Source organism: Phyllopteryx taeniolatus, chromosome 17 (genome assembly GCF_024500385.1).
Source record: "Phyllopteryx taeniolatus isolate TA_2022b chromosome 17, UOR_Ptae_1.2, whole genome shotgun sequence".
NCBI lineage: Eukaryota > Metazoa > Chordata > Actinopteri > Syngnathiformes > Syngnathidae > Phyllopteryx > Phyllopteryx taeniolatus.
This window is the reverse complement of record NC_084518.1, coordinates 10,293,773-10,437,951: the sequence shown is the minus strand read 5'-3', so window position 1 is coordinate 10,437,951 and position 144,179 is coordinate 10,293,773. Positions and strand designations below refer to the sequence as shown.

Genomic DNA, 144,179 nt, shown 5'->3' with positions numbered 1-144,179 from the left:
TCTTACGGGCCTCACAAACAATGACCTCAATATTTGGACTTCAAAAGACACAACTATTTCTTCATTGTATTATATAAATATATTGTCAAACCAAGTAAATACTGTAAAAAATTCCTGCATTCTTCAACAATTGCTCTATTAGAAGCTGAGTGACATGCTGAATGATAATTCGGCAACAGGATCACATGCTTAATGATAAGGATAAATGTTTGTCAGCCTGAATGACTACCGATGTAAAAGGTTTACCGTTACATACAGTACCACACATGCTTAATTACCATGCCGAATGACTATGTAGAAATCAGTTGTCATGCTAAATGACTATGTTGAATGACCATGGATGTAACAGTTCAATATATTGATTGACCATTGAGGTAACTGGTTAACATGCTGAAGGGCAAAAAAAAAAAAAGGAAAAAGGGTGACATGCTGAATGAGCATTGATACAACTCAATGACGGCGGCACGGTGACCGACTGGTTAGAGCGTCTGCCTCACAGTTCTGAGAACAGGGGTTCAATCCCCGGCCCCACCTGTGTGGAGTTTGCATGTTCTCCCTGTGCCTGCGTGGGTTTTCTCCGGGCTCTCCGGTTTTCCCACATCCCAAAAACATGCATGGTAGGTTAATTGACAACTCTAAATTGCCCGTAGGTGTGAATGTGAGTGCGGATGGTTGTTTGTTTGCATGTGCCCTACGATTGGCTGGCAACCAGTTCAGGGTGTATCCCGCCTCCTGCCTAATGATAGCTGGGATAGGCTCCAGCATGCCCAAGACCCTAGTGAGGAGAAGCGGCTCAGAAAATGGATGGATGGATGGACAACTCAATGACATTCTGGATGACTACATAGGTAAAAGGTCACCATGATGACTTACAATTGAGGTGACAGGTTTCCATGCTTAATGACAATGATCGTCATGCTGGATGACCATTAATGTAACTTGCTGACATGCTTAATGAACACAGCGGTATTTGGTTGACATGCTACACTTGCACAGTAAAAGCTCCCTCTCAAAAAACACAGGTGCTCTATAATGGAGGATATTGCATGGTGCTATTGGAACAAATCCAAAGCACCATATAGCACTGTATTTCTATCTGTTGTTAATCTGTTAATCTGTTACTAATTGTAAAAAGTCCCCAATCTGAGATTTGCATGTTTTTTTGTTGAGCGTACAAGACTAAAGGATGTCCTTAATATGCTTACAAATGTTTTTAATCTATTTGGTGCCATTTTCTCTGGCCCTATGTTTATTTGTGGGACCAAATACAAGAAAGACAAATTAAAAGTGCCCGCTCCTATTTTTGTTTTTAAATAGTGGAAGCCAGGTTAGCTATTTATATCAGTCGAAGTTACAAATTGCACTCTGTCCCTAACTTGAACACTGTGGCCTTGTGGAAGTATAATGTGAAGGCAAGGGTGGCACTGGAATTTTGCTTGTACAAGGCAACAGGGAACTTGAATAATTTTTGGGATATGTGAGTTATGAAGGGATTTTTTGCAGCATGTTCAACCAAAATGAGCTGAATACTCTTTTGTGGCTGACTTTGCCTGTCTTGGTAATTTTATAGCATGTGAATGTCTTTTTGTTGATTTTCTTTTGTTTAAAAAAGTGTTTTTCTAAAAATCTATAACCAATGAGGTAACTGGTCTACATGTCGAATGAACTACAAAGGTAATTAGCTGACATGCAGAATGACCAGAGAAATAATTTCCCCAAGATGAATGGTCATAGAGGTAACTAGATAACATGCTAAATGGCCTGTAAAATGTTCTCCTATTTATCCTGCTGAGCACACAATTGCCCTTTAAAAAAGCGAGAAAATTACTGACATGACTTAAGACCTATTTTTAGCTGCTTTCCATTATTTCAAACACACTCAAAGACCAAATTCATTCAGTGTGGGCACAGGGAGGAACAATGACATGTGTTTATTAGAAACTAAATAAATAATACTTGATTTCTGTACCTTATGCTGTATGAAAGATGGGCAGCTTGTCCTTGAGTACAGGAGGGACCTTTTTCAAACTAAAACGAAGCAATTCCAGGCAACTAGTGCATTGTACGTTTCTTTTTCTCACAACAAGCTGTTCAATTCATCCATCCATCCATCCATCCATCCATTTTCTGAGCCACTTATCCACACTAGGGTCGCGAGCGTGCTGGAGCCTATCCCGGGCAGGAGGCGGGGTACACCAAAAACTGGTTGCCAGCCAATGACAGGGCACATACAAACAAACAACCATTCGCACTCACATTCACACCTACGGGCAATTTAGAGTTGTCAATTAACCTACCATGCATGTTTTTGGGATGTGGGAGGAAACAGAAGTGCCCGGAGAAAACCCACGCAGGCACAGGGAGAACATGCAAACTCCACACAGGCGGGGCTGGGGATTGAACCCTGGTCCTCAGAACTGTGAGGCAGACGCTCTAACCAGTCGTGCAATGTGCCGCCTGTTCAATTCAATGTTTGCAATTTGATATTCTTAATAAAATGAATGATTTCTTAGCTCAACAGGCCCTCCCTCCCTCAAAGGAAAAAAAGGGCCCCACTGTGAGGAAAGCCACATCCTGTTTGGAATAATATGTTACATACTGCATAAAACTCTATCTATTCATCCAATTTTCTATACCGCTTATCTTCATTAGGGTTACTAGTGAGCTGGAGCTTATCCCAGGTAACTTTGGATGCCAGCCAATCGCAGCATACTTTATTACTGTACATGGATCGATTAAGCCCCAAAGTAATATGCGTTTCCATGGTTTTATTGTATGTATTTATTTTAAGCTAAAAAAAAAAAAAATGCCAACAACAGCCTCATATAAACCCAAACTAAGTATTATGTCTAATGGATGTACTCTCTGATCCTTGTATAATGGCCTCTAGAGACAACTGTCCATACAGGTCACACCCAAAATGCGGAGTTGAATATTTTCATATGGCAGCAATACAGCCTGCAGTTACTTCATACTGGCATGAGTATGTTCCACAGGTTTAACAAGTCAAATGTAACGTTTGTTTTGCACTCTTCTTTCAGTTCCACTGGATTTAAATTAGTTTTAACAGAAACTGGGACAACCCGGGCAAAGAAGTGTTGCTTTAATAAGCACAATCAACATGACAGACCATGAAATGAACATATTGTTCAATCTCCAACACCAAATAATACACAGGCCCATGCACAGAATTTATGAATGTACTGAACTCATTGACCCAAAGTAACAGAAACAACTGTAGGACAAGCCTTCACCGGGAGGTGGCGTTCAACACCGTGTCATATCCCATAACGCCCCAAAACAACGGAGTCAGATTTCATTTCTATGGCGCTCATAAAAAAAGGACAATTGTTCACCAGGAGAAGGCGATCAACTCCATGTAATTGTCCCATAACGTCAACCACGGCTCAGTCAAATTTCATTTTAATGGCGCTTCTTAAAAGTGATAAATATATAACATTAAACACATAAAAGGGAATGCATGACAATTGAATACATCATAATCCACAATTTTATAGATAGATAGATAGATAGATAGATAGATAGATAGATAGATAGATAAATAGATAGATAGATAGATAGATAGATAGATAGATAGAGAGAGAGAGAGAGAGAGAGAGAGAGAGAGACGTCTGTTGGTCTGTGGTAATAGTAAATATAGTATAATATTGGCATGGCCGACTGGTTAGCACATCTGCCTCACAGTTCTGAGGACTGGGGTTCTGTGTGGAGTTTGGATATTCACCCCGTGCCTGGGTGGGTTTTCTCCGGGCATTCTGGTTTCCCACATCCCAAAAACATGCATTAATTGAAGACTCTAAATTGCCCGTAAGTGCGAATGTGAGTGCGAATGGTTGTTTGTTTCCATGTGCCCTGCGATTGGCAGGCGACCAATTCAGGGTGTACCCCGCCTTTATAGCTGGGATAGGCTGCAGCACGCCCGCGGCCCTAGTGAGGATAAGCAGAATGGATGATTGAATAATATTGGCAGTGATATCCAATGACATATTGATAAATTATGATATGGGCGGCTGTGGCTGAGTAGAGCAGGTCGTCCAGTGACCGAAGGGTAGCTTGTTCGAATCCCGGCTCCGACTGTCCGAAGTGTCCTTGGGCAAGACACTGAACCTTAATTTGCTCCCAGTGGGCCTGGCAGCGCCTTGCAAGGCAGCAGTTACCCATTGGTGTGAAAATGTGTGGGTGAATGTTAGGCTTCAGGCATTGTGACGGTGTAGATAAAGTGCTATATAAGTGCAGTCCATTTACCATACACCCAGTATGTAGATTGTATGAAAAACCTGTTGATGCATAGTATATAATAATGATTTTACACATTGAAATCATATTTGAAGAATCAGTACAGATTAAGAGGCATGTTTAGAGATAATTTGTATAAACTGTGTGTTAATATGCACAATAGTGAATGTACAAATGTAATACATATAAACATTATTGCACAATGTCTGGGAGTATTTTTCTTACACCCAGTGTGGACTTATTATATAATGGTACAGTATGGAAGATGATCTTAACTGTTGTTTCCAAAAAATCTGTCGGCAAAAGCATTCCTCTGCTGCTTTAGTGTGTCATGGAAAGGATATGAGTTGTCCATGATTGTCCTTCTGAATTAGTTTGATTGTTTTTGCGAGCCGGCACGGTGCGCGACTGATTAGCACATCTGCCTCCTAGTTCTGAGGACTAGGGCTCAAATCCCGGTCCCGCCTGTGTGGAGTTTTCGTGTGCTCCAGCAGCCCGCGGCCCTAGTGAGGATAAGCGGTAAAGAAGATGGATGGATTGTTTTTGCATCCTTGGCACTGATTCTGCTCCCCCAGCAGACAACAGCAAAGGAGATGGCACTAGCACAGAGTGGTAGAAGATCTCCAACATCTTGCTGCACATATTAAAGGATCTGAGTTTCCTCAGAAAAAACAATTCACTCTTTTGCACATAATTTAGTTGGTATTCAATTCCAATCCATTATTCAAGTGTACTCCTAAGTACTTGTACTGCTGCACCATCTCAATGCCCTCCCCCATGCTAATGGCTGAGTGGTGGTCCTGGTCCTCCGGTCCACAAACAGCTCCTTAGTTTTGTTGGTGTTAAGGACCAGATGATTCCTGCTGCACCAGTCCACAAAGTTGTACACCAGCTCTCTGTACTCCATCAGACTCAGGTTAAAAATCCGAAGCATGATCCTAGACATCTGGTACGTAGGCACAAGCCTTCAGGACCCTGGCACTGATGCGATCAAGTCCTGCAGCCTTTTGATGTATCTTCTCCAGCTGGCTTCTCTTCTGGTCAGTTGTCACTGTCATGTTACTTGTTACTCCAGAGCAGGTGGAGGGAGTTGGACATCATCTGTGTCACTCTGGGGTGGTGTTAAGTGTGGTGGTTGCTATGGAAAATGAAGAGGTTGGGGGGTATTATGTATGTCCAATGTATTATGTTCTCTTGTTGTGCAGTGTAGACCTATTGGTGCAATCCCACCTCCCTCCTTCCTACTGCTAAGAGTCAAATCTCTGTCTGCACGCATTGTCCTGAAGCCAGGCAACGCACTGATGCCAGTTAAGTCCGTGTGGAGCCACATCTCAGTCGGGCAAAATTCGCTGCACTCACTTTACTCCCACTGAATTCTCAGCAGTGCACCGATTTTCAGTACATACTTATCTACCATAGTATTTATATGTCACGCACATCTCACCTGCAGGGGTTTAAATAGATTACCCCAACTTTCCACACAAACCTAAACAAATGTTTTCCAAGTGAAGAAAATTGCTATGTACAACTGTGCTGTAATTCTTCGACTTAACATAAAAAGCAAACATTGAAGGTTTTGGAAGTGACCTTAAGTTTTTCTATATGTTATTTAGGATACCATGGGAGGAGGTGGGTAGAAACATTGTCTTAGTGGATTACGTGCATCACTGAAGACTCTAAATTGTCAATAAGTGTTAATGGAAATATGCATTGTGAGTTTGTACAACATAAACCCCGTGATTGACAAGCACTACAGAAAATGGATGAATGGATGGCCAGATGCTTGTGTGTGCTAGAAATAATCAGGTGGTCGACTGGTTAGAGCGTCAGCCTCACAGTTCTGAGGACGCGGGTTCAATCCCCGGCCCCGCCTGTGTGGAGTTTGCATGTTCTCCCCGTGCCTGCGTGGGTTTTCTCCGGGCACTCCGGTTTCCTCCCACATCCCAAAAACATGCATTAATTGGAGACTCTAAATTGCCCGTAGGCATGACTGTGAGTGCGAATGGTTGTTTGTTTCGATGTGCCCTGCGATTGGCTGGCAACCAGTTCAGGGTGTACCCCGCCTCCTGCCCGATGACAGCTGGGATAGGCTCCAGCACGCCCGCGACCCTAGTGAGGAGAAGCGGATCAGAAAATGGATGGATGGATATACTTCACAGTATATATAACTGTTACTATATACTATCACTGTAGTATATATAAGAGATCCTTCAAAAAAAAATAAGGAGTTCAGCTACCTATTTCAAGCTGAAAAAAGCTTCTACTGGGAAGACTTTTTCCAAAATGTTGAATGATTGTGCCTGTGTGAATTTGTGTCCATTTATGGAGAATATTTTTGGAGAGGTCACTGATGTTGGACCTGATAGACAACACAATCTCTGTTCTAGTTCATCCCAAAGGTGTTTGACAGGGCTGACGTCAGGAAAACTGTTCTTTCATTTCAAACTCCTCCAACCATGTCAGATAAACTGTACAATGTATACAGTACGTCATAAGCAAATTGAGAAAAGTGGAGGCTGCCCTCTAGTGGTCACATAGCAGCAATCGTTTTACTAGTTTTTTTTGTGGCTCAAAATCAGGTACTTTATGTAAGATACGTTTTTATTATTTTGATTACATTATTTAGTTACACATCAGTGTGATCTAGTGCACTTCTACACCACAGCAAATTACACCCATAACAATATCAATATTGCTAAATTAATAGTTATTTATTATTTATTTATTTAAACAATACAATTACATCAAAACCTTAAAATAACTGTAAACATGGGAAAAGATTGTTCAAGTGAGATCTGAAATCCTAGTGGTGTTTGTAAAAACACACTTCTTAATGCATTTGCGGATTCATACAAATATATTCATATAAATATATTGATACCTCACAGTGTCAGATCAGAGCCTTATCATTGTTGTATTGGATAGAATTACATTACTCAATAGCACCAAATGTTGGAAAACATTTTTATCTGATGAAATCAAAAGCCTGTTTCCATGCACATTAAGACCATGAACAAACAGTCAGGTAACATTCTGTATTCTAAATATCGCTCCGAAAAAAAGAAACACTGCATCAGCCGAATACGGAACGTCTCTTCTGAGACACATTTAAAGACGAGAAGCCAGCCTGAGGCCATTTTCTACAGGAAGTCACACATGGTGCACGCAGTACATCCCAACACCTGCATGCACTACTTCTGGGGAAGTGTTCGTGACATCCATCCATCCATCCATTTTCTGAGCCGCTTCTCCTCACTAGGGTCACGGGCGTGCTGGAGACCATCCCAGCCGTCATCGGGAAGGCGGGGTACACCCTGAACTGGTTGCCAGCCAATCGCATGGCACATACAAACAAACAACCATTTGCACTCACAGTCACACATACGGGCAATTTAGAGTCTCCAATCAATGCATGTTTTTGGGATGTGGGAGGAAACTGGAGTGCCCTGAGAAAACCCACGCAGGCACGGGGAGAACATGCAAACTCCACACAGGCGGGGCCTGGGATTGAACCCGGGTCCTCAGAACTGTGAGGCTGACGCTCTAACCAGTCGTCCACCATGCCGCCTGTTCGTGACATACAGGCAGCAAATCTGCAGGCGAATTCAAACCTGCTCCTCAAATAGAGGCCCCAAACAAAACCAAAAAAGTCCCACTCTGTCATGCAGTGTGTAAAAACCTGTGGGTGTCTCTCGTCCTTGATGACTCACAATAACTTCTTGCTTTAAATATGTCACTGAAAAGGGGATTTTTGCACACTGGAAAACGAAAAGACTCCAAGGCAAAACAATTAGTTGTTAAGAACAAAGCCACAAAAAGAGCATGGTCAGGAATTCAGACTCGAAATATTTTTATGACAGAGCGTCACAAAAAATTATTATATCTGAAGTTGAACAACTGTCATCCATTTAAGTCATAACGTCACTCGCAGGCGCACTCATCGCCGGCACACCCCCACGGCCTCGGAAAAAATAAAACTTTGAACCAATAACATCTAGTGTTACAATAACACTCCATTACAAATGAGGTGTTTTTCTGGGGTAACAAGATAATAGGTCATCATGAGGCCGCGGTAGTGTCCCTCTTCTGAATGTGCCCGTGAATGCATGAGAAATAATTGACACCTTGTCAGTCACGCCTTTTGTCTCTGATTGGTTGTTTTTCCTTGAGCGTGGTGGTTCCTTGTGAATCAACACGCATAAGATGGTGCCAGAGAGGTCTTTTTCCCCCTTCCATTTAATTCATGCACTACTTTCAAGTCATAAGGACTGTTTTAACAAATTGACCAAAAGGTTTTTTTTTTTTTATTATTGCAAATGCTCCCTTTAAAGTTTGACTAGAGTGTTTTATTGTTTTTACACCTTAGTATTAACTGTGGTTAACACAGTTTTTACACTTAAGGATGTTAAAATATGAGGCTATATTTAAAAATTACCCGTACCTTTAAAGGTTTTATGATGGTAACAGTTTGACCCTGGAAAAGGATTATTTCTATTTCTATTAATTCCCATGGGAAAAAGTGTTTCCAAATCTGAACAAATCAGAGGTTGACCAGAATGGAGGGTATTCGACCGTTAAGGTCCCACTGTAGTTTAAAAGCTCCATTGTCCCAACCTAAATATAAAACCTGGCCAACTTTCAGTCAGTGGCCCCATGGTGTGAATGTCCTGCTCAGGTTTAGTCTGTTTAGTTGACCAGCTTCTGTCCTTGGCCCACTTTTGGGTGAGAAACACTCCACGGAGCCAAACGACTATCATCATTAAGCACAGCAGTACTGGAAGATGGAGACCATGTATTTGTGGGTGAGTCCCTTTTTAGTCTCAGAAAAGATTGTAGAGAATCAGTTCTGATCATTTCTGTGTGCAAACTGGTTATTCTCTTGTTTTAGCAACATGTAGTATAGTGTGTGTATGTGTGGGTGTTGTTATTGGGAATATGCATGCACTTATTCGTCATGCCATTTATCATCGTACTTCATTGTCTTTTAACTTATGCTTACATGGATATGCAAAGATACCTATTTTACTACAGTCTCATAAATAACCTCCATACTAACTCACATTATACATGCATACACACATAAATTACTGATGCATCTGATCGGCTTCCGCAATAAAACATTTACACACATTTAAATGCTCCTGAATCTATTCAGAAAACACACACCTATTTTCACTTTCAACTATGGCAGCTGGTTTATATTTAGCTTCATTTGTGTGTAAGTGAGATACATTTCATGAGGAAGTATTAAAGAGAGTCAAAAAATGAACGGTGTAACAGAGGAACAAACAAATGAAACTTCACATACTTATCTTATGCAATGATTGAATGACAGTCAATTACTACTTTATGTTAATATTATAATCCAGGCATTATCATGTATCCATGAGAAATGACAAACTGCGCTCTTGCTCAAATTTCAGCTTCTCTTGTGGGAACTTAACCATAACCCAAACCATTCATCCATCCATTTTCTACAGCGCTTGTCCTCATTAGGGCCACGGGCAAGCAAGTTAATCAGGGCATACAGACAAACACTGTCACACTCCCATTCACACGTATGGACAATTTAGAGCACAGGTGTCTAACTCATTTTTATTACAGGCCACATCGTAGTTATGGTTTCCCTTATAGGGCTGTAAATATTCAAGTTTTCAACTATTGTTCAATTTATGTTAAGAAGGGATTTGGTGAAGAAAATTCTTGTAATATCTGTTAAAGGTGAAGAAAAATGGCATCCATCCATCCATCCATTTTCAGCACTGCTTAGCCTCACTAGGGTCGCGGGCATGTTAGAGCCTATCCCAGCTGACTCTGGGCGAGAGGCGAGGTACACCCTGAACTAGTCCGCCAGTCTTTTCAATTTAGCAGAAAATCTGTATCAAAAGTGCAATAGTTCTTCATTTCAACCAGTTTTACTATACATTTATTTTCACCAAATTCCTTCCTAAAATATAGCGGACAATAGTTGCTTACAATTTTTTCATTTTGTTCTTAAACAAGTGCACAATAACAGTCAAATGCAGGGACAATTGTATATATATTATAAAATGATGAGGTGATTATCCATTCATTATTCAGAGTAGAGTATTCAGAGTCATAATGGCCCTCTGAGGGAAAGCATAACTAGGAGGGAAACCATAATTACAATGTAGCCTGCAATGAAAATGAGTGTGACATCCCTGATTTGGAGTATTCAATTAAATTAACATGCATGTTTTGCACCCATATTTTCCCAAATAGTTTTGCCAGATACATTAGAGCTGCAATAAAAAGATATTTGATCCAAATGGTCAAATCATTAGCCTGCAGTTGAGCGTCAAATATTTCACTTCCATTGCAATTTTAATGAGGTGATGCATTGAACACATTGAACAAATAAATAATGAACTGACTAATTAAATAAGAATTACAGGTTTAGTTGCCTATTGTTGGAAAGCACATAATTTACACATTATTAGATTATGGCCCATTTAAAGCCAGCTTTCACTTGTTTATTTATAATTGAGAAGAAGCTCAATGTTTTCAGAAAAAAAGAGTAAATGAATAAACCCTGGATTGCATATTCTATGAACAATAAATTGGATTGTCGGACGGCATTAAAGGTTGGAGAGACTTATTAAATGCTATGTAGCTGTAAAATATCACTGTAATGACCGAGGTGAGAATCGTTCATGCCACTTCAATCGCATTAAGCTGCTACACATTCACTTTGTTTTAATCAGTTGAGTCAAAAAGGTGATCCCGACGTGTTACACAAGGTATGAACTTTAATGGGGTGATGTTAGATGTCTTAATGTGCTTGGCATTCCTGGAGGCTCCATGTTTCTTGATGCGTGAGAGTATTTATAACACTGGCCATCTGTAGAATGTGGCCATCTCTAGATGGAGGAGTCCTTCATTGTTGGGTTGTACATTTCAATCCAATGGCCCTGTGATGCTTCACAGGTGTAAATATTGTGTTCAACATCCAGAACTGCTTGATTGCTTCTCCACTGCCCCAGCATTGTGGTGAGTGTGTGGAGGGGGCATGTGGTGTGGGCTGGATTTGTACTTAATTATAGAACTGATGATGCAAAGACAGTGAAGCAAACATTCCCCTTTTACACGGCCACGAGTGGTACAGTCCAACAACTTAAAGGCAGAGCGCATGTACAGCTTGAGCAGTCCGTATGATTATATATTTAAATCTACTTGTTCAGACATGAGTCTCTTACAGTATTTCCCATGCAGTGCAAAATGCACACGCACACACTCTAAGACAGGTTGCACAGGTGTGTAAATATACCTGCATATGCAGGCTTCCTCACGCAAGACAAAAATGTAGCACATACTATATATGACAACACCAAGCCTTCCTATTACCATGGCAACAATTGCACTATCGCTAAGGGAACAACTGCTGAGTGTTCTAACATGCAGAAGAAAAAAGCCTTTAAGAAGCCCAGTCAGTCTCATTATGTTGTCCATTTTTACCCTCTTCTCTCGTCATTTTGGGTGTCTTTTTTAATCTAGTTCTGTAGGTCGCCCTGCTTCATGTTTCCTTTTTTTTCTCTCTGATGCATATGTAATTCACACTCTCCTCCTCAACACATTTTCTCGCGGTCTAATTCCTTCTGTCTTCAAACACACACACACACACACACACACACACACACACATATATATATGACACATATATATATATATATATATATATATATATATATATATATATATATATATGACATGCGCACACACACACCCACTCGCCAGCTCTCTCTCCGTAGCTGTCCCCTCCCTCGGTTCTTCCTCTTCTATTCTGCTCTGCTGTCTTATTCTGTTTCTTTTCCCCCCTTCCTTTCCACAGTGTGACTCCCCCTCTCATTTCTTTAATCCCCACCATCTCCATCATCACTCCATTTCTTTCCATATTCACACTGTCCCCCCTCCCCCTTTTCTCTAAGAAGAGCGGATGTGCTCTCACCTTGCCGCCTCGCCTCCACTTTCTCTCTCATACAAAATTCTGAGACCACCCTCTCTCCTCCGTCTTTTTCGGCTCACTCTCTCCATTTCCCTGTGGCCCTCCCCCTCCCTTTTCATGTTTCCCCCTCCCTCCATCCTCCCTTTCCCTCGCTGGTTCGCTTAGTCAAAGAAGAGACCCACAGAAGGAGAGAAAAGGGGGGGGGGAAAGGCAGGACGAGAGCGAGAGTGCAGGAGTGGGGCAGGCTGGGGAGCGGGGTGTGGGGGTCTCAGCCCTCTGTCGTGGGGGGTTGGGGGGGTTGAAACACACCCCGATATTTTGTACTAAATACCATGGACTGCCTCTGCATTGTGACAACAAAGGTAAGCTTCTTCATGGTACTCTGGCCCGGTGTGTGTATGCATGTGTGTGTAGGGCACAGCTGTATTTGTATTGTACACACAAGAGAGGGAAGTGCTCATTTTTCCACAATCCCTCAATTATACAACACACTCCCTTTTGTCTTTTTTTTTAATATAACGGGAGCGGGGTTTCGCACATTTCTCTCACTCTGGATTACCCTCACTCACATCTCCCTCGCTCTGTGTCATGCTTTGTGAGCTGCCAACCTGCGTGGATATAGTAAAAGTGTTGGGTATGGGGGGGGGGGGGGGGGTGCTTTGTGTCACACTGGAAATGCAGCAAGTCAGCGAGAGTCCACATCGGAGGCTACTCTGCTCTGCATGCTAATCTGCTAATATCAAGCTTCCAGCTGCTTCATCTCTTACCTTCATGAGCAGGTTAGCTGCCCACCACACATCTTCTCTTATGTCACACACACACGTGCTTGCTGTCTTGTCATTGCGAGAGGCACACCTGAAAATATCCTGAAATGAAAAAAAAAAAAAGGATGCAGGTGTCTGTCAGTGTGAGTTGGCTCAGAGTGAGAGGTGGACATATACTGTACAGGGGCAACTGAATGCACTTCCCAACAGGAAGTGACGACACACACACACAGCAGCTGGTTTGGGAATGCATACAGTATAGCAACAGAACCTTTAGGATTACATAAATTTGCACTTAAATTCATTTGCCTCGCAGTTTCCTTGGCAACAGAGATTGTTGGTCACCTAAACATTGATATGTAGGTGCAGTCACGCAGCAAGGTTGTATTTGACAAAGTGGAACTCTTATGTAAAAGGATATTATCCACATTTTTGTCTAATTGTATAGTCAGTAACAATGGAAACTATCAAGCTAATGTAACAACAGATAACACAAGAATGTGACTTTATCTCTGCAAGTCTTAACTTGGTTTGTGAGTGACTCACTGTAAAACAAAACACCTTATTAAGCGAAAGACAACAGTTGGTAAGTGAAGCTATTTCTCCAGACTTGCGATCAAAGTGAGAAAATACTTAGTATAAAGCTGGCAAGAGAAGCCTCACACTTTTCAAGGGATTGTGAGACAGATGGTCACTTTAGAAAAGGGGAAAGTTTGCAAATGAAAAGCTCTGTTTATAACAAGCAGTACAGGTCGGTTCACATTAATATAACGGCTACTTTTTTATTTTTGGATTGTAAAAAGGTTACATAATATCCAAACCCTACAATCATTTTTCAACACTCGTTTGTTGGGGTACCGCTCACGTCACTTGTGTATATATACTCAAGGGGAACAAAACAGAAAACGGCACCTCCAGTTTCCTTTTATGATACACCGCATGTATATGGACCATAAACGTTAAATCGGGTTCCAATAACCAGGTCAACCCAGATCAAAACTGTTAGTGCCTCTGTAAGGGAACTGAATCTATGAGAAATGTCATAAAAAATGTGTTAAATAAATATGCTATTTGTTCTCTGTATATGACAATATCTACAGAGGTGGATGGAAAACTTTGAATCTAATTGATTTGTGCCATCTGAGTGGTTTGCCAGTGGAATAAAAATACTGGGGGTCCTCGATTTATGACTTAGTTCCATTCCTTTGACTGCAAAGTGACCCGAATTTGTACGTAAGTCGGAGCATAGTTGTACAGTAGTCTATTACTAACTTACACTAACAAAGCAGTTAAGTCATAATTACAGTTTCAGGCCACCGGGGCCAAAACGGGATGGTCATGAGACAAAATGGGCTAACAGGCTGTGATTGACGTGGGTGCCCGGCGAGATTTTTAAATTGTCAAAAAAATTGCCACGGCAGTCACAGTGCGGATGAGAAACCTAGTCGGCTTTAGTAAAACTGGGTGCACGCAACTAAACTTGACAGTATGTAATAGGGCGTAACAACTTGGAAGAGGTGCGCAGTGTGATGGGAATTATTGCATTGCGGGTCATCTCACACTCACCGTCGAGAACTCTTTTAAAGCTAAGCCATATGTTTAATTTAGCCGGCATACCTGTTTATAATGCTAATGTTGAATGTGTGTTTAAGAGGAGTGAGAGTGTGCAATGTGTATAATGGGTTCATTTGCATTTTTTTGGTACAAGAGATGGATTAGAGAATTATTTGTTGACAGAAAACTAACATCAGCAATCATTTATTGAGCAGCAGCATAGCCAACATGTGTCCCCCAAGACTGTCGCCGACTCTGGATAAAGGCCCGGCAGCAGAACTTTTGACTCTTCCGGGACCAAAAATATACTCCAAAACTTCCCGGTGTCCAGGTTTCATCTGAAGGAAGCCTTGTCAGAACTTGACAAATGTGAGTGACCCCATCAGGGCCAGGAGGGAACGTACTGGCATCCATGGTAAACCGTAGGCCGAAACGTAGTACTCCTTCGATCCTCTGGGATTCCGGGACGGCCCGTCACGGTCACCTTGATAGACCAAAGATGGCCAAAATTCCATGGCACACTACGTACGATTTGGTCAAACAGGGCTGCCGTGGCCGGTAAATGTAGCCCACGCGTTTATCAATCCGAACCGTACTGTGGGAAGCCAAAGTGAACTGTACCATTGGTGGAAACGTGATTAACAGGATCAGCCAATGAAGTGTTCGATTACATGGGCGCAGCTACTCAATCGGGGATACCTCGTGACAGATATCTGCCAGGAAAAGCAGAAGATCCCTTAAAATGTGAGTTTATTAAACTTTAATGGCAGCTGGCTGCATTGCAGGTGATCCGCGTCATCATGAACCAGACGACAGGTGAGCTGTTTCACGACACCCACATGCTCTCGACCACATAATGAGCACAAGGTCTGCATGCAAGGTTTTTGCCGTGCGGGGGCGACACGACAGCCACTAGAGGAGTGACATCAGAAAATGGCGGCCTCTTAAAACACTTCTCGCTGCTGCTTTTAGTTGGAAGAATGGTGGCATGGGGAGTATGACGTGATGTCAGTGAAACTCATCTCAGCTGCTGTCGTGAGTGTTTCGATGAAATGTTTCCAGCGTGAAACTTCAGTGAAATTTGTGAGCGTGTAAAAGCATAAAAGCAACTGAGGGCAGGAAACAGTAAGCGTGATTTTACAGAGAGGTAAAATATGAAGAGCACTCGGTGCTGCTGTGCCACTCAGCAGAGAGAAAGCCAGTATTATTACTACATGATTTTGAGTAGTTGTTTTCTAACACTGCTTTTATCAGGGATCAATCAATTATCTGCCTACCATAAAAAAGATATGCTCGATGACAATGAATAAAAAGAACTTGTTTTTATGGTTCATGTGGATGCTGATGCTACCTTTGAATCCTGTTTTAGTTGGGAGTTCTGACCAATGACGCTCACTTGCATTTCTAACCAATGGATCATTTTCTTCTTTTTCACTCCGGAGTGCTGCATTTGACTTTCAAAGAGCTTATGTAATTTTCTGCCGCTTCCTACACAAGAATCTTAAAAGAAAATAAATAATGAATTGGAAATCAATACATCACACAGCCGCGTCATTACGTAACACTTCCAACTGGAATATTACAGCGTATCAGCAGCGTGAGGAGACGTCACAGGATTTATATTTGGTTTGCGAGCCTGACATCCCTCCCTCATTGCATATAGCACAGAGTCAGAGAACAGTCTGAAGGATATCAGAGAAAAGATGGCATGACAGTGTTCCAGAGAAAGCAGAAAACAATCAAGTTCTCCGTGTGGAGAAGAAAGAGCATCAGCGTCTATTTCCTCGAGCCTTCACCACATTTCCTCTGCTTTACTCATTGCACTTTGATTAGAATCGCTGTCACCCTCTGCTTACACATCGCCAGTTCACTGTCCTGACTATCCTTGCCTCTTTTACCTCTCATCCACCTCCCCATGTGCGCGCCATACTCTGGACTCCCCTCTGGCCTACTTTAGAGCACTTTTGAGCCCTCTCTCGTTAGTGCTTCTTCATATCAATTATACATTTGATAGGATGTAGTCGATGTCAGCAGCTACATGTGCACAGGGTTCGGTTCAACCTCGCTTAGGGATGCTGCATCCTGCTGTACATGTGCCAGTGGAGTTAATAAAACAGCCCTTATGACGGCGTGTGACAAGCGCGTCAGGATTAGTGACCGTGGAGAAAGCTCATGTGATCTCTGCTCAAGGGCACAAGCAACCTTGCATCCACGATGCCAACCACCGAGACACTGATCCCACCAAGTTGCTCCCAGGGCGCAGGGAGAAGATAGCAAGCTGGGCCCAGTGCCCATCTGATGCCATGACAGCATGGCTCAGAGGTCTTCTTTTGTCTTCAGTACATACTCCACCCACACACTTGAGCAAGCCACGCATGCACTCAGGCACACACAACAGTCTTGTCTGGACTGGGACTGGAGTTCACATCTTGGAAAAGTTCCATCCATCCATCCATTTTCTGAGCCGCTTCTCCTCACTAGGGTCGCGGGCGTGCTGGAGCCTATCCCAGCTGTCATCTGGCAGGAGGCGGGGTACACCCTGAACTGGTTGCCAGCCAATCGCAGGGCACATAGGAACAAACAACCATTCGCACTCACAATCATGCCTACGGGCAATTTAGAGTCTCCAATTCATGCATGTTTTGGGGATGTGGGAGGAAACCGGAGTGCCCGGAGAAAACCCACGCAGGCACGGGGAGAACATGCAAACTCCACACAGGCGGGGCCGGGGATTGAACCCGGGTCCTCAGAACTGTGAGGCTGACGCTCTAACCAGTCGTCCACCGTGCCGCCTCTTGGAAAAGTTGTCAGCTTTAATTAAAAAAAAAAAAAAAAAACAAAAGAAGAAGGCACACCGTTTCTAAATACCGCTATTCTCAACTGAAAGTAATCAGTGTTCCTACAGGAAATCAGTACAGGGGAACCTCTCAAATCGAACATAGTTATTTTTGTTTGGATTTGGAAACTTTTTTGCCACATGAAAATAACTAATAAAAATAATCCCTGGGATTGACTATCAACTAGTACACAGGCTCCAAGCAAAATGGACAGATAGACAAATGTAGTGTGTACGAAAAGTATTCAGACCCCCTTAAATTTTTCACTCTTTGTTATATTGCAGGTGGCATGGTAGCCGACTGGTTAGCACATCTGCCTCACAGTTCTGTAAACCGGGTGTTTGTTCATATGTGCCCTGCGATTGGCTGGTGACCTGTTCTGGGTGTACCCCGCCTCTCGCCCGAAGATAGCTGGGATAGGCTCCAGCAAGCCCGCAAACCTAGTGAGGAGAAGCGGTACGGAAAATGGATGGATGGAAGTTATATTGCAGCCATTTGCTAAAATCATTTAAGTTCTGCTCCCCCTCATTAATGTACACACAGCACCCCATATTGACAGAAAAAAAACTGAATAGTTGAAATTTTTGCAGATTTATTAAAAAATAAAAACTGAAATATCACACAGCCATAAGTATTCAGACCCTTTGCTGTGACACTCATATATTTAACTCGGGTGCTGTCCATTTCTTCTGATCATCCTTGAGATGGTTCTTCACATTCATTGGAGTCCTCCTGTATTTGATTATACTGATTGGACTTGATTAGGAAAGCCATACACCTGTCTATATAAGACCTTACAGCTCACAGTGCATGTCAGAGCAAATGAGAATCATGAGGTGAAACGAACTGCCTGAAGAGCTCAGAGACAGAATTGTGGCAAGGCACAGATCTGGCCAAGGTTATAAAAAATGTTCTGCTGCGCTTAAGGTTCATAATAGCACAGTGCCCTCCATAATCCTTAAATGGAAGACGTTTGGGACAACCAGAACTCTTCCTAGAGCTGGCCGTTCGGCCAAACTGAGCATTCGGGGGGGGGAGAGATAAAGCAGAACCCAAAGATCACTGTGGCTGAGCTCCAGAGCTGCAGTCGGAAGATGGTTGAAAGTTCTAGAAAGTCAACCATCACTGCAGCCCTCGACCAGTTGGGGCTTTATGGCAGAGAGGCCCGACGGAAGCCTCTCCTCAGTGCAAGACACATGAAAGCACCCATGGAGTTTGCGAACAAGACGGTGAGAAATAAGATTCTCTGGTCTGAGGAGACCAAGATAGAACTTTTTGGCCTCAATTCCAAGCTGTATGTGCGGAGAAAACAGGCACTGCTCATCACCTGTCCAATACAGTCCCAACAGTGAAGCATGGTGGTGGCAGCATCATGCTGTGGGGGTGTTTTTCAGCTGCAGGGACAGGATGACTGGTTGCAATCGAAGGAAAGATGAATGCGGCCAAGTACAGGGATATCCTGGACGAAAACCTTCTCCAGAGTGCCCAGGATCTCAGACTGGGCCGAAGGGTCACCTTCCAACAAGACAATGACCCTAAGCACACAGCTAAAATAACGAAATGAGTGGCTTCAATTCTTGACTGTTCTTGAATGGCCCAGCCAGAGCCCTGACTTAAACCCAACTGAGCATTTCTGGAGAGACCTGAAATTGGCTGTCCACCAACGTTCACCATCCAACCTGACAGAACTGGACAGGATCTGCAAGGAGGAATAGCGGAGGATCCCCAAACCCAGTTGTGAAAAACCTGTTGCATCAATCCCTAAAAGACTCATGGCTGTATTAGCTCAAAAGGTCTACTGAATACTGAGCAAAGGGTCTGAATACTTATGGCTGTGTGATATTTCAGTTTTCCTTTTTCAACAATTCAATTTTTTTTCTGTCAATATGGGGTGCTGTGTGTATATTAAAGAGGAAAAAAATGAACTGAAATGACTTTAGAAAATGTCTGCAATATAACAAAGAATGAAAAATTTAAGGGATCTGAATACTTTCCGTGCACACTTGAATTAATTCCAGAATTGAACTGTTGCAATCAGAAAGCCTTCATCAACTGTATAGTACAGTAAGTAACCATTAGAAACTGTCATACGAGCGTAAAAATAAGTTCTCGCACTCACCACCTACAACTCTTTAAAGCTAAGCCATGTGTTTCAATTACCTACAATTCCTGCTGTGGCAAACCTGTTTATAACGCTTAATGTTGAATGTGTGCAACTGAGAAAGAGTGAGAGAGAGTAACTTCATATAACTTAAGGTGTACTGTATATTCTTCTCTTCTCACAGTCTTCTTCTCCTAACACCCCCTGTTGAGGCTGCTCCTTGTTTTGGAAAAAGTGTTGCAAAATAGCCTTCGAAAAATCTAAACTAATCTTTTGATGTTGAACTCAGCACGCTTGAGGTATGCTGAAGTTTTACATGACGTTATTCATGATGGAAGTTGTGGAACTTTAGACATCCCCCCCGACATCCATCGATTCCATCCATTTTCGGAACTGCTTATCCTCAGTAGGTTTGTGGGCATGCTGGAGCATATCCCAGCTGACTCTAGGTGAGATGGGGGGTACGCCCTTAACTGGTAGCCAGCCAATCGCAGGGCACATATAGACAGACAACCATTAATACTCACATTCACAACTATGGGCAATTTAGATTTTTCAATTAACCTACAGTGCATCATTTTGGGATGCGGGAGGAAACCGGAGTACCCGGGGAAAACCCACGCAGGCACATGGAGAACATGCAAACTCCACTCAGGCAAGGCCGGATTGGAACCCGGGTCTTCAGAACTGTGAGGCAGACTTGCTAACCAGTCGTCCACTCTTCCACCTTCGCGCCTACATTTTGGCCCAATTGCAGATCATACAATCTCGGTTCCACTGTTTTCAGTTCTAAGGCTCGGTTCCATAATCCTGACATACGTCAATCTTTTTGTTTCATCTGTTTGAAGGTCCACCTCATGTTAGAGCTCGTCTGTCATTATTTATTACTGCATGTTGCTGACGAGCCCCTCGTCTAATTTAATGACCCGCACCGCCATCAGAAGGCCCACTTCGCATGGAGGCTGTTAACAGTCTGTCCAATGTGCACGTCAGAAAGTGTGTTCGGCTTCACAGTCTGATGAAGAAGGAGTCTTCTTCTCTTTCCATATTTTACGATCAAAATAAAGACTTGGGAGTTCCTCCGATATGTACTGTACAGTGGATTTGTGATTATTTGGTGTCATCTTGAAGGTGATATGTTTCGTCCATCATCAGCTTGGAGAATGATGTGTGTGAAGGGAATGTGATAAGGTGAATAGTACACCAAGAATGGGCAAACTGGAGACTTGAAACAAACCAGCTGTGATTCAAATAGTAAAGGGGGCTGAGGTCAGTCAGGGTTGACCTCAGATTAGGGCCTTTTGAAGTATTATTTTGGTATTAGACATGATCGAAAGTAATGCTTTTAAGTCTGTGTATGTGAGGGGGTGTATAAAAACACAAGCTGTAAAGGTTTTATTACTAACAGGAATTTTCGAAATGGTGCACAACGCCACCCAGTGGCTACTTTGTAAATTACATGAGTCAATGACTGTGGATCAGGATAAGTGACGAATTTAAGCCGCCTGTGTCATTCGTTTGCACAGTACTTTATTACAGTACATCAATTGAATGAGAAATTACCATCTGAACTGTGTCCTGTGTATTCAGGACAGAAATGCAGAATGTTCTCATCTCATTTCAAGCCATAGATACCAACTGCAAACAAGACTTCCTGAATAGCCACACGTATATTATATGAAAATAACATTGAAATTAAAAACAGAATAATTCAATTATATGCTCAGAGCCAGCCGACACGGTGCACGACTGGTTAGCACATCTGCCTCACAGTTCTGAGGACCGGGGTTCAAATCCCGGCCCCGCCTGTGAGGAGTTTGCACGTTATCCCCGTGCCTGGGTGGGTTTTCTCCAGACACTCCGGTTACCTCGCACATCCCAAAAACATGCGTGGTAGGTTGATTGGAGAGTCTAAATTGCCCGTAGGTGTGAATGTGTGTGTGAATGGTTGTTTGTTTCTATGTGCCCTGCGATTTCCTGGCGACCGGTTCAGGGTGTACCCCGCCTCCCGCCCGAAGATAGCTGGGATAGGCTCCAGCAGCCCACGACCCAAGTGAGGATAAGCGGTAAAAGAAAATGGATGGATGGATGGATGCTTAGAGCCTTAAAATACGTGAACACAAAAACAATTTACAAGTGCACATATTTGTGTTTTGTTTGTCTCTGGCTTTGTATCTCCATGTTCCTCTTGTAGGTGATGTCAGTTGCCAAGCAACCATGCAATCAGGCCCCGATTGTTGCCATGACAACATGGCGAGGTATCATCATGGACAGAATAGAGATGAAAGAAGGAAGGGAGGGGGAGGAGAGGGAGCGATAGAGGTAGAGAGAGCGAGGCCTGCCATTGAAGGGTGTTGATAATATAAAGCCCACAGTGCGCAGGTAGGAGTCTGACCTCTGTGTAGGCGGCAGCCTAGAACGCTCATGAATGCAGAGAAGAGAAAATTCATATTTGGAGTGAGGAAGCTACATCCGCAGGTTGCGCATGAGTTAGATTCTCCTCTAAGAAGAGCAAAGGCTTCCTTCCAGATGGAAATGTCACGATGTGCTCCACTTGTCTTTAGCCACAGACACAAAAGCAGAACTCGTTGTGTCACTGAGGGCTCTGGGCCTAACCTCTGTAGGTGTCATAACCCATCCATCAGCCATAATTGGTGCGATATAAAGCAGTCCAATAGGTCATGGTGCATTTTTTTCTGTTTATTCACCCCCTCAACTGTTTAATGCATTCATGACGCACAAAGTGATAGTGTCTGAGAGGGGAACTAAACTGCCTTAAACAAAATAGGCCAAGGCACTTCATTGTAGTTTCTGTTGTCTCTTTACAACAGGATGACACTCATGAAGGGCTTATAAATTGGTTATTAATGACATTTTCAACTTTGTAAGTCAAGCTCAAGCTATAATGAGCTATCATAATACCTGATCCTGCGATGAACTATCATTTATAAATAGTAAACATTTACGTTAAAAGTATAAGAATAAAATAAATAAAATAAAGGGGAAACGACATCACTGCTGGTGTATTGCTTTACTCGTATGATTTTTGTTTTGACTTAAGTTGCTGCTCAGTGACAATGTGACTGTAAGCATGAATGGTTGTCTGTCTCTTTATGTGCCCTGTGATTAATTGGCAACCAGTCCATAGTGTTGGGTCCGTCTTTGGCCCGATGCCAGCTGGGATAGACTCACACTCCCTGTGATTCTGAACTGGACAAGCAGTACAGAAAATGGATGGATGCATAAATAGGAACAGCAAAGGGGAAAAAGTGTACAGCCAAACGTGCCCATTATTTGGCAAGCCATAATTGACTCTGTTACACTTTATATCAATATTTGTACCTCAATAAGGCTTAGTGCTAAGTGTTATTTTTTTTTTTAAACCAGTGTATAAGCAATGTACAAACTGTTAATAAGGGTATGGTTAGTGTAAAATGGTAAGTCTAATTTTAAAATCAATTATCAGGATCATTGTCCTGTCCGGGGAACAACGGCTTGTCAGTGCGGTGGTACAGGGTCCTATAATTAGCCCTATGGGACACACCTTTTTTTTTTTTTTACCAAGCAATATAGCTTGATTCTGTTCCGTATACACTAGCAGGCCTACATTATGGTTGCATTTTTATTGCGTTTTATAGGCCACTTTACGCCATAATTAAACAACTCATGTGCACTCACACCTCTTGGCACCTGTCAATATTGCGGTGGAGCAGTACCTAAAGGGTGGAGCTACACACACTGCAGTCCATTGATTGGTTGACAGAGACATGTCACTTTCACGCAACAACAGTAATTGATCCATTGATGTGATTAAATGTCCAATGGCACCACTGAACACAAAAATTCAGTAAAACATTCTTGCCAGCAAGCTTATTGGACACAAAATGGAAAGGAAATGATAAACAATTTTTTTGAAAAATCATCCATCCATTTTATATACTGCTTATCCTGTTTAGCTTCACGTGGGGCTGGAGTCTATCCCAGTGAACTTCAGGTGAAAGGCAGACGTCACCCTGCTCTGGTCGCCAGTCAATAACAGGGCACATACAGTACAGAGACAGACAACCATCCATACTCACACTCATACTGTTGTGTGGGAACTGAAATTGAACTGCTGAAAAACTTCTCCATACCATTTGTTGTAAAAGGAATGAGCACAAGACATTTAACAAGATAAAGTAATTTTACTATAAAACAATTTCTACGTTATTCAGAGATCAAACAGGTTTGTTCTGATAACAGCGTATTAAGGAACATTTCGAATAGGCAAAGGCATTGTATTACGAAAGCATCTGTTAAAAAGTGTTTGATGAGCAGCAAGCAGGTATTTGAAGCTGCTGGGGTCCCTGGAGTCCCAAGAACATCTCGATGCAGCATCCTCTAAAGACTTGCAGTTATGCAAGTTGTTTTTGGCCACCCCAAACCAATCTCAAATGTGTGAAACGATTGCAGTGGGTTTACCGTTTCCAAAACGTTTTACTCACTGTAAATGCTATGCTAATTTGTATGGTAGGGATACTTGGATGATTGGTGGATGGCCACCATGTCCCCAAAAGTCTGTGACATCACCAAGAATGTGGCAGAGTGGCATTTTGGGCAGGAAACATGGGGACTGAGATAGTAGGCCTCTTCAGGGTGCCTGAAGGTTTCAAAATGGCCTCTGCTTAATAGGTGGAGTTTCGAACTGGCCATTTTCTGTCATGGTAGAAAACGAAGAACCGTACCTTCCACAGTGTAATAATTCTCATGTGAGGCAAAACACCAGCCCAGGCTGCAAAATATACCATTGAAGCTTTAGCTATAATGGGTATGGGAGAAAAACTCATGGTGTGGTCTCTACCATCCCCTGACCTCAACTCTATTGAGAGCCTGTGGGTATGAGGGTGGGTGGCAGCATACTGTACCTCCAAACTGCAATTTACATCCTCAAATGAGATACAGACAGAAACTATTAATGGAATTTGTTAAAAAAAAAAATTCAACAAAAGACCGCTATATTTTTTATATTTTTCTTGCTTTTACTAACATGAATAAATAAATAAATAAATAAATCTGTAATCATGATGAGTTTTGTTCAATAAAATTCCAAATATGGGAACTACTCTGGCCAGAAATATAAACGCAACACTTGTTTTTGCTCACATTTTTCATGAGCTGAACTCAAAGACTTTTTCTACGTCCACAAAAGGCCTTTTTCTCTCTCAAATATTGTTCACAAATCTGTATAAATTTGTATTAATGAATAATTCTCTCGTGTTGAAAAAAATCCACCTACTTCACAGGTGTTGCATATCAAGATACTGATTAGACAACATGATTGTTGCACAGGTGTGCCTTCGGTTGTCCACAATAAAAAGCCCCCCGCTGCATTATAGTAAAACAGGACATTTTCAAGTGGCCTTTTATTGTGAGCAGCCTAAGGCACACCTGTGTAATAAAGATGTTGCACTGCATGAGGAAAATGGTTGTCATGCCAGATACTGACTGGTTTTCAGATTTTTTAGTTCAGCTCATGAAAAATGGGAGCAAAAACAAAAATGTTGTGTCTATATTTTTCTTCTGTATAACATATAATTGTTGATAATCAAATGTTTTGTTCTGTACAAATTGTACTGACTATGTAGGAAAATGAAAAAAAATCAACATGCTTAATTAGTTGGAAGATAGTGTACAGTATGGGAGATTGCGTGGAGAAAGTTATTCCATGGACGCATGCACACAGAGAAGATAAAATGAAATAATAGGTGGGCTTTAGTGTGTGTCTCCATGTCTGATTGGTTCCCCTCCCTCACTGTAAGGCAGTGACAAACATTATATTATGAGTCACAGCTGGAGCGGGCTGCCAATGCACTATATTCACACCGATATGTCCAACATAAACAACTCGCGCTTCCAGGAAAACTCTCTTTTCTCGTCCATCCCCCCATGCCCCTTCCCTCTCCCTCTCTCCCTCTTCTTGTAGTCTCCCCCTCCTTACCCTTACCCAGTCTCTCTAGCTGTCTCCCCATCCCTCTCCTCCTCCTCCTCCTGCTCCTCCGCTGCGGGTGTCTGGGAGGCTGTTTTTCCTCTGTCTCTCGCTCATGAAGGGCCGCACTAAGCTGCCTTCTCTCTGCCCATGTGTGGTAGGTAAATTCACCTCTGTGTTCGTGTCGTCCTCTGCCTCCATCTCTCCGCTGACGTCTTCTTCTTCTTCTGTTTTGCATGTTAGCTCAATGCCAGCTAGTCGTTCTGGCAGGCTTACATTGGGGGAGGTATGGGGGGCGGTGGGGGTCTTTGTTTGTGCACATTGCATCGAATTCCAGAGTCAGATGAATCAGAGGAGTACGTATGAGAGATGAGCCATCTACGTGTGTGCTGGCTATGTTTATTCATGCGCTGGGTATGTTCGGTATGAGCGTGGCCTAACACATGTGGGTATGCATGAGCCAGTGAGCACGTGAAGACATGCAGAGGAAGTACAACTCAAACAGACTTGTTGATTAAACCATTAGAGAATTCATAAATGCAAATACTTTATTGTGTGTTTCCAATATAGCACAATATATGCAAATATAATCCAGATTGGCGTTCATGTACCTTTATGAGGACATAATCATGCATGCATGATTGGATTGAGACTATGACTAGACAACATTGAACAAAAAATAGTCCTAATTTTACATGGTGTTATGTTTTCAGGTACATAATAGTTTTATGGTTAGGCATGTAAAAGAGAGGTATGTACTGTCTATAATTAATAGTATAAAACATTTTGTTTTTCCACATCATTTTAAATACTGCAATTTGTTCATGTTCTTGTTTTACATGATTTTATTTTGTTCGTTAACCACATTTTAAAAATTTATTTTAACAATAATTTCATCCATCCATACATCCATTTTCTGAGCCGCTTCTCCTCACTAGGGTCGCGGGCGTGCTGGAGCCTATTCCAGCTAAAATCGGGCAGGAGGCGGGGTACACCCTGAACCGGTTGTCAGCCAATCGCAGGGCAGATACAAACAAACAACCATTCACACTCACATTCACAACTACGGGCAATTTAGAGTCGTCAATTAACCTAGCATTCATGTTTTTGGAATGTGGGAAGAAACCGGAGTGCCCGGAGAAAACCCACGCAGGCTCGGGGAGAACATGCAAACTCCACACAGGCGGGGCCGGGGATTGAACCCCAGTCCTCAGAACTGTAAAGCAGACGCTCTAACCAGTCGGCGACCGTGCCGCCCAATAATTTCATGTAATCATATTTTGTTTTTCCAAAGAATTTTATTTTTCTGAAATTATTAATAATTTATTTTTATTTTCCTGCATGGTAAACAGAATTGTATTTATGTCAATCCAAAATACAAATTTCATGTTAGAGCATTGTAATGTTTTTGTGTTTAACAAACAGATCACAATACCTGACACAGAAAATCACAACTTATTTTGTATGTACTTACCACAGTATATGTCCATAATGAGTACCTTGTATATGTGTATACGTATGTTTCCAATGTGTGGCTCATATTGGGTTGTCTTTGCTTATGTTTCTTTTTTTTTTTTTTTTTTTTACCCCACACTGACTTAATTATAGTGCTACAGTCAGAGCTGATTACACACACATGTGCAAGTCACAAGTGTAAGGACCATAGTACATCAATAAATCCTCAATGGACTCACCACAAGATGACATACTCTCAGAGGTTAGATTACAGGACGCCACAAGGGGGTAAAGAAGGTCTGCGGGAGGAACAAAGAAAGAGTGACAGAGAAAATGGCTTTTGGAGAGTAATTTGATTAGTGACCACAGCAGTAGATTGAATATGGAAGTACTGTATATTTTGACCACAGAGATCCAAATTTGTGCATCACAATAAATGGACAAAACAATTACACTCCCCTCCAAAAGAACTGGATGTGAGGCCGCTTCCTATGTTTGCCTTAGATTGAAATGTTTGGATTTTATTTCATTTCAGTATATCAGCTTTTATTGCTTATTTATGTATTTGAAAACTTACTGTAGAACATAAAACCTTTTCTTTAACTCCTCATATTTTTCATTTGAGCAAAAGTATTGGACCATGTGACTGACAGGTGTTTTTTGTTGCCCACATTTTCCCTGTGAACACTACATTCATATTAGTTAGGGTTATAACCAACATGAAAACCAAAGCGTTGTCTAGGGATGAAAAACAAGCAATTCTGAAGCTGAAAATAAAAGGAAAACACAGCACAACTGATGGCAATGTCCTGAAAAAGTAAAGAAACCACTAGTTTACTTCAGATAATGGAACAGGTAGATGAAGGAAAACAACAACAGTTAAAGACAGAAACTTTGTGACCTACCAGAAATAACCTATAACAAAAAAGATGCAAAACACTCACCAGGCTGAATCTTCCACCCCAAAAAAGTACAGATATGAGCCTCGAAAAAATTGGCGGACAAAATTTTAAGGACTCATGAGATTAACCTTAGGCAAAGTGATAGCGGGTAAAGATAGGAGAAATAAAAGATCTGCTCATGATCACAAACATCCCAAACCCACAATCTATGAAACTCAAGTTATGTCACTGTTTTGGCTTGCATGACTTCTTCTGGGACAGACTCATAAATCTTTACTGACTTTATTGTAAGAAATGATGGGAACAGCATAATGAACTCTATGTCGACAGAAACATTTTGTCTGCCAATCTAAAGAAAAATGCGGCCAAATTGATTGCGGGATCCTTCATCATGCATCAAGATAATCACCCAAAACACACTACCAAAACATCAAAAAAGTTCATCTCTAGATGTAAAACCTTTCGAGCATGTATTTTAGCTGCCAAAGAAGAGACTGAAAGGAAAAACACCCACAAAACAAGCAGCACAAATTGGCTGTGGTGAAAGCCTGGAAAAACATACCAAATTACTGTTACAAATAATGCGATCTTGTCTCCAAGTTGTGTATCATATGCAGATGGAAATAAATGCTGAAATGTTGATCTCTTATGTGCTCTCTCATATCAAAACCCAAATCTTTTCAGTCTACAGCAAAAAAGTAAAGGAATTGGATTTACTGTTCCAATACTTTTGGAGGGTAGCATATGCTGTTGGCACTGTTGCTGAGGCCAGCAAATTATGTCTTTGATTCAGTCCTACACTGTTTATCTCTTTGCCTGATAGTTGTGAATCAACCTAACAGTCATTTTAAATCCACTTTTCTGGAATATTCTGAGCCAATCTCCATCATAACCACCCTTGTCTTCTTCTTCTTCTTTTCCTTTCGGCTTGTCCCGTTAGGGGTCGCCACAGCGCGTCATCCTTTTCCATGAGAGCCTATCTCCTGCATCCTCCTCTCGAACACCAACTGCCATCATGTCTTCCCTCACGACATCCATCAACCTTCTCTTTGGTCTTCCTCTAGCTCTCTTGCCTGGCAGCTCCATCGTCATCATCCTTCTACCAATATACTCACTCTCTCTCCTCTGGACGTGTCCAAACCATTGAAGTCTGCTCTCTCTAACTTTGTCTCCAAAACATCGAACCTTGGCTGTCCCTCTGATGAGCTCATTTCTAATTTTATCCAACCTGGTCACTCCGAGAGCGAACCTCAACATCTTCATTTCCGCCACCTCCAGCTCTGCTTCCTGTTTTCTCTTCAGTGCCACTGTCTCTAATCCATACATCATGGCTGGCCTCACCACTGTTTTATAAACTTTGCCCTTCATCCTAGCAGAGACTCTTCTGTCACATAACACACCTGACACCTTCCTCCACCCGTTCCAACCTGCTTGGACCCGTTTCTTCACTTCCTGACCACACTCACCATTGCTCTGGACGGTTGACCCCAAGTATTTAAAGTCCTCTACCCTTGCCATCTCTTCTCCCTGTAGCCTCATTCTTCCCCCACCACCCCTCTCATTCATGCACATATATTCTGTTTTACTTCGGCTAATCTTCATTCCTCTTCTTTCCAGTGCATGCCTCCATCTTTCTAACTGTTCCTCCAGCTGCTCCCTGCTTTCACTGCAGATCACAATGTCATCTGCAAACATCATGGTCCACGGGGATTCCAGTCTAACCTCATCTGTCAGCCTATCCATCACCACTGCAAAAAGGAAGGGGCTCAGGGCTGATCCCTGATGCAGTCCCACGTCCACCTTAAATTCTTCTGTCACACCGACAGCACACCTCACCGCTGTTCTGCTGCCCTCGTACATGTCCTGTATTATTCTAACATACTTCTCTGCCACTCCAGACTTCCGCATGCAGTACCACAGTTCCTCTCTGGGTACTCTGTCATAGGCTTTCTCTAGATCTACAAAGACACAATGTAGCTCCTTCTGACCTTCTCTGTACTTTTCCATCAACATCCTCAAGGCAAATAATGCATCTGTGGTACTCTTTCTAGGCATGAAACCATACTGTTGCTCGCAAATACTCACTTCTGTCCTGAGTCTAGCCTCCACTACTCTTTCCCATAACTTCATTGTGTGGCTCATCAACTTTATTCCTCTATAGTTGCCACAGCTCTGCACATCACCTTTGTTCTTAAAAATGGGCACCAGTACACTTTTCCTCCATTCCTCAGGCATCTTCTCACGCACTAGAATTCTATTGAACAAGCTGGTCAAAAACTCCACAGCCACCTCTCCTAGATGCTTCCATACCTCCACAGGAATGTCATCAGGACCAACTGCCTTTCCATTTTTCATTCTCTTTAATGCCTTTCTAACTTCCCCCTTACTAATCATTGCCACTTCCTGGTCCACCACACTTGCCTCTTCTACTCTCCCTTCTCTATCATTTTCCTCATTCATCAACTCCTCGAAGTATTCTTTCCATCTACCTAGCACACTGCTGGCACCAGTCAACACATTTCCATCTCTATCCTTAATCACCCTAACCTGCTGCACATCCTTCCCATCTCTATCCCTCTGTATGGCCAGCCTGTATAGATCCTTTTCTCCTTCTTTAGTGTCCAACCTGCCATACATGTCATCATATGCCTCTTGTTTTGCCTTTGCCACCTCTACCTTTGCCCTGTGTCGCATCTCAATGTATTCCTTTCGCCTCTCCTCGGCTAACCGTTTTCCTTGTATGATTTCCTGTACTGTGAGGTTCCACCACCAAGTCTCCTTCTCTCCTTTCCTGCCAGAAGATACACCAAGTACTCTCCTGCCTGCTTCTCTGATCACCTTGGCTGCAGTGGTCCAGTCTTCTGGAAGCTCTTCCCGTCCACCGAGAGCCTGTATCACCTCTTCCCGAAAAGCTGCACAACACTTGCAGTCTCAGCTTCCACCACATGGTTCTCTTCTCTGCCTTTGTCTTCCTAATTTTCCTCCCCACCACCAGAGTCATCTTACACACCACCATCCTATGCTGTCTAGCCACACTCTCCCCTACCACTACCTTACAGTTGGTAACCTCCTTCAGATTACATCGTCTGCACAAGATGTAATCCACCTGTGTGCTTCTACCTCCGCTCTTGTAGGTCACCCTATGTTCGTGCCTCTTCTGAAAAAAAGTGTTCACTACAGCCATTTGCATCCTTGTTGCAAAGTCTACCACCATCTGTCCCTCCAAGTTCCTTTCCTGGATACCGTACTTACCCATCACTTCTTCGTCACCCTTATTACCTTCACCAACATGTCCATTACAATCTGCACCAATTACGACTCTCTCTCTGTCTGGGATGCTCAGAACTACATCATCTAGCTCCTTCCAGAATTTCTCTTTCACCTCTAGGTCACATCCTACCTGTGGGGCATAGCCACTAATCACATTACACATAACACCCTCAATTTCAAATTTCAGCCTCATCACTCGATCTGATACTCTTTTCACCTCCAAGACATTCTTAGCCAACTCTTCTTTTAAAATAACCCCGACTCCATTTCTCTTCCCATCTACACCATGGTAAAATAATTTAAACCCTGCCCCTAAACTTCTAGCCTTACTGCCTTTCCACCTGGTCTCCTGGACACACAATATATCAACCTTTCTCCTAATCATCATGTCAACCAACTCCCAAGATTTTCCTGTCATAGTCCCAACATTCAAAGTTCCCACATTCAGTTCTAGGCTCTGTGTTTTCCTCTTCTCTTTCTGCCGAAGAACCCGCTTTCCACCTCTTCTTCTTCTTCTTCTTTGACTTCGACTTCGACCCACAGTAGCTGAATTTCCAACAGCGCCCTGCAGGTTGACGGCGCCGGTGGCGGACGTTGTTAACCCGGGCCACGACCGATCCGGTATGGAATTCTTTGGATGAACGCTCATATTTGTTTGGCAAGGTTTTAAGCCGGATGCCCTTCCTGACGCAACCCTCTGCATTTATCCGGGCTTGGGACCGGCCTACAGTTTGCACTGACTTGTGCCCCCCATAGGGCTGCATTCATCATAACCATCCTTGTACTGCCTCTAAAAAAATTATATACATATATGATATAAGATATTTTTTAACTAAACAAGAAAACACAGGGGCGGCATGGTGGGCGACTGGTTAGCACAGCAGTTCTGAAGACTGGGGTTATAATCCAGGCCCCGCCTGTGTGGAGTTTGCATGTCCTCCCCGTGCCTGAGTGGGTTTCCTCCGGGTTTCCTCCCACATCCGAAAAACATGGGTGGTAGGTTGATTGAAGACTCTAAATTGCCCGTGGGTGTGAATGGTTGTTTGTCTATATGTGCCATGCGATTGGCTGGCGACCAGTTCAGGGTGTACACTGCCTCTCGCCCGAAGATAGCTGGGATAGGTTCCAGCACGCCTGCGACCCTAGTGAGGATAAGCGGTGCGGAAAATGGATGGATGGATGAAAACACAGGATGGTTTAGAACTAGCCACTTTCTCACTGGTTTTAAATTTTGAAGACTTTTGGCTGCAGTAATCTATATTTTGAAATTTGGATAAAGGAGAATTTAAATCACCTCGATTTAAATAAAGTTATGATGAACTTGGTCTATTCAACACAAAACAAAAACATTTACAAAATAAAGCAAGTGCCGAGGGGAAAAAGAACAAATAATTTGAAAAATTGCAATTCATATATCGTGCAGGTGAAAAACAACTGTTATTTATGAATATAACTGCTGAAATTACCCATAGTCCGCCAAAGTTAAAATTCACTGGGTTCCCTTTTCAGCCCAGGAGGACCCATCCACTTATTTCTTTCAATCTTAACAGACGCCGGCATGATTATGGGCAACGTGTTCTCATGAGAATTAAAACAGAACTCGTTAAGCACTGGACTGGTTAGAGCATGCGTCACCGGGTCTGTGTGTGGGCGCAAACTCTCAAGGTAACAAAGAAAGCTGCTGCAAAATGATAAACGATCACACACTCCACAAATTTTCCCAAACATGGCAAATTGTCCATTTATGTGTTGAAAATGTCTATACATCGCCATTAATTTGTTGAAAGATAATGCATGTTCCATCTATCCATACACTTTTTAAACCATTTACCCTCATTAGGGTGGTGGGCGAGCTGGAGCCTAGCCCAGATGACATTCGGCAAAAGGCGAGGCACACATAAACAATTCACGCTCACATTCACACCTACGGACCATTTAGTCTTTTATTAACTTCATGTATATCATGTGGGAGGAAGCCAGAATACACATAGAAAACCCACGCAAGCACAGCGAGAACATGCAAACTCCACACAAACCGTAACCCTAATGCCAGCGTTCCGATTAGAACCCTAACCTCAGAGCTATGAGGCATACGTGCTAACCACTCGTCCGTCCACTGTTTCATTTAAAACAAATATGTACAATAGCAGGCACAGCTAAATTAGCGTTTAGATTCGTGGTTATAATAAATTCATGTCTATTGTGTTGAGTATGAGGAGTTAACAAACTAAAAAAGCCTGTACTAGATGGATCATAATTACAAGAAGAAATGGCTTCCTATTATGTGCAGGTCACATTACCACAATGAAACGCTAATTATTAGTTTTTGTCAAGCACAGTGTCACAACACTGCGCTGTCATTTAACAATGTCGTGGTTGCGTGTTATTCGTACACCATGCCTTTCTGCCTCTCTTTTCTCTCATAAAAAAAACGAATTGGACGTGATATTTGAGCATCTCGAGTTTGTATTGTTAGATTCCCATGAAGTTCTTTGTCTTGAATTTCTGATGGGACATGTGATTCACTCACTATATCGAGAGAGCAGGACTTGTTTCCATGCGAACATATGAACATCATATGTCCTCAAATAGTGGTTTTTGCATAGCCTTGGTTAAAGCTGTTTTTGTGCCTGTGAAAAAAAAAATAACAGCATGTGGCTCCGCAAGGGGGTTGCAATTACCAGACATGGTATCTGTAAAGCTGACATTTATGCTGGAGTTTAAAGAGAAGCATTGAGGAGAATGCAGGAAAATGTTTACTAGAACATAACATACATATGTATATTTTACCAAATGTTTCATTTCATTAAGAGTTATGTTATATTCCATTATTACTTTAATTAACTTTAATTATTTGTGAAAAAAATTACTTTCAAAAAATATAATTAAATATTTAGCATTTTTTTACATTATAAATAGTTGCATGGTAGTCTCTTCAGTTGCATAATTAAATTCCCCAACCCATTAATTGAGAAAATACAATGCTTGTTTTTCAGTTGTCAGTTTCGTGTCAGCTGGAGCATACAGTAAAATTCAACTTGTAGACACCTGGCAGCTCTGTTTTTATCTTCTTGGCCAGAAAATCATGGCTATGGCTGACCAGTCTGGTAACACGCTGGTCTCACTCTGTGCCAAGCTAAAGCTATCAGCGGTGGCCTGGCCCTCTTTGTTGCATTTCATCAGCGGTGACTTCCCAAAAAAACAACAACAGAAACAGTGTGTGCAAGTGTTTAACTATGTGGCAAGTTTTTAAGACCATGTACTGGTGCTTTAGGCCACCTGGTTGATAATTTCTGTCCTTGTGGAAAAAAAAAGTTAAAACCAGAGGAAGTAGGTGGGTGTGGGGTATTATGTAATGATTAGCAATGTGGTGCCCACTAAGGGAAAGGAGCAGTCATGGTCATGCTAGAAAACACAATCCCACAATGAAAACCTCCTATCTGAATGCATACAGTATACTGAGCAGTAAAGACACCCCCGGGCAAATATACTGCCTCGCTTTAACTACCGTCTATTGTAATCAGCGCATCTCATTATGCAATGAATGAAGGTAATGCAGTGCCACAGTCGTTACACAAAATGTAGTAACGTTATGTTACGCATCAACAGTGAAACTTCCAAAGTCAAACACAATCCATTCCATGATGCTAGTTAACTTAACTTAACTTAAAGTTCATCTAATTAAAAATCATTTTTACCAAAGTAAATTAACTAACGTGAATTCATCCCTTCCAGGCTTAAAACTATTGCTGTTATTAAAACCTTTAATAACTTTACAGGCAATTTTTTATTTAAGATTTTATTTTCTTGCTATGCTATCCGCTGTGTAATAATGAAGAAGCCTGAAACAACAGGCAAGTGTTGTGTCGTGTATAATATATGTATTTAGGTCTGCATCTGTTTGCTATAAATAAATGCGTCTATGTAGTTGATATATGATTAACTACATTGCTCATAGACCTGTGATTGATTGGTGACCAAGTTCTGTTTCTAGTGCTTTGGTGATCATCATCATCATCATCATCATACAAAAAACCAAAACAGTTAATTTTGTAGATGCAATTTTTTGTCATGAGATTTGTTCATGTCTTGCTTAAAATTAATGCATTGGAAAATGAACTCATTATCTTTGTAAAGGCAGATACAGTAACACCCCTCACACTATTGACAGGGGTCAGAAACAAAGCCCTCCCGCAAATAACGTAAAAAGAGTAATTGACAAGCCCCGAAAATGTTAAAATTTCAACAGTAAATATGAGACCTAAACATTGTAATATTTCAAACTCATCTTACATTATCCTTAGAAATAATGATCAAATGATTTGATTTAGAAAAAAAATGCACCATAACTGAACATGTACATACACATGCAGGAAATATTCTCTGTATTGCCACTAACAACCCAGACTAAAGGTAACTTCTCCCCTGACATACAAAGATGTTAGTCTCTTTGTAGAGATGATCACTTCAACATACGAGGTGTGTCAGAAAAGTTCCAGGACTACAAGCTATGAGATTTCCCTTTCAATTTAGGTCCGACAATCAATCCGCACGTCTACGAAAAGATCCTGCAGGGTTCGCTTCACTCACTGCACGAGAAGCTGGAGGAGTTTTGGCAATTCATAGCTGCTTGACCATGACAACGCGCCTGCTCACAATGCCCTAAGCATCCGACAGTTCCTGGCTGAGAAGAATACTGCCATGCTGGGGCACTTCACCTGACCTGGCTTCGTGAGATGTTTTCCTTTTTTTCCATTCTCAAGAGGGTCATCAAGGGGACCAATTCTGAAGACATGGACGACATCAAGTTTGCCATAATGACTGAGCTGCGGAAGATCCCGGTATAATCTTTCAGGAATATCTGAAGGCTCGGTAGAGAATGCTGGGAAAGTGTGTTAGACTCCTGGGGGATTACTTCCGATGGGAAAACATGTAGTTGGAATTTGAAAAAGCTTACACTTTTGTGAAACCAGTCATGAACATTTCTAACGCACTTTGTACTTCCTTGACACCAATTACTACTTTCCTATTCACCAGGGCTTTGACGCCAGCAAGTAGCCGAAGAAATATGTGAATACGTTAATTCATGAATAGATCAACATTGGAAATGAGAAACCGTCCTTAATGTTCTATCTGGCTCAATAAAGGTTACTAAATAAAATAAAATAAAATACAATAAAATCAAATAAAACGAACCGCAAATAGGCTGGAGTTAATTGTACTTATTTTAAATCTCATTAGTTGGGCAAGTGTACCTAATGGACCCGAGAATGTCCAGTATATCTTGTGGGGACATTTAACACATCGACACAAGTCAGAATCAAGACTGCATTACAGCGTAGAGAGACTGACAGGAAGCTTGTCAGCTGATGGTTGTTCAATAACAGACAACGTTGGAAACAGGATGAAGCATGAGCTGACAGTCAGCATTGATCTTTCATCCATATTTTTTTCTAAACCCTCAAGACAAGAGACAGCTGCCACAGGATGTCCACATATTTTGGACAGCGCACGGCTGTCTACTTTAGCTGAGGAAGAGGGGCCACAGATGCTGACACGGTGACGTTGAAAGTGAGGTGGTGGCTTTTTAAAATTAGAATGGCAATTCTGCATCACGTTCTTTGCTTGTCACAGAAAGATCATGCATTAGCCCTTCATAATTATAGTCTTGGTGTTATTTAAGGTTGATGCGCAGATTTAACCATTTCACCCCTTAATACGTTATCTATTTTAAAACCCTGCAGCTGCTAAAAGGAGAAGTTAAGTAAATGAGTCCAGCAAATGTGTTTGGGGGGCTTTTAAAAATATTTTTTGAGTTATAACATGCACACCATAACTCATGCATAATGCAGTTCTTCGGGTCATCATTATTGGTGATGATTCCATTCTGGCATGTTAAATTTAGACAGCTGGGTGGTTCAGCAAGACACACAGGAATATGATGTGGAGTAGTATGCTTTGTGTGTAAGTGCAGCAGAGTGAGGTTTTAGTGCTGCTGCTTTTTACGTAAAGGCTGAGCTAAAGCTTCTCATGAAACTGCAACATTTGTGAAGCAATTTTTGAAATATTGAAGCATCATTGCCTCTCAGTATGATGCAATGCAGTTCTATGTGACTGAAAAATACAATCACAATAATAAATATATTGTTAAATTAACACTTGTCTGACAATCCACGCTATGCATTATTGTCTTCGTAAAGGCAGAATTTCTGACACATCCTTTGTATTTGATCTCATTGGGCTGTGCTCGGGCCTCTAATGAAATGTACAATGCACACACAAAGGTCAAAATTGAAGACTGAAACATGTATGTAATATAATAAAACAAAATTAGTCTGTGAAAATAATGTTGTATTATGTGGACTTGATACTAGAATGTCATATGTAGGATGTAAACCAAGGAATGGGCAACTGAAATAATGGCGGGGTCCACAATTTGTCATCAGTGCTACCAGGGGGCCACATGGGAGCGCATACTTCCTAACCAAAAGTATGACAAAAATGTTTTTAAATATGAACATGTGCATGTTTTTTTTTTTTTTTTTTTTTTTTTAAATTGAAACAAGGCGGCACGGTGCACGACTGGTTAGAGCATCTGCCTCACAATTCTGAGGAGTGGGGTTCAATCCCCGGCCCCGCCTGTGTGGAGTTTGCATGTTCTCCCTGTTCCTGCGTGGGTTTTCTCCGGGCACTCCGGTTTTCTCCCACATCCCAAAAACATGCATGGTACGTTAATTGACAACTCTAAATTGCCCGTAAGTGTGAATGTGAGTGCGAATGTTTGTTTGTTTGTATGTGTCCTGCGATTGGCTGGCAACCAGTTCAGGGTGTACCCCGCCTCCTGCCTGATGATAGCTGGGATAGGCACCAGCACGCCCGTGACCCTTGTGAGGAGAAGCGGCTCAGAAAATGGATGGATGGATGGATTGAAACAATGTTCATCACAGTATCTTAATATATTTTATGCTCAAATGCATCCAGGAAAGATCTGCTTTTCAACAACAAAGGGTTTAAGCTAGTAATCAAAAAATAAACATATACTGTGATGCTTAAAAAAAAAAATCAGTGCAAAGGAGTCTTACATAAAAATTACCATTCAAAGATGATACAAAACTACTTAACAGCAAACCAACATTACATGCAAAAACTGATCTTGTGCATTTTTTCTACAAAAATCAACTCACTTAAAATTTTAATATTATACTATGTTCAGTGATGAGAATGTTGGTTTTCTACACAGACTAGTTCAAAGTTCAATTCACCATTCCAAAATTGAACTAGTTCAGGTCATAGTGTATTAATCAAAATTCTGAACTTAATTCACTGTTCCAAAAATGATCTAGTTCATAGTTGTTTTTTTGGTTCTTATTTTCTTAATATGTTGCTGACGGGCTATTACCCTAAAAATACTGGCATTTCATTTTCCCATTGTTGCCACCCATTCATTCGACACTAGTAGAATCAGCTGCAGCTTTATTTCTACAATCTTAAAAACATGAGGAAAATTTTGTTTCTTGAATGGACTTTTTTTAAATGAGGAATTAAAACAAAAAAACAGGACGTTTCTCCTTAATGTGCAAACAAAAACATGCAACATAGTAATGACAGGAACGATGGTGAAAGGACACTGCTAACTTTGCATTCCAGCAGCTCTGACTGACTCCATTAACACAATATTTTATCTTATCTATTCTTATATTACAAAACTAAATAAATTTTATATTATGACAGTGTGATGGTACAGTATTTTAACTAAAGCATTCTGATACAAATAATAATTTTCCAAAAAAAGAACACATTCACTCCCATTTACAGAGTGGCCTTGGACGCACCTATTGCATGTAAACTTGAATGGCGGCACACTGAACCGGTTGCCAAATATGGCATTTAGTCCCCGACGTAGGAAGGCTCATACAGTATATAGTGTGTTTAGATGGGTTTGGTACTGGAAGTCCCTATAGCAAAACCTGGCACTCTTGAATGAAAATTAACTTTCGTTGGAAAACCTTTAACAGACGCCAGAATGAGCACATTCTCAATAACGTTCATCAGGCAGAAATGAACTAAGTTCAGTTTACATTCCCAAAATATGAACTAGTTTATGAACTTTCGTTTGTTTAACTTATTCAGGTATAACACTATGTTAGTCGTGAATGTCATTCAAAACCCCCAAATTATTAGCCCTACTCATGTTGCAGTATAGGTCAGTTGACTCTGCTTTGTTAAAGGAGGACTGGTGGGTCTTCCCTGTCCAAATCACCATACACGTTTGCAACACTGTTAACAGCATTAAATAGTCATCCGCGGCACGGCGGCCGACTAGTTAGAGCGTCTGCCTCACAGTTCTGAGGACCGGGGTTCAATCCCCGGCCCCGCCTGTGTGGAGTTTCATGTTCTCCCCGTGCCTGCGTGGGTTTTCTCCGGGCACTCCGGCTTCCCCACATCCCCAAAACATGCATGGTAGGTTAATTGAAAACTCTAAATTGTCCGTAGGTGTGAATGTGAGTGGTTGTTTGTTTATATGTGCCCTGCGATTGGCTGGCAACCAGTTCAGAGTGTACCCCGCCTCCTGCCCGATGATAGCTGGGATAGGCTCCAGCACGCCCGCGACCCTAGTGGGGAGAAGCGGCTCAGAAAATGGATGGATGGCACGGTGGACGACTGGTTAGCACATCTGCCTCACAGTTCTGAGGACCGGGGTTCAATCCCCGGCCCCGCCTGTGTGGAGTTTCATGTTCTCCCCGTGCCTGCGTGGGTTTTCTCCGGGCACAAAACCATGCATGCTAGGTTAATTCATGCCATCCATTTTCTAAGCCGCTTCTCCTCACTAGGGTCGCGGGCGTGCTGGAGCCTATCCCAGCTGTCATCGGGCAGGAGGCGGGGTACACTCTGAACTGGTTGCGAGCCAATCGGAGGGCACATACAAACAAACAACCATTCGCACTCACAGTCACACCTATGGCCAATTTTAGAGTCTCCAATTAATGCATGTTTTTGGGATGTGGGAGGAAACCGGAGTGCCCGGAGAAAACCCACGCAGGCACGGGGAGAACATGCAAACTCCACACAGGCGGGGCCGGGGATTGAACCCGGGTCCTCAGAACTGTGAGGCTAACGCTCTAACCAGTCGGCCACCGTGCCGCCTGCTTAATTGACAACTCTAAATTACCCATAGGTGTGAATGTGAGTGCGACTGGTTTGTTTCTATGTGCCCTGCGATTGGCTGGCAACCAGTTCAGGGTGTACCCCGCCTCCTGCCCAATGATAGCTGGGATAGGCTCCAGCACGCCCGCGACCCTAGTGATTAGAAGCGGCTCAGAAAATGGATGGATGGATGGATCCTACTTCTATTCTTGGTAATACTCCTGATGGAGAAGACCCAGTGAAAGTTCTACTAAGCAATGTCTGCTATCTAGTGGTGAATGGTGCTATTACAACGTAAAAATGATCTGGTATAGTAGAAGAAACGTTTATAATTCCCCTGAAAAAAAAAAAAATAGATTATTAATCGAGGGGCCGTCAAAGTGTGGGCGTCGGCAACATGCGGCTCGCGGCCGCCAGTTGCTCATCCTTGATGCAAATCAAACGCAAGTCAAGTACATTACACCCACGACAATAAAATAACCTCACAGCATGATTGAGTTGATTTCACGGTGAATCCCGTCGGCCAAACAGCTTGCAACATATCCCGAGGAAAATTCCGGTGTGTCTCATTGGTGTCACACAAAGCACCTGTTTTTATTTTTATTTTTTTTTATTGTGCAACCAGTTTTGACGGAAGCAGTCACTCCATAAATATGATGATCTGAACACTGTTGGCAAGTGGACTGTTTGTTAGACGTCTGCCACCCCCTTGCACATGTTGTCATGGAAACACTCCAGCTCTTTTGGGGTTCTCTCTCACTCACTTTCACACAATGCAGTATTACGTTGTTAAAACCTACACAGTGGAATACCACAGCTCAACTGTCACTATCATGCCTTACATAACGCTGAGGTAGAACAGGTAAACTTCAGTTAACAGAGCACAGTATACAGACTCATATATATACAACTATTCCTATGTCCAAGTCTGACGGAAATACGCCTTCATGGAAATAAAAACAAAAAGGATACTTAAATTAAAGCGACATGGACATTTTTTTAATGAAATATCCACACCACGTCAACCATATGACTGATGTGTTTTGGTCTATAGTTCAAATTCAAACTACATTCTAGGGCAACACAAATTTTGACTTTTTGGAAAACCCAAAGCAGGTGAATATTTCCTCAAATTCAGTTCAATTGAATTCTATGTGTGTTTTTATTTTTAATTGTTATATTGATTGTGCCTTTTGTATCATGTGGAGAATTACTGTATACTTTGTGTTGCTATTATGCCTTTTCTGGAAATGACTTCCTTTACTGCCTGATCATGTAAATGGCCTTGAGGTTGGGGTCAGTAGTGCCACCTGCGGCTCTGGCATACAGTGATCTGCAAATGCATTTTCACATGGACAGATTTCTTTTGAATTGATGGATGGATGGATGGATCAATGGATGGATGTTTAGCTTTGTGGCTCCCTTAGACAGTCCAGGCTCAAACAGCTACCATCATAAAACCTTTATCAACTATACAGGTGATTTTTATCGACAATGAATTCTAAAAAGAAGTCAAAAACTGCATATTTAAACTAAAAAAAAAAAAAAAAAAAAAGTTTTTTTTTTTTTTTTTTTTTTCCAAGTTTTTAGTTTTACTCCCCTTTTGAAAATTCCTGTATGGAGATATGGGGCCAAAAAGGTTTTAATGTCAAAGGTGCAAAGTGCAAAGTGATGATGTCACCTAGTTGTGTTATATAGGTATTGATTGATTTAATGAATAATTTGTGTGCACTACTGATAACTAATGAATTGTTTTGCTCGTTTTGTGCTGAAAAGTTGGACACTTAGCTATTTCGCAGTAAGCTCCATATCCATATCCTGTACCATGGTTATTGCCAATTACTGGGGCCCTTCTGTGGTGGCATCCACCCACACCTCCCCCTTACAGTCACACACACAAAAAAAGTATTTCTATCTCACAAGATTTAGGAACCTTTCTCACGATGATGGCTAGTTTGACTTGAGGCATAGTGTTTTTCCAGACATTTTTGGTTGAACTCCAAACTGCAACTTTTGGGGCATTTCCACTTATAGGTGTGAGGGGGTGCAGTTATGGAAATAATTTACAAAGAAGCTGTTGGCAGTAAGAAAGTCAGATAAGAATGATGAGAAAGTCTTCCTCTACTTTTTGGAAATATGCAGTCTTTCTTATGTCTCTGCAGTTATGTTAACTCAATGATTATCCAGTGGTTTTAATGTTTACACTACACTGTATCTCCTTAGGAACTTGTTAATAACAGGAGTTTGATGTGACGGATGTGTAAATAGTATAGATCTCATATAAGGAGAACCTGCGGGAAATAAGGGGAACCACCACTGTGTGATTTAGAAGAAAGGATCTATTGCAGGCCTATTACTCATCATGGCAAGCTCACAGTGAACACTTATGGCCAGAGCATTAGAATGCATTAACTGCTGCAATCAAGGACGTCTGTGTCTTGTCTTGAACAAAGCAATATCCATGGAAACCTTAATGTGGGTTTAAAAAGTCATCTTGGACTTCTTCCATCTGAGAAAAGCACAGAATAACAATAAGGAAATACGTCATTTAACTTTGGAGGCACAAAACACACACACACATTCATCTTCACTTATATGAATTATAATTGTTGGTCGTACGAGCTACAGTATATATGCTCAAATAGACGGACTGTTGGTCGAGAGATTTAACAGTAAAGCACATTTTCTAATAACTCCTTTGGGCCTTGACCTACTAGATCTGTGAGAAACTTAATGCTTTTTTCAGTGCATGCTTCCCGGGATATCCCTCTTAGAGAGCGATGTAGTCGATGTATTTATTTATTTATTTATTTTTTACCGCTGACGTCACCTGGGAGCATGGAGCCCAGCGCCGCAGTCGGTCCTGAGATGAATGCACAATATTTAAATATAACCTAGCCGGTTCTCTCACTCCACCCTGTGGGGCCTTCATGTCAGCACAGTCCTGCAAAGGAGACACACTGTATTGTAACTCAAAATTACTTTGCGTAATATAGATTAAAAAAAAAAAAATCTAATATCATTTGTCATTGTCCAGTAAAAAGCATGGATCTTTTTTAAAAACTATCAGAAACAACAAAAATTATATAATGATGTCAAACCATTTGAAATGAACGGCTCCCATGATTCGCTATGCAACTGTTTTCTGAACCGCTTGTCCTCATGTGTGAGCTGGAGCCCACTCATGCTGGCATTGGGTGAGAGACGGCGTACACAGATCATTCGCGATCACATTCACAACAACATGCATGTTTTGGGGATTTGAGAGGAAGCCTGAGTACCACGAGAAAATCACTGCGAACACAAACGAGAACAATAACAATAACATTGCAGCGTTTCATTTTAACTGAGATGTCACGGCAGTGCGGGCTAACATGAAGAGAGCTTAATGCATCACCTTTCTAGTTGGTGTGTGTGTTTGTGTGTACGTGAGTGCATATGTGTTACTGACACTTTTGGACTCATTTAATAAAGGCTAGGTGGAAACCACCTTGAGCGAGCACGCCAATGAATGGCAGCGGGGTTCACCTCAATCACTAAAGTAGACACACCACACGAAGGCACTTTGCCTTTCAGCACCACGGACAGCTCCACGACAGGGGGCGCAGTCGTCCCATTCCACACGGCTACCGCAACATGCCGATAAAACGAACAGCGGTGTGATTAATAATTATAGTTACTGTAATATCAGCTTGATGTGCGTGCTGTTCGTAAAATAAAATAGCTTCCTCGTTTGATTCGAATTGAACGAAAACTTTCTGTCAATTATTAGAACGAGCGAGCGAGGGGAAGAGCGAGGAGAGAAATGGGGTGGGGTAAACTGTACACTAAAGAACCTAAAGAAAAAAAAAAGCGGTTAATTATAGCCGAAATTGCTCCCATTTCCGTCGGTTGTTACCCAGCAGGGACCACCCCCCAACACACACACACACACACATCAACACACACACACACACACACACTTCCGCGGCTCTCCGGCGACCGTGTCGCGGCGGCGGTGGCGGTGGACAGAGCAGCGGTGTGGATGTGAGGCTTTGGACTGATGTCTCTGCCTAATATCAGGAATCTAAAGTGTCTCTCGCCGGTCATGTGCCAGTGTAAAGTCATCTGCAGCAACCGGACCCTTTCGCTCATGTTCGGGTGTAAGGTAAGGTGAGCCCCCGGGGGTGCATGCGGTGCTGGACGCTGGCTGCACCGACGTCCGCCGTCAGGTCGTTTTACGAGGGAAGATTCCGTACAATGTGGCCGATTTGTCAACGTGTTTGCCATCTACCATGGTGGATAGCTTGCGAGTGAATGCTCACGGCTGACTAGGATTTATTCCTGCTGCAAGTAGCAGTTGCAGCCTCACTAGTTTCCTGCAATGAATGAAATCACTATCTCCACAGTAGGCCAGGTCCTTCAGGGCTAAGCGGGGCTATTCATGCTGACTGGTCCACATTTAGGTTTGCATCATAGCAGAGGGGAACTGCACTACATGATTTTTGACCTTGGGAAATGCACTTTGTCTTGCCGAGAGCCACTTCAATATCCTCTATCACTAGGGAGAGCATATGAGAGGCATTATCCGTCCTTGGAATCAGATAACCGGAACACTGCTCCTCTTTTCTCATATGGCCCAAGGAGGAATCTGAAGCAGGCAGCTGCTTTATATCTGCAACAATGAATAACAGTCTATTATGTTTAGCTGTGCATTTCTAGTTTGAACTTTGACTTAGGTGGCAAACAGGAGATGATGTTTGTTGGGCTTTGTGAATGCAATTCTGAAACACTGAATTGTGTTGAATTGGTATATGCTTACAACGCTTGCAAGATGTGTGTTGATTGTGAGTTTTTTTTTCTTTTTTTCTGTTACAATGTATTTTCACACACAAAAATGTAGGTATTCATTCAAAAAAGTTAAGTCGTATGACACTTAAACTATCCATCCATCCATCCATTTTCTGAGCCGCTTCTCCTCACTAGGGTCGCGGGCGCGCTGGAGCCTATCCCAGCTGTCATCGGGCAGGAGGCGGGGTACACCCTGAACTGGTTGCCAGCCAATCACAGGGCACATCGAAACAAACAACCATTCGCACTCACAGTCATCCCTACGGGCAATTTAGAGTCTCCAATTAATGCATGTTTTTGGGATGTGGGAGGAAACCGGAGTGCCCAGAGAAAACCCACGCAGGCACGGGGAGAACATGCAAACTCCACACAGGCGGGGACGGGGATTGAACCCCGCACCTCAGAACTGTGAGGCTGACGCTCTAACCAGTCGGCCAGACTCCACAAATAGCTGACATCCATCCATCCATCCATTTTCTGAGCCGCTTCTCCTCACTAGGGTCGCGGGCGTGCTGGAGCCTATCCCAGCTATCATCGGGCAGGAGGCGGGGTACACCCTGAACTGGTTGCCAGCCAATCGCAGGGCACATACAAACAAACAACCATTCGCACTCACAGTCACACCTACGGGCAATTAATGCATGTTTTTGGGATGTGGGAGGAAACCGGAGTGCCCGGAGAAAACCCACGCAGGCACAGGGAGAACATGCAAACTCCACACAGGCGGGACCGGGGATTGAACCCCGGTCCTCAGAACTGTGAGGCTGACGCTCTAACCAATCATCCACCGTGCCCCCCAAATAGCTGACATGCTGCGAATAAAATGCGCTGGCCGCTGTATTTTCTATTTATTTATTTCGTTGTAATCAGGTTGGCATTTATTCGTGTATTATTTTATTTGTCTACGTTTTAAATGTAATTGATGTGAGAACCAGTTTTTAGCTAATTCATTGCAAAGGCACTGCATGATTATTTTTAAATCCATCCATCCATTTTCTCCTCACTAGGGTCGCGGGCGTGCTGGAGCCTATCCCAGCTGTCATTGGGCAGGAGGCGGGGTACACCCTGAACTGGTTGCCAGCCAATCGGAGGGCACATAGAAACAAACAACCCTTCGCACTCACAGTCATGCCGACGGGCAATTTAGAGTCTCCAATTAATGTATGTTTTTGGGATGTGGGAGGAAACCGGAGTGCCCGGAGAAAACCCACGCAGGCACGGGGAGAACATGCAAACTCCACACAGGCGGGGCCGGGGATTGAACCCGGGTCCTCAGAACTGTGAGGCTGACGCTCTAACCAGTCGACCACCGTGCCGTCATTATTATTATTAAAAACTAGTAATCTAGTAATTGTTATTTAAATAAATCACATGCATTCTAATAATATTGTCACCATCTTGAAATAGAATAATGGCCTCTGAAAATGTGTGTATTAGTGTTATGGAGAATATACTGTATAGAATTGCTGTTAAGGATAGAGTGACAGGCTACTTTGTATTATGAAAGGCAAACTAAAGCCACTTAAGTACGCCTCTGTAACCACTGGATGGAAAAAAAAAAAAAATTGGCATCCCGTGGAAACACTAAACACATTAATTAATGCAAGGTGTTTAAGCTAAAAGACGGCACCATCTACCAGCACCTAATACAGTGACCATTGCGTGTTCCTGCTGACAACCAAACACAGAGTTGCTGTAGCAAAACTATATGACTTAGTGCCTCACTCCCGCCACCACAAGTTCTCGGTTACCTCCTTGTGAGATGCCACGCCTCTCTTCTGGAAAAGATTAACCTCCCGCAGATTGAAGTTGCCACGACAGCCTCATTACCAACAAGTGACATGAAAATCTCAGAACAAATATGTGCTTTGTTGTGTGAGCAGAATGGTAACAAACACGTAAACTTCAATTAAATTGTGGTTGCCTTGAACAGTAGCTTGCAGTGCTGCTTAGAGTTATTTTTTAGTATACAGTGGATATAAAAAGTCTACATAACCCTGTTTGGATGCCAGGTTATTGTGTTATAAAAAAAGAGACCCAGTTAAGTCATTTGAAAAAAAAAATGTGTCTTACTGTATTACCTGTACAACACAACTGAATTGAACAACTGAAATAATATGGTTGCACAAGTCTGCACACCCTCTTTTAACAGAAGTGTCTATGTTCAGAATTAACCAATCACATTCAAACATGTTAAATGGGAGCCAGCACACATCTGCCACAATTAAAAGTGCTTGTGATGAACCCCATATAAATTTCAGGGGACCATAACCATTTCCCACACGTGTTTGAGAGATTCTGTTACAGTCCAATAAAAACAAGGTTGAACTTTTATCCCCTATTTGTGTGGGGTATGTAGACTTTTTATATCCACTGGAGTGTCAATAAACAAATTAGACAAGATCAGAAACATGTATTGTGAATTTTCCATCTATCCATCCATTGTCTTCCGCTAATCCGAGGTCGGGTCGCGGGGGCAGCAGCCTCAGCAGGGAAGCCCAGACTTCCCTCTCCCCAGCCACTTCCTCTAGCTCTTCCGAGGGGATCCCGAGGCGTTCCCAGGTAAGCCGAGAGACGTAGTCTCTCCAGCGTATCCTGGGTCGTCCACCTCACGTCCAGGAGGAATCCTAAACAGAAGCCCGAGCCACCTCATCTGGCTCCTCTCAATGCGGAGGAGCAGCGGCTCTACTCTGAGCCCCTCCCGGATGACCGAGCTTCTCACCTTATCTCTAAGGGAGACCCCAGACACCCTGCGGAGGAAACTAAGTTCGGCCGCTTGTATCCAGGATCTTGTTCTTTTGGTCACGACCCACAGCTCGTGACCATAGGTGAGGGTAGGAACGTAGATCGACCGGTAAATCGAGAGCTTCACTTTTCGCCTTAGCTCCTTCTTCACCACAACAGACCGATACAAAGTCCGCATCACTGCAGACGCTGCACCGATCCGCCTGTCGATCTCCCGTTCCATTCTTCCCTCACTCGTGAACAAGACCCCAAGATAATTTGAACTCCTCCACTTGGGGAAGGATCTCATCCCCGACCTGGAGAGGGAAGTCCACCCTTTTCCGACTAAGGACCATGGTCTCAGATTTAGAGGTGCTGATTCTCATCCCAGCCGCTTCACACTCGGCTGCGAACCGCTCCAGTAAGAGTTGGAGATCACGGCCTGATGAAGCCGACAGAACCACATCATTTGCAAAAAGCAGAGATGCAATACTGAGGCCACCAAACTGGACCCCCTCTATGCCTCGGCTGCGCCTAGAAATTCTGTCCATAAAAGTTATGAACAGAATCGGTGACAAAGGGCAGCCTTGGCGGATTTTCCTCACTGGAAACGAGTCCGACTGACTGCCGGCAATGCGTACCAAAAATCTGACACTAGTCGTACAGGGACCGAACAGGCCATATCAGGTGGACCGGTACCCCATACTCCCGAAGCACCCCCCACAGGACTCCATGAGGGACACGGTCGAACGCCTTCTCCAAGTCCACAAAACACATGTAGACTGGTTGGGCGAACTCCCATGCACCCTTGGGGACCCTGCCGAGGGTGAAGAGCCAGGATGAAAACCACACTGCTCCTCCTGAATCTGAGATTCGACTTCCCGACGGACCCTCCTCTCGAGCTCCCCTGAATAGACCTTAGCAGGGAGGCTGAGGAGTGTGATTCCCCCTGTCGTTGGAACACACCCTTCGGTCCCCCTTCTTAAAAAGGGGGGCCACCACCCCAGTCTGCCAATTCAGAGGCACTGTCCCCGATGTCCATCCGATGGTGCAGAGGCGTGTCAACCAGGACAGCCCCACAACAACCAGAGCCTTGAGGCACTCCGGGCGAATCTCAGCCACCCCTGGAGCCTTGCCATCGAGGAGCTTTTTAACCACCTCGGTGACCTCAACCCCAGAGATAGGAGAGCCCGCCCCAGTTACCCCAGACTTCCTCATGGGAAGGCGTGTCGGTGGAATTGAGGAGGTCTTCGAAGTATTCTCCCCACCGATTCAGAACGTCCCGAGTCAAGGTCAGCAGCGCCCCATCCCCACTATACACAGTGTTGATGGTGCACTGCTTCCCCCTCCTGAGACGCCGGATAGTGGACCAGAATTTCCTCAAAGCCGTCTGGAAGTCGTTCTCCATGGCCTCACCGAACTCCTCCCACGCTCGGGTTTTTGCGTCAGCAACCACCAAAGCCGCATTCCGCATGGCCAGTCGGTACCCATCAGCTGCCTCAGGAGTCCCACAGTCCAAAAAGGCCTGATAGGAATCCTTCTTCAGCTTGACGGCATCCCTCACCGCTGGTGTCCACCAACGGGTTCGAGGATTGGCGCCACGACAGGCACCGACTACCTTACGGCCACAGCTTTGGTCGGCCGCCTCGGTAATAGAGGCGTGGAACATGGTCCACTCGGACTCAATATACACCGCCTCCCCCAGGACGTGGGTGAAGTTCTGCCGGAGGTGGGAGTTGAAACTCCATCTGACAGGGGATTCTGCCAGACGTTCCCAGCAGACCCTCACAATACGTTTGGGCTGCCTCGTCGGATCGGCATCTTACCCCACCATCGGAGCCAACTCACCACCAGGTGGTGATTAGTTGACAGCTCCGCCCCTCTCTTCACCCGAGTGTCCAAGACATGCGGCCGCAAGTTCGATGACACGACCACAAAGTCGATCATCGAACTGCGACCTAGGGTGTCCTGGTGCCAAGTGCACGTGTGGACACCCTTATGCTTGAACATTATGTTTGTTATGGACAAACCGTGGTGAGCATAGAAGTCCAACAACAGAACACCACTCGGGTTCTGATCGGGGGGGCCGTTCCTCCCAATCACGCCCTTCCAGGTCTCACTGTCATTGACCACGTGAGCATTGAAGTCCCCCAGCAGAACGATGGAATCCCCAGCGGGAGCGCTTCATTGTGAATTTTATTCTTTACTAATGTGACGCTATTTTTTATATTCAAATTTAAACATTCCAATACAGTACAGTACAGTACGATACAGTATGTGGTGGGAAATCTTCTCTGAAGACTGGTCAAATTTATCATGAAGGAAATAAAATAAATAACATAAATAATACGTTCCAGGGTCAAACTGTTGGCAACATAAAAACGTATTAATATTATGACTTTATTGCCACACAAGTGTAAAAGAAAACAATTAACTGCGTATGACGCGTTACTGCTTTGAGTATATATCTGCCTGTTTCATGTAATGATAAAACCATCTTTTTCTTGTACCCACAGTGGTCCGGCTTTTGGAATGAGTGTTACAAAAATCAAAACATGTCAACTTAATCCTGAATTGACATTGTGTGTGACGTCAAGCTTGACGGCAGTTCAGACTCCTAAGTACTTTTCACAGAACACGTTAGTGGAATTCTTAATTGTCCGAAGTCAGGGGCTTTTGTTTTTAGCGGTTCCACTGTACTCATTATGTTTCCCACAGCCTCAGTAGCCGTTAATATATTGTGTTCGGTCTGTTGTGGTCCCGTGGTGGGTTGTTATTGGTGCTACCCTATTTGACTAGGTATTTTGGGACATTATATATCAACAATATTGCAGGGTTACCGTTTTACTGTTTACAGCTTTCTTCCATTTCTTATGTTTTGTGAAGATCTGCACAATAACCCTGAAAAGGATAATCTTTCTCAAGGTGATCTAAGGTTACTTACTTCACAATTGTTGTTGAACGGAGCCGCTCGCTTATCCTTAATTCAGGATCTTAATTAAATAGGGTCTTCCATATGTCTGGAAGCATTCATGAGTGCTTTAATGGCCTCTCTTATGCTTAATGCTCATTGATGGCTGCACAAGATTTAATGAAGATGGACTGTCTCGCTGAAGTGCGTCTTTAAAGATACAAAACTGTGCAGTTCTTGGTCTCGCAGAATGCAAAAGATCAAGATTAAACAGGGTACTAATGCATTTAACGATTTAAGATTCAGATCACTGCACTGTCATCTCTAGATCCAGATCAATGATCACCTCACTCTCAGCAATCGATTTTGGTATAGCTTTACTGGAAAATGGGCGAGGGAGTGACCTGATGTCAGAAAAACAACGAGAAGAAAAGTGTCACGGTTATTAAAACATCACAAGCTGGATATAATGTACATACATATGAATCACTGCAAACACATCATTACTTTACAGCTTCACATAGACCGGACCTATTTCAGCCTTGCTCCTCATATAGAGGAGTATTGTATACTTCAACTGTGACAGCTTGAGATGCAGCAAGAAGAATGAGTGGCAGCACATATTTACTAATGCAGTTCATGTCTAAGTCGGAACCATGCAGGGTCACCTCTACATCTTTAACTTGTTCTTTCCACTACATCTGCTATCAAACGCTACAGCTGTTCCTTCTGTACTCGTAGGAGCAAGTAACATTTACGTTGTAAGAGCTCTGGAAACAAATGCTGCATTATTTATTATTATTATTAGATAGATAGAATAGAAACCAGGCGGCACGGTGGAAGACTGGTTAGCACATCTGCCTCACAGTTCTGAGGACCGGGGTTCAAATCCCGGCCCTGCCTGTGTGGAGTTTGCATGTTCTCCCTGTGCCTGCCTGGGTTTTCTCCGGGCACTCCGGTTTCCTCCCACATCCCCAAAACATGCATGGTAGGTTGATTGAAGACTCTAAATTACCCTTGGGTGTGAATGTGTGCGCGAATGGTTGTTTTTTCTATGTGCCCTGCAATTGGCTGCCGACCAATTCAGGGGTGTACCCCGCCTCTTGCCCGAAGATAGCTGGGATGGGCTCCAGCACGCCCGTGACCCTTGTGAGGATAAAGCGGTATAGAAAATGGATGGATGGATAGAAACCCTGCAAAACAGTAACCTGCAACAAAGTGCTGCTGTTTTGATAAAGGTAAACAATGTTCCATGTTGCAGTACAGGATTTTAAAGGCTTGTTCACTAGAGCTAAAATGCTTTCATTTGAAAACACATGCCTTTGCAAAGGTCTTAGGAACGGACATATGCATAATATTTCAGAAAAATAAATTCTGAAGTTAATATTCACAAGTGGACGGCGTTCGTTAATTGCAGTAGAAGTGTTGTGGTGTTATTCAACTATTCCATTATTTTTTACCTTTACTCAAACACAAATTTTTATTATTGTAGTTATAGAAATGAAGAAACGAGCAACATTAGCTTCATTAAATGAGTGCAATGCAATTTACAATACATATTTTATATAGTACTCTATGTTTTAAATTGTGGGCGGGTGGAGATCTGTGTGTGTATGTGTGTGTGTGTGGGGGGGGGGTGGGGGGGTGGGGGTGGTCACAAATGATTGTGGTCTATGAGGTGTGTCAGAAACCTTCCAGGACTCGAGTCACAAAAGATGTATTTCAAATCCAAACTACAAGTTTTCCCCTTCAAGGTAATCCCACAGGAGTTTAACACACTTTCGCAGCCTTCTCTGCCACGCCTTTGTGTAGTCCTAAAAGGATTCTTCCGGGATCCTCCGCATCCCTCTTGATGTTGTCCCCATCTTCAAAATGAGTCCCCTTGATGACCCTCTTGAGCTTATGAGAGAGGAAAAAAAACCACACTGAATGTGGTCGGGTGAGTAAGGAGGTTGCTCCAGCACGGTGATATTCTTCTTGACCAGGAACTGTCAGATACTCAGGGACTTGTGAGCAGGTGCCATGGTGAAGCAGCCATGACTTGGCCTGCTTCAACTCTCACTTATTTGTATAAACTGTGTATAGCAACAAATGGCTGTAAGCAAGAAAATAAACCCTGAAGAATCTGCATCTGGTATCTAATTCAATATGTCTAACCTTTGTAAAGTTTATATTGGGAATTACTCACACCAATGTTGTTTAGTTCAATGGAAGACAAACTGGTGAGACAGAGTACAGTATTTGTAGCCTACCTTATTTGGTGCCCCACCAGAATTGTTATAATGTAAAAACTTATAGTCCATTATCTAACTCGGGGGGGGGGACTATTGACTTCACAGAAACCCCAATGCATTACTAAAACCAATTATGCATCAGTTTCCTCGTTCACTGTATGCTGCGTACATCCATGTGTGCTCACTTTGCATTTTAATGTGCAAAGTGATGATCTATTAAACTGCATTCTCACTGATGCTTGAAGTGAACTTGTGACTTCCTCGTGTTTGTGCATAGGCAGCCAATAAGAGACGTGCATCCTATTAAAGCGCAGTGTACTGACAGGGAATAATCAGATGGCTGCATCAAAGGGCATCATTCTCATCATGTGACCAAAGATTACTGGACTTGCATGGAAGTGCATTTTTGTTTCCAGTGAAACCATTAAGCAGTGCACTGTTAAAATAAATAAATAAATAAAAAATCCACATCTTGCATGTTTGAGATTGTGGAAAAGGTTAATGCTCCAACAACGATTTTGTTTTGGAAAACAAATAGTCTATTCAGCATAACAGCATTGAGAGCACAGAGCACTGAGCTCTGTAGGGATAGGCGCCAAAAGTAATTAAATACATTTGTTTTCATACATATATTTAACCTTTAATGACTATTGGATGATACTGACGTGTTGTACCTCTCATACATGTAACTAAATAATTAAAATAAGGTAACCAAATTATAGTATTAGAACCATCTTTTCGCAAACAAAAGCGTGCTCCAACCACGATAATAATCATTATCCATCAACAAAATTGTTACATTTGTAAAGGCAGATTTCTTGATACATATCTTGTACTGGATCACATTCAAGCCTTTTGTTGTTGATTTTTTGACAATACAATTATATTCTGTTCTATTTATTAGATAGATACAGTAGGTGTACCATCTGAGAAATTTAACTTCATCTTTGTCTGTCTTTGCTACTTCCTCCATTCCTTCATTTCCTGTTTTTGAGATAAGGATGCGAGGATGCCAACATACGTAAATGTCAGATCAGATTTTAAATGTGATTCCATCAATGTTGCAGATGAATCATCTTGCAAAAATAAGATGCTAAGTCTCATTAATGCAAGAAAACAAATTAAGTGGAAATTTATCAGGGCGAGAACACGAGCAGGGGAAATGCCAAATTGAAAGGGACGAGAAGAAAAGTTGTTTTCTTTATGTATTTTTTATGATTCCCTCTCCGTCTCACTGTTGTAATGCAAACCCTCCGCATCCAAGTATTCTGCATTGGGAATTCATATTTTTAGAGTCTTGGGTTGTATAGCTGAGAGTATATTTTACAGGTCATAGAAAAGTTTTAGTTGGATAATCCAAATACAGTACTTCTCCTTGGCACAGTGAAAAATATTCAACACAGTATTTTGCAGTATCTGCATTATTTTGATAGAGAGATTGTATTATAATAATGAATACATTCTAAACTGTTTCATCCTGATACAATTTGGCACTTAACTCTTAAAAATAGTTTATCTGGAATTGGTTAAATGGTATGCAATTTTGTTGTTGGTTTCAACATCCACCATGCAGTAGACCTAAATGAAGGCGAGAATGCCGCAACCTGCTTTAATTTTAAGCAGAATAGATTGGTACAATGTCCTGCCTGGCAGAGCTTTAAGTATTTCGGCCCATGGTGAAAACAAAGTGTGTTGTTGTAGCACACATAGCTAGGGGAGGACTAACACCTGTCAGAGTGTTGTGCTGAAACACCTTGGAGAATAGTCTTAAGGTAGCGCTAGCAGAGGATGAGTGGATCCTCTGTCCTAGTGAGGCGCACGTCTATAGAAAAAAAAAAAAGTGTACTGCTGCCTGACAAGTTGTCGGCTGGCAACTGAAATCGCGATCATGCCGGAGAAGACACTGAAAATTAACTGTGAACGCAGGCAATATTTTTGGTATCAAGATTAACTAAAGTGAAAATGACAATGAAGGAAAGAAGAGGAAAGTATCATTGCATAGTTCCCTATATGAACATAAGGTACAAACCTTTTTTTTAAACCAAATTTATTTTTTATTTTTTTAACCTGCAATTGGCTGGCAACCAGTCCAGGGTGTACCCCGCCTCACGGCCAAAGTCAGATGGGATAGACTACAGCTCACCCTTGACCCTGGTGAAATTAAGCTGTATAGAATACAATAAAGTACTGTATAGTTCCATGAAACTTGTGGATGGGTGTGACATGGTCTTAGCATTTATGAACCCACTACATTAAGGTGCCAATACAGCTAAAAATGCACACTGCTTTTACACCTCCCCACAATGCAAATGGTATCCCATCCCTCCATCCATTTTCTGAGCCGCTTATCCTCACAAGGGTCGCGGAGTGCTGGAGGCTATCCCAGCTATCATTGGGCAGGAGGCGGGCTACACCCTGAACTGGTTGCCAGCCAATCGCAGGGCACATACAAATAAACAACCATTCGCACTCACATTCACACCTATGGGGAATTTAAAGTAATCAATTAACCTACCATACATGTTTTTGGGATGTGGGAGGAAACCGGAGTGCCCGGAGAAAACCCACGCAGGTACGGGGAGAACATGCAAACTCCACACAGGCGGGGCCAGGGATTGAACCCCGGATCTCAGAACTGTGAGGCAGACGCTCTAACCAGTCGGTCACCGTGCCGCCGTATCCCATCCATCTAACTTTTAATGGTGGCAGGTGTGTGCAGACTCCCATCTAGAATGAGTTTGAATGTCAAGAATTAATTCTGAACACAACCACATCGCCATTTATAAGAGGGTGTACACACTTGTGCAGCCACGTTATCTCAGTTGTTTATTTCTATTTAAAAACCTGGTATTTTAACAGGGGTGTGTACTAAATGTTAGGATTTCTTATTGAATTTGTCATGTTGCTTAAGGGAACATATGCAGGTTGTGTGTAACCTATCCCTCTTTTGTGTTTGTGGGTGAGTAAACGAAACAGGTCATTCATTACCATCTGGCTGCTTACTTGTGAGAGTGTGTGATGCTAATTGCACAAATTACTCCTCACAGTGTTGAAAAACCTGCAAATACAGCGCTCTATATTTTTTCTGTATCACTTTTGTTAACAATTCAACATAGTGGAGTTTCATTGACATATAGCTGTCAACCTCTATTATATCAATGTACATAAATGTACATGTCACATAAATATAGGTGTCTCAGCATAAAAATTGAGCACACATAATATACTCAAAGCAGGGGGCTGTAAATTAATAATAGTTATTTTGTGAAGTATCAATGTGGATTTTTTTTCCTCAAAGTAATACATAAATGAGGAGCTTCTCACAGCTCTTTTAACATTTGCAGTCAGAAGGTTCTTTGACAAATTACTTGCCTGAGAGGGCAAGGTTGAATTTCCTTCCTTCACCTAATGTGCGTCATCTAAAAGCTCAAGCTTGCTCCTTGAATTACAAACTGAGATGATGGAAGATAGCATTTGACATTTGCTCTACATTATGTTAACTCATCGAACCATTAAGGGAACGACTTATTCAGCCACTCAGTGTTGGATTATTATCACAGTACATTCAAATGCAGGCTGTGTAGACTCCTTACATTGACCTTTACAACTGAGTATTTCCTTTAAGAAGCACAGGTTTCCCACTCTGATCCAATTAAGCTCATCAGACCAGGTCCAGGTCTGATGAGCTTAATAATAATAATAATATATTTTATTGCTGCGGTAACTTAAGGGTCTGGTAGTGATATTCTAATTGTTGCAAAACTGTAATTAACACACTGCTTGCATGAACAGAAACTGAGGGAAAGCATTTCTGCATATGAGGTCCAATTATAGTAATTAAATCTGATTGAACTTTTTTCTTCGATGCTCGTTTTATGTGAGTCAGTGTACAGTACATCACAAATGAAAGCTGTTTAAAGAGATGTTCCATTCACCATTCAGTTTACTATCAAGAGAGATTGTGTGCATAATTTGCCTATTGAAGGAGAATTTACTGTGATATATATTTGAAATTACTCCCTCCATTTCTCATTGTGGTAAAAATGTAGCTTGCTAAATCTAAATATATAAATAGGCATAATATAAATAGTAAATGGCCATTTTAGATTTTATGTGTTTCCCAATGGTGCACAAAGTCTAGAATTTAGTGGTCACACTAAATGTACCTCAAGCTCCCACCCAAGGTACATTGTACAGAGTACCTAAGCATCAACTGCCACATCCCCCACTAGTGGGACAGAAGGCAACATGGCAGCGTGATGGTTGGTCATGCAGGAAAAGAGCAGGCACCAAAGTGCTTCAGGCCATTTTGTGTTGTGTCTTGTGTAATTGAATTGCTTTGTTTATGTTTTTATCCGATATTGTCAATTTACTGCTACAAGGGAGGCTTGTTTTCAATCAAGGGATGCTGGTAAAAAAAATAATTAAAAATTCTCAAGGATATACTAAAAATCAATATGTGTAGTTAATGAAAAATCTGCCTTAAATTATTTCACAACCGACAAATAGTTTTCTCTTTAACCTTCTTTGCTGCTCCCTCCATCTCGATTTCCCTTCTTTTCTTGCTGTCTCAGTGAAATGTGATCCAGGACCAATGCTGGCACCCCCCAACTGTGGCACTGTAATCTCTGTTCTGCTCCGGTTGCTAGGCAGCCTGTCTGAGATGGGCCTTGGTCGTGTAGCTCGCTCCCTCTCCGTCCCAAAAAAAGAGGAGACTGATTAGGCTAGCCATCAGACAATATTCTGATGATGCCTTCCAGTTTTTTGTAATGGGCGACGTCACTCATTTGAAGTGGAAATTGTGTCCAGAAGGCGAGGTTCATTTGTGTGTATCCAAATACCAATGCCAACCTATAGGACAACTGTGGCGACTCGCCACAGTGACACTGCTCATCTTTTGACGCGCATGTGATGGAAAATGCTGCGTGCAGATTTTCTGTCATCACACCTCCAACAAAACCTACCGTGTGTGGGGAACACGGTGGGCTGCTGGCCAGCTGCCCATGTGTGGGCTACCAGCAAGGTATGGTGGGGGTAAGGTTACGGGGAAGAACACGCATGATCTCGACTGAAGTGCTGTATGACTCATGGCGCTGCATGCTCCATAAGATTGTGGAGGATGACCGCCTTACCAGATGTAATGACTTCACTTCGTGCTTGGAGACATCACATTGTGTTAAAGTCACCAATAGATTAGTTGTTTTAACAATGCTACAGTATATTGACCAAATATCATGAGTGTTACTGCTCACAGGAAGTCCGAAACTAGGCTTCTAACCCCTGAACCACACAAAATATTCAGAACATTTTGTTTTGTAGCTATCCGTCTTCCTATAGTTACTGATTTACTGTGAAAAAGGTAAGTAAAACAAGTAAATGTTGGACTTTTTTGCACAGCACTAGATATAGTGAAACATCAAGTTTAATGCCTTTCAGGTTGTACAGTTCAGAATTTAAGTATCCTCAGCAGTTATCAAGGTTTTATGATGTGACTGCTTGACCCAGGAAAGGTACCTAATATCTATATCCTTAGAATTCAGGAGTGTGTAGCGGACATGCCACGCAAAAGATGCCACCCGGCACCCCAGCCTCGCACTACCGCCACTCCCTGCCGAGGTAGACGTTAACTCCAGAGTCACACTTGGATTAACACGTTAACGGATTAACACAATAAACTATCTTCAACAAGACACAGATATTTGCTTTGCCATGCCGACACTAAGTGGATCACGTCTGCCTGGTACGTCAAAGCGGAGACCCAAGGATGATGAGTTCGCCCCCGGAGGCTAAGTTAATTAACTCCCCGCCAGTCGAAGGATTGCACCCACAAAGACGCCTCCACCCTGCTGAGTGCTGCTACTTGGGAGTTGGAACAGGCAACAGTGAAACCCACGGGGAACGGAACGACACTACAGACATGGGTTCATAAGACAGTCTGTGACTCGACTAGGAGTCAATATTTTAAGAACTTTACATGAACAACACTAGTGACTGTATTGCTGCAAACTTGAATGTCTAACGTCAAATCTGTTTTCGAAACTGAACCAGATGAAATGTCTCACCCCACGGCACAAATGTCACATGAAAATAGTAATGTTCTCCACACCACATAAATTTGAAACATTCATTACAGGTATGAAAGAGGATGAGCGTAGAACAATGCAGGGTGGGAAAATGGTCTCGTTATCTTAAACCCAATAATTAATATTTTATTCCACTAGTTTTAAACCACAAAATAATCCTAGAATGGAAAAATAACGCCAAAAGGCAGTCCAGCCCCTCGGTGTTCGCGAAGGTGGTAGAAAAGGAAGGGGGGTAAACCCCCCCTTTTTGACCCGCTCTGGCCATAAAAGAGGCCGGAGCTGGGAGAAGTTGAGAAGTTTTTGGAGTCTTGGTGGAGAAGCCTTCCTTTGGTCACCCCGACCAACTCGCTGACGACCACACCAGCCAGGATGCCCACCTCACCCGAGTTGGCAAGGACACATCGTCCGATCCCCGGCTGGAGCGCTTCCTGCAAGCGCTCCACGCCACCCTGCTTGGCGGCCCGAAGTCAGTCCGAGGGAACGGAGGTGGACGCAATGCGCCCGCTCCGAAAGTCACCCGAGAGACGTCCTGCCTGAGAACTCGGTGGCCTCCTGCTTTCCTCCCTTTTTCCTCCCTCCCTTCCGTCAAATCCACCTGCTCCCGGTGCGGACCAGGCCGGCCGACCACTCGGGAGCCTGACTCGCCTGCCTCAAACGCGTTCCAGACACGTAAGTCCAACATTGCGGTCTACTAAAAGTACGGATTAGTACATATTTGGGTTTATATTAACGAGACCAGGAGTCCTCAGCTATATGCATTCTCTACACGTCCATTCTGCTCATCTCACGTCACAAATCCCTTCCTTCGCCAATGTTCGTAGATATCTTGTTTGTTTTGTGTTTGTCTGTGTTTTATCCTGTAAAAACCCCTTTTGATTATTAAATTTTCTATAAAATTCACCACTTGCATTGATTATGTGTGTGTTTGGGCTCGGAACAAAACCTCTAGAAAGTCTAGAACTCAAAGTTCCTAAAATGTAGCCACCATAAGAGACTGATTATAAAGGTTTGTCGTCATTTCGCCTCAAGTTAAACTTGTAAAAATATGACATGGTGCCCCTCATATCTATCAAATATCTTGATTTAGAACACTGTAATTTAAAATTACGATAACCCGGAAGTGACGCAGGCGCCGCTTCCAACTCATCGTTTTCTTCTAAATTACGCACAATTTTTACAAATCTAATAAACGCTACAAGTGTGAAGCTCATTGTTGTCACAGGCCACATTTTAATTATGGCTTCCCTCAGAGGGTTGTTATGACTGTATCCTTGTAAATTAATTATCGCCTCATATACATACAGTGTATACACAACAAACTGATGGATAACTAATTTTGAAATCAGAAACCAATAAAAAAAATGTTTGTCAACTACAGTATTATTTCTTTTAAAAGGGGGATTGGTACGCAAAAATGCTTGCAATAGCTCAACCTTATTAAGTGAAGATCATTTGCAATTTTGTTAATTTAGCAAGAAACATGAGGTCAACAAACTGATTTTCTTATGTGGGCCACAAATAGATGTGGCAGGCCAAGAGTTTGACACCCATGCCTTAGATCAATCTTAAATGTTCCACTGCATCAGAGTAGGGACAGTAACCCCTTTTTGAAACTGAGAGCTACTTCTTGGTTACTGATTAATGTGAATACCAGTTCGATGCAAAATTAGCTTAAAATTGTTGTTATTATTTAATAATTAATTAGATTTATCTATGTGAAGATACACATCATGTTAACGAGTTATCACAATAATTATCAACAATGATTTAACAATGTCGGAAACAGATACATATCAAATTGAAACACTTTATTTCTATAAACCTCTACAAGTGTTTACATCTTCAAATGATCACTTCTACAACATTCCCAACAATGTCCCATCACTGGTAAGCTATTTTTAGAAAAACCCACAGACTGTGGTTCTTGGGTGCGACTTTGTGCCCACGAGCACCATGTTGGTGACCCCTGCACTGCATAATGTGATATCCCACATACTGTATGTACTGGACATAATGTTCAAGAAAATACAGCCATCCATCCATCCATTTTCTACACTGCTTAACCTATTTAGGGTCGTGGGGCGCTATCCCAGCTTACTTCAGGCGAAAGGCAGACTGCACCCTGAACTGGTCGCCAGTCAGTTGCAGGGCACATACAGAGACAGACAATCATTCAGACTCACATTCACACCATCAGTGAGCAGGAACTGAACCCACACTGCCTGCCCCGAAGTCAGGCGACTGTACCACTACACCACCAGGTGTACACTACACTTCAAGAAAATACAGCATTCTTCAAATTCCATCCCAATAGCTGCCTCTCTTAATTTGGGGACACTTTTATGCTTGTTTCTGCAGAAGTACAGGTACCAGGATGAGGAGACGCCCCCCTTGGAGCACAGTCCAGCACATCTGGCTCCAGGGAAAAGTGCCGAAATGCTGCACATGAGCGACAAGAACCTTGCCGCCATGGAGGCCATACATGGCTACACGCCACACACACATATATCCCCTGTCAAGGTGAGGACAACACACACCAGCTTATGGTTTTTGTGGATCAATATTTAACACTATTACAACAGCTCATTGCAATCAACTATCAGCACTTGTGGACCGTGTATTGTGCAGCATAGCCATAACTACTTCTTGACATGAGCATGAACATTTTGAAGCATACCTCAGTCATTCTCATTATTATTCTCATTCTCATCAATCTTAATATTTTAGACAAGCCACATGATGTTTGCTACAGCAGCTCTGAGCTGTTATTCAACTGGTAATTGAGAGCCCTTCAGCTTATTTAAATGAACTATGGGGTATACTGTAAATGGGCCAAGTTGTTTTCATGTATTTTTTGCTCAAGAAAAAAGTATTTTCCATTTATATCAATCCATTTTGGAGAAATTGGTAAATAACTGATTTGCTTGGAAAACCCCTTTTTCATCACAAAATCGACACCCCCACCCCATGTCTCGGTGAGTCATAAATGGCAGAAGTGGACACCAACTTAACTGTGTAGCCGGAGTGGAAAAATTAATGTGCTGTACAATAAAGTGGCAGTATTTAGTCATAATTTATATATTGTTGCTGTCCGGTGGAATCACCCTCCACACCTCCAAAATGACAATCCATCCATTTTCCATAGCACTTATCCTCACTAGGGTCGCCGGTGTGCTGGAGCCTCAAAAAAAGAAAAAAAAAACGACTGCTTGCTTGAGTTTCCAAACACCGCTTTGTTCAAGTTGATAAAGTACCGTATATTGCTTTATTATACCATTGCACTCTAACATGAACACAACAGCTAGCACCCCGAAGTTATGTTAAATCGCTAATTTAATATGCTGAAAAATCGCGAATGCATTAGGGTGTCATTGATTAAAAGGGGACGAACACAGCACCAGTCAACCATGGAAATCAAAGTCACATCACAGCAACGCATGTGTCAGGGCATCCATCGGAACACCTTTCAGACATCTTAGATTCATTATTGATGCAATCAGGTCATCTGCAAATACTATACCTTGTGGGATGATGTGGCTCTCTTCTTTCTTCAAAGGGGCATTTCAATAATCAATTTAAAAAAAAACAAGCTTACTAAAATGTTCTTCTCTCTTTTCATTCATTGTCGAAAAAAAAACATTCAGACTTTCAATATAGGTGAGAATTATATTGAAGAATAGTTAGTAGCTCAATGAGGAAATGTCCTCGCCTGCTGCACCTGATGTTTCAGGGCTTGACAGGCTGACATGACCAAAATGTGGACGGGCCAAAATGACTCTAACACATAATATAGTACATAGTTACAAAAACACTTACAATTTAAACTATGTAGTTTAAATGAATAAATTCCTTTTAATGTACAGTATTATAATCACATAAAAGTCCAACCGACTGTAGATTTACACTTTCCACCAGGAGAAAAAGGGTATGGCGCTATTTGATATGGCAGCCAAACAACATTATAGTTGAAGTGCAAGCCAACATGAGATGCAGTCAGTAAATATGAATCAAAGATTCATTTATCCTAATAGGTTGCAAGGTGGAAATCTGTAAAGTCTGTAACAACAAATGCTTTATAGCTGCTCGTTTTGTGCATGTGAAAATGCTAATAAAATCATTATGTAATGTAAGTGACCACTATAATTTTCTAGGTATTAATCAATTACTAATACTGTACAACTTTTTCAAAACTGAAAATAAAGGACTGTGCAAAAGTAACTAATTAAAATTCACAACGCATCTCGATAAAGGTTTTGGCCTTGGTGGAGGGCCACCCGATACTGTGAGTAACAATCTTTTTTTTATCTGTGATCGTTAGAGCATTACTAAAACAACCAATTCAATGCTGCCTATGACCTTTGAACAGTACTGTGCTGTACGACAATTACAATATTCCCAAATTTTTTATATCCTCCTAAATAATTGTGAGCCCAATCTTTTCCTCTGGAATTCGGAATTGCATAGAAGACAGCACAATTGGCCTTTCGGTTCGCTCTACAGATACTGAACTGCTGTGTGATATTAATTTCAAACTCTTTGAAATGTAAACACAACTACACACCAAAGCTAACTGGCATCAATAAAAACATGATCACGGTTACTTTTACAGCTTTGTTATATACTGTACAAAAAGCACTTGCAAATGGAAGTGTAACCTATAATGCTCACTTAATAATGATCCGTTTCACGTACCCACTCGTGTTGTTGAACAGCTTTTAAGAGTTCCTCTGTCTGCAGGTAGTGTTTATCTATGTGTCACATGGGACTGCAATGTCACGGAGAGCAAATATGTCCATTATTCTCTCTTTTTAATGAGCGGAGAGAAGAGACTGAGAGACAGAGCTCTGCCCCTGCTTTTTAAATCAGGTCCTGGTCAGTTTGAGTTGCGGTGGTCATGGAGTTTGTCCTACGGGGTGCTGTGAGGTATTTGGGGAAGGCTGTCAAACTGGCAGCCATATGCATAAACGAGGATTGGGAAGTGAGGTAGCTACCACAGCCGCATGGAGCAGCTCATTAGTGGACACAGTGCATCAGACCACACTCTCTTTTTAATGTTGTTTTAATGAGCATCACATCTGCATGCAAGCACATATTAGGAGTGGACAGCAAAATTCCCATAGTACAATTGTTTAAATAATGTACAAATACAGTGAAACCTCTAAATTTGAATGTCCCTGAAATCATGCAGTTAGGGATTCTCCCCCAAAATTTAGGAAATTTTGAGACTCGCACTAAATTTCCCAGATTCTTTATGAGACCTCAGTCGGACTAGCATTAAAGAGCAACCTTTATGCATACATTTTGTTTGTTTGTTTGCTTGTTTGTTTTTTTGCTTGTTGGGGCATTTTTCTTACAACTAAAAGAAGGAGAAGACTTAACCAGGGGAGTTTCAAGAAGAAATTGAGAGGAATAGACACCGGAATTTACATGAAGAGGACAGCAGTAAGAATCCCGTTTTCTGACACATCTTAACTTTGTGTTTTTTTTTCCTTTACAGTTCTTAAATTATTTTTACACAAATGTCAAAATATGATATACACGAGGTTCATTTGTGACATGACTTAGCCTTCCCTTTACGCCTGTTTTCAAAGTTGAAGTATAGTTAACTAATATTTACTCACTGATGGTTAAGAGTGTTAAAATATTACTTAAAAATGTCTGTAAAGGCAATGAAGGTTTTATGATGTGGCGCTTTGACTGTGAAACAGATTATTCTATTTCCACTACTTCCTTTGGGAAAACGAAACCCAAAAATCTGAACCAATCAGAGGTCAACGAGTATCCAGAAACGGATTGTGGTCAACCTTGGCCTGGACTGCATGGTCGCCCACCAATCGTAGAGTCAAAGCTTTAATTAAATGCAAATTTTACTTTGTTACATTAAACTAAATTCAACTCGCTACAAAGGTTACTCACCAGTTAGTACTTGAGTAGTTTTTTTTTCACTGAATACTTATTTTACAGAAGTAATTATTTGGAGGACTACATTTTACTTTTGCTTGAGTCATACTCTAAAGTTAGAATAGTCGTATACGTGAGTACAATTTTTGACTACTCTACCCACTTCTGCCTAAAACTACCATGAGCGTTAAATGCTATTAAAAGCCATGCACAATCTTAAATGCTGTGGCAAATCTATGAGAGGAAAGAAATTAAATGTGTACAAAAAGATCTGCATGCCTGATTTAACTCATTTCAAATGCTAGAAAACACTGTCCTTTACCAGTGTTTCTTGGCGACTTCATTAGTTCCCTTACTCTTAGGGGAAGTTGTCATTCAGCACCGTGCTGTGGAATTGATAATTATTCAGAGATGAGAAATACACCATTTATAATAGGGACTTGGGGGGAAGACGTGCTTCTTTCCCTAAAATTTACCATTAGCAGATAATCAAAGTCTATTTACTTTTTTTTTTTTTTTTTACTCTGCGGTGTGTGCCACATAGTATTTCTGATCCATTACATAAGTCATTCATTCCTCCCAGGGGCGAAAAGTAGCACAAACGTATTTCTTCTCTCTGCATGTGTAAGTCCATTTGGGAAATCCAATGTTTTTGGCTAGAGGTGAGTGAAAGCAACTTTGTGCCATTCCTTTCGAGCAGTGTTTCCCAACCTTTATTGCAAAGCCCCCATTTTCCATCAGAAAAAGCTCACGGCACAGCACCAAACAAATAATGACAAAAAAAGTAGACAGTTTCGAGTGAAATAATTCTGACCTTGCCACAGTTTACTCACCAATGTACGGGCTCAGTATGAAATGTGGGTCTTTTTAATTGAACACAATGTTTTGTTGTAACACTTTGGCGATATCTGCCCCACTCCTGCTTCATCTACACTGGTTTTATAATCTAATAAACACATGGATTTATCTATGTTCACCACAGTTTATTATAAGACCTTCTTATACAACCCCAATTCCAATGAAGTTGGGACGTTTTGTTAAACATAAGTAAAAACAGAATACAATCATTTGCAAATCGTGTTCAACCTATATTTAATTGAATACACTATAAAGACAAGATATTTAATGTTCAAACTGATAAACTTTATTGTTTTTAGCAAATAATCATTAATTTAGAATTTTATGGCTCCAACATGTTCCAAAAAAGCTGGGACAAGGTCATGTTTACCACTGTGTTACATCACCTTTTCTTTTAACAACATTCAATACACGTTTGGAAACTAAGGACACTAATTGTTGAAGCCTTGCCGGTGGAATTCTTTCCCATTCTTGCTTGATGTACAGCTTCAGCTGTTCAACAGTCCGGGGTCTCCGTTGTCGTATTTTACGCTTCATAATGCACCACACATATTCAATGGGAGACAGGTCTGGATTACAGGCAGGCCAGTAGAGTACCCAAACTCTTTTACTACGAAGCCTCGCTGTTGTAACACGTGCAGAATGTAGTTTGGCATTGTCTTGCTGAAATAAGCAGGGGCATCCATGAAAAAGACATTGCCTGGATGGCAGCATATGTTTCTCCAAAACATGTATGTACCTTTCAGCATTAATGGTGCCTTCACAGATGTGTAAGTTACCATGCCATTGGCACTAACACAGCCCCATACCATCACAGATGGTGGCTTTTGAACTTTGCGTCCATAACAGTCCGGATGGTTCTTTTCCTCTTTGGCCCGGAGGGCACGACGTCCACAATTTCCCAAAACAATTTGAACTGTGGACTTGTCGGACCACAGAACACAGAGAAGCCGGCGGCGTTTCTAGGTGTTGTTGATAAATGGCTTTTGATTTGCATAGTAGAGTTTCAAGTTGCACTTACGGATGTAGCGCTGAACTGTATTTACTGACATTGGTTTTCTGAAGTGTTCCTGAGCCCATGTGGTGATATCCTTTACACATTGATGTTGGTTTTTGATGCAGTGCCGCCTGAGGCATCGAAGGTCACGGGCATTCAATGTTGGTTTTCAGCCTTGCCGCTTACATGCAGTGATTTCTCCAGATTCTCTGAACCTTTTGATGATATTATGGACAGTAGATGATGAAATCCATAACTTCCTTTCAATTTTACGTTGTGGAACATTGTCCTTAAACTGTTTGACTATTTTCTCATGCACTTGTTCACAAAGAGGTGAACCTCGCCCCATCTTTGCTTGTGAATGCCTGAGCAATTCAGGGAAGCTCCTTTTATATCCAATCATGGCACCCACCTGTTCCCAATTAGCCTGTTCACCTGTGGGATGTTCCAAACAGGTGTTTGATGAGCATTCCTCAACTTTCTCAGTCTTTTTTGCCACCTGTCCCAGCTTGTTTGGAACGTGTTGCAGCCATAAAATTCTAAGTTAATGATTATTTGCTAAAAAAAATCAAGTTGATCAAGTTTGAACATTAAATATCTTGTCTTTGTAGTGTATTCAATTAAATATAGGTTGAACATGTTTTGCAAATCATTGTATTCTGTTTTTATTTATGTTTAACACAACGTCCCAACTTCATTGGAATTGGGGTTGTAGATTATTTTTTTCCATAGCTTTTTTTTCCATTAAAAAAAAATGTTGACAGAAATTAATGCATCTTAAAAACAAGAGTGCTCATAAAAAACCTATATTGGAAAAGTACCTGACAGTACAATCATATGAAATATCATACTACAAAAGTACTGCTTTACTGTATCTACTCTTCTCAGGCTCTATATGATGAAGAAACTGGTTGATGATGATAAATTTGATGATGAGATGACTTTGGTGTTTTCTTTTGGTATAGATTTTTGTGTGTGTTGTGTGTGTATTACTGTGTGCTACAGTGAGTTTGTTTGTGCAATACTGATTTCCCTCTCCTGCATGCGTCCTATTTCCGATCCTATAGTTTCACACAACCTATTGATTTGTAAGCTTCTCCTCCCCCTTCGCACTGCACCAATATCTCCTTAAACCTGTTCTCACAACAATTTAGTAGGATTTCATATGAAAAGTAATGCATAGTAATTATGGGAAAATGTGCATATTTTTATGTTACGTATGAGTTCCCATTAAATTCTTGTGAGATCATACTGCCTTGATCCCTCTCTCTGCTTGTTGGCAATAAAGTTAAAAAAAAAAAAAGCAGATTTACAATCCACGTTTTAACGCTAAAAATTAAAGACAATGTTCATATTGTATGTGTAATGAAACATCTTAAACGCCAGTCAGTAAATCAGCTTCATGGAGCCTATCAAGACTATTAGGCTTTAATGTTGAACTGGGGAGTGTAGTTTAATTAGGTATTGATGACAGCTTGGAAAAAGTAAGGGCAAAGCAAGTCCCATGGAAAAATGGTGTCCTCACATTTGACAGAAAAGGAGAGGTCAAAAAGTTAACATGTTAATATTAACCCGTGAAAACAATAAAAATACTCAAGTCTTAACTTTATGGGAAAGGCATCATGCAAATATTATTAGCGTCACAGATGCCCCTCAGGTATGTTGCGGTCTCTACGACCTATTGCGCTATAGTAGCTGTCCAGTTTATGGATTGTTGTGGCGAAAAGGTCAAACAAAAAAAGCAAAACATATACGCATAGTTAATCATTTAATACTAGCCAAATTGAGGTCTCATGAGGTATGCTGTAGTCCTGTGCGAACTGTTGACGTCTTATTGACGTCTTCCTTGATGGTATAGAGTTTTGTATGACTTCAGAGCCATATTTTACTGAAATTGAAGGTTGAATTCTGACTTGTACAAACTTGGGGCGCCAACTTTAAAGTCCCTGAAAAGTGAGACTGCACACCTCTTCTGAATTTGACACACTACAGAGAAGCATGTTGTTACCGACCTTGCATAGTATATAAAATGAGGCTACAAAATCATGAAAAATAAAGCTGTTGTCTCTGCTTTCAAATGCTGTGGGAGTGTCCGCTGAATATGTGAAATCACATCCTGCTAAAAAAGGGATGCTCTTTCATCTAGCATCTTTCTTATGGGTATACATCCATACATGTTTGAGTCGCGGAAATATATCCACTTAAAACCTCCGGTGGCTGGAGTATATCCCAACAGATCGTTGCGGAGCTTTTCATGCTGCGACAAGAGGCGCGACCCACCAGCTTGTGAGCAAGCTAACAGGCTTCCGGGGATTCTCGCTGTCATTGGATGGGCGGCGGGCTCGTCCGCAGCGTTACCTCCTCGCTTGGGAATTTAAATAATGACACAGAGTTGTTCTGTAAATTGTGACATCCAGGGAAAATGCATTTTCTGGCTTTAGGCATCGCTAGCTAAGTAACTGCATGCTGTAGTGGTAGAAATGCAGCAATTACTTCTCACTACATAACTCGAAATTGCGCCGGATAACCACTGATACGAACAAAGGCGCTCAAGTTCTTATAATGTGGGGGAGCGGATAGTCATGCCTGATGGCCAAATGCGTCACTGCATGGGCACGGCTTTAGACGCCCAAAGAAAAAGAAAATTAAAATGGTGAAAAACTGTTTCACGGTATTGTCTCTACTTCTCAGTCTTTGCATGTTTTCAGCAATTATCTTCGAACAGGTATCATTTATTTAGAAACAAATTTCTAAATTCGCTTTACGGGGTCTTTAAAAGTTCCAATGTAAGGTATTTTCAGGCCACTAATTACCTCATACGTTTGGCGTTATAGGGTTAATGACAATAACTACAAGAGCTTTAATGAACTACAGTGTGTTATAAAAATTAATGTACACATACAGTAGAGAATACTTTAAGACTGAAATGGGCGTGGTCCAAGCTAGGAACAAGGGAGCAATATAATATTTCATAGATTTTAATTATTGCCTTCATCAATATTTATAGTATTCTTGTATCAGCTCTGGTGACCTGCTTTCCAACATTTTCTGCTGAGAGCTCACTGTGACATGAAGCTGTCAGCATCCGCCCTGATAAATTAAAACATAAAATAAGCCTTTGTTCTCCCCCTGAGCCCACCTGCACGTCTTGCACAATTACCCTCTCCCTTTTGTTGTTTTGCAGCCAGTGTTGATGTCTACAGGACACACTCCAATGTACACCTCTGCTGTTTCCACACTGGTAAGAGCACTACCCCGCCGTGCCTGTGCCGAAAGCCTGAAAGTTGTCATCAACAGCCGTCATCGTCCAGACTCGCTTGTATGCTCATTTCCTGTCGTTTTCCTTGGTCTGGTCTTGGCCTGTTCGCTCACAGATTAAAATTAGATAATCATCTCTTATTCCAAGCCATTTATCTGTAGCAAAGATGAGGTCATCTTTTTGGTGGTTGTGTCACAGTTCATTTAAAAAACATATCTATCATTGTATGTGAATATCCTTCACTAAAACCCCAAACCTATTCAGTTCTGTGCTTCCGTCAATCTATGACAGACATTACATGTTTATTCTGTTGTTTTCTGCACTTAAAGTGTAACTACAGTGGGCGTGTGTTTAATACAATGTGAATTACAAAACATTTTACCATAATGTCTTACTACATACTATTTAGTCTTCAAAGGTTTTCTCAGGGTAAGTTAGTCCAGACAAATATATCCTAAAACATGTTGATAAGCATGAAATTACTCAGAGCAACGATGGAACAAATCCCCCAGGGGTCACTTTTTAACTGTCCCTAGCCTGTGATTTAGAGAGAAATATCACCTTCTTTATTGCAGATAACACATTAATTTATAGGTGTCAGTGTTTGACCATAAAAAGTGGTATTCATGACCTTGAGCACATCATTATTATTATCTCTTAATAAACTTTTGTCAAAATCAGACAGGTGGTGTTAATCTCATGCTTTATGAATTGCTCACATCACTTTTAGTAAACCAAAAAATCAAACACTACGAGCCTGCAAGTAACAACACCAAGCATGACAACAAATGTATTTTATGTATTTTACACATGCTTACTTCTATTTTTTTCACAATGGTTAGGCAAAGGAGACACTGCCTCAGTGATGCATTGCAGTACGTGCGTGGGCATCATTGCAGCTGGTGTAGTACTCGTGTGGTCGTGTTGACGTGTAGGTGGTGTCGTCAGTCTGTCGCTTTATGGCATTAATGGCGCGGGGCTCGCCAACACTCCAGGCCTCATTGATTTACAGGTAGGAGGCTCTTAGCGAGCACTGCAATACTTCGCAAAGCCAGTAAGAGGAGATTCTCTGGGTGATGTGCAGGATCCAGCACACATCTGGTTTCGCATCAAAAAGCTGGTTTAGTTGCAGTCATAACAGTCGGTACTCACTATGGGATTACATTTCATCATAATTTGTTTAGATGAAAAGTTATTACATTGCTATAAATAGGTGAAAATGTCAAGCTCTAAATCTAAGCTTCAAATGGGTAAATGTGATATTGATGATGCACTTTATTGATAAATGAAGAACTGTATAGTGAGAAGATTTATTAGTCCCAGACTTGCAGAGCTGGTAGAGAGAACCAGGGAGCTTTTCTTATCTTTGTCTTTTCTAATGAAAAAGGATGCAAATCACTTTAGCTCGAATTTAAAGAAGAAAAAAAAACACACACACACAAATCATCCTCAAAGACTGTCAACCGCTCACAGATGTGTTTGACATACATCTTTAATTCCTGGCTTCTATAGCGTTTCCCCAAGAGATCTCGATTATACCATCTCCTCTCTGCTCTGCACTTTTGTCAGGCCTGTATCTGCTGTCTATCTTCATTTTCTTCGTCCGCCTTACTTTTCTTTAATAAATGTTTAAAGATGTCCCTGCAGCTTCAGTGTAATTACTGTGCGGCAGCAGTCCAGGTCCGTTGGGAAAGGAAGGGCATAACTATGCATGCAAAAGGAGGGGGTGAGAGCTGCTCACGCTGTATGAATGACAGAAGACAGATAGAGAGGGCCCCCCCACTTAGAAAGGAGACATAATTGGAAAGGTAAGATGGAGGAGTTTTCTCAAACAAAATGAGAACGTCAGCTGACAGCTTGTCCTTCTGCATGTCCATACATAAGTATGATCAATGAATATGTCCACTGTATGTGTGTGTACTGTATACTGTATACTGTATTTCATGTCAACCAATTTGTCTTTCTGCAAGGGAGCTAATTTGATTTAGTTTGATCTACTGCAGTGCCTCTCAAACCTTTTACACCAAGTACCACCTAAAAAATACTTGGCTCTGCAAGTACCACCATCATGACCAACATTAAAATACAGCAGTGTAGTCAGTTTAAGTGTTCATAAAAAAAACATGAGACAGATATTTTATTCCCAAAAAGTATTTTCCATTATTATTCTATATCATTAAATATCCACCCATCCATATATCTATTTTCTGTACTTGCTTATCCTCAATATTTCAGGATCAGATTGAATTTTTTTTTTTTGTCATAGATGGAAATTTGCTTTGAATGGTACAACATTGGCGGCATGGTGGGCGACTGGTTAGAGCGTCTGCCTCAGAGTTCTGAGGAGCGGGGTTCAATCCCCGGCCCCGCCTGTGTGGAGTTTGCATGTTCTCCCCGTGCCTGGGTGGGTTTTCTCCAGTTTCCTCCCACATCCCAAAAACATGCATTAATTGGAGACTCTAAATTGCCCGTAGGTGTGACTGTGAGAGCGAATGGTTGTTTGTTTGTATGTGCCCTGCGATTGGCTGGCAACCAGTTCAGGGTGTACCCCGCCTCCTGCCCGATGACTGCTGGGATAGGCTCCAGCACGCCTGCGACCAGAGTGAGGAGAGAATGGATGGATAGGTACAACATTGCGCCGGCACGTTGGACGACTGGTTAGCACATCTGCCTCACAGTTCTAGGGACCGGGGTTCAAATCCTGGCCCCGCCTGTGTGGTGTTTGCATGTTCTCTCCATGCCTGGGTGGGTTTTCTCCGGCTTCGGAGAAACTATGGTTTCCTCCCACATCCCAAAAACATGCGTGGTAGGACGACTCTAAATTGCCCGTAGGTGTGAATGTGAGTGCTAATGGTTGTTTGTTTCTATGTCCCCTGCGATTGGCTGGCGAACGGCCCGCCCGAAGATAGTTGGGATAGCTGGGATAGGCTCCAGCACGCGCGCAATCCGCGTGAGGATAAGCGGTAAAAAAAAAATAATTATGGAACAATTGTATGCATTCTACGGAGCCCCCCTGGTGCCAAGGTATGAGAAAAATAAAATTCATTGATAATCTGTTCCCTCAGTTTAGTAAACTGTACCCTCAGTTTAGTAATCCGTACCCTCAATTTAGTACTGTGTTTAGGAAACACGCAGGCTAATTGTAGCCAGTCCTGCTAGTACTGCTATATAATGATCAACCCCCTCGAACTACAGCAATATTGCCTTTCAGTTGAAAAAATGGGATGTAGGATATATCACGACATGACAATTTATACACAGAATTCACACGAGTAAGAATATAACATACAAATAGAATTTACTTCACTTGACAGATATACGTGGGTATACGGAGCCCCAGACATTTGCTAAACTGAGGGAACGGATTACTAAACTGAGGGTACAGTTTACTAAACTGAGGGTACAGATTACTAAACTGAGGGTACAGTTTACTAAATTGAGGGTACAGTTTACTAAACTGAGGGAACGGATTACTAAACTGAGGGAACAGATTATCAATGAATTTTATTTTTCTCATACCTTGGCACCAGGGGGGCTCCCTAGCATTCTGCCATATAGGAGATGACTACAATCATTAAAACACTTCAGACAACCGATAACGAAAACCGTAGGTGCTGCAAGCAGACATAATAGAAGCCACTGAATAATGTAGTCGTTGGAGTCTTATCCAGTAAAATAAAATTAAAAAAACTTATATAATGATTTAATTAAAATGGATTGCACACAAATGTTAAATTTAAAAAGTTACCTGAATATTTGTTTTTTAAAAAACAAACAGATCTTTAAGATTAAATGCAAATGTTTTTAACTTTATATTTCAACACAACTGAATGTGTACAAATAGAGAGAGTCGGCGTACAACTAGCGGCACTCGTACCGCGCTGTGAAAATCTTTGGTCTACTACATGAATGCAACATATTTGTTCACACCTCACTGTGAGGCAGTAATACAGTACCGTGTTATTTATCAAAGCCAATGAGTAAGGAAAAAATACATGTTGGTCTCCATTCTAGGTAATGCAATTGACTCCAAATTATTTGAAGTATTAAAAGAAAATAACTGCATTTTTCACTGAACAAAGACCGGCAGCATCGCAGCGCGCTGATATGGATGATGGAGGACATCAGGGAGTAGTTCCTCTTTTTTTTTTCTTATATTACGGATGGGTAACTTCTTAAGACAGGACACCTAGGACTCGGACAATAACGTGCCATGAGGGACAGGGAATTTGTAAAGCTCAAGCTGTTGTTTTGAGGGATGGAAATTAGATTTATACAGTTATGAGACAGCAGGAAAGAAGAAGACACTAATTGAGCCATGCTCATTATTGAGTTGCATGTTCTGTCCAAGCTCTGTACAATCAACTGCAGTGGTTCATCGATGTTGTAAAGTAGGTGTTAAGTGGAAATACTGTACATGGACTTTGATTCAATGTTATGGAATTGCATTAACCCTTACCCAGTGTTTTTTAAAACAGGCACCTCAAGCGGGCATTAGAATGCTTCTCAACGCACACTATTCAGTGGGTGCGTAATTTTTTAGATGTGGGCATTTTTCAAGTGTTTTTTCATAGTAATAGTGTATATTTTCTTTATTTATTTTCTACAAATAAATAATGCCTAATTCAAATAATATACTACAACATAGAATCCACTCAAAAAAATATGATATAACAGATTCTGTTGCTTTCTTTTTTCATTGGTTGTGCTAAACCCCTGGAACAAATCTATTCACTCTAAAACTTGTTTTTGTTTTTTTGTTTTCCCAAGCCCAAATTATTTTCGGATCAGTGTTAAAAGGCTGGGTATTATTTGCATACAACTGCACTTTGTCTTTAAACTCCAATGTAAACTTCAGCTTTACAGATGCCGCGGCATCTCTGCAGGTGCTGTGCGTTGTGGTAATGTCTTCTGCAACACATGGTGGTATCGGTTACAGTAAAGGTAATAATTACAGAAACCTAGTGGCTATTTGGGGTGCTGGTTTTATTTGGTCAAGTGGACGATGCAGCCGGTGATTAATTGGGGCACGGCGTCTATTAAAGTGGGGGTCATCATTTGAGGAAATTTTATCATCGTGGCCATGAGCAATCTACATAGATATACTTATTAAATCATATTCACTGTGTATTTGTGAGTCAGACCTCTATTTATGTAAAAGTTGCACTTCTGTGTTTGTCATATTCCAGCAAACACGGATGTGGTGGCCATCTGCGTACACATTAATGCCTTTTATAGCACTCCACACACAGGATTTAATAGGGAACCGATAAGTGGGCAATCTGCTTAATTTGACATGCAAATTAACTTCTGTCCTGCCATGCATTCGGCCCGCACTAAAATCAGCAAACATAGCTTTATCAAATTGTCTCAAAAACATAACCCAACTGACCTGGCACAACTAGTACACAATAAAACGCCTCACGCATTAATAACACACACACACATACACACACACACGCACACATGAACAGTGCTTCTCATTATACAGTCTTAATGCAAGACTCACTCTGCGGTGCTATTATCTAACTCGTTCTGGCTCAAGTACTAGGAAAAACATCTGTTCTTACTGTACTACGTAGAAACATTTTGTGTTTCCCACGATGCTTGTATGCTTATTTGATGCAGTAATTTATTGGGTATTTGAAAGGAAAACATTAAACTTGTTGACTGTTTAATGGGCCTTCCAACTGTGAGGTGCACAGTTACTGTATGTATTAACTCACCTCTCTGAAGCCGCATTTGAGTTTTACAAATTGAGGTGGAGGTTTAATTCCCATTAGGTGAAAGATTGATTGACGTTGATTGTTATTTTTGAGGTGGCACAGTGGTTAGTGGCTAACACTGGTTAGCACATCTGCCTCACAGTTCTGAGGACCGGGGTTCGGATCCCGGCCCGCCTGTGTGGAGTTTGCATGTTCTCTCCGTGCCTGCGTGGGTTTTCTCCCACATTCCACAAACATGCATGGTAGGTTGATTGAAGACTCTAAATTGCCCTTAGGTGTGAATGTGTGCGCGAATGGTTTTTTGTTTTTCTCTGTGCCCTGCGATTGGCTGGCGACCAGTACAGGGTGTACCCCGCCTCTCGCCCGAAGACGGCTGGGATAGGTTCCAGCACGCCCGTGACCCTTGTGAGGATAACGCGGTATGGACAATGGATGGATGTTATTTTTTAATGTGACTCATTTTTTAAGAAAAATTATTTGTCACATACATATTTTTAAAACTAAAAATGCCTACTAATGCGATTTAAATATTCCAGCAGTCTGATGAGGATGTTGAGACGAAGTATTGAAACACAAACAAATATTAAAATTCCATGCGTCTTGTGCTGTTAAAATCCCTCCAGGAAAACTGCCTACACATTGGGTTAGATTTCTGATGGCTATATTTATAATTTCTGTCTGGAGAATAGATAAGGATGAATTTGACGTAATGTTCAACAGCACGGCCCGCTGGACACAGCTACACATTGATGCTATGCACAGGTGCTGTTTTAATGGTAGAATGCGCATTATGTGGAGGCGGCAGGAGACTTGTATTTATCATTTGTGTAGGGCTACAGTATTTCAAGCTCCAAGATTAGGACTGTTATCATCAATTTGAGGATAACAGCAATCCTCAAGGTAATGAATTTAGATTGTGTTTCATTGGCTTTTTACAGTTTCTGTCTGACATGTAAATGCTGCAAATACATACTGTAGCTGTGAAAAATAACCCTAATTAGAACTTGCACTTGGCCAGGGTGCTCATTCTTCAAATAGTTAAGCACTCTAACTTTAATATTTTCTAGCATCATGATCATCAATCAATGGTGCAGGGAACAAGCAAAGCATTCACAAAATCAAACTGAATGTCTGTGAGGACAGGCTGAAAGGGCCTGCTTAGAAACTAAAATGCATTTTGATGTGTTTGTAAGGACAGTTCAACCAGAATTCACTGTATGTACAGTATTTTAATAAACACAGCACCATGCAGTTTTTTTTCCAAAAGAAAAAAAATGTCATGCCTCAAAATGCAGTACTTACTTACTTAATTACTGTAGTGCAGTCCTTTCTGTGCAGAGCTGTGTTAGATCAATACATTGATACTGTAAATCTCTTGTCAGTACATCTCAGAGGTATTATACAGTAATCCCTCATTTATCACGGGGGTTACATTCCAGACCACCTCCGCAATATACCAAATCTGTGAAGTAGCAACTAATTATTTATGGTATTATTTATATATTTTAATATAATTTTATTTTAAGTTTCATGCATACGCTTCATCACCAATAAACAATACAGTATATGCATGTGAGGTGCCAGTATTATATTTGTCTTGGGGTCACTCCACATTCTTCACCATAGTACTGTCGACTGTAAATGTGTGTAAATATTTTCCTTTTAAGCCTTTAAAAGGCTGGTTAACTCAGTTGAGTGACGTGGAAGTGGATGTATAAGAACGGATTGTTGGCCACTATTTCCTGGCTATAGCATTAGCCAATGTGGTGTTCAATGACAGTGTCAACTAACAATACGGGCAAGTGTGCTGAGAATGTGCTTGTGTTCACTGTATTTTGTTACCATTTGTTTGATAAAGTGATTGAAAGAGCACCAGTGGCTGTTTTGATCCTAAATTAATTTATAACACCAGTTATGGATTACAGTTTATTCTAATTAGCAGTGGTTGGCTATATTCAGTTAGCTAAAGATGTTAATTTACCTGAGAAATGCAGTTGTGTAGCTGCACTTTAGTGTACTGTACTGTACAATAAAAAAGAAATCTGCGATACACTGAGCCCGCAATAAGTGAACTGCGATATAGCAAGGAACGACTGTACAATAATAATGGATAATTGGGCCCAACACTAACTAAATGCATTGACTTATTAAGTGCATGTCCTCACTGTGGGATCAATAGTCTCCTTCTTAATGTATGCTAAACAGCAAGTGTTTTCTTTTTTAAGTAGTCCACGGTAATTCAATTCTATGGGACAGGAGGAAATAAATACATTGTTATACAGAGAAACAGAGGAATTTAATGTTCAGGGACTGCTTATCTTGTGACCTGCAGCTATGTTTTCTGTGGTTAATGTTTTAAGTTTGTATTAATTACTGTAGTATGTCTAAGAGGGCGGCACGGTGGACGACTGGTTAGAGCGTCAGCCTCACAGTTCTGAGGAGCGGGGTTCAATCCCCGGCCCCGCCTGTGTGGAGTTTGCATGTTCTCTCCGTGCCTGCGTGGGTTTTCTCCGGGAACTGCGCTTTCCTCCCACATCCCAAAAACACGCATGAATTGGAGACTCTAAATTGCCCGTAGGTGTGAATGTGAGTGCGAATGGTTGTTTGTTTGTATGTGCCCTGCGATTGGCTGGCAACCAGTTCAGGTTGTACCCCGCCTCCTGCCCGATGATAGCTGGGATAGGCTCCAGCACGCCCGCGACCCTAGTGAGGAGAAGCGGCTCAGAAAATGGATGGATGGATGGATGGATCTCTAAGAGCTGTCAGGTCAGTGAAGGTCAGAAAGCAGAGTCGATGCCACTGCTCTCTAATTACTTTAAATGCATGGCATCTTTCACATACTAATCAGTCTGCTAAATGACAACAGAATGCAGTTTGTACATACATGGCAGGATGTAGTGTTCATAATAGCAGGTTTACAGTATATCCTCAACATATCACACCTCGAGCAGGGGTGTGTATCCTGGGAAAAGGTGTGCCATAAGGAATATAAGGAAGGTGAACATGCATGCATGCTCTTTGGCTCTAACCTGTCAACATGTTCAGTCTGTTAACCATAATGGACAATTACACCAAGTAAGTTACATCCCACATGCTGTTGGTAGAAAGTGAATGGCCACTTACAGCATTAATAATACATGCTGTACAGTCATTTAAAATAGCTGGAGCAATCTAAGGCATTGGCTTAGAGTCAAGGCAATAGCGGATAGCATGAATTATTTCTGTGACCGTCATGAAAACATAATAGCAACCGGCGCGAGATATTACTCATTATCCTTTAGCAACACAACAACCATACCAAAGTGGGGAAAGCAGTCCTCAGAGCTAAAATTGCCGTTCATCTTTGCTATGACGGAAGGTTTCACAGATATTCTAATGAGAGCTGCCATTTTTTTGAGGTTCTGACATTATTTTGTTATATAATCTACATATCCTCTCTCTCTCTCTCTCTCTCTCTCTCTCTCTCTCTCTCTCTCTCTGTCTCTCTCTCGATCTCTCGCTCTTCCTTTAGGGAAATAGTCCACCTGTGGTGGTGAACACGGACACACTCGATGGATCGCCATATGTAAGGACTATGTCTAATCTCTAACACTAGACTTGACAAAATGGCAAACTTCACTAGAAATTCCTTTGCATGTGTCCTGACTGATGGTTGCCATCATTTAACTAAATTTAACTTAACATGGGTTAATTTGGCAGAATGTGATGTGATGGGATGTGAGTGTGAGGCGTGAATGGCTGTCTGTACATTTCTGACACAGGCATCCAGTCCAGGACGGACGCAATGAAATACAGAAACAGCATTTTTAGGATTTGCAAAATGAGGCTTCTGAGAAAGGCGCTCCACACCCAGTTATTTTTGTCCTACAACAACACTTAAAAAAAAAGTTGTTTTCTAGACCAGACATCAATTCATTAAATTCGATTTCCCACAGGGACACCCTTAATTGCCAAGGTAATACTGATGAGTTGTTATGTTATTCAGCCAGAAGGTAAATTGGACCAAAAACAACAATGTGGCTGTTCATCAATCGGGTTTCGGGTCCAATCATAATGCTTTTAAAAAATGGAAAAATATAGCCAGCAGAACTGCCCAGCCATGTCATGGATGACCAAAATTTAAACTGTTTTTTTTTAAAATTAATATTACTGATTTTAGCAATTCTTTTGGATTTTATTCTCTCTTGAAAGTCAATTAACATATGCTTATTCTGGCAGGTGAATGGAACAGAAGGGGAAATTGAGTATGAGGAAATCACACTAGAGAGAGTAAGTGTCCCAATGAAATCCTTTGGCTGTATTCATACCTAATAACAAATTCATTGTCTAGTCAAGCTGAATCTGCATGACTACTTTTATTGTTTTGCACGATTCATTTTAGTTGGTTAAACTAAAATCTAGTCATGTCCTTGTGCTGTAACTTCTCTTTGAGTATTACAGTGCATTATAAAATACAGGATTGAAATGACAAAAACAGTAGAACTACAGTTAGTCTTTGGTAGTCATTAAATCAATTAAATATATTCTTGTTGGTGGACATAAAGAAGGTTGAAGTCGATAGAGCTTTATTCCTTCTTTATTTCTGCATGGGTTGTTGACAATTTGGTAAATGGGATTTTTGAACAACCAAGTTTGGTCCATATGTAGAAGTTTATTACTACCCCTCTCGCAGCAACGTAAGTAATGAAAACACAATCGATACAGGATCCTTACCATCTTCACTCCGTAAAGGCTCACTCAAATGCCACTGATTTAATGAATTATTTACAGTTTTTTTTTTGACTTGTAATTGCTACTGCAGGGGAACTCGGGCCTGGGCTTCAGCATAGCAGGGGGAACTGACAATCCCCATGTGGGCGACGACCCGAGCATCTTTATTACGAAAATCATACCTGGAGGAGCGGCGGCTCAGGATGGACGCCTGAGGTAACACACATGGGGCGTTACAATAAACACTCATATGGGGCATAAAAATGCATCCAAGACACAGCATAACAGAAATATGAGTTAGCTGACTTTTAGCGTTTGGATGTCAAATCATTTTCTTTGTACAAATTGAGTTAAATAGTTCATCAGCAATATGCTATCATCGCAAAAGGCCTCTATTAAAACATTGATATAATAAAATAAGCGGCACGGTGGACAACTGGTTACAGCATCTGCCTCACAGTTCTGAGGACCGGGGTTCAATCCCCAGCCCCACCTGTGTGGAGTTTGCATGTTCTCCCTGTGCCTGTGTGGGTTTTCTCTGGGCACTCTGGTTTCCTCCAACATCCCCAAAACATGCATGGTAGGTTAATTGAGGACTCTAAATTGCCCATATATGAGTCCGAATGGTTGTTTGTTTATATGTGCCCTGCAATTGGCTGGCAACCAGTTCGCCTCCTGCCCGATGATAGCTGGGATAGGCTCCAGTGCTCCCGCGACCCTTGTGAGGATAAGCGGCTCAGATAATGGATGGATAATAAAAAGTGTTCCAAAGCACTTTTCCAAGACTATGATGAGAATTTTCAAACTTCCCAGGTTTCTGGAATGCAGCGTGTAACAACCACGGTTTCCCTTGAGAGCCATGTCCCAAACTTTCTACAGCCCTCAGCAAGTAGTCTTGCAAAAATATAATTGAAATGGCCATGAAATCAATTTCAAGCACATGCGAATGGAATTGCGATAAGTGAAGTACTTAGTCTCTTGGAGAAAGGAATGTGAATGCTCTAAAATAGACAATGAATAAAAAATTTAAACATGGCCTCTCTAGTGCAAATAGGCAGACCCTTGATAATGTCTCTCATCATTAGCTAAACTTTTTAGCTACCACTCCTTTTTCTATTTGGATCTTGAAAATTGGGAGAAGTAGAACCAGTTTCGCATTGCCTGGATGGGTGGATGGATGGATGGATGGAGTTGTAAGAAAGGCTTGACGTTACCTGGATACTGCAATCACTGCTACTAATTTGTGATTGACTGCTCCTGACTCCATCTTATATTTCCCTCCTTCACCACACTATCACTGTTCCCTTCTCGCTTCCCTTTGGTAGTGTGAACGACTGCATCCTCTTTGTGAATGATGTTGACGTGAGAGAGGTGACACACAGCCAGGCTGTGGAGGCTCTGAAGGAAGCAGGTGCTATCGTCCGGCTCTACGTTCTCCGTCGGAAACCAGCGGCGGAGAAAATCACTGAACTGAAACTTATCAAAGGGCCTAAAGGTATATGAAAATCTGGACTACAGATGGGTTTAGAACATCTTTGAGGTATTTACCCATTCTTCTGGTTGGCTCTCCTTTTCTAAGGACTGGGTTTTAGCATTGCTGGAGGAGTGGGAAACCAGCACATACCAGGAGATAACAGCATCTATGTCACCAAAATCATAGAAGGTGGAGCAGCACATAAAGATGGACGTTTGCAGATAGGGGATAAGATCTTGGCGGTCAGTGACTCATTTATGAACTTGGGACACACCACCTCAATGCCACAAAATCAAAATACTTGAATCGTCTTCACTTTTGTCACCCTTATGGTGCCCCTGCCTTGAATCACCCATGTTACCAAATGTCATACAGCCACACACTCGCACATATACGCTCATACTACTTACATGATCGAATCATGCATAGAGTGGAGCTAGAGTACAGCTGTAATTTCCCCCGCCTGAAATGACAGGACGCTCATAACTACTGTATGTTAATAGATGAAGAAGTGAAATGGGCTCGATGTTGAACGGTATTAATGTCATAACGTTACTGCCACCTGCTGGAGAGTAGACACAATTGCAGCAGAAGATACTTTCACAGTCACTCTATTAAATTATTAGGAGGGGAAACAAACTCCACACGTGACGTCTGACTCGAGTTTATTGAGTTGGGCAATTCATTTGTAGTTATGTTGTTTTATCAATGAAAATGTATTTGTTATTGTTCCCTCTTCTCTCTGGGATGATCGGATTGAGCCAATGTATTGCCTTTATTATTATATTTTTAGAGGCCTTGTCTCATTCACATAATCTCTTGTGTTGATTGCATTTGCCTGTTTATGGTCAACAATCAGGTAAACAACGTATGTCTGGAAGATGTCATGCATGAAGATGCTGTGGGGGCACTGAAGAACACAGCCGAGGTGGTGTACCTCAGGGTGGCAAAGCCCAACAACCTGTTTCTGACCAACTCCTATAACCCTCCAGATCTCACTAACAGTAAGTCTTAAAAAGTTGTCTAAATAAATAGAAGTCTGTGTGTCTGTATGATTGTCCTGAGATAGCTACAACTGTTTAATATTAAAATGTCCAAGCCTTTTGGTGAATACGCTTCCAAGATTTTACACCCACTGAAGGGACCAAATTTAGAATAGCAGTTAAAAATAGAGGAGCAGGGGCATAACATCTTTCTAAATTAGTGGAGATGAATGTGGGCGCCGTGTGCGAATTCAAAGACGAGGTTTTAAAGGTTCAAGGCTTTGTATTAGGGATTAGGGAGAGTATAAAAGTACTTACATTTGAGCACTCGCCAATACCAAGTACTGATATTTGATAATGCCATTATGTCTTGCAATTGTGATAAAAATATGTTTTATTTTAACAAAAAAATTTAATTACTGACATTTTAACATCCAACTGCATGTTTTTAAAACAGTCTTGGCGCACATTTCGCTTAAATGTACCCTGTAACACAAGCCATTTTAGTTCTAAATTAAAACTGTCAGGACAACTGAAGTTATGCATCACACCATCGTGTACTTCTCTATTTGGACTGTTTTTAAAAAGTGAGGTTATTTTTCATGAAGAGTGTTATGTACTAGTTCTAAAATTGCCACACTTATCCAAGTAATGGCCGAGTGATCAAAGAAGCCATTGCTTTAATGAGCCATTAACAATTTGACTATACAGGTCCTTTGTGTACTTATACTTGAATGGTTTAATCTTTTAGATTATATAGATATGCAACTGGCAGATCAACCAAGTATACTCAGCGGCTAGGGGGCCAGTGCAACTTGTAGGGTGGCCGCTCTGTCGCCGCCCACGCAGAGCATAATTTGCAGTTGGCTAAAAGTGTTGTCATCCATGTTTACTTTATAAAGTGTCTCCACATGACTTGGCAGGGCTACTGGACATCTGTCAGGTTGGTGTTGTAGTATTGTAGCATTTTTACGAGTACAAGTACAGACATACAGTATTTGCACATACCGATACTGTTTTCAATATCGATGGATACTTACTTTCTATTATGAGTATATATAAATGAGTTATAGATTACTTCTTTGACAAAATACCCTCTTATTATGACATATAAAACCCTTACAATGTCTAATTCCCAGCATATTCCCATATGGATACTGAACTGAGCCACCCCAACTATCTTGGATCAGATTATCCACAAGCCCTCACTCCCACCTCACCGAGTCGCTTTTCACCTGTTCTGCATGGCCTGATGGGAGACGATGACATTCCCAGGTGAGCAATGGCACTTGGGTGACGTTAGCAGGTTTTTAGCATTCCTGTTCATTTTCCTCTATCTTTTCCAGAGAACCTCGTAGGGTTCTGATTCACCGAGGCTCCACGGGTCTGGGATTCAACATCGTTGGAGGAGAAGATGGAGAGGGGATTTTTATCTCTTTCATCCTAGCAGGAGGGCCAGCTGACCTCAGTGGAGAGCTGCACAAGGGCGATCAGATCCTCAGTGTAAAGACGTGTTAACCAGTTCACGGACAAATACATATTCTGTAAGGGGCCTTTTGATTGTATGGTTATGAACATCCATATGTGTTATGTGTGTCAGGTGAACGGTGTGGACCTGCGAATGGCCACACACGAGCAGGCAGCTGCAGCTTTGAAGAACGCTGGTCAAACGGTGACCATCATTGCTCAGTATAGACCAGACGGTAAAGCCCAAAACCTAGTACGTGTACAACGAAATGTTTCATTTATGGATCTCAAATAAGATATATGATTTTCCTCTATCAGAGTACAGTCGTTTCGAGGCAAAGATCCACGACTTGAGGGAGCAGTTGATGAACAGCAGCATGGGCTCTGGTACGACAACGCTAAGAAGCAACCCAAAGAGGGGCTTCTACATCAGGTACGGCAGTGCTGGTAGAGTTAAAAACAAGGCACTAGTATTGTGGACAAGAGGCCAAGTCCAGTTGTAGGCTTTGAGGTGTTGAGACCAATTCAAGACGATACAGGTTTAAGTTTGTTTAACCACTAAATTAGTGTTAGGTGTGGATGTCTCATTCCAATGCATCCTCAACTATAAACCTTCTACGCTGGTGGTGAGGTGGCAGGGACTGACAATAGGGGCAAATTGTAGAGAAGTGTAAATGGACCACAAAAAAAGTATCTGTCGAGTCATGTCTCAATATTTTTATCTTGGTTAGGTCCAACCGCAGTCATCAAACACAACGAATTCATTCAATGCGTGTATGAAGCACTGCTGACCACATAGTTGCAGTTTTGAGAATAAATCCACACTTAACAAAATCTGAGTCAAAGACAAGATTGAGACACCTCATCCTTCCTAAAGCATTTTACAACCCAGTCTCAAAACCAAGCCTGATCTCAAATTACAAGGAAAAAGCTTAAACAGATGTCCTTTAGAGTTTGGACGTCTATTGAATTCTGGTGGATTATGTAATTTTCTTTTTAGATTTACTATAGTGCGTGGGCAGTATAATCATATGTTGATTCTGATCATTTGATTGCCTCTGGGAAGAACCATTTTACCAGTGGACTGCTAGTCATTATCATAAGAACTAAAAAACTCAAGATGGGATTGTAATTAAAGGCTAAAATGTGTTGAAATGGGGCATGCTTGTCTTTTACGAAACAGGGCTTGGTGTCTTCTGTTAAAAATTTTAATTTCAAGTTATTACGATGAGTGGCTCATAAAAGGTTTAATATGTACCGAAATACAGCATATTCATTACAGCACAGCACTGAGAACAATACCGTCGCAAACCATCATAGCAACACAAAAATGTAAGCTTGGGTATTTGCTCGAGCTTTGCAGCATCAAAACGGACTTAGTAAAGAGGATAAAAGAAATAGTTCATACCTTAACAACATTGTGCGTCATTGGTCTGCTGACTTCTCAGTCGTTCCATGACAGGTGACGTAACATGGGTTGTCAAAATCCGCAAGTATCCATTATGGCACAACATTGCTCAACATGAAACATTTGGATCTTCGATTTTCTTGTTACATATTAGAAGTCATGCATCTTACTTTTATTCGTAACGTCTTATTTTGATGTGACGTTGCCGCTAACATAGTCGCTGCTATAAAAAATTTGTTTTTTTAAATGTCAGGTTAGCCGCCGAGGTAATGTTAGCTTGCAGGCTAAGTTCTTCTTGCTTCAGTGTGAGCACTTAGAGCAGTTCGAATGACTAATATTGCAATAGTCCGGTGCAATGACCATTGTGCAAAGGGCGCCGAGACTTCAAGGAGTGTATGCAGTTTAAAGTGACGAGTCGCGCGATAATCTGGGACAATGTTGATTGTGCAAATGTTGCAGATACTGCTCAGTCAGTGTGCAAATGGAGCAGATGCTACTCTGGCATGAGTGGCCAGTATTGGTCAACAACAGATATGCAAATAGTGCAGCGTGGCGAGACTACCACAGAGAGTGCACGAGTAATGTATAATTGGCCGGACAGAAATGTGACAACGAACTAAAGTCAAACAATTTGCCAGCATGTTGCAATAGAATTGTAGGTTAGGTGTTTAAGAAGTTGATCGCAAGAGTGAAGAAGCTGTTGGAATGTCTGCTAGTTCTAGTTTGCATTGATCGGTAGCGCCTACCTGAGGGAAGGAGCTGGAAGAGCTGGTGATCGGGATGTGGAGGGTCCGAGAGGATTTTGCACGCTCTTGTCTGAGTTCTGGCAGCGTGCAAGTCCTCAAGGGTGGGTAGGGGGGTACTGACAGTCCTTTCAGCAGTTTTGATTGTCCGTTGCAGTCGGAGTTTGTCCTTTTTTGTAACAGCACCAAACCAGACTGTGATGGAAGAACACAGGACTGATTCGATGTCCGCTGTGTAGAACTGCCTCAGCAGCTCCCGTGGCAGGCCGTGCTTTCTCAGAAGCTGCAGGAAGTACATCCTCTGCTGGGCCTTTTTGAAGCGACAACTTTATCCCTCTTCAAACAAAAGACCGATTAGTCGCCTTTGCATTCTGAAACGGGCTGCCATCTTCGCCTTGTTTGGCGCAACACATGCTTTGTTTGGTTGTTGTGAAACATCCTGTTTTATCTTTTTTTTGGTGAGAATCCACAAGAAAAAATCATATTGTTGAATTTTTTCAAGTCCGATGAGGAAATTTCTTGGAGGTCTTTACAAAGTTTTTATTTTATTTATTTTTTTTGTTTGTTTGTTTGGATTTTTCATTTTATTATAGTGTATTATCACTGGTAGCATAGCTGAGGCACAACATTTCTAACAATTTCTAACTGTATGTAATGAAATTGTCAAGATCCCACTAAAATTGTCAAGATCCCGCGTCAGCTCACCTCTCCCCAAAGTTTTGTGATTCAAAATATAGATTTGGGGATTAATTTAAACTCTTGTATTTTACAGGGCTCTGTTTGACTATGACAAAACGGCAGACTGTGGCTTCCTCAGTCAGGCGCTTGGCTTTAGGTTTGGGGACGTGCTCCATATCTTGGACTGCGGGGATGAGGAATGGTGGCAGGCACGTAAGGTCAGCCCCCAGAATGAGGCTGAGGAGGTTGGCTTCATTCCCAGCAAACACAGGTCAGAGACACACTTGGCCGGACAGTGATAACACAAAATGCAAGCACTTGTTTAGTTCCCGTTGACATTTGACCAATGCTAGAGGGCCGCTTATAAGAAATGAAACAGAGCATTTGTTTCTTCATAATTTGTAGCCAAGATGATTTGTCATTCATAATGTGTTAATCACACGACCACTACCACCTCTTCCCAATTGCTGCTTTTATTTACTTTTTATATGCTTCCCTCCGCAGGGTGGAAAGAAAAGAGTGGTCGCGTGTCAACACCAAAGAGAGGGTAGGTTCATGAGAGCTCTTTAATTGAGACTGGCTCATTTGAACTGGCTTCTAGTGTGTAAATCTTTACTGTTGTCCCTGGAGGATCACGGTCGGGACACCTTGGGAACGCAAGGTAATTAGCAAGTTTCCTTTTCTATAAACTAGAAACACATGAACATGATTTGGGACTTTCAACATTGCTGAGACACACAGTATAAGTATTTCTAGCTAAAGATAATATAGTCTGCTGTAAACATAATATAGTGCTTACACAAAGGACAATTTGCTACTTAATCTTTGTGAGAACATTACTTGCAGAATCATATTTACCTTCTCTGTAGTTTCTATGTTTATTAATAAAGGAATCTAATTGTTTAACATCCATCACACACTTCAACACAAACGAGCTCACACATGCCAGCACAAACCTGAATGTCATATGATGATGGCGAAAAGAAATATGTCTGATTGCTTCCATGATCTGTCACCAGGGAGAGATAAAACGTCGCACAGTTATGAGACCGTCACCCAAGTGGAAGGTAAGGCCGTAAAGTAATAGTAAAGTCCATTACTTTAGGCAATAAAAGTGGATTTTTATTGTCATTTCATCTGAATGCTGAATGTCCATGCACTCTTCTCTCTTCATTAGTTCACTATGCGAGGCCCATCATCATTCTGGGTCCTGTGAAGGACAGGATAAATGATGACCTATTGTCTGAGTTCCCTGATAAGTTCGGCTCGTGTGTCCCACGTAAGTAATTGCACACAGAACTACATTGCCACATGCAGCCATTTTCGGGCTATATCTGCATAAAGCTTTCCTTCAGTAGATGTATTTGCTGTCATTTTGAGACTGAAAAAGGTTCCAGGATATACAGTATGCGACACGTTTAATGTTTTTATGTTTTTGCTCTGTTAACAGACACCACACGACCCAAACGGGAGTATGAAGTGGATGGGCGGGACTACCACTTTGTGTCATCAAGGGAACAGATGGAGAAAGACATCCAGAGCCATCGCTTCATCGAAGCGGGCCAGTACAACAGTCACCTGTACGGCACCAGCGTCCAGAGTGTCCGTGAGGTGGCTGAACAGGTGCGTTGGAAGCAATAATAATGATGATGATGATCCAAAAACTTGATTTTGAAAGAGTCTCCAAAAATAATGAATACCAAGATTAGTCCAGTAATAAAAGAAATACAAAATAAATACAGAAATACAAGGTCTAGATAGGGTTGCCAAACTCTTTTTAGTTCAGGTCTCACGTTCACCCCAATTTGATCTCAAGCGGGCTACACCAGTATTTCCGTGGCATAATAATCTATAAATAATGACGGCTCCATTTTTTCCATCGTTGTGGTGTGAATGATTAAAACTGTATTTGGAAAATATTAGCATACATTCATTATTATCTTGTTTCACATCTTCCTATGAGTAATCTAAAATTTCGTGACAAAAATTAGTGCAATTTAAATCAGTGTTTTCATTTACACGTGAAACTTGCAAATCACAATGGATTTATATAATGTATATATTTTATTAAACAACTTATTACAACAAAATATTTAAAAATTCATTCCATATCCATCTGAAAATCTTGACAACCTCAACTGACTCATCACACCATACAAACTCAAGTAGGAACCTTTCGGAAAGAGGTTGCAGTTGACTTAGAAATGTATATATAAAAATGCATACAAGTTGTGGCAGTGCATGAAAAAAATAACATTAAAGGGTTCCACCAAATCAACCTCTTTTGAACTGAAGATGTTGACTGATATTTTGCAGTATTCTGTGTCTTAAAATAGTTCTACAGGAGGTATTCATTTTCACAGAACTGTAGTGCAAAGATGGTCGCAGCATTTTAAATGAAGGAGGCTTTATATCAAACATGGCATCTTTAGCCTTCACAAGTGCATCATTATCTGGTGTCAAATCCTGAGTAACATCCAATTTCAGAATGTCATTTATGTGGTTAGTGGTCGTTTGAGTGGTCATCAGTGCGACCGCCAGTTGGAAAAATTAGGAACAACAGTTACTTTTATTTAAAAATTGCAGTTAAAGTGTTCTCCATGGGCCAGATTGAACCCAACCCGCCTCCACCCAATAGTGGTTGAGTTTACATTTTTTATTTTATTTTACCAACTCATTTACAGTTAAAAAGGGGTGAGTTACACTACATACACTTATTTGTGCATGCAGCAAGGGAAACACTGTATTCTGGACGTGTCGGCCAATGCTGTACGACGACTACAAGCTGCTCAGCTTCATCCTATTGCCATCTTTGTCCGGCCTAAGTCACTGGAGAATGTCCTGTATGTACACAAAAACCTTTTTTTACTTAATTTATTTATCTGCATTGAAATAAAGTACTGTAACAGATCATTTTTCTTGTGTGAACAGAGAAATTAACACTCGCCTGACAGAGGAGCAGGCCAGGAAAGGAATGGACCGAGCCCTCAAACTAGAACAGGACTTCCTCGAGTGTTTCTCCGGTAAGAGCAGAACACTTATACAGCAAGGCTTGAACATTTGTCACCTCTGAAATCGATCACAACCTATGACTTTGTACCCCAAAAGCAAGTAAGTTTTCGTTCATTACTAGACTATGTTCTGGATCCAATGGAATTAATTCTAATAAGATCATACTGTATAATAATGTCATTATATTTAAACATCGGAGTATATTTAATCGGATTTACCATTCAGCAGTCCAATTTCTGGCAAATGGGTAACCTGAGTAATGGAGAATGGAAGACGATCATGCATCCACGTAGCGCTTTTCATTTGAAGTGGAAGAAAGTACAGAGACCTGATTCTTTAATAATTTATATTACGATAAATAATGGACACGTATGGAGAACTTTTATCTGTGAGCTGTTGAATGGACAGTAAGGATGTGATCAAGTATTGCTTCCTAAGATCCATCTTATATTGGCAGTCTATAGGAATAGGTGGTTGCACAGTTGAATCTTAGCTAACAAGAATATATATAATACAAACAGTTTTACGAATGTGTAAAACACACACACAGATGTCTTTGAGAGAGTTGGTTCATGGTGTCAGACACTATATATATATATATATATATATATATCCATCCACCCATCCATTTTCCATACCGCTTGATCCTCACAAGGGCGTGTTGGAGCCTATCCCATCCATCTTCGGGCGAGAGGCGGGGTACACCCTGAACTGGTAGCCAGCCAATCCGGGGACCTATAAACAAACAACCATTCGCGCTCACATTCCCGCCTACGGGCAATTTAGAGTTGTCAAGTAACCTACCATGCATGTTCTTGGGATGTGGGAGGAAACCGGAGTGCCCGGAGAAAACCCACACAGGCACGGGGAGAACATGCAAACTCCACACAGGCGGGGCCGGGATTTGAACCCCGGTCCTCAGACCTGTGAGGCAGATGTGCTAACAAATCGTCCACCGCACCGGCACACTATATATATATATATATATATATATATATATGCCAATTATTAGCGGTAGTTATATATAAAATATGCCAATTATTAGCGGTAGTTATAAAATCCTGGTACGGTGGACTATAGTAATAACTGCGTCCATTAGAAAAGTTGTGGATTTTTGGAAAACCTAATCATTTGAAAAATTGGGGACATTCTTGGAAATACATTCTTCAAGATTAGCTAAACAACAAACAAATACATAACCTACCTCTGCTGACCAAGGGTGGTAATTAAACATATGACTCCCATCAATGGGTGTACATGCGCGCGTGTTCATTCATGAGTTGAGGTGAACCCTCTGAATGACAACACGAAATGTGCGTCACGTAAGCGTTCCCAAATCAGCACAGCTTCCGACAGAAACAAACAACTTCTAATCTAAATAATGGACCAAAGGGGTGGCAGTTACACAAACAATATGTCAAAACTGGAGAAAGGAATTTTCTCAGAACATACCCATGCTCGTAGAAACGTCTTGGTAGATGATGTGTACACTTGTCAGAATGAAAAGGAAGGTGCAAAGTTTTATATCTGTGCATGACTATCATGCTTAACAGTGAATTTGGATGGGAAACGTGAGCTAAAGCATCTGCATTTGCACCCCACTGCACTTTTCGTCATAAAATTGCTCCATTTAATGCTAGAGAGATTTTCAATACAGATTTTAGTAAACTTCTTTGCACAAGCGTATTTGATCACTCCAGATGGCCATGATATGTGCTTTTTTAAACTCTACCAACAAATTTGAAAACACACCTTTTTCAACAATGAATGTCACATTTGCATTTTGGTTGCAACACTTTTGAGAGGCTCAGCATGTTTTAATATTTAAGAGGCATTTTCAGGGCAAATACCAGCAGTTGGTGGAATTTAAATGAGGCCACGCACCTTCAAGAATTCAATACTGCCTGCACTTGGTTGCAAGTCTTGAACATATTTTTGTTTCCCCATCTCTTTCTTTTTGCTGCAGCTGTCGTGGAAGGGGATAGCTTTGAAGAGGTCTATCACAAAGTAAAGACAGTGATCGAGGAGCAATCAGGGCCTTACATATGGATTCCCACCCGAGAGAGGCTGTGATGCCCTCCCCCCCTCCTGCATATCATCTACCGACTCGCACCACCCTTCACCGCCAAGCCAGCCTCGCCTCCTGGGACGTCCTCCAGAAAAGTTAGTGCTTCACTGAAGAAGAGAGATAAAAAACACACAGGAAGTGACACAGTGAGAATGATACTAGAAAAAGACACTGATGTGTAATTAGACTGAAACAGACTTAATTAGTATTCCACTTTCTCGAGGCAAGGCTGCAGTTCTGAGGCCACGTTCACACTTGGCATTAAAAAGCCATTTCACCCAAAATTGGGGACACAGATGTCTTTGAGAGAGTTGGTTCATGGTGTCAGACCACCTCAGATTTGGTTCCTTAGTATCTATCATAGCTTCAATTTCCTCACATAGACAGGAATCTAATCAATGTGATTAGTTTTGGCATATTCCAGATACATTTTGGTGTCAAGTGTGAATTGACGCATATCTCATCTGTCTTGAAACAGTCTGGAGGTAAAGAAGACATCAGTTTTGAGCAGATTAAAAGGTAGTACAGGGTGGCAGGGATGGACCCCAAGGTGGTTTGAAGCCTACACCTGAAGGTGCCCTCAGACATTGACTGGTTACCCCAGTTTTTGTATACCATCTGCTGGCTATCTGCCCACCAGTCAACTCTGCTTTTTTTCAGGACAGGAAAAGAGTAGGGGGTTGATCCTGCTGTGACCCTCAAGACCAGAAGTCGTTTACGGGCTAATCAGTTATTTTTTTCTTTGATTTTGAGCGTGAACTATGAAAATCCAACTTCAGTGACCAAGACTGATCACCTGTCAAATATTGCAAGGCACTATTATTTCAAGGCAGTAAAAATGATTATAATGAGAAAAAATGAATATGCATTGTGCATGTATCCTCAAAGACAATGAAAGGAAAGGACTCAAAACAATGAAAGCTATGAAGGAAAAATCATTTTTTTTAAAGTTAAGTGGAGTGTGGGTGTGTTTTAAAGCAAGTCTCGTGATGGAGAAGATCAGAGACACGGCCACTTGTGAGCAGAGTATAAACTGACATACATTTTAGCGTCTTATACACACACGCTCACGCATGTCCACACGCGTGCACCAAAAACATGTATAATTGTAACCTCAGCTGTAACCTATCACACCCCTCTGTGAGAGGGGTGGAGGGCTGTCTGTTCTGACCTTTGTCTGGTCACAAACCTGGATGAATGTTATCACTCTCTGGGCACAAACAGCAGAGCTTGAACACACCACGGCCGACGCACCTATCACTCTTCCGAACCAATCCCTCAGCCACAGACATTCACACTGTTTTCCAGTGGCTGTACTAAAAGCCATGGTGTCATGGTGTTTGTGTGTGCGCATGTGTGTGCGTGTGTGGGAGGTACAGGTCTTCTTTTACTCTCATGCTTCCAGTCCTACTCTGCTTTCTCCCTCTTGTGACCATACACATAAAAGTAAGTCACAAATAAACGGTCTATATATATATATAAAAATATAAATATATACACATATATCTTTTTTATGACAATTTCTAACAGGACTATAGTCTGTAAAAAGAAAAAAAAAATCTCCAAACATTACAAATGGTTATTTTATTTAAATTTGAGGTTTGGTTTGTGGATTTTACCCACACTCAGCAAAAAGCTACACAGAAATGTTGACGTAAAGATGATCTCACAAGTATATTTGACGTGTCAGTCATATTTCGGACACCTATGGAAACATTTATACAATGCAGATACTGTATGTCTGAGTGCGTGCAGTACGTGGACGAGATGCACCCTGTGCATAAAATATGAACTATAAATAACTATATGAGCATATCTCTCCTTTATAACACCCACAATTAGTTCTAATGTATAAATAAATGGGTGGTGTGCGTACATGTGCCAGAGAGAGTGTAAGACGTGCACATGATGTAGTGCAATATGGCTATGATGTTATGCAATGAAGAAGGTTACAGTATGTGTGTCCAGATTTCTAATTATTTATTGCACTGACAGCATTTTATGCTACAGGTAAAAAGGCTAAAAAACAAAAGGATTTCAAGGTTTTATGAGCATGTGTTTGTGTTAAGTTCTTTTTCATTTTACTGAATTCTAAGAGTGAAGGTAAAGTATTGATCAGTCATATTTATTGTTGATTTTTTGCTCACTGACTTCCTTCAACTCATACGGAACAGCTGAATCTTGTTAATCACAAGTATCAATTTATGTTTTGTTTATTTATTTTGAATTGTCTGTATATTTTTATATTGTTTTCCACATTGAGAGAGTTTATGCGGTCTTGCTGTAAATATGATGCCGTCTGGCTTTAGATTTAGCTGTGGACACTGCAGAATTGATGCAGAGTACTGAATCCAACAAAACTACAGCCCAGTTTAACTGCTCCAACATAGAAACATCTGCATACACACGCACAAACACACAAATATGTAAGCATCCAGTCACATCCATGAATAGAATGTTTTCAGTTTGTTTATTTGAGGGTTCTGTGTATTTCTTAATATCTCTCTCAAGTGTGATATTCCTTATTAAAAGAAAGTATATTAATTTTTACAGAAGACAGATTATATCAAAGTTGACTGATGCAGAAAACTATATTTAACAATGAGAATATCAAGCAAATTAAAATGTTCCAGTTCAGTGAAGCGCTTGTTGTAAATTAGCTATGAAATAATAAAATGAATTTAAAATGCTTTTGAAAATGGACTCAAAAGCCTTCTTTTGTTTGATATAAATGTGTTGTCTAATCTGTGTTGGTCGGTGCGACCAGTGGAGGGCACTCCTTCTCCGTTTGTAAACTCTCATGCTGAGCTCTTGCCTCCCACCTCCTCGTTTCAGGAACCATTTTCTCTTGACGAAAGCTCACAGGCGAGGACAGGAAAAAAAATAAAATAATCGAACAAACGACACCTTGTATCTCGAACACCCGTAAATCCGGTCACTCGTATCTCAACGCACCACGTACTGAAATAATGATGCTCACAAATATTGGTTTAGACAAATATTATTCTGTTGTTATGAAAGGCAACTTATGGGTACACAGGGTGGCTCGGCGACTGACTGGTGAGAGCGTCTGCCTCACAGTTCTGAGGACCGGGGTTCAAATCCCGGCCCCACCTGTGTGGAATTTACATGTTCTTCCGTGCCTGCGTGGGTTTTCTCCAAGCACCCCGGTTTCCTCCCACATCCCAAAAAACATGCATGGTAGGTTAATTGACGACTCTAAATTGCCCGTAGGTGTGAATGTGTGTGCGAATGGTTGTTTGTTTATGTGTGCCCATCTAGTAAAAGAGCATTTATTTGTTCTGATAAACAAAAATGGTGTAACAACAATCATCCAGAAATGCGTTGTAATTTACTCAATCTTAAACACTCGATAATCACTGTAAGTATATAATAGAAAATGGTACATGTGCATCATGTGTAAAAGAACAAAAAAAAAAATAAATAATGCATGATTGAAGACTGAAATGTAGGAATGTGCAGATAAACATTGAACACGGATAACAATATAAAGGAGTATAAACACTGTCATGGATTTAAACATTTCTCTGTAAATACTATCCAGCTATAAACAGGATATGTGTATAACATGAATCCATTCATCCACTTTCTCATGTATTTATTCTGTGAGGAAGTCTTCTCCTGCAAAATGAAACTAGACAATTAGTTGATAACAGACAACAAGGCAGAAATAGGGTTGAGTGGCCATCAAAGGTCAAGAACAAGTATGGCTGATAATCAGCCCTAAACAGGTGTCCACAGCAAACAGAACGGTGTGACATGCTCACTTCTGTTCTTTGCGAGACAGATGGATGACTAGAGAATCATCGACATGAATTCTCCTTTTCAAATGTCCTCAACTGAAGCTGCTCATGATCACACATAAAAATGTATTTAAAAAATATACACATTTTGCTGTCTGTGAAGCTAATACCATAACTGCAGGTGGCGTAATTACTCCAAAATGTAAGGCCAGTCAGAAGCCTGAAGAAAGTCATTTCCGGAAAAGGGTGCATTAAATCAAATGGTGAATAATTAGTTTAGGTTTGATTATGATGAAAAATACATGTAGCTTACTAGTATGGTTGGAAAGGGGGCAAAGTTTTGCTGAAACTTTCCTCTTAAATTTAGTTTAGGGATTTTCAAAAATTGTAGCGTTACAATTTAAATTAATGGGTATACCTGGGCGGCACGGTGACCGACTGGTTAGAGCGTTTGCCTCACAGTTCTGAGGTTCCCCGACCGTGTGGAGTTTGCATATTGCATGCAGACGAAAGTGTGTCTCTAAATCTTGGGAAGTTTGTTTCATCTTTTAACCCAAAAAAGAAAAATCATGATGTTATGGTTTTAAGAAAAACAATTAAAGAACTCAAACTTTGGGATTAAATGCAATATGTGAATTTAATCAAAATTCTGTGGTGATTCATTCAAACGCTATCATATGTATACTAGTATTAGCAGAAGTTGTTAAACATGAAATATATTTTTAACAACAGCAAATTTCCTGTTCATTTCTGTACTTTATATTCCCATCAGTACCCATATATTCCCAACAATCCAACTTGGGAAATCCCCCATATTTGTTAGTGAGATGACACTGAAAGGTCTTTAAAAAAGTCATAAAAACATGGAAATTTTTTTCACCAAGGAAATGCTCAAAAGCTTCACCCTAACTGCTGTTTTCAAAAGATCTGGTTTTATTGACCTGAACACAGTTTCCATGTGGACTTAAGGCTAAACTATGTTTTTAATATAATATATGCCTTTATAGATACCCGTGGTCATGTGGTCACAGCCTCATGTGCTCTGTCTTTCATTTTGAAAAATTCAAGATGTTCCAAGTCAGAAATGCTCTGTTAATTTACTGCAAGCATCCTGTTATTGTTGCCAGCAAGCCAAATAAATCTTATGGAAGAAGCTAAAGGAATGCTTCTAAATTGTATCATTAAATCAAGCTGGTGATTAGGATACAATTTCAGTTTCTTCATAAGTGAGTGTAGAAGCTTGTATAGAAAAATTAGCGCAATGATTTGGTTAGCTATGCCGGATCAAGGTGAAATTCTTTTCATGATATCTTATTACATTCAGGAGAAATTATTCACTTTTTTTTCAAAAGAGACTGATTTCATCACTGTAAGTCTGCAGTGCTTCAGTGAAAAGGGGGGAAAAGTTGGATGAAATAGCAGCTGGTATGTGAGCAGTCTGGTGTGTAGAAGAAACCTCTGCTGAAGAATTGGAAAGAAGGATTTCCGAGGCGACTTAAAAGTGGTTACTTCTGTCTGAGACCATTGATGCAGTGCAGCATTACACCAACGTTCAAAGACAGTGTCATCATTACCAAACTAAAAGGCACAACAGTTGGCATTTCGAGCTTTTGCAGTCTCTTTCCTTGAGTGCTGCAAAGCATTCAGTGCAAAATTGTGGTTTAATTAATTACATGTTGCATGAATGTTTCCATTGCATGAAATGTTTGATGCGTGACTTTATAATACTGCACAGATTTTATAACCAGGATGATTGCATGGTTAGCTTTTAAATTCAGGAAATTCAGCTGCTAGTCATCAGCCTCCGGAACATGGCGGCTATCAGCGTCATTTGTTACCTCCATTGCAATGTGACAGCTCCAGTCGGGAGTAGAGGCTCAAACAGCTGCCTTCAATTGTCATATTCTATTATTTATTTCAGCCTGCTGAGCTGCTTTTACCCATTTATTCTTTGCGTCGCCCGCCCCCAACCATTTTTGGGAGGCTATTTGGCCCACTATGATTTTTTTTCTTACCCCATTGAATTGCTTTTGGTAAGACAACACAAGTGGATGATGGCATAAATTTTTTCTCGGTCAATGAAAAACACTCAAGATCATTAGGCCCTTTTCCCCCTGCCCATTGAAACTGCCTTTTTTTTTTTTTTCATTTTTAAAACCCCCGTGTTACTGGTCTTGTGAAAGTGACCGGAACAGAATAGAAAGATAAAGGGAACACATGCACGAATAGTATCAGTGGGTAGTATCAGAGGTGGAGCGGCGACTGCGTTAAATAGAATTGCATAAGGCCGAGACAGATGTGTAAAGTTTCACACTCAACACACGTTTATTCTACCCCTTTGTGTTGGAAGCAATTGTACTGTATACGTCACACCAAGTGCTGGCATGAATATCGCCACATATATAATTACTGTATCTCGTGAAGTTCCTGTAAAATGAAAGTAAATACTGTATGTCTTCTAAATTTGATGTGCCACAGAGAAGAGTGTCCGTCTTAATTGAAAAAATAAATAAATAAGTCACCAAGTATATGAAATAAAGCTTCAAATTTGTGAAAAGTGAAGCAATTGTTTCCGCTCTCAAATGCTGTGGGCGTGTCAGCTGAATGTGTGAAACCATGCCCCGATGAAAAATGGATAGGTACTACTTTGTCTAGCAATTTTCTTAGCTGAAATATCCCTACATGTTTGAGCCGTGAAAATATATGGCTGAAATATATCCCAGTGGGTTGTCGTGGGGCTTCTCTCACCACAACGAGAGGTGCTATCTATCTATCTGTCTATCTACCAGCATAGGCAGCATTCCTGTTTGATGTCCTCTTTCTGTAATAGGATTGGTCGTGTTTAAAAGGTAGGAATTGTGTTAAGAATAGAGCTTTGAGTGTGGCGTTAGCTGGCCCCTCTGGCCCCATATTAAAGTGGCTGGAATTAGGCAACCGCCGCCCCCTAAATGCAGCAATCTAATCCTATTCATTTTCGACTGAGACAAAAGACATCTGTCCAGCAAGCTACCTGTCTTTACTCTAAAGTAAAAGCCTCCTTGCATGCCGTCTTCCCACAAGCACCCGTATTGATTGGCTTCAATGAAGTGGAAACACATTTAAACCGTTTTTTAAATCTGATTTAGGAAGACAGTGTGTTCATGAGCTGCCTTCTTTTCTTGAGCAGAAGCTAACAGATATTTTTTTTTTCACTTTTCAGAATTTCAACTTTATAGAACCTGAAGACGAATTAAAAATATTTTAAAGTAGGATGATAAGTGGCGGCACGGTGGCCGACTGGTTAGAGCGTCAGCCTCACAGTTCTGAGGACCCGGGTTCAATCCCCGGTCCCGCCTGTGTGGAGTTTGCATGTTCTCCCCGTGCCTGCGTGGGTTTTCTCCGGGCACTCCGGTTTCCTCCCACATCCCAAAAACATGCATGAATTGGGGACTCTAAATTGCCCGTAGGCATGACTGTGAGTGCGAATGGTTGTTTGTTCCTATGTGCCCTGCGATTGGCTGGCAACCAGTTCAGGGTGTACCCCGCCTCCTGCCCGATGACAGCTGGGATAGGCTCCAGCACGCCCGCGACCCTAGTGAGGAGAAGCGGCTCAGAAAATGGATGGATGGAGGATGATAAGTTCTCTTCGCTGCGGAGTCCTGTCAAGGCACTGAGGGTGTTAAGTCAGTGCTCTTCTTCTTGGTTTTGTTGTTTGCAGTATCCCCACCGGGCCTGCTTGGCCCACATATGACAGCTTTAATCGACTGTGGCTTGAACTCTTTCACAGAAACGAGCCTGAGGTGATGTCAATCCAACAGAGCCATTGAAATGTATTGAGTTTCTTAGTTATTCAACTTCAGCCAAAAACATAGACAAGTTTAACCCCGAAAACAAGAAAGACTGGTCCCGCCTTGCCAAGATTAAACCCTGCCTGGACTTGTTAGTCAGCTGAATTTCTAATGTATTATTTCTATTTTGCCATTTAGACTTTAAATTTGCATTTGCTATTATTAATGCAGCTGTCTTTCCCAGATCTTTTTCAATAAGTTATTCAATTCATTCCCACTTGAGAAAAGGGCCCATTAATTGGATAAGAAAACAGCCTACGCTGCATCACTGATGTAATGAATGTGCAATGTTATGGCTCTCATTAAAAATGCTATGTTCAGATGGCTTGTTAGAAAAACAGTGCACATTCCAGAGAGATGTCATTAGATGTACCAAGTATCAAAGCAAGAACCGAGTTAGTACAAATGCATGAAAGCTCATTTCAAATGCTGGCAGGGTTTAATTATGCAACTTCAATATTATCTCAATAGACTCTTTCTGCAGACTCTAGCTTGTGAATATTGCAAAAGCTGCAATGCCTATATTTGGCAAAATGGAAATACACTAAGTCCAGTATCTGCGTTTCACAGGCTCCAGCCATTTAAATCCCAGTTTAAAGGTTATCTGGCCTAAGGGATTGTCCTTGAAAGCTCATATTCTTCAGGCCTGAGCATGTATTGTGGCATACAAAATCAGATCACTCCCCCCAACACCGGCAGAGCCAAGATGAGGGCCAAATTCGGGACAGAATCGCGCCAACTAAATTGGGATAGAGTGATAGTAACCGCGTCGACCACCAGGTTTCATCTAGCACCGTTTAACAGCATGCACTGGGTTGTTCGTTACGGTGTCAAGAGAAACAGAAAACGGAAATAAAACGAATTTGACTTCAAAATAAAACAAGTAGCGTTTCATTCAATGCACCATTCTCTGTGTGGGAATAAACTAATGACAGAATGAGGTCGACACACCAATGAATTGAAAGGATGCATAGAGCAATTATCACCTAGCTACGATAAATTCCCAGTATTGTCAGGACCTCATCCAATTGGAAGGTGTGAAAAGTAAAAGGGTGAATTACAGTAATCCCCCCTCCATTGCTGGGGCCACGTTCAAAACCAACCCCGCAATGAGGGAATTCAGAGATATATACCCTATTTTAATAGACTTTGGCATGCTGTAATAACATTTACAGCACTTTTTAAAGGTTTTTAAACACTTAAAACACATTGAGAGAGCGCAAGAGCAATAGATACAAAATATCATGCAAAAAGTATAGAAACTAGAGTAACAACTGTAACAACACTTAAAAAATAATAATAATCTGTAATAAAGTGGCACCGTGAAGTGAAGGCATAAACATTTTCACCACACATTTTAACATTAAATGGGTGTACCACTTGTGGTTCTTATTTGGAGCTGGATGTTATTACAGTGGAATATTGTCACAGCATTGAGAAAAATACAACATGAAGTGAAACAAGATAAACTATTAGATTGACGTGACAGCACATATAAACTGAAATCTGATTGGACAAAAAAAAAAAAAAGGGAAAAAAATAATCTGACATCCATGTACTCTTAGAAGAGAAATGTTACAAATAAAGGGAATTGATCTTTGAGAATAATAAATGCAATATTAAAATTCAGGTTGTAAATGTAGGTCAGTGCTGAAGTTCTGATAGTGTTTAAGCCAGCAGAGAAAGCCTTGCTGATTTATTATGAGTGTCTCAGTAAGCGCCGTTTGTACCAATTCCTGGAAATATGAGACAAATTTTAAGTATTTTTATTTATTTATTTATTTATATTTTTTTGTGAGTACCAGTTGTTTTATTTGGAATACCTGAGTACACGGTATGTTAAATGGAAAACTAAAAGAAGGTGGAGGTTTATCTTTTATTTTGATGGTACTTTCCGGAAGTTATTGTTATATCACGGACCGTGTATCCCCGCTGTTCTGGAGGCAGGAGTGGGCGGAGTTTGCTGCTGCTGCTTGCAGCTGGACTCTGGACGCTGCGGCGCGGATGAGGAAAAGTCTCCTCTCCTGTAGGTGGACAGCTTCGGCGTCAGTCCGCTGCCGGCCACACAACTTTCATCAGCTGCTTCGTCTTGTTTTTAGTCTTTTTACACGAGGCAGACAGTTTTCGCCAGGTAAGACCTGTCGATACTCGTATTTTCGTGGATTTCACCTGCGAGCCAACCAGTGTGGTGCATTTGCTGGTCAATTACTGAGCACGTTGCTTCATTTTCTTGTGGTGTGTTTAACAATAAAATGGCAAGAACGGACAACTAAAAATGTGAGGTGTCATTGTTGGAGATTTGAACTTTTTGGATTGCAGAAGAGACTTTGGAAGAAGTGTCGTAGTACGTTAAGAGCTTATTAAGTTGTCATCATGACAGAAAACCTGTGACTTTGCCCTCTTGTGACTTTTTCAAGTTGGACTTAATGTGACACCCCCCAGCTCCAAATCATCACACGTATGGCGTCATATCTTTTTTAAAAGTGCACTCCAGCCACCGCTTTTTTTTGGCTCTCAGTAGTCCACTTTAAATGCAGAGTGGTCTGCGGTCAGCGAGAACACAGCCGAGACGCCGGTGCCATCTGATTGTTCATTCAAGGCTAAACAGAGGACACAAATCCATTGTGCACCATTCGCCATCACTATGGAGCTGACATACAGGATCATTGGCCTGCTGGGATACATCTTCGTGGACTGGGTTCCTCTGGCTTCTGCTGAGGAAGGTGAGTTCCAAGTACTTTGTTTATTTGTTTTATTGTGGTGGGAGGCGGGTCCCCGTTTGGAGTAGTCCACAAGAAAGTGCATGGATTCCAAACCACAAGGAATTCTCAATTGAGGCTACTACAAACCACTTAAGTTACGTACATTTGATGGCAGTAACCATAATGGTGTAGACATGCCATGAATCCCAATAGAAGTGTATGTAAATGTTACTGTGTTGTGATGTTTCTCTTATATTTGTGTGCAACCTGTCTACAGTTTTTGATTTCTTATAAAAGGTATAAGTTTGCATTCCATTCGGTTGTGAAGTACCCAATTTAAAATACAAAACTATACAAGACACACGTTGTAAAGGGAAAACCTGGTCAATTGTTTAATCTGGATGCGATCCAGATTAAATTATCCAGAGCAATAGGCAGCAAAGGCAATTCAACATGTCAAGACTTATTTAGTGGTACAACAATTATTTGATTAATCAACAACTAATCGATTTATCGAGTAATCGACAACTATCCCCCAACTGTTGGGGGCAAGTCATTATTGTATTGGTTTGAGATATGTGGCTGATTTGTATTTTTAATATACAGTAAATCCTTTTGGGAAATGAAATTGTTTGGAAGATCAGTATACCAGCTGTTAGGTTTGTACTCCAAACAATACCCCCGGGGCAGTTTTGTCAGGGCTGACGTTTGATTCCCCATCAGGTTTTTCTGGTTAATGATATTTACACACCGACACACAGTTATGTTTCTTCCTTAAACCTCCTCCTGTTATCTGATAGATGCCCCGATGCCGTTTTAAAGTTGCATTAACAAGAATAAAAGAGGCCACATTGTGTTCCACTAATTCTTTGGCTAATTTCCCAAACTATTCCAGCACTGCTCATCACTTTTGAACATGAAACAATGCATCTCATGCCAAGTTTCAATCAATGCTGGTTGTCAACAGGAACACACGAAACATGCTTGACTTCACTTATACTGTGGCAGGAACTCCAACCTGTCAGCTGCCTCTGGTAGGGCCTTTCTTAGAAAGAGGGGGTCTTTATGGTGTCTATTATACTATAGAACCACAATGATATAGCTCAGATGAGGTCAGCCATGCTTTTGTTGTGTGAAGTCAAACATTAAAATGTGCGAATCTGCATGATAAAAGTCGTGAAATTTGCTGTAATTGATGCTTTCCAGATGTACAAATGATGTAATGCCAAGCATATTTTTTTTATTTGACCTCCTATAGGCAATACTTGTTTGTTTGGTTGTAACACTGTTAAAAATAACTATCTGTGCCTGCCAAACTCTGAAGAGATGTATTTCCTGTACTGTGGATAGAGGTCTGTATCACTGGTGAGAAACTTGAGACAACGGTGGAATTTTAAAGTTCAACATCTTATTTGTTTATCCAGTAAAAAAAGAGAATGTCCCATAGGAAAAAAAAAAAAAAAATATCAAACTTATCCACCCAAGTCACTTCAGCTATCATCTAATATTTCATGAACAGTAAAGGCAAGAGGCAGCGTACACCCTGAACTGGTTGCCAGCCAATCGCTGGGCACATACAAACAAACAACCATTCGCACTCACATTCACACTTACGGGCAATTTAGAGTTGCCAATTAACCTACCACGCATGTTTTTGGGATGTAGGAGGAAACCGCAGTGCCCGGAGAAAACCCACGCAGGCACGGGGAGAACATGCAAACTCCACACAGGCGGGCCTGGGGATTGAACCCCGGTCCTCAGAACTGTGAGGCAGACGCTCTAACCAGTCGTCCACCAGTACTACTCTCAGAAACGCTAAATATGATGATCACGATAATTAAAATTTGAAACGGTCAACTATTATTGATGTCAACTTGTCAACCCTTTAGCCATGTCTGAGACGTGTGTACAACCTTCTTATGTCACAGTAAGCTCAGTCATGTTTTTGAAATCCTATTACCCGTCTGTTTTGGCACAACAAAAAATCCAAAGAAAAGCAAAACACAATCTCGTTAACCCTTAAAAACTTTATTTTGTGACCGACGTGCGATATCATGCATGAAGATTTGATTTTTTTCCTCCCCCGTTATTTGAGTTCAAAATCGTACAACCTTTGGGATGTTTAAATTTGGAGGTTCCGCTTTGTCGTCATCCACCAAGTTGCGGATTCTGGTCTGAAGTGAATGCAGATGATGCTCGCAGCTGCCAAGCCGCTGCTCTTCTTCTTCAGCAAGACCGTAAATGACTAACTAGCTTGTTCCGAGGCCGGATCGCTCGTCGTTCTGTCCCTGTGAAGATTAAAACCCAGACTTCTTGATCGGATAATTACTTTGGCTGGAAATTTATAACAAGCTTTGGGGGGCGGGATTCAAGGTGGAAAGTGGTTTAAAAAAGCTATTTCACCCCCTCACATGTAGGAATTACTATTTGTGTACAAAAGTACATACCAAGCCCCACAAAGTGACAAAGGCAGAAGCTTTCAGTTATTATAAGAAGACACACTATAGTAAGAGATTAAATTATATGAGCGTAAACTTTACATTACTGACCTTCTGTGGTGGCATTAAAAACCACACAGAAGATGGTGGATTTTGTTCATTACCACATTTTGATGACAAACACCACACTACTGTAAACAAAACCATTATTTTGAGGGGCATGACAAACCCTATGATGTGGCTATGTTGACTGGACATTTGTAAATGCCTCTTATATACTGTACTTGATTCCTCCTTCTCTATGTTCTCATTTTAACAAATGGGACTATTTCCATGTGAAGGATTATCTTCTATTCGATTATGTCAAGGTCTCACGGCTTGAATATATTTTCCTTAGGTTGAGTTACTGAATTATCTGCTTGATCTTTGTGGTTGTCATGGTAAACAGAAGTGTGTTCCATTCAGCTTGTGTATGACAGTAGTGCTGGTGATTTGGTATTGTCTACTGGCATTCAGAAGCAAGGTTAAGGCATTATCATCTTTGAGAAAATTGTTGACTGTGGTTCATGACTGCCATGTAAATGAATTTTTAAACTGCCGTATGGTATGTATCAACAACTGGTACTTTCTTCTAGTTCAGTTTGCTGCTGCAAGAGAGCATAGTCTCCTGTCTAGTTTGTTTAGCGGGGGCCAGTCTCATTGTGGCAGACGAAAAACATTGACAGCACTCTTTAAGCTGGTATCTAGTTGGGGGGAAAAGGAGGTGCCCCCCTGGCTGTTGCAAATTTTACTATGGCACTCTACATGCAAAATTGAACACAGCTGCTTCAGTTGTGTGCCATCTCAGAATGACACAATTTGTAGTGTTAAAATTGTGTGAAAAATGCACATCAAAATCATTGTGACCAAAGTTATTGCAGTTATCAGTACTATCACAATAGTATAGATTAGGCTTTACACGATCAGGATTTTTGTGGCCTATCACCGATCAGCAAGTTGAAAAAAACGATGACCGATCCGATCGCAAGATGGAGGAATGTGTCTATTTAAATGACCTGTTCATTTACTGTATATACTTGTGTACTTAATTGCTCAAAAAATTATATTTACATTAAATAATGTATTATGCCACTTTATGCCAGTGAGGCATAATGACAGACAGAACAAATGATAAATGGTCTTCTATTAGATGGCAGGAAGTACATACAGTAATCTATGTATCCACTTTTTGTGACATTTTCGTTTGTTGGTGTCCGTGAGATTTTTCAATTGTAAAATATGTTCCTTGGCTCCATAAAAGTTGGAAATCACTGCTCTAGTCAGATCGTGTAATCTAATCAGTCAGGTCAAACCAACATTACATGACTGAAATAATGGGTGCTAACTTACTGTAATTAAATTATTTTTAATTAAATTACTTCACCCACAGTGAAACTTTCGAGCATGATTCGACAGAACGGTTTACGTCAAACCGTTCGTGGTACCACTAGCTTGCTCGGCTACATAGCGTTTTGTTGCCTGCTTGCGAGCCGTATCGTATTCAAACTACGGGAACATACCTCAGGCAGCCATAAAAGAACGTCCTCTGAGCAGCGGTGACCACCAACACACATTTTTCCCCATTTTGTCCTTATAATACAAAGTCGGCGCGCTCCACTCTTGTTGTCGTCGCCACTGTAATGAGTGTATCCGGTCACATTTGGGTTGACAAGATAAAGTCCAATGAATGTAAAAAATGGGATACGGTGTTATTTGAATACAAGATTTTATTGCAGTAGTGTGACATAGTGCAATCGTGAAAGAGCAAATTTGTCTTGTAGTCTGATCCGGGCATAACGTGTTGTCTGTCTCAGACTTGTTGTCTGTTCCACACCGCCATGTTTCTTTTTTTTTTTTTTAAATAACTTTATTGGCCGTCAGATATTTCCAATACTACGTCAAAAGAAGCGCGACAAGGCTAAAAATAAACTAGCTTTTGGATTAAACTATACTGTGCACGATGGCGACGCAAAATAAATGTCTTTTGCGGAGCCGATCAATGATGTCGTTTATCGGATCGGTGAATTATGACATTAAAGCCGATCAGTCGATCACCATAAAATGCTAAATATCTGCCGATACTGATCAGCCCGATAAAATCGGTGTAGTCTAGTATAGATACATTTAATTGGAAGCTCTGCAAGTTTGCCTTTTTGAACTGGTGCCATACTTGTAGAAGCAGCATGTAGTATTTTTATGCCTGCGGCGGAGTAGAGGAGGCCTCTGTTTCAATACAGCGAATTTGATGCAAAATTCTCTTTTTAGATATTTATAGTACCCTGCTCATTGGTTGCAAGCCCGGTGACACAATGTCTGTTTATGTAAGTCAACATATTTATCTTGTAGTTTTTTTTCACCTCCTCTTCGGCATGACAAGCATAAAGAATAACAGTATATTACTAAACTGAAACTGCTATAGTCTTTAAAACCATTAATCGCTCAGAGGCTGTTTTTTTTCTTTTTTTCTATCCTCACATGAGCCACAATCTTTTCCTTTAACGCACATGTAGTCTTTTCTTTTGCCGCTCTTTCAGCACATCCTCTTGTCTCCTTGATGCCAGACTGCTGCTATGTTATTTATTTCGCTTGCTGACTCTCCCCCTGCTGCAGAAATGTGGATCCATTCCCAGAAATCCTTTTAAACGGAACCGATTTTTATAAGAAAGGGATTTGCATTTAAAGCAAGCCCAACCTTCCCTCCCTCCCTCTCTCTGAAAGCTCCTAGCCCGTCATCCTCAGCAGCTCACTCCTGTGATTAGCTTCCGCAAGAGTTAAACAGGCATCCGAGTGCCACAAGTGCCCTCATTGCGGGGATGCGTAATTCCCTCGCTGAAAATAAATGCAGGTGGATGATAGTCGAGAGGATACGAACCCCAACCCATACATCCACATCAGGCATTCACTTTGGAGAGCCCGTCTGTCCTCCACCCACACTTGGCTTCCTGAGAGTGGGACACAATGGGGACGGGCTGCAGCAGAGTGTGAATAAGGCCACAGCCTATGAGCTTGTAAGCAGCAAGCAAATGGCACTTTTTTGTGGCAATGGGGGCTCTCTTTGACGCCAGTCACGGAGCGATGGGAAGACTGACCTGAGCCTGAGTATGTCTGCATAATGAGCAAGCCTATTTGCAGTTTGTAATGATACACACCTGGGGCTGGATTTGTGATCATAATTAAGTGATTAAAGGGCTGTTAATTAGAAGGAAAACTGTTGATTACCTCTTGTCCATCGTTCTCATTCATCTGTCATTCCATTAGATGTGCCTAGGCTTAAACTGGAAATCCACTTTCCTTGCCATTGTTTTTCCTCCTCATTCAAGAACTGGATGGTAAAAAGCAGCTTAAAGTTGTCTACAGTATCTGCAACCTTGACATACGATAATGTCAAGAGGCAAGCTTTTATGTACCATTTTGAGCCCATGATATTTCCGTCCTTGACCTACATCTTGTGTCGTATGTGCACATTTTATTTTTTTCAACTCAAAATGCAAGTCGCAGAGCCCATGCAACATTTGCTTGCACCCTTTGCGTGTGCACACCAGCTCAGCATGTCTCAAAGGGGCTCGCTTTCACGCACTGCGCTGTGTGGGTTCTGCTTTATACAGCGTATCTGAGACATTCCTGTGAGCGGGCTGCTCTCTTACAGCTGCACACAGTTAAGAGCTTAAGCAGGGAGTCGCGTTTTAAACCCTGAGTCAGGGAGTTCTCTTTACGGTGCATTCAAACGCCATTTTTGGCATCTGGCTGATTCCTTTTTAGGGAGTTCTGCAACCAACAGGTTCCTTCACACTTTGTTTTTGCTCATTATCATTTACAACGTGATGTACACATTCACAATTTCATGATATTTATAACTGACACTTTCAGAGGTAAGCATTTAACAATACGTTTATTATTGTGGTTGTAGTTTGAAGTAGTGTAGAACAGAATTGGATCTGACTGAGCTAAGCTTCTGATATTTTGCCTTATTTAATGCAGACCATGTATCGGATCTCCTTAGGCTGTTTAGGTGTACCTAATGTAGTGCCCGGTAAGTGTGTTATTATGCTTATTACACCCTGAGAATGGATGGAGTCACGGGTTTTGCATTAAAAAAAAATATATATATTGGAAAATGAAATTTGGGTGTCGAAGAACAAAAACAATTCTCTTTGTACTCTTATGGCTTCACATCCAAAGATGTGTCTATCTTTAGCCACAGACTTGCAGGCTGGCTGGAGCAATGCACGGACTGATTAAAAGAGTTCACTCCCTGTGTGTCTTTAGTGATTTTGAGTGAGTAAAATCAGGATGTGTCCAAATATAAGACTTTTTGGGGGTTTGTAGGGAGACTTGTTGTAGCTCTTGGATGGTTTATGTCACCAGAGACAGCAATGCTTGAAGCTGCCAACCTCCGCAGCAGATTAGCCACCATGGTATTTCTTCTACTCCCAAAAATACATTTTACATTCTGCTTTAGAAAAAGCTTTTTTTTTTAAAGAAAATCCTTAAGTACATAAGTAAAAATTTCTGGGGATTACGTATGCTTCGGCAGGAACAGAAGTCATGTGATCTGGGATAATTTTACATGATAGAACAGTTTTAAGATGCATTTTCAGGAACTAATGTTGAGTTTGGCGGCAAGGTGGAAAACTGGTTAGCACATCTGGCTCACAGTTCTGAGGACCCGGGTTCAAATGCGGCCTCGCCTGTTTGGAGTTTACGTGTTCTCCTGTTTCCTTCCACATCCCAAAAACATGCATGCTAGGTTAATTGAAGACTCTAAATTGCCCGTGGGTGTGAATGTGTGTGCGAATGGTTATTTGTTTATATGTGCTCTGCGATTGGCTGGCGACCAGTTCAGGGTGTACCCCGCCTCTCGCCCAAAGATAGCTGGGATAGGCTCCAGCACACCCACGACCCTAGTGAGGATAAGTGGTAGGGGAAATTAATGAATAAAGTTGTTGAATACAAAAATAACATGATACGAGACTGACAAATGATCAGCTCAGGTATATCCCATACGGGGGTGTGAGAGTCTCCTGCTGGTGTAGGGGATCATCACAGATTTTATCCCTGCATGGCTTGAAATTGTTCAAGCCACAGGGGGTCACTAACCCCTGAACCCTGGGCCTCTTTGTGGCCAGGGGACAAGAGGATGAAAATGCGCCTCCTAGAGAAAGAAAGCACATAACCAATGCTTTCCCATGGTTCTCTTGTTGGGACGGCACATACAAATTGCTGCCCGTGTGTATTAATGAAGATTTTAGCAGCTTCAGACTACTGTAGCTGCTTTGCGGAACGTAGCTTGATGATTCGTGAACGATCCTAAGGTCTAAAGCAGTGTCTGACGTTTAAATACAGCAGAACATTAGAGGTCGAACATGCACATTAGTTCTGGGAAACTAATTTAACCTCCGATTTGTTCAGATTCCAGAATAATGGAAATAATTTGTTACCAACTGTCACCTTCATAAAATGTTTATTAACTGCACAGGACAGGCGATGTTTTGAGTAACACTTTTGTGTGCTTAGACGCCATACGTGTAAAAATCTAAGTGACGGTGCCCCCCTAGGCTATCCGGCGAGCTGTTTTACGGCTAGCGCTAGCTGCTAAGATTAGCAGTCGGCATTAGACTCCATTACTGCTTGGAATGAATGAGTTTTGTTGATGCATGGAGTTAGACTATAGTTAGACTAAAATAAAAATACAGTAAGCAGCGAATCGTGTAAATGTTGTAACTGCTCTTTTCTTTAACGAATGTGCTTTCATATTCTGTGAAGCACATCTTTAAAAAAATACTGTTACATCAAAGTCTTGGAAATGATGTCAGCAGAGAGCAGCATGCATCCGTTCTCTGAGCAGCTGCATGCTTTTTGGCCTATTAAATCCTACAGAGTGATATTTTGGGTGTATTTCATCAGTTCAGCTCCAGGCTTCCTGCGGTGTGACAGTTTACATTATGAATAAAAATGTTCTTGGCTGTGTTAATCAATACAAGTGACCCACATTTTTGAGGCACTTTTCTCCCATCCAGCAGCAAGGAGGATTTGGGAGTCAATTTGTTTTCTTCCTGATCTTGGAATTATCAGAATAATATGTTGGGAGGTGGTGACTGAACAACAACCATCATTAATTTATTTTGTGTTATGTTTTGTTTAATGATAACGCTTTTCTGAAATGCTTTACCGTTTAATTTGAATCCCATTGAAATAAAATGTGTTTCGCCGGGTCCTTCGTGTTTTCTTTAAATAATTGTACCCATCTTACAAATTCTGCCTGGGTAATCAAACAAGAGCACAACTGCGTGTTTTCAAATTTAGTAAATAAAAGTAGGGCTGTGAATTTCAAAATAAGAGCAAGTAAGTTAAAAAAAAGGATTATGTGTTCAAAAAAAGTGCTTAACTCAAGAATAATTATTTGGGGAAAAACTAACAAAATACACATAATACTACATGTTTTGATCATATGGGTAGACGCAAAATCATGCATTGTAAACATGCATTATACATGGGTAGAAGGGTTTTCCAGAATTTTGAGGTCAACTTTGGGGGTGCATATTATACATGGGTGTGGATTATACACGAGAAATTACATTAATTTTCACTCTAAAGTGTAGCCTCCTTATGATTCATTCCCATTATTGTTGATTTAAAAGCCCTTAGCAAACTTGGAAAAAAGTTTGTTTTCATCTTCTTTTTTTAATTAATTCCTCCTTACTATGGATAGCGTATGAGCCAGCCTCCCGAGAGCTGCAACAGTGCTGTAAAGAAGCTCTTGAGTTTTTCAAATGGCCAGTTTATTTTTGAAGAGCGCTTGAGAGTGGTGCCCATAATTGGAGGAGGTAAGCTCACTTAGTGGCGGATCAATATTACTGAGATGCTGAAATGTGCTGTGGAGCGAAGCAATTGCATCAATCATATGAGGCAGAGTGCATCACATTAAAGGCTCCAATGTGTTGAAATAATGTGTTCTACATGATGGGCATGTACAACAGTGGAGTCAAATTTCAGCTAAGGTTTTGTTCTTGTTATATTTGTAATTAAACAAGAAAGTCATAAGCGCACAAACGGACTAGTCTATTTTCCAAAAGTCTCAGACTAGTTCACGTTAATTTTTCATTGCATACAGTGGCCTCCCTGGGAATATTGTTTGGCCAGAGAGCTGCGTGTGAATGTTGTTTATACAAAGGAAGAGCTTGTTTGAGTCCAAGACGCACAAGCACTGTACAGTATTTGACACCACGGGTTAAAACTCATTACGTGTGGGCGGTGATGTAAATGGAGCAGAACCAAGTCAATGTTCATATGCTTTTTACCTTCTGTTAACCTTAAATTTCATGCCGGGGTCATAACCTTTATACCACCCTGATGGACATAGCCATTTGAACTTTTGTGACTTTGAAGAATGCAATGTTTTGTTTCCTCCTGAATTAATATTAATTCAGCTGGAATTGCAGTGAACATTTGTTTTGTGCTCAAACACCCCAGACAAGATATTTTATTGAATGCTTTCTTTTGTTATCTCACCACTCAGAACTATTTAATTTAGGACATGGCAAACAACAACGGTTGCCATGGCGGGGAGAACAAAGTTAGGTTGAAAAAACTGCCAGAAATGGAAACAATTTCAGGGGCTTGTACTGCAAAAACGAAATACTCAACCTTTTACCACTTAAAATGCTGACCTGTGCAAAGTCTGACATGGTTCTAATTTAGGAAAGGCTCACCTCTGACTAAGAATAAAGGTTTCTGCTGCAAACCCACACCATTGTGCGTATTGTGGACCCCTAAGGTCATCTACCAGAGACTTTTTGGGGGCTAAACATGTATCGACCCGAGGGTAGATACTGGAATTCTGCAGTGGTGTTTGACGCTGATTGGTGCAGACTCGACTCTTGCATCTATATTTTCAACAACAGACTCCATTACTGTGTCGGTTGGCCATTTCCACGAAAACTGTTTTGAATAGAAACATTTGTAATCCTGGCTATTCCTGTACATGACAACAATTTGGAGCCTCAAACTGCAAGTTTATAGAGTTTATTTGACATACTTTTCTGCAAAATAGCAGAGCTCTAACAGAAAAATCAGCCACCTTTGATTTTTACACTGAACCCCAGCTCTTACAGTTAAACGTCAGGACCACGTCCCTGTCGAACAGTGTCAGTATTCATCTTTTGCACAAGTGTTAATCTAGATCTGTTAATTACCCTCAAAGGTAGACTATTGACAGAACAACATTCTGAGCCATTTATAAGGAAAAGTGACTTAGAAAAAAAATATCAATCCTGGCGTTACCAGGTAGTATAAAAGGGCATTAATAAATTGATGCGTTACTATTTCTGTCAAAACGTTGAAAGTGGTTGCCTGTATAAACAGAGGCTGTCACTTTACAAATTTCATATGCGAATAGAATGGATGGTCGTTTCTTTGTGAATCTTTTCAAAAATCTCTTATTGGTATCCACTCTGGTCAAAATTCTCGACTTGGTTGCCGTGTAAGTCTGCCAGAAAAATGACAGGTTAATATCAGCAGAAGGAGTGGATGGTTTCTAAATTGGAGATTTTGTTCCCAGAGGTTTTGTTCTTATGTGAAATAGGACACAATATTTTTTTCTCTGTTGCAAAAAATTTTTGTAAACTCATAGGTTTGTGCTACAATTGAAGCAGAAAGCCAGACATGAACAATTAGGGGGATTTTCCTGTCAATGCTCTTGCCACCTGGTGCGTTCTTGTGCTGCGAAACCGCCTATTAAAGTAATATGTTTGTCCACTCTGATGAATGTGTGGCTCTCAGCCAAACAATTCAGAGGCTCTGTTTCCAAGAAGTGTACTTTAATCTCCTGTGGATCTGATTGACAGCTGTGTGGATCCTCTCTGGTCATATCTGTAGTTTCTGTCCAGTGTTGAGAATATTCCAAAACTAGGTCACATCCTGTCCTGGGACAGGGACCAGCCCAAGCCCTTATTGATATGTATCCCGACAGCCTAGAAACAGGGGGGTAGGTGTCAAACATTAACACCTTTCTTTCATCTCAAAGTCGCTCCTCTCTCCAACCATTTCATGAGCAAACACATACTCAAAGTAGCTGAGCACATCCACGTGGACCACAGGAGGCTTTTGTTATTCTGTGTTGAGCAGTTATACAGTGTCTGCCTCGCTTAATGTGAATGGTTTGCACGTCGGTGAGTGGCCCCCCACCAGAGCCCGGACACAGGAAGGGGATAGGAATTACAGGAAGCTGAGGTTTAATCAGACTAGACACAACTCAACCATAAGACATACAAACACGGCCCCACGTGCACACTCAAGGTTGTGTCTAAATAGTTAAATTGACAAATGGAAAGCTGACACGTGATTAAAAAATCTTGATCTTTTGCACTCGCTGCTAACAATAATGTTTGTTATACAGTATATCTCCACTTCCAGGAGGAATGGCATTCCCATCATACACGTATGATAATCCTTTGCAATTATTGAAATTCTCATTTGACAAAACTACCATAATTAATCCCAGGTGTTCATACATAAACTAATGCTAAAAAGAGAGCCATTAATTTACCCCAATGTTATGATAGCAGGCAGAAGGAATTAATCTAAATGGGTTCAGAGAACTGAACTGCCTTTTGGAAAAGATGCATATTTGCTTTCCTGACAAGGCTTCTAAAAATACAAGTATGTCTGTTTGTCATAAGAGTAAATGAGGTGGAAACAGCCAACCTGGCTCTGTCCAAAGATAATAAAGCTCCAATTAAACCAACAATCCAGATAGTGTATTATTTTGAAAAATATATTTATTTAAACCGACACAGGCCAGTTGCCCTCTAGTACACTGTCTTTATGCTAAGATAATTGTTCAGCACCATTGCAAATCAATCTTTTAATCTAACTTTGGGCCAATAGATCTTTCCAAAAGCTTCATTAGTAATTTTGAAACATGCATCTAATTTCCCTAGACACCAGACATACCATTTACAAAATCTAAAACATATGCAAGAGTCCTCCATCCAGTTGGCCATTCATCCAAACGTTTCAAAAATCTTTAATTTGCTGCTTTGATTATTGCAACATTAAGGCCATAGTAATTTTATTTTATTTTTTTTTATTTTTTTGCCTTGAGATGCCGGCTAACATTTAATGTTTCTTGCTCTTGAAAACCTCCTGCTTTCTTCTTGGATTTCACTGTAATTTATGGCTTTTCCGAATGCTTTTGTGTTGTACAATATAAAGAAAGATGCATAAAGTAGTTAATTTATTTCTGTTCCATTAAGTTTATTGACTAGTAATTTTCTAATGATCGTCTTCAAAATGCACATTAGGATCAGGTGACACCCAGGGTACAATTCCTCATAAAAGAAATTGTTTTCCGCTTCACAACAGGGGGTGGGGGGGGACTACAGCAGTTTTTGAAAGAGCCAACAAGATACGTACAAAGTGCCTTCGTTATAATTTTTGGGGGAATTAATTGGTCCTTAACATCTACTGCCATCCTTTGTTTCATGTACACTTATTTTTGTGTGCGGATAAAGAGATTGTTTTTTTGCTAGAATTAAATAGGGTCTAATTGTAGCAGAAGGACAGCTGTAAATTTCCACTTAGCTTCCTGAGCCACAGGCGAAGTGGAAAATAAGTGACGGAAAAGCTGTAACACAAAAAAGATGAAAGCTCGGTCAATGATGTCAAATGTCAAAGCGTCAGATCAAATATGTCGTGCAATTGAATATTACATAGTTAATCTCAAGTCTGAAGACAGACCAAGACAAATTGAGGGTGCGGTATTGTTTGTACCCACCCCTTTTGTTATAAAAAGCACACAAAAAAAAAAAAAAATACAGGGTCAGGTTTTACATTTCAAAAGGGATCTATGCAACACCCTCTATTGTTGTCTCCCTTTCTTGCAGAAAATTTAACACCTTCTCATTACCAGTTTGTTGTACCGACATAGCTAGATGATTTGTATTACGTTACATAACCCACCTACTTCGGCTATCATATTCTTTACATAGAAGAATGGGCAAGCCTATCTGTTTTCTTTCTTTTGAAATATATAATGTACAAGACCATTATTGTTGACTACTCAAGCTCAGTGTACACTTCTGTAATTTGACTGTAATAAGGACAATTGTACTGTAATTACTGTAGAAGTGTTTGTTTTTGCAGTTAAATATGGCCAGATGACGAGCCTCTATTGTTTCTACTGTTTTCTGACATTGTGTGTGTGTGAGGAAAATTTTCTGGCGGGTGGGTGGCCAACCCCACTGCTGCTGAAAGAATGTAGGGGAAACGTCAGCTTCCTTTAACAAGACTTAATTCTGAGTCTACTTCAGCGAGAGGCAAGGCCATGCATGCACATAATAGAAACGCTCACGATCTCATCGAAAACACTCACACATCCTGTCTCATAAACCTTAATGATAGAGCTGCGATAAACAATGATTACTATGCCTGGGCTGGGGGTGAGGAGGGGTTGGGTGCTGCTTCTTTTTTACCCTCTCCAATCAACATATGAAAGTGTGGCAGGTGTGCACTTGAAAGAAGATACAGGGCAGTCGAATATGCCTTAGAAATATGCAGAAGGTTGGATGAATCCAGTTAAGATACAATCCCAAACTTTGTCATCCAATTTGCCTCTGGTGTACTTTTACAACAGTGCCACACTATCTATACTATAGGATGCGATGACGACATAAAAAAAAGATTTTTTTTTGGGGCAGTTTTTTTGTTTGTTTGTTTGTTTTTTTGTTTTATATTTGAGGTTATTCATGTGAAGCATTATAAAAATAATCCTTAATTTCATAAACCCGCTGTTATATGCATGTTAGGAACATAGTTGGATGGCACTTCATAAGTAAACAAACATACAACTGCTTGTCCTCCCAGACAAAATGTTTTTTAGAAAACCCTGTTTCTGCATACTCCATATGTGAATGGAGACATTCAGCAATGTGACTCTGCTGGACATATGCACTAAATGCACATTTTACTGGAGAAGTGTCATAATCACAAATGCTACTGCAGCCCTGTGGTCCTCCATTACGGTTTTCTACTGTGCTAATTTTATATAAAAAAGTCAAGTGAAAGTATGTCCTCTAAATTTGAAACCCCACAGAGAAGAATGTTGCTAAAAACCCTGCCAAATTTGAATGATGGAAAAACTTTGCAAAGTACCGTATTTTCACGACCATAAGGCGCACTTAAAAGTCTTAAATTTTCTCCAAAATGGACGGGGCGCCTTATAATGCGGCACGCCATATGTGTGCAGCGAGTTCCAACATCTATAAATGTGTGATGAGCGCTCCGCTTGATTTTATTTTTATTTATTTGTTTTTAAACATTTCCTGCCGACACGCTGCTTACACAGAGGAAAAGCGGACGTGGCTGAGGACAGGGGAAGGACGCTAAAGCCACGCCCCCAGTAGGGATGTAGCGCTGTTTTTTGTTGTTGTTTTTTTTAAACCGCTTTACTGACTAGGAGCATTTCCGGGGTGTGCATTGTGCAAAACAACATCGGTTTGGCTAAGGACTCCCGAGGAGGCGCGAGAGAATTCTAGATCAACGAATCCATGGTTCGCAAGTGGAGGAAGCAGGAACACGAGCTTCGCCAAGTCAAGAAGACGAAGCTGACTTTTCGTGGAAAAAAAAGAAAAACACAACGCGGAAACAAGGTGAGGTGGCCCGAGTTGGTCTTCCAACTCGGACAATGGATTAATGAGCAAAGAATAACTTGGGGCTTGCCATCATTCCGGGAGGCTTGACAAACCGCTGGACATCGGTGTAAACAGGGCGTTCAAAGTGAAGTTGCGAGTGGCGTGGAAGCGATGGATGACACATGGCGAACACAGCTTTACTAAGACGAGGAGGCAGCGGCGGGCGAGTTACGCCACAATTTGTGAATGGATTGTGGATGCTGGGCTAACGTGTCTGCTTGCACTGTTGTTTGAGCCTTCACACGGCAACGAGACTGACTCGCACCTGGCGTGTTTGATTGAGAACTTGCCCAGCTGTTCATTTCGGATACGGAACATGAGAACTTGGATGGATTTGTGGATGACGATTGATCAAAAAATAACGTGAGTACATTGTTAAATACTTCAATAAAGTACAACCGAACTCAGTTTTGCTCCCGCTGCCTTTTTAAAAACATTGTTTTAGCGTGCATGCATGCTACCGTATGTTTTAAGCTAGCCTATGTTTTACCATGCCTGCGCCCAATAATACGCTGCGCCTTATGTATGTGTGAAATACAGAAATATACCCCGTAACTGAGACTGCGCCTTTTAATACGGTGCGCCCTACTGTCGTGAAAATACGGTATATAAATGAGGCTTCAAAATCGTGGAAAAATCAAGTCATTCTGTCTGCTCTTAGACGCGGAATGACTTCATCTCGCATCTTTCTTTTGTTTACATAACCATATGTTTGAGCCGAGAAAATAAATCCTCTTAAAGCCTCCAGTGGCTGGAATATATCCCACCCAGTAATCGCGGGGCTATTCAAAGCTGCGACAATGAGGCACTTTAAAGGGGACTAGCCACCCCGAAGCCCCTGTCCACACACTAGCTGTCAAGTTGGACTTAAAAAAAAGAAGAAAAAAGAAATTCACCCTCCTCGCTCTTACGTCTTTCTCTTCGTGACTTGTGGGCAGTCATGGCCGACAACGAAGAACTCTAACGATGTCACGCCAGCGGACTATCCGAAGGGAAGATGCATTTTCGGGGTGTAGGCATAGCTAGCTGGGTAACGCGACATTGCAAATTCGAAGGCTAATCACTGAGTGTGTGAGCCTGTTTTAGCCATTCTCAAAGGGGGGAAAAAAAAAATCAGGAAAACTGAAATGGTGAAAAACAGTTTAACTCTATCCCTCAACAATTGAGTACTACATAGTTCCCAGTATTTGCACGTTTTTAGCAATTCAAACATGTAAAATCTATTTACAAACAAATCTCAGGATTTATATTACAGGGTCTTTAAGATCCTGAGAGACAAATTTTTGCATATTCTGGCTCCAAAATTGCCGATGTCATGTAAACAAAGAACCTAAGCAACAGAGGGTTTTATCGGTTTGTAGTTAAAATTTTCCCATGTAAACATCCTACTGAAGCTGCTGGGCTTCTCTGCTTTTGAAGTGAAAACCAATGTCAAGCACGTTTTTATTTTTCAAGGAGTGAAAATGGAGATAAAAATCAAGCATTGCACTCAGGAGAGACTCAGACTCAGCCCAAGCCAAACAATCTAAATTTGAGTTGCTTCCAAATTGTACACATTCATTGATACCCAACCCACCTCCTGCACATGCCTATATTTTGTCATGAAGATTCCTACATCATCCACCGGACAATATAAATGTAGACAAAACTGAAAATAACTCCCTGATATGTATCTTCCATCCATCCATCCATTTTCTGAGCCGCTTCTCCTCACTAGGGTCGCGGGGGTGCTGGAGCCTATCCCAGCTGTCATCGGGCAGGAGGCGGGGTACACCCTGAACTGGTTGCCAGCCAATCGCAGGGCACATAGGAACAAACAACCATTCGCACTCACAGTCATGCCTACGGGCAATTTAGAGTCTCCAATTCATGCATGTTTTTGGGATGTGGGAGGAAACCGGAGTGCCCGGAGAAAACCCACGCAGGCACGGGGAGAACATGCAAACTCCACACAGGCGGGGACGGGGATTGAACCCCGCACCTCAGAACTGTGAGGCTGACGCTCTAACCAGTCGGCCACCGTGCCGCCATATGTATCTTCATCTGGATATTTTTTGGGTAATCCCGCAAACAAACAAACAAATTATAAGGACATGCAGTCGAATGCAGACTTCTGCCAAGGCAACCAGTCTTAATTTGGACTAGCACCAAAATGTGGACTTTCATAGACAATGTAGGTATCATCTATCAAACATTTTGGTGCTGATTCAAATACAAGCATAAATTATGTAATAATGTTAAAAAAATATGCAATAATGTGAAATAAAATATTGTGGGCATTGTTTATTTTGCATGATCATATCAACTTAGCAACATCCTTGGGGGAGGTTAATATATAAAGTACAATCTGTGTTTTTGTGGGATGTGCATTTGGGTGCTGTGTTGGAGAGCAGTTACCCAGATGAGAAAATATCAGTGAGGTGGAATGCTGTAACAGAGATTTCAGCAATTTGTTTTTGTGATTGCAATGAGCTCTCCATTTGTGTGTGTGTGTGTGTGTGTGTGTGTGTGTGTGTGCGTGCGTGCGTGCGTGTGTGTGTGCGCATGTGTGTGTGTTGACTGAGAAATGTATTGAATTAGCTGGAGGCAAGATGTGAGCTGCTGTGGCTGTGAGCAGCAAAACAATGATACGAGGAGTCACCTGACACCTGAGATTTATTTTGTGTTCAGATGTTATTGTAAGAAGGAAAAGCAACTGAACAGAGGAGGATGTCAAATAATGTGCATTTTATTGGTGTGTTTTAATAGAAAAAGAGCTGCCTTTCTGTGTTGCTCTTTGGGGTGTGGTAAGTGTCTCACTTTATGCAGGATCACAGAGATGAATAATAGTAGGCACTGCAGTTCTTAGTGTAATTAAATAAAATATAGCCAGTTGTGTTGAACACTGGGGAGGTGCTGACTGGCTTGCTGCTGCTAGTCGTCTTTCATCTGATGGGAGTTGGTGAAGGAATTTTAGACTCCTCATACAGCCACGAACATTTCCAGTCATATTCTGTTTCATGAAAAGTTTGAATATGAACAGAGGTTCTTGCGTTGGTAAAGTTTTCATCATGAAAATAACCGGAGATCATAGTTGATAAATGTACACTTAATCTCGTACAACTCATTTGGATTCCCCCCCATGCTTACAAATGTCCTGAATATGTCTGAAGATTCATCTTTAGTTTTATTCACTGAGATATTAAGGAAAATGTTGAAAAACACCTTGCAATGTCAAGAAAATTGTGTGTGTCAATGTCAATCAAAGCTAAGCATTATTATCTTTTTTTATAAGGCTGATTTTTAGTTATTTATTTATTTAATAAGGTGCTGTTTTGGTTACCATCAGATTGTACAGGTGTGCCTAATGCAATGTGCTGAAATCTGTAAATCTGAGACACCCGTGACATGTAATCTGAGCATATGCCGGAAAACTGGGCAACATGTCGAGGCGAGTCTGGGGTAGAATCAAGAAAAGCCACTGTTTGACTTTGTCGTGAAATAGGAGTGAACATTTTTTACTGATTTTATTTCAGCTAGACAAACAGCAAAAATAAAGCTAATTGGGAAAAAATTCCATTGAGCAAAGCTAGACTCTTGGTTGCAGAGGATGACAATGGTGTCATAAATATCAACAATGGGGATAGAGGGAGGAAGTCTGGTTGCTCAGTCAAAGGTGATGCTTCAGATCACTGTTTGATCCCTGTTTGTTGATTTTACAACTGCAGTTGAGAGAGAATTCCTTTCCTGTGTAAATGTGAACAGTTTAAACACTTTGTCACTTTCAAGCTTGTTTTTTTTCTAATGAGGTCATTTCCAGAAAACCCATTTAACTAGAAAGGTAAATGGCAATGCAGGTAAATTGTAATAGGAAACTATGTAGAAGATGGCAATCAGAATGATTTAACCAAGCAATTTAATAACTACAATGATAAATGCGGCCTCAAAACTAATTTTATGCCTACATCCATTTTCATGCACTTGATCGTTGCACATGAGACAGTTGCATTAAATCCTGTTTACTGGTGGAACCAAACGGCCAGACCCTGGAGATGAAAATTCTGGAGGGAACGCGATGGCCTCTAAAACCGCATCCGAGCCACAATTCTTTTAGAAGAACTGCAAAGCCAGCTGAGCGAAGGGGACATGTCCTCCTGTGAAAAGAAGTCGATTTAAACAAAATATTTCACATGCGTTTCTGGTTTTACTGAGATCCTGAATCGTAGCACAACCTTATTGGTTGTTTGTCGGCCAGCAGCCTGCCCCATCAAAGATAACAGGAAAAAAATCAATTCAATTGTAAGCGCAGATCGTAACCGGAAGGGTTTAAGACCTGTTATACACTATGGTTGTCCATGTGTGTTTTTGAGTGTAAGTCTGGTCGTTAAGCGGCTTTAGCATGCTGTGTCACAGGAAGCAGGCGAGACGTGGGAGAAGCAAAACAAATATGAGGAAGAATGGGATTTTAGAATGGTCGTGATTTTCTCGTCTATTATTGACTAGCCAAACTCCTTCATGTTCAATTAATGTTACATCTTAACAATACAATAAGTCATTGCATTGAACCTACACTCACAAGCCATAACATTAGGTACATCTAACCATCTAATAGGATACAGTATTCTAAAATTTTGGCCTTCTCATTGAGCTAAGTAGGTCAATGAGTCAATGAAATACAGTGTTCCCTCGTTTATCGCGGGGGTTACGTTCCAAAAATAACCTGCGATAGGTGAAAACCGCGAAGTAGGAAACTTTATTTTTTACAATTATTATACTGTGTTTTAAGCCTGTAAACCTCACCATTAACATTTTCTCACATTTCTCTCTTGTTTAAACATGCTCAAAGTTCAAACCTTTGTAAAAAAAAAAATAAGTACATTATTATTTGTATTATTATTGTTGTTGTTGTACTTATTATTATTATTGTTAATATTATTGTATAACGAAACAAAGGTCAAAACCTGTTTTAAGGCCCAAACATTTGTTTAAGAAATAAAAATGTAAACATTTCCTGACAAATAATGATGCCAATTTTAGCAATAAGGAATTTAATTTAATTGGGGCCCCCTGTCAGAAATTATTAATTGTGACTCGTGCATATTTCACGCTTCCTTTGACCGGCCCTCTTCGTCCTGACGCCGCTCCGCTGTAGCGTACTTTTCGACTGTCTTTTTCCGAGAGAAGAACATAGTTATAGGTAGTTGTTGCCGCTCTTTTTTCTTCTGGGCGAGAAGGTTCTTATAAACAAAGATCCCACCTTCGATAGTTAGCACCTTCCTTTGCCTTTTGGGTGCAACCGCAGGTGCCCTTGTCGGTGCACCACGTTTCGTCGACATTGTTGGTTATGTCTGGGAGAAAACTTGTAAACAGGAGGCACTTTAGAGTCACACTGCTAGCAATTGAACACAAATTTAAATTTAGCAAGCCGAACACATTCTGTGCTGTACAGGAGACATGGCACGGAGGAGATGTGTCAGGATTCAGGTTGCAACTTGGACTCAGATGCAGAGAGGACAGGGAGGTGAGTTTGTGAATAACGGTTTATTGCAGCTTGGAAGCGAACAAATAAACTCCGAGGACTAAAGCCGGGATTGGCAGGGTTCCAACGAGGACCAGTCTGGCAGGTTAGGAGTCCGTGTTGTCGGTGGGCCGCAAGAGGTGAGCACTGGTTTGCAGGGAGCAAGGACAGATGGCAGACTGGGAACAAAGAACAATAATTAGGTAGAGGTAACTCACTAGGTCTTCAAAGCAAAAAGATAGGCAAGGTGGCTAGGCTACGAACTCGACGTAGAGCGTTGATAGTCTGGCGACGAGTTGGAGTCCCACAGCGTCTTAAGAGCAGTCAAGTGTAATTAGGATGACAAGGTGCAGCTGCTAGACTCCAACACGTCAACCCTGCAAAGCACTCATGACACACACACACACACGCACACACACGGGCTGGACTCAGGGTGCTGAAACAGCAGACCTGACAGTACCCCCCCTCCCACGGGCGCCACCTGGCACACGAGCCAAGTAACCGGGGTGGGCACGATGGAAGTCGCGGATCAACAACTTGCACAGGATCAACCGCGCAGGAACCCAACTCCGCTCCTCCGGCAGTCAACCAGGTACTGGAGGCCACGACCCCGGCGACACACATCCAGGAGCCTGTCCACAGCCCAAGCGGGATGACCACTGACCACCAGGGGAGAAGGAGGGGGTGGCACAGGGGGCGATAGAGGAATGAAAGAACCTGGTTTTATCAGGGAAACATGGAAGGTGGGGTGAATGCGGAGAGAGGCAGGGAGCTTTAGGCGTACCACACATGGATTTACCACAGCCACAATCTCATAAGGGCCAATGAAACGGGGGGACAGTTTTTTGGATTCAACCTTGAGTGATAGATGCTTCGTACTGAGCCACACTTTCTGACCAACCGTGTAAGCGGGCACAAGGATGCAGCGACAGTTGGCTTGTACCTGAGACATGGCAGAGGACCGGAGAAGGGCAGCGCGGGCCTGCTTCCAGACCTTGGAGCACCGGCGTATGTGGGCCTGCACTGAAGGGACTGCAAGTTCATGCTCCCGCAATGGGACCAGTGGAGGTTGGTAGCCTAAGGAGCATTGAAAAGGGGACATGGCCAAGGAGGTGCTGGGCAGCGAATTATGGGCATACTCAACCCAGGCAAGGTGGGTGCTCCATGAAGCGGGACGAGACTGGTATATGCAACAGAGTGCCGTCTCCAGCTGTTGATTGGTGCGCTCACGTTGCCCGTTAGTCTGAGGATGATAGCCAGAGGATAGACTAACACCTATACCAAGCGCTGTTCAAAACGCTCTCCAAACCTGTGAGGTGAATTGGGGCCCCCTGTCAGAGACTATATCAGATGGGATGCCATGCAGGCGGAAAACGTGCTGGACCGACAGGTCGGCAGTCTCCTTGGCAGATGGAAGCTTGGAAAGTGCCAGGAAGTGTGCTGCTTTGGAAAACCTGTCCACCACAGTGAGGATGACTGTTTTCCCATTTGACGTGGGTAGCCCAGAAACGAAGTCCAGGGCGAGGTGCGACCAAGGGCTTCTGGGAATGGGAAGTGGACGCAGTAAACCAGAGCTTGGTTTAGAGGATGTCTTATTTTGAGCACATACTGTGGATGCAGAGACAAAGGACCGGGTGTCATCTTCCATGGTGGGCCACCAGAAGCGTTGACGGAGGAAGGCCAATGTTCTGCGGATTCCAGGGTGACAGGTAAGTCACGATGAATGGGCCCACTGTAGCACCTGGGGGCGGACCAAATCAGGGACAAGCAGGGAGTTCCAGGGACCCCCACCAGGATCAGCTTGTTCTTCCTGGGCCTCCTTTACCAGCATTTCTATTTCTAATATGATTGAGCCCAGAAAGCAATGTGGAGACAAGCTGGGATCTGGATCATTCTTGACACTCTCCCAGGTGAACTGGCTGGACAGGGCATCCACCTTGGTGTTCTAGGCCCCTGGGCGGTAGGACAAGGTAAAGGTGAACCGGTCAAAAAACAATGCCCACCTGGCTTGACGGGAGCTCAGCGTCTTAGCAGAGCGGATGTATTCCAAATTATTGTGGTCGGTCCACACGATGAATGTGTGTTCGGCGCCTTCCAGGAAATGCCGCCATTCCTCCAACGCCATCTTCACCGCCAAGAGCTCCCGGTCTCCGATCCCATAATTTTTCTCCGCCTGAGACAACTTGCGAGAAAAGAAGGCGCAAGGGTGGACCTTACCATCAGTCTCGGATCGCTGAGACAGCACCGCACCAACCCCCACCTCTGATGCATCAACCCCCACTATGAACTGCCTCTGTGGATCCGGATGAACGAGGATAGGAGCTGAGGAAAAAAGTTTATTTAGCTCACAGAAGGCCATGTCGGCCTTCTCAGACCATTGGAAGGACGTTAGGGTTGATGTGAGCGCAGTGAGGCCTGCTGCCACCCGACTGTAGTTCCGAATGAACCACCGGTAGAAGTTGGCGAAGCCAAGGAATTGCTGCAGCTCCTTTCTTGTGGATGGCGTTGGCCACTCAGTGACTGCAGCTACCTTGGCTGGGTCCATTTGAAGCTACCCCTCAGCAATGACGTAACCCAAAAAGGTGGTCTTTGGAACATGGAACTCACACTTTTCTGCTTTAACAAAGAGCTTGTTCTCAAGGAGTCTCTGAAGTACTTGTCGAACATGTCGTTCGTGATCTGCGACGGACCGGGACAAAACCAGGATGTCATCCAGGTACACAAAAACACATTTTCTGATCATGTCACGCAGGACGTTATTGACTAGTGCCTGGAAGACAGCAGGGGCATTGGTCAGGCCGAAAGGCATTACGAGGTACTCTTAGTGCCCTCTATGGGTGTTAAATGCTGTCTTCAACTCGTCTCCCTCTCGAATGCAGACAAGGTGGTAGGCTTGGCGCAGATACAACTTGGTGAAAACTGTTGCCCCGTGAAGGGGGGGAAAGGCAGAGTCAATCAGGGGCAAGGGGTACTTATTCTTAATGGTGATGTTATTAAGGCCACGATAGTCCACATGTGGACGGAGGCTATGCTGTAAAAAACAACTGCAAAATTGCACTGTGAAAAAAGCCGCGATATAGCGAGTCCGCGAAAGGTGAACCGCGCTTTAGCAAGGGACTACTGTACTAGAAAACACTTTTATGATGCACATTTTTTACATTGCAAAAACTCAAAATCTTACCAAGAATATTTGTCTTATTTCTTATTAAAACTAATTTCATTAACTGATAACTTTTTTTTTTACTTGTCTCAAGCAAATTTTTACTTTAAGTATAACAACTCCTACTTCACGCAAAAAATTGCCTTAAAATAAGTAAATTTTTTCATAATAAGTCTTATTTTAGGTGTAATCAGATTAGTTTTCACTAGAATTAAGACAAGACAAATATTTTTGCAAAATCTTTGCAGCATACACAACTGCAAACCACAATCACAATAATAAAAGTGATGGTAGCCCTTGAACCCTACTATGACCCACTATGAGGCAGCAGTTGTAATATTTGGCAGGTGTAAGTAATGTTGTGACAGGTATAGTTTCTAATACATTAAAATATCTTTCACAGAGGTGCTGATGAATACTAAAATAGAGACGTCTGATCTAAGATGGACCATCTTCTCAGAGGCCAAACCTGAGGTATGTAAGCACGGCGTCGCCATCTTATCTGTATTTTTAACCCAGACCTCATGGTGATGGGAGAGATTTGGGGGCATCTAGTTGTTCTATTGGCTATGAAAGAGCTCCTTATGTGGCAGGGAACCTAGGAGAGGGTGAATGTGCGATATGAGAGTATTGGAAAAAGATGCTTTGATACATCCCATCAACCGTGGAGTGGAATCCACTGGCAGCCCACAATTTTGGGTTCAAGCAACCCCAAAAGCAGGCATGATTTGTAATTTGATCAACCAATGAGTGGTTGCTGGGATATTTTTGCCGGCAGCAACCATATCTTCTCCTCTATTTGTGTCTTAGATGGGGAAAATGTCTTCTAAACGGAAAAAAATGTTGCTTTGATTAATTGTGTAAAGTATTCTCAGCTGTGGTCCCTTGATCAACAGTTAGGCAAATTAAAGGGTGAAGGGTTACACTGATAAAACATTTTGTTGGCCTCGCTACTGCCATCTTTTCCTCCATCCTTTGAGATGGTGAAATATGTTTTGGCACATATAAAGATTCATATAAATGGCTGCATGATTTGACAGGAGCGACGTCAATAACTCACGCATTCTTGTTGTCTCTCCTGCAGAATGTGTTGCAGGTCCAAGCCGCATTCGTTTATAGAAATATGAGCTGCCACATTTGCATATTTACATAAGTGACATTCTTCAGCATATCTGCTAGATACAACCTTGATTATGTTCGTGTTAAGGGGGTTTCCTGCCCTTGGAAACATTTTGATGATGAGCATGACTGCTGTATATTCAAATATTTAGTGTTGTATTTTGGTATTTTGCACATTTGGGCAGATTTGTTCCATAAACTCTGTTATTCCTGTGTTTTATTCTAACGGAAAGAAAGTCTTGGTTGCTACAATGTGCTCTGCTTGACAAGAGGGACATAAAATCCCACAAGCTGCACTGCAGCTCAGTGTGTAGAATGATTTATAAAAAAAAAAAAAAAAAAAAAAAAACAGAATCCAAGTTGTGATGGCACTGAATTCCCTGCATAAGCCTCTAATAGCGACTGTAGCCGTAGCTTAAGCAGTGGGCCGATAAAGAACACATTATTTCAAGGAGATACTTTTAATGTGGTTGCCTCTAAAGGACTAAAGTTTTTACTGGACAATTAAAATCAGCCGGGCTAACAGTAATGTTCTGCTGTTTGGCTTTCTGGGTCAGATTCCTTTTCAAGTGGCGTTCTAAAACTTGTCTTTGCTCTCAGTGGGAGGAAGTGAGCGGTTTAGACGAGGAGAACAACAGCGTGAGGATCTACCAGATCTGTCAGACTGATGGCTCATTCAGCCACTGGCTGCGCAGCGGCTTCATCCAGCGACGAGGAGCCTCCCAAGTATACGTGGAGCTGCGTTTCACCATGATGGAGTGCTCCTCCGGGAACAGCCACCACCGCAGCTGCAAAGAGACCTTTAACCTCTACTACTATCAGGCTGACTCCAACGAGGCCACAGACACATACCCGCCATGGATGGAGAACCCTTACACAAAGGTATGCCCAGCAAAGGTGGGCAGTGCTGTCAGGTAGTTGCAAGTGTGGGGCCAGATTCAGAAAAATACTGAGAGGCATTAATTAGCATCCAAACAAATATTATGCGAAGATACACAAAACTCTCATCGACACAATCCAAAATTTTGTTGCGTCAACAACTATTTTTTCTGCAAGGAGGAAAAGAACTCCGTATTTTCTATTTCTCTCCTTTTTGGTTTAATGACCAGGTTTCTTAATCCTTTCTTCTATATGGTCTGTTTTCCAACATAATTTTTATTTGTTTAATTTTCGAAATTTAAAATTATAATGCAGTGTTGCCTGTATTTTCTCCATGCATTTAAAAAGTATAAAAAAATGTATGCTGTTCATGAACGCTATTACTCTGAATTTTTATTTATTTTTTTATTTTTTTAAGTTGTGAAATGTTCACAGTGATAAACAGCCGCAACACACCAGAGCATGTTTCACGTCACTGCGTATAAAGGTTTATAGTAATGTGAAATACTATTTACCTGAAAGTTAGTAAATTATTGTAAACCCCTAATAGCATACTTGGAAATGTTTCAATAATGTAAAGCATATGTGATGTGTAGTTAATGTTTTCAAATCTGTTGAATGCTGCAAAAGCTTGTTGATCTCGTCGTGTGCTGGCATCTGGCCGTAGTAAGACTTAAACATCTCTCTTCCTGTCCAAGGTGGATACAGTGGCAGCAGACTTTCTCCTCAGGAAGGGCGGTGAACGGAAATTCAACGTGAAGACCATAAGACTCGGCCCTTTATCCAAGAGAGGCTTCTACTTGGCCTTTCAGGCTCAGGGCTCCTGCATGGCCTTGCTCTCCGTCAGGGTTTTCTTCAAGAAGTGTCCCCCACTCGTCAGCGCTCTTTCCTCTTTCCTTGAGACCGTTCCCCGCACTCTGGTCCAGGAGGCACACGGTGAATGTGTGGAGCATGCCACGCAGCAGGGGCCGCGAGCTCGGGCTCCCAAGCTTTTCTGTGGCGAAGATGGCCAGTGGGTGGGCCAGCCGACCACCTCCTGCGCCTGCCTTCCTGGATATGAGGCCGCCGAGGGCTACACAAGATGTACAGGTAGGAATGAGATGTGGTTAGGTTGCATTCTGTACGTGTGTCGATGCAGGCAACGCCTACTTCATGACCAAAAGAGAAAACAATGGCGAGCTGTGGGTGGGGTGCGCTGAGGGTGGACGCTTTACAGAGGACGTGGGAGACCAGCACATTTAATGAGGAGGGGAAACGGTGACAGAGAGAGGACGGGGGAGAGGTCAGGGAGAGCAGCACTTATCTCAGAGGGGAAGAGCAGGGTCAAAGGCTTACTGCTGGGAGAACTTATGGTTGAGTGCGATAGAAGGGAGAGGTGGAGGGGGGAAGCGCCATGTTAAGACCATATCACTCCGAGGACATCAAAGCAAAACAGGCTCGAAGAAGTGGTAGGAGCTCTGCAGCAGGTCTGTCTAATGAGTCCAATTAACAAACCCTGTGGAGGATCACCCCCTGAAGCCCCCCCAGTAAGGTCCACGATGTAAATAAATAAATTAATTATTTTGATCTCTGTGGAGGTGTAATAATTGGTTATAATGACACAAATTTTTTTTACTTCTTTGCATGTTGGCAAGTGGCAATTGGTATTTCCAGCTTTCTGTCATTCACGAGAGCTGTGAGAGAAAAAAAACACCCACCAGACCATTAAGGGAAATTGCCTTTATAAGAAGATTGAACCGTTAATTAGCTTCACAGGCTGACCGTTTCGGAAAATGAAATTGAGTCGGCTCTAATCCCATTATCTTGCATATAGACAATACAAATATTTATTGTCCCAAACACCAAAATGTACAATGCATGCATGCTGTCAAGTTGATTTAGTTTGATGGATGAGCTTGATTATTTGAGTGGCTTCATTGGAACAAAGCTCTTGCTGACCATTAAGTTGACTAGTTTATTTCCCTGAGGGCCAGGTTGTGGTTAGAGGTGTTATTTCCACTCAACACAACACTGATTTGTAGCCCTTGGTGAACTCAAGTTCGTCTTTGAAACAAACACTACTGTGAAGGAACTTCCTGTAGACAAGTGATCTTAAGTAACATCCAACCACTGAAGAAGACTTGACTTGAAATTGCTCCACTCAAAGGTGATTCCTCTGTTTTTTCTGTAGGAACATCTGGAAAATCTGTTTATTTTTACTTATTTCTCTAAGGACTATCATGTTTTGGTTAAAACCCCCATATAAATGAGAAGGCGATCTGATTTATTACTTAGCTCTCATTACATTCTTCCTTAGCCCATCTGCAGCCATCTGGCACCTGAGCACAGTTAACATGCATGTAGGAGCCACAGGTCATATCCAATGTAAGAGCTCATAATGGTTTTCCTTCATTTGTCCTCTGCAGCTTGTCCCATGGGTCACTTCAAATCCGGCACAGAGGGACAGTGCACAGTCTGTCCGGGAGCAAGCCACGCCTCCATCAGAGGGCAGTCTGTATGTGCATGTCGCCCTGGATACTTCCGAGCACAATCCGACACCCCTGACACTCCATGCACCAGTGAGTAAACACAAAAATGTTTTTTGCATTAATTTATAATTGCAAATATAAAGGTGCTAAACTACACACTCACGACGACTCTTGCCGCTTCTGTTTTTCCCGCCTCAGGTGCTACTTTCCCCCCCTTCTTTAATCTGCTTTGTTTCTTTTGTGTCACAGCTGGCCATTGAGATGCATGTCATTAGTGACAGATTGTTGGTGGGGGTTGGGCTTCCACTCAAAAGTGAAGTAGCCATTGATGGGCTTAAGTGACACCTCCGTGCCGATTCAGGAATTCCAGCTCATGTTGGATGTCTGAAAGGAATTGGCTTGACAGTTAGGTGCACTTCCTCAGATTAGCAATCAAGAGGATGTGAAACATTTCTCATTTGTCACAGTTGTAATTTAACACGGATTCACGCCACCTGTATTTTTATTAACAACTTTAATTGCAATACCTGAATCCCTCCATCCATTTTCTGTAGCACTTATAGACAAACAAGCATTGACACACTTGTACTCACACCTATGGACAATTCAGTCTTCACATACCGCACCATGCTTACCATGGACGGACGGAGGTGGGTGAAGCCGGAGTAAAATTGTGTAAACATTTTTTGAAAGACTAGAAACAACAATTGAGACATGTCGTCTATTCATCGATGCAATTTTGGAGCGTCTGAATGAACTATAATGGCTGACTTGGAGCCAATCACCAATGACAAAACCTTTAATCTCTGCATTTTCCTGCAACTGGGTTATTTCACCGCACTGTGGCAGTTGTCTGGTGATGGGTCCATACATACCAGCTTTTCAGGTGTCTTGCCTAAGTTTTAAACGTAGTGTTACGCTTACGCAGGATGGGCACTCGAGACGAGTTAAATCCAACAAAACATGGCTTTTATGTGTTTTTTGGCTTCACCAAAATTATTGGAGCGCTATTTCTATTTTCTTTTCTTCTTTTTTTGTATCTTCCACTAACACTTCCAGTTCCATCACTTCAAACTTCCTTTTGCGCTTGCATGCTTTCCCAAATGTTGCATGGTGAAAACCATCAGTGCTACCTAAAGCGCAAAACCGTTTTTTAAATACGGCGGTCTCCACTAATTTCTCCTTTTGCCTACAGTGCGCGGAATCTATAAGAGGGAATGAACACACAATTTAGTGCCCGCTATTTGGGATCTTAGTAAATCAGTCCGTTCTTAGTTTCAATTCAAGCTCCCTCTAAGTCTCAACTTGGTTTTTCACTCAGGATAAAATCTTTTACCAGGCGTATGCAGGCTTGATTATTACAATAAAGTGTAATCTGATTGTTAAGTGGGAAAAATAATCACCTCTAAAACTACCTACCCCTAGGTGATGACTGCAGAATTCATACCTCACCCTCAGTCTGTGATGTTGCCCCACTTGGGTTTTCAGTGAGAAAATTATTTGCACGCCAGACAGCTGGAGGCTCTGTGACAAAGCTCTGTCTCCTTGGCAGCAGCAGAAGCTCTCAGTCTCACTGGCAGAGTGCTTCTCCTTGGCTCGAGGCAACAGCGATCTTCTCACCATTTTAAAGATCATTATCATCATGTTTCGGTGTGGTGTAATTGCACCAGTTAAATTCTACCACACATACGCTCCTGCTGTGACGCAAAGGCTCTGGAGAATCATTGTTCTGCTTCCTGGCTACATGTAAAGACTGAATAATATGTCTTTGCCTATATGACAAACAAATGGACTGTGTAGGTCATAGAAAGGTGAAACGGCGTAAAAACAGAACTGCAGGGCTTATAATTGGATTTGATGGAAAAATTTGATACGCCTTGATTGTATCAGGTTGAAAAACATGCCCAGAAATGAAATTATGATTTAATTTCGGCTTTGTAAAAAGGATGAGTCAATATTCATGACTTTTTGAAGGTTTTTAGCTCACTGAAGCATCCAGTACTAATATGTCTGTCACCACTGTTCCTTACCACCGTCCCAGATACTGTCTGTAGAATAATTAGTTTTAGACTAATCATAGCATTAACAATAAATAAAAGATGAAATAAACATAAAAGTCCTTGCGGTTGCTATGGGAGTGCTTTTTGGTATTCCATGGATAGCAATACCTCCCCACTGGTGCAGCCAGTGCCTATCCCTAGTTCCTCCTTATACTGAAAATTATTTTTGAATTTGTTCATTTTAGCGGCGATTACAAGGTTACAAAGTGTTTTTTGATTTAGTATATAATGCTTTAAAGTTTTTGAAATTTATTTAACAAAAGAGCTGTTGGATGGAGAAGTTAAAAAAAAAAAAAAAAAAACATGGGCCCTCACATGTACATAAAATGCATGTGTTATTACATTTTCCTTCCTTTGCTATTAGGAAACAATTTGGTTTGTTTGTAGGATACTAATGTCTTTTAATGTGAACACTTTAAACAACTTTAATATATAGTTTAATGTGTAATTTTGCACAGTTGTAGTGTGCCAAAAGAGCATGAAAATTAATCTTGTAAGTGCTTAGAATGTGCCTTAATTCCACCTTGTACAATAACCCGAATTCCACTGTTATAGTAGTTTGTTACTTATTAACATTTTCCCCCCAGGACCTCCCTCAGCACCACGCAGCATCGCCTCCCAGATTAACGGCACTTCGCTACGATTGGAGTGGAACGAACCTCTGGACAATGGCGGCAGAGCAGACCTCAGCTACAGCATCAGGTGCCTCATGTGCAGGACGCCGAGGGGCTCATGCGTGTCCTGCGGCGACAGCATCAGCTACCGCCCTGCTCAGCACGGCCTGACGAGTCGCAAGGTGGAGGTGTGGGGCCTGCTGCCTCACACCACATACACCTTTGCCATCCAGGCTCTCAATGGGGTGTCCCAATTCAGCGGCAAGGACCCCACAAGCGAGGGTGTCAACATCACCACCAGCTATGATGGTAAGAAGCAACTGATAATTGCTAGACAGGTGTGGGATAATACGGCCAGGTTTTAATTGTCTTCTGCTGCCCTCGCAGTGCCGTCACTGGTGTCTGTGATTCGTAAGAGTGACTCCACAGAGAGCAGCCTAACTCTTCACTGGTCCGTCCCTGTGCAGCCGCACTACACCATTCTGCAGTATCAACTCCGCTACTGTGAGAAGGTACGAGCTTCCTTTAAAACACATGCAAGTAAACTAATATTTTAGAACTTGTCTTTTTGCTTACTGGCCACGAGGTTGTAACACTAACATATAATGACATCCAATACAACAGCTGTATCAAAAATTCTCTTGAATTTTACTCAATGCTGCCAGGGAGATAATTAAACAAGTAATTATTATTACAGTTGTTGTTTTATGGAATACAACTTATCTGGTTGACTAAAGTAACCACATTATTAGAAGCACCTTTCAGTAGGATGTACTGAAAATTATAATCTGCACAATAGTAAGCATTCTTAGAGTAATTACAATTCAGCAATGTTATCTCTATAAGGCAGAATTGAATTAAAATGCAGTGTCCTTTGAGAAATATTAATTTTGTTGTTATCATCATACAATTATATTCTTAAAGTCTCTGTAATTAAATTCAACAAGCCTTGATTAGTTTTGGCTGAGACCACCGGAGTTAGAAGTGGTGTTAAAAGCACAAATGCGGTATTATAGCTGTCTGGCTCCCTTGTTTGACGGGTCTGTCGTCTCCTCAGTCGTTGCTGTTTCACTCACACCTCCATCCCTGCCAAACTGTGTTTTCATTCTGTGCATAGGAGCGGCACAGTGATGATCCGTGCCACTACACGGAGAGTAACAGAAACCAGGCCGTGCTGACGGACCTCCGCAGGGCCACTCAGTATGAAGTGCAGGTCCGAGCGCGCACCATGGCTGGTTATGGCAGCTTCAGTCCTGCAGCAGTCTTCCGCACCCTGCCTGATGGTAATACAAAAACAAATACAAAAGTATAGAAAACACAAAGGCACTCATGTGAACATAGAACACTGCCAATGACAAACGACCCTGTTCACCTCCTGCATGTGTCATTAAAACCCATGCATTATTCATGGTGAAAACCTAACATCTTGCTATGTTAGGAAAAGTTAAAACATTCCGGAGTCTGCACCAAGATTTAATGGGTTCTGCCTTTACTTATGCCCCAACCCTCCAGAGTTTATTTTTTGTGTAATCTCACTCACTAAATACTAAATGTAATGAAACCATAGCCTCCTTGTGGGAGGTTAAAAAGAAAGACTTAGTTTTTCTCACTTGGCTTTTAAAATGTTCCAAGTGTGTGCCTGCGTAATCTCTTAAAATGAAATTAATGTCATCCTTGCACTTACAATTGTACAATACATTCTAGTTCTTTTCCTGCTTCTCTTCATTTCCTGCTCATCTCATACTTGTGTGCTCTATTGATGTAAATCTCCTCCCTTGACTTCTGTGGCTACTTTAATTCTCTGGTCTGTTCTACTCTGCCAGGAATTGACTCTTCTTCCCAGTTCTTGGTGCCGGGCATCCTTATCGCCATCGGGATGCTGCTGCTCGTCACTTTCATCTTTGTGGCTGCTTACTGCATACGGTGAGCGCATGGGAGGAGACACAGACACTGCAAGAATAACAGGAAATGGAAAAATGGGGGGAATGTGACGTTTATTGTCTAGCACCACTTTGTTCTGTTGTTTATGGGAATCATTTGTTGTCTTGCATTATATCTCTTTGTGAAGCAAAGTGCTGCACTTGTTTTGCTTACACAGCTAAAACTTATCCTGTTCATTAGGACACGTTCCTTAGGCTTCATTGTTTGAGTAAACTGTGTCCGATGCCATCTCAAGTAGAGAAAGTGTGTGTGCATGTGTGTCTGTTTATATACTTTTATGTGGGTGAGAGAGGTTGCGATGACGGTGGAGGTAGTAGGCAAGGAGAGACAGGATGCAGGCGTCCCAGCCCTGTTTCCACAGGACAGGAGAACAATAGCAGTGACCTTGTGACACACGCACACACACACACACAAACAAACGCGCACACACACACACTCACAAACCGGTGGCAAAGGCCCAGATCTACTTCTAAGGGTGGTACATTAATGCTATTTTAGGCTTATGAGGTGGGAGAGAGACTCCAAGGGGGACGGTAGGACTCAAGTAGCTACATGGCTGATAGTCTTACAGTATCATAATTAATAATGTGTCAAATGCATGTAATTTTTGTTACTCAAAAATGATGGGTCACAGAGAAAATACAAAACATGGGGAAAAACACGACCATCATCTGATATTTTTACTTAGCTAGCCTCCAAATAGGATGATTGTCTATTAGAAGAAGAAGAAGAATCACCTTTATTGTCATGAACATGCATGCATGCACATGAAATTTGTTCTCAGCATTTTACCCATCACAGTATCACTTGTGTTCTCTTAAAAACAAAAAGTCCTTTATTTGGGGATACAGTCATCCCTCGTTTTTCACGGTTAATGGGGACCAGAACCCCCCGCAAAAGGTGAAAAACCTCACAGCGCTTAGGCGGCATTGTAAGGGCTTAACTAATCAAAAAAAGTTATCGCATAAACCAAAAACGTTATCATGAACACAACACTAAGATATAGTATGCGAGACAGTCAACAGCGTGGACGAGACTGGCGAGACACAGCAAGGGAAGATGCTGGGTGAGGCTGCGATGATGCGCAACCAGCCTCTTTGTTTGGCATGCAGGGAAACCTTCTCTCTCGTGCATCAACATGAAACAACGCGTCTTTCCGCAATATGGCTGCTGATATGGCTGTATTTTTTTATTTGAATTTTTTTATTTTTTTATTTATTTTTTTATTTTTTGATGAATATTTTGTAAAAACCCCCGAAGCACTGAAGCCGCAAAACGTGAAGCGTGAAGTGGCGAGGGAACACTGTACATGGTTTTCATTTATGATAAATGCATAAATATGCCTTCTTTTTCATGCCAAATAATCAAGGCATCAATGGGGGGTTTTCTGCACATTTTTTCTTTTTTTTTTTTTTTTTTTTTTTTTTTAATTTCAGCCCGTGAATGATTTTGTTGTTTCTTCATCTTCTACATCTGATCATTTGCATTAATATAATTTGCCTCGCATTTGGCGAATGGAGCATGGCAGTCTTTGTAGAAAAGATTAAAAAAACAAAGCCAAATGTGCATCTCTTATCTCGTCTAATCTTATTTTGTCACTGTCTACCTGCAGCAGACACAGCCGTATAAAGGATCCAGAACTGAGCGACAAAAACAGCCAGTACTTAGTAGGCCAAGGTAATGCGTTCATTACAATGTGCTAACATCATGAAAAAGCCTCCTTTAATCTTGACGGCGCTTGTCGCTACTTATACTTCTCTAACCTTTGTTTTCTCTTCCTTTCCCACGACTTTGTTTGCTTTACTCTTGTGTAGGGGTCAAGGTTTATATCGACCCCTTCACCTACGAGGACCCGAATGAGGCAGTGCGCGAATTTGCCAAGGAAATCGATGTTTCCTTTGTGAAGATAGAGGAGGTTATCGGAGCCGGTAAGCTGCCAGCTGTATGCGTTTGACATTGAATAAAACTTTGTTTTACCCATGTTCTTTTTGGATGCAGATTATCTTCTTTTGAAATGTCATTATTTAGAGTAAATCTAATTTACTAAGTTAAATGGATTCAGTGACATTTAAAAGCAATTTCTGTTATTCTTCTTTATCAGGCTGAATTCAATATTGCAGCACAAAGCTATTAACTGATAAACATGTTAGTATTAACAGCTCCTATTCAAACCAAAGGGCAGTACATGCTGCAAGCAAGCTTTACATTACCTCGTCCTCCTAATGATATAAGCTCCTTTGTAAAGTGTCTAAATGTGTTTATGTGTCTGTGTCGTGACAGGGGAGTTTGGGGAGGTGTGCCGAGGGCGGCTGAGGGTCCCCGGGAAAAAAGAAAACTACGTAGCGATAAAGACTCTAAAAGGCGGCTTCACAGAGAAGCAGCGGCGCGACTTTCTGTCTGAGGCGTCCATCATGGGCCAGTTCCAGCACCCCAACATAATACACTTGGAGGGCATCATCACAGCCAGCTGTCCGGTCATGATCCTCACCGAGTTTATGGAGAACGGTGCTTTGGATTCTTTTCTACGGGTCAGTTTGTGCCAAAATCGCACCGCGGCGACAATAGTGCTCTCTCGTTGGGTTCTCTTACTAAATAAAACCGCTCTTTCTCCGCTCTCCTTGTAGCTTAATGACAGCCAGTTCACACCCATCCAGCTAGTGGGGATGCTGCGCGGCATCGCCTCAGGCATGAAATACCTTGCAGAGATGAGCTACGTCCACCGAGACCTGGCGGCACGCAACATCCTGATCAACAGCAACCTGGTGTGCAAGGTGTCTGACTTTGGCTTGTCACGCTTCCTGCAAGAGAATTCCTCTGACCCAACCTACACCAGCTCCCTGGTAAGCTCACTTAATGAATGGCGAGACAAATTAATACTATATGTAGCATTCAGTGTTTCCCAACAACCAAATGACTTACTCAGTGTTAAATCTGGGTCTATTTAGTTAAACACAGAGCTGATTTACTTGCATGAAGCCATTAATCGTACCTTCTGCCATCACGTGGAATAGCATTTAATTGTTCTGCCTGTCACTATGTGTCGCTGGCATAGATACAGTAGATTGAACACAGATACATTATTTGTAGTAAATAAATAATTTTGGGGCAAAAAAAGGTGAAATTGGACAGTTTCCTGCACACTTGATGATCTCTCGCATCACACTAATGTGCTGTGGAATAGTGGTTGGGAACCACTGCATTAAATGTCAGTACAATACAATACAAATAACGAACTAACTGCAAGTTAATCCCTACACTAACGAGACGAGACTGATGCATATGCTTCTACTGTATGTTTACCTGCACAATATAATGTGATCCAGTACGAGAAATTTATCAAAAACAAACATATTTAGTGAATCTAATTATGTTGTGTATGTATTAAATACAAACATTATTTTATATCATAATCTAGTAGTAAAAGTGTACATAAAGTCTTTGCACTTGTGCAGGGAGGGAAGATCCCAATCCGCTGGACAGCGCCAGAGGCAATTGCCTTCAGAAAGTTCACGTCAGCCTCAGATGTGTGGAGCTATGGTATCGTCATGTGGGAGGTCATGTCCTTTGGAGAGAGGCCCTACTGGGACATGAGCAACCAAGATGTGAGTTTATGACAGTATCTATGTCAGGATGTTCTTAACTAAGCTGCAGTCACTGGCTACATCATTAGGTACAACAGCACAATCAAAGGAGATCTGCTACAACAGCTGTAGCAAAATGATTGACTTTACAAAGATAATAACACTGTTTTAATTGACACTGTCGGAGGTATTCCTTTAAAAATATGTTTGTTGTGGTTGTAGTTTGGAGCTATGGTGAAGTGTAATGTCATGCTTTGTCCCCTATAGGTTAGCTAAATAAAGTAAACATAAGTATGATAAATAACACATCCACAAAAATACACAAATATGAGCAATAAGTACAGGAAGTCCTCGATTTACGAACGGGTTCCGTTCCTACGCTGGCGACGTAACACGAATTTCCGCGTAAGTCAGATTTTACCGTTAAAGTCGAACTTTAAGGTGAAATATTTCTGTTACAGGTATTGTCCCATGTGATTGTGACAGCAAGCTCAGTGTGTGTGTACGTGTGTGTCGATGTGTGAGTGGGACGGCACTGTGCAGGCGTCGTCCGGCGGGACTGTGAAGGAGGAAGGAGTATGCGCCAGTGCGAGTGTGTACAGTAGCAAGTGTAGTGACGGCAACCGGGGAAGAGTAGCGATTAGGGGAGGACCCGTTGACGTTTAATGTACAAAGGAGCTAATAAAGCCATTAAAGCAGCAAATCGGTGTTTCGTGCCTTTATTGTTGTTGCCACCCAGCTCAGCTGTGCAACGAGAGAAGGGAGTTAACCCCTGCGTCTCCCGACCATGGTCAGGTGACCGCGGAGCAGGAGAACACTGTTAAGAGTCTTGGATCATATTTTGTGGTCTTTTTACAGTTTAAACTATATAGGCATTTATAGACATTTTTAAGGGGGCGTCAATACTTTTCTGGTTCTGTCCCCATCTCTACAAATATTTGATGTTCACTGTATATAGTTAGTTTTAAATGTTTAAGTTGAAGAATCAAGAAATAGTCCAAGCTCATATAATGAGACTGCTCCATAGAATATCCACTATCTTAGTGTTTGGCTTCCAAACCAGTCCATAATAATTGAATATAATTATATAATTCCTCCCGTCCAGGTAATCAATGCCATCGAGCAGGACTATCGGCTGCCCCCTCCTCCTGACTGCCCCACCCACCTGCACCAGCTAATGCTGGACTGCTGGCAGAAGGATCGGTCCGCGCGGCCTCGCTTCGCCGAACTCGTCAGTTCCTTGGACAAACTTATCCGGAACCCCGCGTCGCTGAAAATAGTCGCCCAGGAGGGAGCGGGGTGAGTTGACACACGCTTGCTCGGTTGACTGACAGGTCAGCGGTCAGATTAGGAGTGGCGACGAGCGCGCGTGTCCTTTCGTGCCGTTTCCTCGGTCATGTCAGTCATGTGACAGGCATCCCCCTCCTGCTGCTCAGTCTGACGTAGCACCGTCAAGTCCTGCTGTGACCTGTCAGCAGCTTGCTGTGCACGTTTTAGCTGTCCCCCAGCTCGCATACAGCAGAGGACACTCCACCCCTGATACGCCCCATTGTTTGTCCCTGTCAATCATGCGGCCTCACATTATATCTCTGCATGTGGACAGGAATGTGGTTGCAGGACAAGTATGTAAGATGCTCCATGTTGTTTTGGTGACACTCTTCCTTTGTTTCCTCCTTTTTGTAGGCCATCCTACCCCCTGCTCGGCCAGCGGTCGCCGATGGCCCTCTCGTCCTGTGCCTCGGTGGGGGAATGGTTGAGGGCCATCAAGATGGAGCGCTACGAGGACAGCTTCCTGCAAGCCGGGCTCACTACCGTGGAGCAGCTGGGCCAGATCACAACACAGTCAGTACATTACTGCTTTAAAGACTTCTAACTCTTAAGCTGTTCTTCAAATGCAAGTTAAGAAGAAAATGTGCTGCTCTTTCAAGACAGTTATTTTCTCAAAAAATAAATACAAATACAGTTGACCAACGCATATTCCCGGTTCACCTATTGGCAAATTTATTTATTTGTCAAAGATTCTTTTATTTTGCCTTTTTCTTTTTTTTTTTTTCTTTTTTTTTTTTTATTTTTTTTTTATTGGATTTATTTTGTTATCATACGCTCTTTAAGATATATAGTCCTCACTTCATCCCTTCTTTATGGGTTTTGTTTGTCAGCATTCAATCTCCTTTTCAGTGTTTTGTCAACACAAAGTTAGTTTTTGAACTGAAAGTAAATTTGTTTTTTTTTTCCCCTTTGTCAGAGACTTGCTGCACATGGGGGTGACTTTGGCCGGCCATCAGAGGAAGATCCTCTCCAGCATCCAGACCATGAACTTCCAAAACAAGAGCACAGCACCTGTGACCTTCTAGCTTACCTGAATACGGATGTCAGAAAATGAGTCCAGGGCACTCTGGATCATCTCACGTGACCTATGTTGGACCAGAAGCGACACATTGGCAGAATTTATTATTAATCACCTGGAAAGAAAGAATCAGTGAAACTTCCCTGGAGACTCAATCATCACAGACGACGCTGACACGTGCAGAAGGACTCCTCGCTTAGTGGGCCGTGCTTATATGTCAAAGGACCCCCATTTCAAGTGCCAAGCTAAGAGAGAAGCATAAAGAATGCCGTGATGAAAAGCATCTGCTTGTCAAATGCAGCAAAGAGGTTAAAGGCCAAAGAAAAGGTCTCACACGGTTGTGTTAATACACACAAGAACCACTCACACATGTCTGCTTCCATCTGGATCACAGCTTTCATATCAAGATTTGAACACTTGAACTGTGTGGGATTTGTCCTTTTTTTTTTTTTTTTTTTTTTTTTTTTTTTTTTTTTAAATTCATTTGATTTCAACGTGACCTCTCTTTACTCAGGTGTAGCGTGTAAAGCAGGCTTTGCTGTGCTCGCTTGTCATCATAGCTCCTTTCATCTTCCTCGGTCTGGTTCTAGCGTTAGCATGGAAGGAGAAAAAGAGAGAGACATATCAGCACTTGTCGCCTCAGAGGGATTCTAATATCCGCTCACGCGTTTTTTTTTTTCCGGCAGTGGGACATTTCTGCAGCATGCTTTTTATGGAAACTTGAACATGGACCAAACATGACCAGAAAGCTTTCTGGCCTCAATTGTCAGTGCTGATGTCACATTCATTATCTTCCGGTGTCATTGTGTTTGTTTGTTTTTTGTGAAGAAAAAGGGAAAAAAAAGAATATTTTGCCTCATTTAAATGTACAGCAACAATTTTTATAATATTATTTTTTGGAAACATTGTACATTGTTTCAGTTTTTGCCTCAAGCTGTACAAAAAGTCTTCTTAAAGACTCAGATTACAAATAATGCACCCAGTGTGCCGAATACCCTGGTTTCAGAAAGGAATGCTAATAACTCCACAGAGCTGCTGTTTGACTAGCACCACCACCCCTCCTTGTCTTACTGACTACAAGCGCCTGGGAAAAAGTGATTGTAATTCCGTTTTTTGTTTTTTTACTCCCAAGATGTTGCATCTTTTTAAAGGGTAAGAACAGTCTTTGTGGCATTTATGGCAATTAGTTTGCATAACGTCCCCCAGGAGGCTGACACCACTGCAGTGCATGGGGGGGAATGCATCCTGCCAAACACCCATGTCGGATACAAAAATGCGCACCACTTCTTTCTAAATGGTTCATTCTCTGCCCCATAAAACACAGAATCCCTTTTTAGTTGGCATTTTGGATTTTAATTTGCACCACTGAATATACTGTAAGTGAGGTAGTGCAGAATGCAAAACCCTCACCCCTTCCTCGCTGTACCTGATGGGGCAGATTGTAGATCACAGTAGCTTAAATATGGCTTTTCTATCATCTGGGATCATTTTCTGTGGCTGTAAGAAGATTGAGGTGCAATTAACCCTCGCTGATTAACAAGAAGCCGCCGAACTGAGTTGCAGGAAGTGTGTGGCCATTTTATGGCTGCACTTTTATAATCAATACAGAGTGGACTCAAAACTCCAATCAGTGTAAATCAAACTGGTGCTAGGTGTGCCATCTTTTCTAAAGCTCATCTAAACCATGACAAGCCTTCATACAAAGCATTGGGGATGTACACTGCAAGTATGTCAGACGTTCCTTTTGAGGGATCGTGGAAATGTGGTCTTCATATTGAAGATCTCAATATACTTTACTTTGAAATAATAGATAAAAAGATATGTTTGATTATTGTTGTGTGTAGGCTAATTTGTATTCAGTATTCATAAATAAAGATGCTCATAAATATTCATTGTCTAAGATTTTTTATTTGTCAGTAAATACAAACAGCAATTCAAACGCCCTAAACAGCTTAAAAATCAACTGACGTTTGGGGGGAAAATATGCCTCTAAAGTCACACAAGAACTCAGAAGTTGAGCACAAGTGGGGTTTTTCTTGGTTTGTTTTTTGTGATGCCGTCACAGAAGACTACCTAAATTACAGAAGACTACCTACTGTATAACTAAGAGGTAATGTGACAATGACCGTGCAGTCATTCATGTGAACTGGACATTAATAATAAAAGAAGAACAGGATCATATACTACACACTGCAAAGTCTGATCTATTTAGTCATAATGTGAAGAGACTCACTGTTTGTGATAATTTGGTCAATAAAACAATTGCTTTTTTTAGGACTGGACAATTAACATGATTTAACTGATTAATTCAACTGTATTTTTTAAGGCTTCCGGCGTTCCCGCTTATGTGCACTGCTTCCACCAACAACATGGCTGAAAACAGAGAGCGAGTTTACAAAAGCACAGTCAGTGTTGCTAAATTAGCAACTTTGTCACTAGATTTAGTGAGTTTTCCCAATGCCTCTTTTGCTTCTTTTTTTTTTTTTTTTTTTTTTTTTTTAAACTTGTGAAACGGACAACACGAGCAGAATCAATTTGACGTTTTCTGTATTACGAGAAAGGAGCCCAATGGTAGGCAATTGTGGAGTAAATCGCACTTAACATTGCCAAAGACTGCCTATTTAACCGTTGCAAAAGCAGTGATTTATCGACATGTCGGAAACTTTTGACCTAAGCTATGTGCATTCAGGCCACAAATATTTTGCAGAGGATACCTTGTCTCACTTGTACAACTCTACATGAGAAAAGACAGAGAATTGGAGGGGGTGCGGGCGGC

General features: G+C 41.6%; 2 protein-coding genes across 4 annotated transcripts; both read left to right on the top strand.

Moving 5' to 3' along the window:
* Nucleotides 1-44,057: 44,057 nt before the first annotated feature.
* On the top strand, nt 44,058-94,977 carry LOC133467351 (disks large homolog 4-like). Its single transcript, XM_061752119.1, has 22 exons — nt 44,058-44,359; nt 61,353-61,514; nt 69,935-69,991; nt 79,247-79,300; nt 79,954-80,004; nt 80,537-80,661; nt 81,771-81,940; nt 82,025-82,161; nt 82,779-82,923; nt 84,042-84,177; nt 84,249-84,405; nt 84,503-84,605; nt 84,688-84,802; nt 87,293-87,469; nt 87,703-87,745; nt 87,829-87,859; nt 88,218-88,265; nt 88,376-88,477; nt 88,649-88,821; nt 89,929-90,041; nt 90,130-90,221; nt 92,177-94,977. The coding sequence occupies exons 1-22, from the start codon at nt 44,255-44,257 to the stop codon at nt 92,281-92,283; spliced, it is 2,403 nt and encodes an 800-aa protein (XP_061608103.1). The 5' UTR covers nt 44,058-44,254; the 3' UTR covers nt 92,284-94,977.
* Nucleotides 94,978-101,832: 6,855 nt separating this feature from the next.
* ephb4a (eph receptor B4a) lies at nt 101,833-143,293 on the top strand. Of its 3 annotated transcripts, XM_061751959.1 has the most exons (18): nt 101,833-102,000; nt 102,407-102,592; nt 126,798-126,868; nt 128,114-128,395; nt 129,091-129,481; nt 130,798-130,950; nt 133,508-133,843; nt 133,922-134,046; nt 134,652-134,817; nt 135,358-135,457; nt 137,088-137,152; nt 137,290-137,403; nt 137,756-138,003; nt 138,100-138,315; nt 138,928-139,077; nt 140,162-140,355; nt 140,740-140,898; nt 141,302-143,293. In XM_061751959.1, exons 1-18 carry the CDS (start codon nt 101,874-101,876, stop codon nt 141,408-141,410), a joined length of 3,192 nt encoding a protein of 1,063 aa, XP_061607943.1. In that variant the 5' UTR covers nt 101,833-101,873; the 3' UTR covers nt 141,411-143,293. The 3 variants fall into 3 exon arrangements, with proteins under 3 accessions (XP_061607943.1, XP_061607944.1, XP_061607945.1); XM_061751960.1 differs by having other exon boundaries at nt 101,833-102,592; XM_061751961.1 differs by lacking the exons at nt 101,833-102,000; nt 102,407-102,592 and adding an exon at nt 122,864-125,950.
* The last annotated feature ends 886 nt before the right edge of the window (nt 143,294-144,179 follow it).

Coding starts and splice junctions, on each gene's coding strand:
- LOC133467351 (XM_061752119.1), top strand. CDS start 44,255: ATGTCTCTGCCTAATATCAGGAATCTAAAGTGTCTCTCGCCGGTCATG. Junction 61,515..69,934: donor CACATATATCCCCTGTCAAG/GTGAGGACAACA, acceptor GTTGTTTTGCAG/CCAGTGTTGATGTCTACAGG. Junction 87,746..87,828: donor GTGTCAACACCAAAGAGAGG/GTAGGTTCATGA, acceptor TTGTCCCTGGAG/GATCACGGTCGGGACACCTT.
- ephb4a (XM_061751959.1), top strand. CDS start 101,874: ATGAGGAAAAGTCTCCTCTCCTGTAGGTGGACAGCTTCGGCGTCAGTC. Junction 102,593..126,797: donor TCTGGCTTCTGCTGAGGAAG/GTGAGTTCCAAG, acceptor TATCTTTCACAG/AGGTGCTGATGAATACTAAA. Junction 134,047..134,651: donor AACTCCGCTACTGTGAGAAG/GTACGAGCTTCC, acceptor TTCTGTGCATAG/GAGCGGCACAGTGATGATCC.